The sequence below is a fragment of the Abramis brama genome (genome assembly GCF_963993115.1).
Source record: "Abramis brama genome assembly, chromosome: 17".
NCBI lineage: Eukaryota > Metazoa > Chordata > Actinopteri > Cypriniformes > Leuciscidae > Abramis > Abramis brama.
Window position 1 is genome coordinate 17,790,436 of NC_139979.1, and position 144,179 is coordinate 17,934,614.

General features: G+C 37.9%; 8 protein-coding genes across 9 annotated transcripts in view; 2 read left to right on the forward strand and 6 right to left on the reverse strand.

Annotated features, from left to right (window-relative positions):
* Positions 1-5,069: 5,069 nt before the first annotated feature.
* LOC311066685 (protein S100-A5-like) lies at positions 5,070-7,016 on the reverse strand. The gene is made up of 4 exons (XM_084087979.1): positions 6,574-7,016; positions 6,145-6,189; positions 5,866-6,008; positions 5,070-5,514 (listed from the first exon to the last, which is right to left on the reverse strand). Exons 3-4 carry the CDS (start codon positions 6,004-6,006, stop codon positions 5,335-5,337), a joined length of 321 nt encoding a protein of 106 aa, XP_083944105.1. The 5' UTR covers positions 6,007-6,008; positions 6,145-6,189; positions 6,574-7,016; the 3' UTR covers positions 5,070-5,334.
* A 4,762-nt stretch (positions 7,017-11,778) lies between these two features.
* Positions 11,779-13,533, reverse strand: s100a10b (S100 calcium binding protein A10b). Its single transcript, XM_084087986.1, has 3 exons — positions 13,230-13,533; positions 12,551-12,700; positions 11,779-12,199 (listed from the first exon to the last, which is right to left on the reverse strand). The coding sequence occupies exons 2-3, from the start codon at positions 12,689-12,691 to the stop codon at positions 12,041-12,043; spliced, it is 300 nt and encodes a 99-aa protein (XP_083944112.1). The 5' UTR covers positions 12,692-12,700; positions 13,230-13,533; the 3' UTR covers positions 11,779-12,040.
* A 2,396-nt stretch (positions 13,534-15,929) lies between these two features.
* Positions 15,930-24,060, reverse strand: krtcap2 (keratinocyte associated protein 2). Its single transcript, XM_084087984.1, has 5 exons — positions 23,938-24,060; positions 22,794-22,948; positions 22,608-22,671; positions 21,845-21,911; positions 15,930-16,255 (listed from the first exon to the last, which is right to left on the reverse strand). Exons 1-5 carry the CDS (start codon positions 23,939-23,941, stop codon positions 16,138-16,140), a joined length of 408 nt encoding a protein of 135 aa, XP_083944110.1. The 5' UTR covers positions 23,942-24,060; the 3' UTR covers positions 15,930-16,137.
* Positions 24,061-24,252: 192 nt separating this feature from the next.
* trim46a (tripartite motif containing 46a) lies at positions 24,253-42,991 on the forward strand. Of its 2 annotated transcripts, XM_084087981.1 has the most exons (12): positions 24,253-24,636; positions 26,502-26,757; positions 28,363-28,513; positions 32,951-33,149; positions 34,770-34,916; positions 35,169-35,264; positions 37,762-38,015; positions 38,206-38,327; positions 38,448-38,795; positions 39,450-39,679; positions 41,191-41,258; positions 41,369-42,991. In XM_084087981.1, the coding sequence occupies exons 1-12, from the start codon at positions 24,577-24,579 to the stop codon at positions 41,751-41,753; spliced, it is 2,316 nt and encodes a 771-aa protein (XP_083944107.1). In that variant the 5' UTR covers positions 24,253-24,576; the 3' UTR covers positions 41,754-42,991. The 2 variants fall into 2 exon arrangements, with proteins under 2 accessions (XP_083944107.1, XP_083944108.1); XM_084087982.1 differs by lacking the exon at positions 34,770-34,916 and having other exon boundaries at positions 24,455-24,636.
* Positions 42,992-44,037: 1,046 nt separating this feature from the next.
* Positions 44,038-46,760, forward strand: LOC311066690 (uncharacterized protein). Its single transcript, XM_084087985.1, has 4 exons — positions 44,038-44,177; positions 45,864-45,978; positions 46,135-46,262; positions 46,378-46,760. Exons 2-4 carry the CDS (start codon positions 45,909-45,911, stop codon positions 46,510-46,512), a joined length of 333 nt encoding a protein of 110 aa, XP_083944111.1. The 5' UTR covers positions 44,038-44,177; positions 45,864-45,908; the 3' UTR covers positions 46,513-46,760.
* A 5,681-nt stretch (positions 46,761-52,441) lies between these two features.
* On the reverse strand, positions 52,442-59,997 carry slc50a1 (solute carrier family 50 member 1). Its single transcript, XM_084087983.1, has 6 exons — positions 59,775-59,997; positions 59,055-59,132; positions 58,792-58,915; positions 58,331-58,492; positions 54,657-54,776; positions 52,442-54,574 (listed from the first exon to the last, which is right to left on the reverse strand). The coding sequence occupies exons 1-6, from the start codon at positions 59,840-59,842 to the stop codon at positions 54,464-54,466; spliced, it is 663 nt and encodes a 220-aa protein (XP_083944109.1). The 5' UTR covers positions 59,843-59,997; the 3' UTR covers positions 52,442-54,463.
* Positions 59,998-61,426: 1,429 nt separating this feature from the next.
* On the reverse strand, positions 61,427-72,436 carry efna1b (ephrin-A1b). The gene is made up of 5 exons (XM_084088077.1): positions 72,124-72,436; positions 63,331-63,626; positions 62,888-62,953; positions 62,680-62,775; positions 61,427-62,525 (listed from the first exon to the last, which is right to left on the reverse strand). The coding sequence occupies exons 1-5, from the start codon at positions 72,219-72,221 to the stop codon at positions 62,404-62,406; spliced, it is 678 nt and encodes a 225-aa protein (XP_083944203.1). The 5' UTR covers positions 72,222-72,436; the 3' UTR covers positions 61,427-62,403.
* A 54,604-nt stretch (positions 72,437-127,040) lies between these two features.
* Positions 127,041-144,179, reverse strand: part of efna3b (ephrin-A3b) — a 55,417-nt gene continuing 38,278 nt past the window's right edge. Inside the window, exons 2-5 of the mRNA XM_084088160.1 lie at positions 134,765-135,051; positions 134,110-134,175; positions 130,975-131,052; positions 127,041-127,791 (exon numbers count right to left, since the gene is read on the reverse strand). Coding sequence (XP_083944286.1) covers positions 127,670-127,791; positions 130,975-131,052; positions 134,110-134,175; positions 134,765-135,051 — 553 coding nt within the window. The 3' untranslated portion in view covers positions 127,041-127,669. The remainder of the gene's footprint in view (positions 127,792-130,974; positions 131,053-134,109; positions 134,176-134,764; positions 135,052-144,179) is intronic.

The window sequence follows — 144,179 nt, forward strand, 5'->3', positions numbered from 1 at the left end:
ATACACCTTGACCTTCTAAAGCTGCTATTATGTAACAATCTATTATCTTGTTCTCTTTGACTGTTATATTGGGAATTTGAATATTGTTTTTTTTTTTTTTTTTTTTATTACAGTCCTAAATTTCATCTTGGGTCTGTAAATGTGTCATATGAGTGACTGATCACCTGACAACAATCAGCTAAGCTGGATTGCCTATAATCAAAATGGGTGAGTTATTTGCCTTTGCACTGCAGCAGAAATGTCAATTTGAATAAGTCAATGAGATACTTCAAACAAAACTGCCTCCTGTCAGCACACCTCTGTTTGATCTAGGCCTTTATGAAATGCATACACGATAGGGCAAGGTAGGGTAGGTTAATTGTGTTTGTGTATACTTTTTTTTATTTGTATGAATTTGATTAAAATATAGCATATATTTGATGTAAATTTAAGAAAGATTTAAATTCTGACTCTTTCAGACAGACTTTTAAATGACTTTTTCAAAGGGTAGGCCTACTTTACCTAAAACATTTTGTGATTTTTTTTAAGCTTACTGTACATTCACAGAGAGGATGACAGCATGTGTAAAAAGGAGGTGTGACAGAATCATTTGTGCCAAACAATCTTACAAAACATGTTTGCATTCATGTTTGCATGGAGCAAGTAAGTCAACTGCCATAGAGTACAAGAGTACAAAAAGTCCAATTAGAAGGAAAAAAAATATTTATTGCATTCAAACGTTTTTATATACACTCAAAAATGTACTTATTGATGAACTGAATTGAGTAAACTCACTAAACTTGCAGCAGACCTCTGCACAGACCCCTATGGCCAGCTTCGACTCCTCCCCAACATATGCCGGTGTGATATTTTCCAATCTTCAAGCAGAACGAATGGAATATTCTTAATGATACCAATCCACAATCTGACTTGTGATGCAGCCTGGAATTAAACCACAGTATGTTGGTTCGGGTTAGTTTTTACTCCTTGCCACTGTCACCTTTGGCTTGCATAGTTGGGTACACTTAAAGGGGTGGTTGATTATGATTTCACTTTTCTAACTTTAGTTAGTGTGTAATGTTGCTGTTTGAGCATAAACAACATCTGCAAAGTTACAGTGCTCAAAGTTCAAAGCAAAGGGAGATATTTGCTTTTAAAGAAATGGCTTTTTAAGACTACAACAAACGGCTGGTAGAGACTACACAACATTCCTCCCGGGTTAAGGACATCACCAACCCTAAAATTTACATAACCCCCACCCCCAGAACACGATTTATAGATTATCAAGACAGAATATGCCAATCAATGACTAGAAGATAACTACACATAAGCTACATAAATTCCTCAACTGACCATTCAGAAATGTCCTGTTGCATTCTACATGTTGTCACTTCTTCTTGAGTCTCTCCATCATTGTCTGAATCCGATTTGAACATAAAAGGCTAAAAGTTTTTGAAATTTTCAGTGCATGTCTGTGTGAGAGCAAGCTGTTGAAGCTCCGCCCTCTGTGCTGGAGCAGTAGCTTGTTTGCATTTAAAGGAACAGACACAAAACGGTGCGTTTTTGCTCACCCTCAAAAATTGACAATTTTAACATGCTATATAAAAATATCTGTGGGGTATTTTGAGCTAAAACTTCACATACACACTCTGGGGACATCTGAGACTTATTTTACATCTTGTGAAATGGGCATTATACCACCCCTTTAATATTCAGCAATATTTTTGTCTTGGATGCACTGACACTATTGCATAAGAACTGAGCTGGATGACAACATCACTGTTTTCTACAGAGCTGCTTTATATCTGAACTGAACTGTTTGTGTCCACATTTGATAATCTTGACTGACCTGTCTTTTTAGGGCTCTTTTACAGCAGAATTGAACTCTGTTTTCATCTCTCATTATTTTTCTGTTGATGCCAGTGAAGATGCTTTGAAACAATTTGTATTGTGTAAAGTGCTATATAGGGCTAAATTAAGGTGACTTGACTTAAACTTAAGGCCTATTCACACCAAGAACGATAACTATAAAGATATCGTTCTGTTTATTCTAAGCACGTGCTTGTCTGTCACTTTAAATGCTCAAGCTCATTACAGCAGAATGGATGCTGTTAAACTGTCAACGAACGGAGGCAAGTCTGGGGCACGTTCAAGTTCAAAACGGTGCGCAACGTTTTGCTACGGTTTCCGGGTTGAACGTCATGTTTCCTGGAAACGGCGTGCACCGGTGTGCAACAGGGTTTGAGATACGTTTTCTCTTGTTTGGTGGGTGTGTCAGAACTGCAGTCCAATCAGCAGCAACATGTATATAAAGCACGCGGTATTAAAGTGAACTGGGCTGCGTTCAACCCCGACAAAACGTTGCACAACGTTTTTTAAACAGAAACGGTGATGCGTTGAACACACTGTTCTGATGACGCAAGAGTTGCAACTATGGCAGCTGAGAAGGCCATTCTTTGTGAAGAATTTTCGGAGCCTGATGAAGTCGGTATAAATATGTGTTTAATACTACAAAATATGCCCGATGTTACAGTTACTGCACTTGCCGCCCAGAACAAAAGAGAACATCCCAATCGAGTGAAGGGATTGCTGAAACTGAAATGGAAGCACACATCTTACCTAATTCAGACTAAAACACATCTATTTAGCCTCACATACTGACTTTATTTGTAGTTCATATTGTTTTAATACCATGTATTTTCTTTCTTATTTTTAGGAAAAGCTCTTAATTACCATTGTTTATTTCTATAACAAATGTCATACACTTGCAATGAAGCTAAAAATATAAACAACTACATCATTATGTTGATATCCTATATTTTTACAATAAAACTTACGACAAACATGTCTTCTAATATCCTCAGTTGTTGCATATACCGAGCTGCATCGAACACATTTGTAAATTACTTTCCTTGAACCCATTGTGCGAGTTCACTTTAATACCGCGTGCTTTATATACATGTTGCTGCTGATTGGACTGCAGTTCTGACACACCCACCAAACAAGAGAAAACGTATCTCAAACCCCGTTGCACACCGGTGCACGCCGTTTCCAGGAAACATGACGTTCAACCCGGAAACCGTAGCAAAACGCTGCGCACCGTTTTGAACTTGAACATGCGTGCCCCTGAACTCGCACAATGGGTTCAGGGAAAGTAATTTACAAATGTGTTCGATGCAGCTCGGTATACGCAACAACTGAGGATATTAGACGACATGTTTGTCGTAAGTTTTATTGTAAAAATATAGGATATCAACATAATGATGTAGTTGTTTATATTTTTAGCTTCATTGCAAGTGTATGACATTTTGTATAGGCTAAACAATGGTAATTAAGTGCTTTTCCTAAACATGAGAAAGAAAATACAGGGTATTAAAACAGTATTCATATTCATATTCATGAACTACAAATAAAGTCAGTGTGTGAGGCTAAATAGATGTGTTTTAGTCTGAATTAGGTAAGATGTGTGCTTCAGTTTCAGCAATCCCTTCACTCGACTGGGATGTTCTCTTTTGTTCTGGGCGGCAGTAACTGTAACATCGGACATATTTTGTAGTATTAAACACATATTTATACCGACTTCATCAGGCTCCTAAAATTCTTCACAAAGAATGGCCTTCTCAGCTGCCATAGTTGCAACTCTTGCGTCATCAGAACAGTGTGTTCAACGCATCACCGTTTCTGTTTAAAAAACGTTGTGCAACGTTTTGTCGGGGCTGAACGCAGCCCTGCTGTATATATACCTCTTAATTCGTTGATTGGGTTGATTAACTGAATGTGCTCCACTCCTGTTTAATTAGCTTTTGATTATCTGAATGCGCTCAACAGGTGTTTAAAGGTCCCGTTCTTCGTGATCCCATGTTTCAAACTTTAGTTAGTGTGTAATGTTGTTGTTAGAGTATAAATAATATCTGTAAAATTATAAAGCTCAAAGTTCAATGCCAAGCGAGATATTTTATTTAACAGAAGTCGCCTACATCGAACGGCCAGTTTGGACTACATCCCTCTACTTCTTTCTTTAATGACGTCAGTAGAACAGTTTTTTGACTAACCTCCGCCCACAGGAATGCTCCCTCAACTCTACCGAAATTCGTTTATGTACTTGCACACTTCTTATAACTTACTGTGTTTACTCAGCTCTTACGGTGATTTTCTTAAGTAAAACTGACGCTTCATCTTTTGTGTGATGTACAATAAACTTTATTAAACTCATCAGTATATGTTTGATCATCATTCGGACCTGGTGCGAAAGAGCAGACTTGTAGGCTATTAATAAATAATGGATACATACAAGCAGATGACAAATACGTTATAATAACCGTAATTAAACTACTAAACTATACCTGTTTCATCTCTATACAGCACTCTGACTCTGTAGGCATTATTGTCCGACTCGAAATGAACACCGTTACTGAGAGTTTCTGATATTATCATCATTCCGTGAGATGAAATTGTCCTGAGAGACTGAGCGCGAGCTCATGAAGCTCCGCCCCCTGGGTCGTCCAGCAGCAGCTTATTTGCATTTAAAGGGCACACACTAAAACAGCGCGTTTTTCTGAGCCCCCAAAAATGACAATTTAAACATGCTGTAAAAAATGATCTGTTGGGTATTTTGAGCTGAAACTTCACATACACACTCTGGGGACATCAGAGACTTATTTTACATCTTGTGAATTAGGTTTAATTATCTAAACGTGCTCTTCCCGAGCTTTGTTAATAAAACATCATTTAATGATTCAGTCGTGTGTTTTTGAGTGTGGGGTGAATTCAGGTTTTTTGTCCCAATTTATTATTATTTTTCACAAGAAGCATAACATGCAATAACTGACATAAATATATATTTATATAATGTATTTTACCCCCAAAATGTGATATGACGTAAATAAATAATATAACCCCCCCCCCCCCCCCCAACATACACAAATAATTTAATATTAAAATATAACATGCACTCATTGATTTAAATAAAGTTATTTTGAGCAGATTTTACAAATAATTAGCCTATATGTGATATAATAAATGCAATAATTGGTATATATTATGTCATATAAAAACTAAATGAAGAGAAAAAAGTGAGAAGTACACATGAGTGATCACAAGAGGGTTTTATTAGTGTCCACAGAACTATAAATTACACTTTTGCAAAATGTCTATAAGTAAAATACTGTTCGTTAGAGAGGACAAGCATTTTGCACAACTCTGTCATAACACCATTTTCTATTGTGCCATACTGTCACTTTATATTACACCATATAAAATTGTTGGCAACATTAAAAAGCACAGTGTGCGACACTGAGAGGTACTTTGGGACCTTATAGGAGGCATGTGAGAAAAGTGTGTGAAGGACGTGTGTGTTCACTTATCCTGACCCCCTCTGCCCCTCCCTCTGCTCTTTTCCTTGCCATGCTTCTTCATATAGTAGGCCCTGGCTAGACCAGAAATACACTGACTGAATTCACGGAAGTTCACTTCTCCATCATGGTTCTTATCCAGTTCTTCCATCACCTCCTTAATATTCTCTGGATCCACTTTATCCTGAGACAGACATAGAGGGAGGAATGTCAATCCTGTTATTACTTAGGCTACATACCACTCATAGCTCCAAAAAGAAAAAAATGATGAAGGGCAGCAGTGCATGAGTTTCTAAAAAGTATGTTAGCAAAGGAATGAGAGCAGGAATGAAGAGCAGGAATATTTTCGAGTTTCCATCATGCGTGTTACGACTTATTTGGGTAAACGCTTCTCATGCCATGTTGCCATAATAAGCCTTTCCTGCACAACACGTTTTGATTTGTTGCAACATGTTGGAGGTTTTCACTTCTCCCAACCAATGACTATCTTTCTCAAAACGTCATCTTTTTTTCTATGCATCTCTCTCATTCTAACCTTAAATTCAGGACTGGTCAGTTGGGCTTTAATAAGCTGTCCGAGTTCAGCATTACTGAGCTGGGACTTCTTCTCATCTGTTCCTGCATACTCCTCAAACACCTCCACTATGGCCACGATGGCTTTCTCCAGCTTAGACATGTCTATGAGAAAGAGATTCATGAAGTTCACTAATGCCAGTCAGAACCTCTTCATGCACATTTATCATCCTAAAGTCACCATAAAGAAGGTATATGGCCAATGCAAAACAAACACATTTATATTTGCTGCAAGACATACCCACACAATGATGGTCTGCAACTCAGGAATGCAATTTAAGCTGCACTGTGAAGATACAAAGGGTCTGAATGAAATGAGATTTTGAAGAATGTTTTTGTCAGTACAATAATAGCCAGTGGGTTCCAATGTTTCTTTATGTTGGACCCAACTGACTTTCATTGAACGGACAAAAATAATTGACATTTCAAAAATATCCTCTTCCGTGTTCCACAGAAGAAAGAATTTCATACAGGTCTGGAATGACATGATTGTGAGTATGACAGAACTTGAATGATATATCCCTTTAAATAAGACTTGAGTTAAATAACAAGAGTCATGCATTAAATCCATCATAGTGTGCTGTAAATTCCTCTAGACTGTTTCTAAAATCTTTTGTATCTATTTGCACTTTCTTTTTCTCTTTCTCTCTTCTTATTTTCTTGCACTTACCTCAGTGTTGTGGTTCCAGAGAAGTTATGCAGATGTTTTGTTGGAGTAAATCGTCTGCTGCTTTTAAAGCACAGATTTTATTTTCCATAGCACACACATGCACACACACGCACACACAGTGGCAGGAATGATTCATTCTTGGGCTATGTAGGATTCGTAGCACGCCCAATCCAGTCTGATGAGTCTCATGCTTCGTAAAATAATACATGGTTATGTAATCTGTTACACTTTTTAGATTAAAATATGATATTCTGCTGTGTTTTACTATGGTTATGCAATTTGATTACAGTAAATAAACAAAACAAAAAAATGATTGGGGATTTCCCAAGTCAGACTGCATGGGGAATCTGAGTCACAAAGGACATGAGTGACTCTTTCGCTCTCTCTTCTGGGTGTTGCCCATTGTCCTTCCTTCCACGTAGAAAATTGTGGAAGCCTGAACTAACTGGTCTCATGCACCCTGAACGCCATAGTTGCATGTTTTTTTTTTCTGAAGTGACTGCATGCCCTTTCTTTAAACATTCTTTTAATAATGTTTCATCTTCAACATTTAGGAAAAAGCTGAAAGACTCATTGTGTAGCTATGACGTTGTTGGCTATATTTTCGTGGAGGCTTGAATCACAAGCTTCAAACGAAGCTTCATATTTGCAGTAAACAGAGACACACTTATCCTCTCTAAATCTAGTCAGACATCAAAGAATGCCTGATATTTGCAAAATGGTAATTTTTTAACAATAATGAAGCCATCTGCAGACAATAATGCATGCAATGGTGCACAAAACCATACTAGACGATGACTGCTCATCTTTATGCTCGGTTGTGGAGCAACAGAATTTCCCTTAAGCTTTTCATACATGACATAAATACAAAGACACTGACTCATCATCCAGTGTCGTAATATAGTCTACTTTTTGGAGACCAAAGTAAACAGCCAGATAAACAGACACACCCTTTCTAATTAACTTAACCAAACATATTTATCATATATCTTCCATCACAGAATCTTTTTTATATATTTGCAGAACATAACAAAGATGATAACACTAACAGCAAAGTAAATGTCGGTGAATGTAAACCCCACCAAAGTATTTTACTCTAACCTCTGAGAAAAACCTTTAGGCTGTGGAGTATTAAAAAGAAGGGTGTGTGCTTTTAAGTGTACTCTATTTAGCCTAATTATCTTTTGTTCAAAGCAGGCTCTTCTACATTGTAAGGTAAGCATAACCTCAGGTGTTTTTATTGCACAAACACACCTAAGCAAATATGCACGCAAAAAAAGGAGCATTATAGGAGCCATTATATATAGGTGCCATAGCCATGAGGATTTGACTCGAGAGATCATAAGCTCTACAGAAAAACTAGTTCACTCTTTATTTTAGTGGCCGTGTGTAACAGTGACCTTGTTACATGTACTTACTAGTAAATCTGCCTGGACGCATTTGTGAGAAAATCTGCCTGGACGCATTTGTGAGAAAATCTGCCTGGACACATTTGTGAGAAAATCGAGCCGAGAGATCTCATAAAAAGCGAAGCGTCACACAATCATAACAGACAGATATGCATTTGTATGCACTAGATTTGGTATTTGTTCAAAGGTTACATGCAATTTGAAGGATGGTTTGTATATATTTGTGAAGTATTATCTTGGTTCATTTATTTATATTTGTAAAACACAATACATATTTGTAACTCCACTGCATTTTCACTCAAACTGACCTTTGTGCTTGCACATTGCTTTCTGTTTGTTTGCGAGTCGAGTTTTCCTTTGCAAAGCGGATCGAGTTTGTTTGCGAGTGGAGTTTTCCTTTGCGAAGTAGATTGAGTTTGTTTGCAAAATGCTGGATTTGTTTGTTATAATTATGGCACATAATTCGCTCCATAATATTATGCATACATGAATAACATAAACATAACATAAACTAACATTTTTATTCCAAACCCTAATAAGTTGAATTACTCAGTAGCTACGAAATGTGTAATTACACTGTAACACGTATGTAACCAAAAATTATAATATAGCCTACTATAGGGGCCTAATAAAGTAAAAAAAACTGTAACAAAAATAAATTGCAAAAATATAATCATTGGTGTCATCCATCATAAACATTCAGCAAAACAGCGGTCTAAATGTAGCCTACAGACATGTCTGATATTATCTGTGGAGAAAGAAAAAAAAAGAATTGTTGGGTTACTTGTCTACAAGATAGAGAAATATAAAAGTAGGAGAGAAGAGGAAGAGCGAGTTGATGGAAGAACTCATGACGTGTGGAATACTGCTGACATCTAGTGATCAACTTCCTGAACTATAATAGACCATTAAGAGCTGCGCCACGAATGAAAGCGAGGCTGTGATAGAATTACCGTGTTTTCAGTGGCATCCGCTGTAAGAAGCTGTATAAAGCTCCGAGGTCACTTATAATTTTACACTGCTAATATTGTCTGGGGCTCTTTTTTTTTGGTCTACTGAATTTTTTTTGGAAAGATAATGCTGTGTTTCGCCAGCAGAACAAGCCAAAAACACAACACCAGTATAACTCACTGAAGAGATGTACGTCTGATAATCTATCCCTCACACAACCTTGCTTTCATTCCTGTTAAAAAAACGAAGATGGCGCTGCTGTGAATAAGGTCTATATGATCACATGACAGACATTAGACACTTTAATTCACTTTTACAAGAAATAATAAATAAATAAAAGTGTCCTTGTACCATTCACTTTGTTTGTGCATCATGTAATATTATGTATTATATCAAGTATTATAAATATGTGCATAATAATGGTAATAATAATTGTAATTGTATTGATATACTGATTATAGTTATACTGAAGATCTGATTTTAAGTCCAGACAAATCATACGGAGGAGAAAGAAAAAAAAAAGGAAAAAAACATGTTAGCACGATAGACTGGGTTAGCACCATAGACTGGCTCCCATGACCTCATGTGGCTGACACACCCTTAAGAGTCATTCTGGTTGCAAGGCAACGCGACTGTTTACACGGATTTCAAACACGCCCACACATTGTCGGTGGAGGGGGGAGGGGGTAACGTACATTTGAAAACCACCAAAGTTGTTTGAATCAACAGATCCTAAAATTATATTTTATTATGTAAAATGAATTCAGGTACGTGTATCTATAATAAACACCAGCTTGCAAGCACTCTGCATGATGTCGAGCGAGCTTAAAAAAATAAAACAAACAAACAAAAAAAAGTAGTAGCCTATAATGCTCCACAAATTACACAATAATGATAGGCTAAAAAAAAAATAAAAAAAATGAGAAAGACATTGAGATTCATTAATGACATTACAGGGTTGCATTAAATATTGATATGCCTGTGGTTCAAAGTTAAATCTGTGTTTGGTGTTTACTGAATGTCTGATGTGTAAACAGAGGATTAAGTGAGGGCGGGATGATTAAGTTATCTATTCAAAATAGAAAGCATTCAGAAACAACATATTTAATTTTTCATATTCTTGGTCATATTGTAGTTATATAAACTAATTTCAGGGCAATAAAATGTGTTTTTTTTATATACTGGGCAATGATGACAGACTGATGTATCATACTATAGGCATAAGTGGATTGGTAGAGACCTTTGTGATATCCCTCATTGTTACTGTGTTAGACAACGAGAATCCTATTATTTATGGAAATTTTAAAGGAAGCGTGGAGAGAAAATAAAGACAGTCTGTGAATTAGCTGCTCTTTGAACATTCACAAAGTCACTGTTGAAGTCTGTGATTGACCCTGTTTATGAAAATGGTGTTTCCTCCAGTCTGGTTGCTCTTAAGGATTGGCATTTCTGTGTTGTGTTGTGTTTGTCGTGGAAAATGTTAATACAAATATACCTACTTAATCTGACTTCTTCACCACGGACAATTTAAACAACTTCCAGTTGTTAAAAATAACTACAGTATCTCGAGGTAATTCCCTGGATACTTGCACAATACTTCCCTGAAGTAAGGTGTCCCGTCAAGAAGCTACTATCGCTACCTCAATCACACATGAGCACACAGGTCTTTAGCATCTATACACTCTCACCGTCCTTCTCAGGTGTACGCTGGTCCGACACAGGATCATTAATACTAACTCAGAGTATTACAGCCTCACCCCGAGGGCGGCTCTATAGTCTTCCAACACTATCACTGTCTCTGCGGTGGTCTTTTGAGCGTAGAATCTTTAGTACTTCTATTACTACCTCAATCACACATAGATGTTCTGTTGTTGTCTTTTGAGCGTAGAATCTGTTTCTCAGCTGCACAGCATATACCTGACACGACTCCCAAGTTGCTCTTTGTAGAAATTAAGTTATATTCTCGTCCGGGAGATCACTGGCCACAACAACCAAGTGAGTCTCCTGAATAGAAAGATACATGTATATTTAAATCATACAGTTGAGTAAAAATCAATGTCACTCAAGTCTTCTTCACTGTGATTTGTTCTGGTGATTGGTTTGTAATGATCTAAGCTAATCATATGACTGTGTTAAGCACTTTTTGGTATATATGGCCTTTGACATGAGCATCTTAGTCTGCATTTCTCTGTACCATTTAATGTTGAAAATAACCATTACATATTTGTTGTTGTTGTTGCTGTTGCTGTTATCATGCCATTTGTGTGTCTATTAGAGTTTCAGTCATTTCTGGGAAAGGCAAAGGTTGTTTTGTAGCTCAGGTAGCCTATATAATGTGTTAATAAATTGCATTATCATCTCAAGTTGAATAAATATGCTGTATGTTGGGACATAATGCCTACAGAAAGTATAACAGAGCTGACGAGTAATTTAATATTAAAAGCCTTGTGCTTGTAAAGATAATTTAATGCTGATATATCTAATCAAATGTTTAAAATCATGGGAAAATGTGCATATGAAGGACTAAAATGGAACCCGTTTTGTATAATTATCATTATATAAATATTCATTCAAGCAAAAGTTCTCAGAGGCTTATGTCTGGAAAATATTCTCTGTTAAGATTGTATTTGGTACTCTCAAACTCAATCTATAAGATGTTTTTTTAAGTTCCAATGTGTCTGCACCTTAAGACAATCATAAAGAGCAGTTTGCATTGTCTTTTGAAATTGTCTCCAAAAGTGTCATCAGAATAACTTCTGATATGATATCTTAATAATTTTGCAGAGTATTTTGGAGTCAAGCCCTGAACAGTATGGAGGCACAAAAAAAACAAAAAACAAAAAAAAACTGGAAAATCATTGAGTGTTTATTTCCATGGTGGAACTTACAGAACTTTTGAGAATACATTTTGTGCCCAATGCTGACACTTATAAAAACTTAAAGTAAATTTGAACATCACTGGACAAAAATAACAAAACATCATCTTTTGCAAAACATACATACAGTGTAACTGTAGTAACAACTTCAAGGCATGTGGCTGAAAGTGAAAAACATTAACAAAATGACGAAAAAGAAAAACAGACATTCTTCTTTGCCCTCATGTTTGGCTATTTAATTCTTTTTGACACCCCATGCCTGTAGATCTGTTCGCAGGAAATGGAGAGGCCCACCACAAGAGACACAAACTCTTCAAAATTCACCTCTCCGTCTCCATTAGAGTCCAGATCCTTCATAATCCTGTCAATGGCAGCAGGGTCCTTCTGACTCTGGGAGAAACAAAAGATACATGTTTGCAATATAATAGAATTGGAAGTAGGTTTCCACAGATTATGGAAAAAGAGTAAAAGTTGAAGAAGATCTGAATGATTCGGTATGGATATCAGAGGCCCCTTGCTCAGGGCCCTCCTTAGGGCGGTGCAACCGTTACGACCGCACCAGGCCCCGCACTTGAGGGGAACGGACCAGAGGGTGGCTTCCACTACCTTGCACTGGGTCCCGCCCCATGCTTGGTACGGCCCTGCCCGTTCTATACCATTAGAGGGCCCTGATCATTACAGGGCCCAAGCCTATGTTTAAAGTTGTCCCGCCTTGGGTGTATGATAGATGGAAATGTGTACCTTCAGAAAGCTAGACAGCTCACTCTGCATCAGCAGTTTGAGCTCTTTGCGACTCAGGGATGCTGTGCTACCCTCTGTGTCGGCATAACGGTGAAACACCATGATCAGAGTCTCCATTGCTCTCTCCAGATCAGACGGCATTTTGACTGTCTACAGTGAGAGAAAATGTATTAGTTTTTGTCTCATCCCTTAATCAAACTGCATATTATGCAAACAGCCATTGTTCTCCTCCCATTGGGCAGACTGGGAAACAGAAGTGGATTTTTCCATTTGGAAATAAGCCAGAGTGTGAGTAATGCCCACCAGATGTCATGCCAGATAGTTGCATTAAAAAAAGAGGCATTTATTATTAGAAGACCTATATCCTGATGCAATTGTTTAAAGTATTTCAGAATTAATAAATTATTTTAACGTTTAGATTGTAGCCTAAGTGACACTGACGGCCATAAAATCTGTGCATACACACACACACACACACACACACACCCCATTTAAAAAGTGCAGTTCGTATTTCAAAGTTATGTATTACTATCACTTTACAAGTAGAGAAATCTTACAACACTAAGGTAAAAACTTTTAAAAACCGCTAACAGTCGGTAACTAAGTAAAACAATGTTGTAGGCTATGCCTTTATTTAAATGTCAACTTGTTCCAGAATAGTAAAAGTTTGCGTACTTACGGTGATAAAAGGCAGAGCGTCACCTGAAGATGAAAGAATGTACTGAATGTCCTGTGCAAGGGTTGGTCAAGCAGAGCAGGAATTTATACCGGGGCTCCGCCCGAATGATGAGTGTGAGGTTGGGTGGGAACTATAGCCTAAATGTTAACTGTTTAGGGCTTAACGTTACAGAAAACGCTGACGGGTTTACAGTACAAACGCGAATGAATGTAAGCATGAGTATGTAAATGAATTTAACAGTGGTCCTGTTACAGATTTATGAACGAGGAATTCGACTCCAATCAACTCTGCTGGAACAAAACACACCTTAAATCTGTCACTCGTGAAACCAGTTAGACCATCGAAAACCAGCTAAAACCAGCAAACCACCCTTGTGAAAAAGAAGTGTGCTTACTCGTGTAGCCTACTTCAAATCTTATATTTTAAAATGTACCTGCAGATATTATATTATTAAAATAAAAGACCACTTAAATGTACTTAAAGAGAGTATACTTTCATGACTGTGTACACTGCACTTTGAAATAATTGAAAATCAAACGTTTTTTTATTTAATTTTAATTTATTGTCTTTTGTAGTGCTTTGTGCTGACTAACATATTACAGCATATGTAAACTTGATTATGATTTTAACTGTAGTTTTTTTTATTTATTGTTTCATCATTACAAATGTGTGATTAAAAATGCATGTAAATTCCACAATGCTATGTGTACATCATATTTAAATGACAATGGAATTATGATATTACATATATAGATGTATGCAAGTCCTATGTGCCTCAAAAAAGCATTCTTAAGTGAAACTAATTTAATATAAATGTAATAATACATTTTCACTTAATTTCAAATAAGTGTTCATTCAGTTTGCACTTCAGTATATTCCTTTATTTCCATACTCTTTTTAAAAGTATGCTAAGGTGTACTCCTTTTTCACAAGGACAGATTGTTTTTAAGCAGAAAAACACTGTTGCCATCACTATTGCATTTTGCACCAGTGGAATTTATTATATATATATATATATATATATATATATATATATATATATATATATATATGTGTGTGTGTGTGTATGTGTGCTACTTTATGGTCAGTGCATTCCTATGCATGATGAACGAATATTCAGTATGGGTCAGTACGTTTTCACAAGGAGGATCAGCCCTTAAATTCCTATCCACCATTTCCTAAGCGTGTGACTCAAAACTTTCACAATGCTTCTCGTCTGACACAACACAACATGTCCGACTTTGAACAAATGTTAGAAGAGGATACTTGGCAGGGCATTATTTTTAAGGGAAGGGCTGGCGCTTTTGGCAAAGATATGGCCTGTTTCAATCTGCACAGTAGGCATGAAGGGATGTCTCTACCCAGCACACAGCAAGTGCCTTTAAAGGGGTAGTTACCCATATTCTTCTAAATATCTTCTTTTGTGTTCAGCAGAATAAAGAAATTCATACAGGTTTGGAACAACTTGAGGGTGAGTAAATGATGACAGAATTGTCATCATTGGGTGAAATATCAGAAACTAAATTGAATCTTTATTAGTATAGGACATGAGAAAAGGGGAAGAGAGAGAGAATGGTCATGGGTGGATGACACATGGTGTTTTGAGTAAGCATAATTGTTTTTGTCATAGTAACCATGTTGAGTTCATTTTTTGCCACTATAATTCTCATAATACTCCTTTCAAGCTAGGACATGACTTTCTTAAAGTGGTCTAACTGGCATTTTTTTCCACAAAGGGCTAAAACAGATAAACATCTATGCATTAATGCTATAAACAAGCAACATGAGGGGGAAAAAACATTAACGTTCACAACTACAGCATTGGTCCATCCAGAAAAGACATGAATTGATATGGAAAATAACTAAACTAGTTACTGAACAAATGGGCTTCCACTAGTTTTTTGTCCTTCTGAATATTCAATGCTTATGTTTATATAGCCTGGGAGAACCATTTTGGCAGAGCACAGCAGTATCGCAACTATCTGGTTTTAATTTGAAATGCATTACAAATATTTGGATGAGCTTCAACTGTGGTAGAGTCACATACTTTTAATTCCCTGCTAATTTGAAGCTTATCTGCGGTTTGAGCTTTAAGGACTGAGTAGGTTAAATAAAGTCAAAAGATGACAATGACTGAGTTTTTTGTGCGGGGTCAGTAGCAGGACTGAGTCAGCTGAGAGTCCCAGGATGGAATGTGAGGCCTTAGGCAAGAAACCAGCACTGTTTAGCATACATAAAGGGTGGAGGACACAGAAATCACTTGGCAGGTTAGTCATCTGGAATCTAACAACTCACTGCAATAATAATTATTCCTAAATCAACTGCAGTTTTTATATTGTCTGTTACAGAAAATTCACATTAAAGTCACAATGAAAATTTTCTTCCAAATTGTGATGTACAGTGAAATTTATGCTGGGGACTTGGTTTGATCCATCAGTTGTTGATTGAATGAACTGAATGTGAGCTTAACAACAAATTTAAGAAAACGGCGGGTTTAAGTGGACTAGATGACTGGAAAAGTCCAGCATACGTTATTAGGGCGAAGTCTGCCGTTTCACCGGAAAAAAATACAAGGTACATATGCATTAATGAATCGGTCAAAATAAGATCAATAAGACGCATTTAAAAATAATTTTAACATTTTTTCATTTTGTGCTGACTATAACAGGAAAACACGAGTAGCTCTCTGAAGGGCCATGATTCTTTCATCAACTTTTAATTACAAACCCCTTAAACAAAAACAATTTTGTAAACAGAACCAAAAACCACACATCTATGACTGGTATGACAATGTGTTTAGTTATTTTTCAGTGTGGATGGAATGGATAAAAAAAGTCTGCTGTTGGCAAACGCATCAGATTTTGTAGCTTTAGCATACAACGGTCTGGTGGCTGATGTCATAAGTGCTTCAGTTCTTCCTTTTGCCCTTGCTGGTGAGTTTGGTAGGAGCTGGAGCAGGTGCTGCCTGGTAAAGAGCTGCTGACACTTTGTTGATGTAGTACAGTGCGATGACAGAGAAGATCAGGCTATATGGGAGAGAACAGAGAAAGAAAGAACAAATTAACAGTGTTGAATGAGGTATATTTGACCAATTCGACAGGTAGCCTATAAAAGTCAAGTGGGTTGTCAACAATTTTTTTGTTTGTTTTTAAAAACTGTGGGATGAGTCATGTTTTTTATGTGGTAATCAATTACCACAACAAGAGGAGCTCGCACACATAATAGTCAAAGATTTCTTATAAAGAATACTTTAGATGCAAAGTCCAAACGTTTTAGATTCACAACATCATCAGTGCCGTAATGGACAATAGTGCACCTGATTTTTTTTATTTATATATACAGTACAGGTCAAAAGTTTGGAAACATTAAGTTTTTTTAATATTTTTGAAAGAAGTCTCTAATGCTTATCAAGGCTGTGTTTATTTGATAAAAAAAAACAGTAATATTGTGAAATATTATTACAACTTAAAATAATCGTTTTCTATTTGAATATACTTTAAAAAATAATTTATTCCTGTGATGCAAAGCTGAATTTCCAGCATCATTACTCCAGTCTTCAGTGTCACATGTGACATCCAGTCTATCACATGATCCTTTAGAAATCATTCTAATATTCTGATTTATTATGAGTGTTGGAAACAGTTCTGCTGCCTAATATGTTGCCTTTGGCTTGCTCAGTTGGGGATATTTGGGGATATTTCATTTAATTAATCAATCAACAATACTATTGATCAGCATTACCAAACGTGGACGTTTTCCACTAGAAACAAACATTGATGTATTATTTTAATTTAATACTGTGAAGCTGCTTTGATACAATCTGTATTGTGAAAAGCGCTATATAAATAAACTTGACTTGACTTAATATATTTGATGAATAAAAGGTTAAAAAGAACTGCATTTATTCAAAATAAAAAAATATTTTCTAATAATATAAATCTTCTTTACTATCACTTTTTTATCAATTTAACACATCCTTGCTGAATAAAAGTATTAATTTATTTCAAAAAAAGAAAGAAAAAAAATTACTGGCCCCAAATTACTGACCAGTAGTGTATATGGTTGTTACAAAAGATTTCTATTTTTTTTTAAATTGCTTCTTTTTATTTTATTTTTATTTTTTTACTTTTTATTCATCAAAGTATCCTAAAAAAAGTATCACAGGTTATGAAAAAATATTAAGCAGCAGAACTGTTTCCAACTTTGATAATGAATCATCATATTAGAATGATTTCTAAAGGATCATGTGATAGACTGGAGTAATGATCCTGAAAATTCAGCTTTGCATCACAGAAATAAATGATAATTTAAAGTATAATAAATTGAAAACCAATTATTTTAAATTGTAATAATATATCACAATATTTGTGATCAAATAAATGCAGGCTTGATGAGCAGAAGAAACTTCTTTCAAAAACATATAAAATTGTAATGTTTCCAAACTTTTGACCTGTACTGTATACAGTGCAATGCATAAGTGAATACACCCATGCTAAAGTTGACTAAAAAGAGGAATAAAAAATCATATTTTGGAAATTGAACTTAATGCCTTAATTTAAAAAATTAGGAAAAATCCAACCTTTAAGGACACCAATTTTCTTTGTGAATGAATAATGTATCGTAAATAAATAAATGTTCTTCCTTAAAATACATGGTGCATAAGTGAGTACACCCCTATGTTAAATTCCCATAGAGGCAGGCAGATTTTTATTTTTAAGTATTTTTTATTATTATTTTTTTAGGATACTATGCATCCTGATAAAGTTCCCTTGGCCTTTGGAATTAAAATAGCCCCACATCATCACATAGCCTTCACCATACCTAGAGATTGGCATGATTTTATTTCAGTTAGCCTAAAAGCTAGTTTGATTTGCATTGAGAGATGATCTTATGGAAAGTACCCCATGCCAATCTCTAGGTATGGTGAAGGCTATGTGATGATGTGGGGCTATTTTAATTCCAAAGGCCAAGGGAACTTTATCAGGATGCATAGTATCCTAATTTTTTTTTTTTTTAAATACTTAAAAATAAAAATCTGCCTGCCTCTATGGGAATTTAACATAGGGGTGTACTCACTTATGCACCATGTATTTTAAGGAAGAACATTTATTTATTTACGATACATTATTCATTCACAAAGAAAATTGGTGTCCTTAAAGGTTGGATTTTTCCTATTTTTTTTAATTAAGGCATTAAGTTCAATTTCCAAAATATGATTTTTTATTCCTCTTTTTAGTCAACTTTAGCATGGGTGTATTCACTTATGCATTGCACTGTATATGTGTGTGTGTGTGTGTGTGTGTGTGTGTGTATATGTGTATGTATGTATGTATATATATATATATATACACATATACATATATATAATCTTTTTTTTATAAATAAATAAATAAATAGTTTGTTTGTGTGTCTTGTGAAAGTATTCAATCCCCTTAATTTTTTATATTTTGTTATGTTGCTGACTTGTTAAACTACTTTAAATTACTTTTTTTTTCTCCACATGAATCTACACTCCATACACCATAACGACAAGGAAAAAAACTGATTTGTGACAACTTGAACCTTAACTGCAAATTTAGTAAACTGAAATAATTACATTGCATAAGTATTCATACCCTTTTCTGGGACACTTGAAATTTAGCTCAAGAGCATTTCAATTGCGCTTGTAGATGTTAACCTAGGGCAAATTCAATTGAATGGGTACGATTTGGAAAGACACACACCATTCAATAAAAGGTCTAACAGCTGAAAATGCATATCGGAGCATGAGGTCAAAAGAACTGCCTGTAGAGCTCAGAGACAGGATTGTGTCAAGACATTGATCTGGGGAAGGAAGACTACAAAAAAATCTGCTCCATTGAAGGTTCACAAAAGCATGTAACCTCCATAATCCTTAATAGAAGAAGTTTGAAACAACCAGGAGTCAGGAGTTCTAGAGCTGGCCTCTTTGCCAAACTGAGCAATTAATGAAGAAGAGCCTTTGTAATATGGAGCGAATTATGTGCCATAATTAAACAAACAAATCCAGCATTTTGCAAACAAACTCGATCTGCTTTGTAAAGGAAAACTCGACTCGCAAACAAACAGAAAGCAATGTGCAAGTACAAAGTTCAGTTTGAGTGAAAATGCAGTGGAGTAACAAATATGTATTGTGTTTTACAAATATAAATAAATGAGCCAAGATAATACTTCACAAATAAATACAAACTATCCTACAAATTGCATGTAACCTTTGAACAAATACCAAATCTAGTGCATACAAATGCATATCTGTCTGTTATGATTGTGTGACACTTGGCTTTTTATGAGATCTCTCGGCTCGATTTTCTCACAAACGTGTCCAGGCAGATTTTCTCACAAATGCAGTTGAGCAACTTCCTCTTCTAAAGCAGTAGATGGCGCTAAACTAGAGGCTAATTTAGCGCTAGTCTCCCGGGGAAGCACTGATTTGAAACTTGCCTTTGCCTACAGCTGAGGAAAATGACCTGTGAACGGGTGTGTTTCTGTCTTTATCTATAATTAACCTTTGCAAAATGTTTATTACATATCTAGACAGATTAGCACTTAGCAATTAACTCTCTCTAGGATAGGGGAATCTATAAACTGAAAGCTCTGCCATGTTACTTTTTAATTTTTTGTAAAAATGTTACATTTACTGAACAAGTCTATTTCTTTCGTTCTCCATAAATTAATGAGAACATTTCATTTAATTGAAAGGAGGGTCCCACTTATTTACTTATTTAAAAAAAGAACAATATAGCCTACAATTGTTTCTTAACTTGCCTGTGACGTATGCAGTGCCCAAATTATTATTTTGGACAGAACAAGTGAAACCCGCCTCTCAATTAAATGAAATGTTCTCATTAATTTATGGAGAACGAAAGAAATAGATTCGTTCAGTGTAGACATAATCATTAATTTAGTAATTTCGCTTGCGTCCGATGTAGAAAAAATGTACAAAAAGCAACGTATGATGGTAGAGCTTTCAGCTTATAGATTCCCCATCCTAGAGAGAGTGAAGTGCTACTAAGTGCTAATGTGGATTTCTGTCTAGATATGCAATAAACATTTTGCAAAAGAAAAGCTCAAAAAGGTTAATTATAGATAAATGAAGACAGAAACACACCCGTTCACAGGTCATTTTCCTCAGCTGTAGGCAAAGGCAAGTTTCAAATCAGTGCTTCCCCGGGAGACTAGCGCTAAATTAGCCTCTAGTTTAGCGCCATCTACTGCTTTAGAAGAGGAAGTTGCTCAACTGCATTTGTGAGAAAATCTGCCTGGACACATTTGTGAGAAAATCGAGCCGAGAGATCTCATAAAAAGCCAAGTGTCACACAATCATAACAGACAGATATGCATTTGTATGCACTATAGTTGGTATTTGTTCAAAGGTTACATGCAATTTGTAGGATGATTTGTATTTATTTGTGAAGTATTATCTTGGCTCATTTATTTATATTTGTAAAACACAATACATATTTGTTACTCCACTGCATTTTCACTCAAACTGCCCTTTGTACTTGCACATTGCTTTCTGTTTGTTTGCGAGTCGAGTTTTCCTTTGCGAAGCAGATCGAGTTTGTTTGCAAAATGCTGGATTTGTTTAATTTTGGCACATAATTCGCTCCATATTGTAAGAGTGGTGACCATAGCTTCATGATCATATATGGAGATGGGATCAATTTACAGAAGGACAAACATCACTGCAACACTCCACCGATCTGGGCTTCATGGCAGATATGAGTGGGCAGACTCAATCCTCCCCTCAGTGAAGACACATGAGAAAACACTTTTTTCTCAGATTGTGAGAAACAATATTCTCTGGTCTAATGAACCTCAGTTCCAAGCCTCATGTATGGAGGAAAAAAGGCACCGCTCATCACCTGCACAATACCATCCCAACCATAAAGTGTGGTGGTAGCAGCATCATGATGTGGGGGGGTTTTCTTGAGCGGCAAGGACTGAGGGACTCGTCAGGTTAGAAGGATAGATCAACACAGCAGAATATAGAGTTAGCCTCAATGAAAACCTGGTCCAGAGCATTCAGAACATCGGACTGGGCAGAGGGTTCACGTTCCAAAAGGACAATGACCCCAAGCACACAGCAAAGACAATGCAAGTGTGGCTTATGGACAACTCTGTGAATGTCCTTGAGTGGCCCAGCCAGAGCTTGGGCTTGAACCCACTCGAACATCTCTGGAGAAACCTGAAAATGTCTGTCCCCCGACAGCCCCCATCCTACCTGACAGAGCTTGAGAGGATCTGAGGAGAAGAATGGCAGAAAACTGCCAAATGCAAAGCTTGTCACATCTTACCCAAAAAGACTTGAGGCTGTAAAGGTGCTTTAACTAAGTACTGAGTTAAGGGTTTAAATACTTATTTTCAATTTAAATTATGCAGAAATTATACAAAGAAAATTATATAATTACATAAATATATATTAAATAAATATATAAACAAAGAAATGATTCAATTCATTTCATATTTTATAATTACACAAAATAATAAAACAAGTTTTCATGATCATCAAGAATATAGTGCAACATTATCCAAAAAAGAAAAATAAAACCAAAGGAGAAAATCAAAAACTTTTAAACGTTTTAAAAGTAACTCACCACGTTGTCACGCACACACGATGCACCAAACCAGACGCAAACAGAGAGAGGCACAGGCACACGAGAACTAAGACAAAGATTTTTCAGGTAAGTACATATATTAATTCTTCATTAAAATCATTCAGATTTTAATTCAATCTGATTACATTTTTCTATCAAAATGTGTATTAGTACATTGTTAAAATGTCATTATTAAAATCTTCTGGTTAAATATACACTGCTGTAAGTTTGTGATTTAGATTTTTTTTCTTTCATTTATTTGCTCTTAAAAGCAGTAATATTGTGAAACATTATTATAGTTTCAAAATAACTGTTTTGTTAATTTTATATATATATATATATATATATATATATATATATATATATTTATGTAATTTATTCCTGTGATGGCAAAGCAGGAATCATTACTCCAGTCTTCAGTGTCACATGATCCGACAAATCATTCTAATATGCTGATTTGCTGCTCAATACACATTTCTTATTATTATCAATGTAGATAACAGTTGCGCTTGTGTATTTTTGTGGTAACCGTGACTTTTCAGTATTCTTTGATGAATAGAAAGTTCAAAAGGACAGTATTTATTTGAAATAAATTTATTTACGGTCTTTACTGTAAAAAAGTCTTTACTGTCACTTTTAAATAATTTAATGCATCCTTGTATAATTTAATGCAAACTTTTTAATGGTAGTGTAAGTGTTTCTTCATTCATTTGAACTTTATGCACGTGAAGAGGAGGATACACCAGACAATAGCAGCACTTACTCTCTGGGAAGATTTTGGCTTGGAAGCCTTTCCCGAAGACAAGGTTCTCCAGGTTATTGAAAGCCTGTAATTGCAGGTTAAGAACTAACACCGAAAACAGATAAGCCAACTAAGCAAAAACTTAACATTAAGCCTTAAGGTTAGACAAACTACTACTGTATGCATGACAAAGCAACAGAAGGATACTGTAAGAGAGCAGAGAAACAGCACAGAGCCCAGGAAGCCCCCCAGGATGGTCAGCCACTCTGAAGAGCCCAGCTGCCGACTGAACATCTGCATTCCTGCAAACACCAGCACGGACAGCAGACTGGACAACACCAGGGATGTACTTGTGTTCACCGCTATAACAACAGAGAAAGATAGAGAGAGAGAGACCAAGGGCAATCAAAAGACAAAGTGTGAGTGTGTGGAAACATCAGTCTAAAAATCAAAGAATAATATGCCCAGTAATAGCACTAATACTATTACTTTATTATTAGTCAGTATTCTGTATTATACTGATAAATAATATTTAAGTAATATTATTTAAAACTTGTCAAAAAAAATCCTTCTCTGAAATGAATTTTAATTAATATATTAAGAAAGAATTAAGAACATGTTCGCGTACAGTTCTTGACAGATTAGTCTATTTGGTTCCGCGATGGGCTAATGTTCATTACGGAAGAATTAATTTGGGAACGAGGGACGACTCAGATTAATAAACATTTTGTAATCTATTGATTTACAGACAAGAAACGTTAAATTACGAAGAGAAAGGCAAAAAAGCATAAACGTAAAGGGAAAAGCGTACTATGGATCTATTATGAAGCAGGTAAATGTGCAAGAATTTGGACACGTCAGTGTACGCTCTTTAAAACGTTCCGTGTGGAAACAATCAGAGAGGCTACAATTTTCATCTAACGTTACTGTTTTTTGGGGTTTTTTTATAGTAAGCGCACACTGAATTAAGTTATTGTTATTCTTCTTCTTTCGTCTTTTCTAAGAATACTATGCCGATGACAATTGGAAACGTATGAAATGTTTAGCAATGGTTAGCGGTGAGCTAAACACCATTCATACTGTAAGTTACATTTTTGCTTTTGCTTTTTTCGAAACACAAAGGGATGAAAAAAAAAAAAAAACCAATTCAACTTATTGTTAATGTTCACAAAGCGATTTAAATGAGGAGCTGCAGTAGGCTCCTATTTTGCGTTTCAATGCTACAAACTTTTAACGAGACCACCCGTGTAACGTTACTATATGTCCCTTTTTATGATCATGCGTGCAAAATAACAGACAGAACAGCTCAAATTTCAACGTTTGAAATAATTAATGTAAAAGCTAAGCTCACCCATATTGGACAGCAATAAGGTAAAGACAGGTTTAACTCCTCTCTGTTCAGTCTCGGGGCCAGCAGAGCAAAGATGACGCGCTGCTAAACACTGTGCCAAGTGCAAATTCCCCTGCACTAACCCTACAGCTCCATCTAGCGGACAGAAGCGTGCAGCACTGTCATCGACAATTATTATATTATATTATATTATATTATATTATATTATATTATATTATATTATATTATATCCTTCTTTTCTACCGTAGACTGTAAAAACCACCCAAGCGGCTCTCATGCATGCTCATCTCAGCATCCATGCGCATGCTCTTTACTGATCTCCCCCTGAACACCTCATAACATCCATCGGATGGCTCAACATCCGTCAGAATAGACCTCAGCAAGCACTGTTGGAACCCCCCTAAATCAACATGGATTGCGTTAAATTGGACCTCTCTTAGACACAGATAATATTATTATAACGTAAAGGTTTAACAGCCGTCAATTTCAGTTGCATGTTCAACCATTTTGTTTTATTTCGCGGAGTTCTGATCTTATAAACCGTTAGTTGTTTAAATGATTCTATATGTAGAAAAAAACCCGCTCGATAATAGCGTTTATTTCATTTGATATTAATCTAACAATCGGCATAGTTCAGCAATGGCAGATGCGGAGTTGCAAACCTTTACATCCATTATGGACGCCCTCGTGCGTATAAGCGTAAGTACATTTGCATTATTAAAACCACATATTTACACGTTAGCCTATCTGTCATTTGCACGCGGCTGTTATTTAACACACGCAATGTTTACGGTCAGCTTTAGGCTAAATGGGACATTTGAGTGTTTTCCTTGCCCAAATCTAACATTAAAAAGAAAATAATAATAATAATAAAAAAATAATTAAAAAAAACAGTTCAATTAGATAAATAACATTCTTTACTGAGAGCATATTTGCTCGGTATGAATAACACCTGTAAGCAGAAACCGAGTATATTTTTCATCTTTTTCTGCTAAAGCGCGTGTAGGCCACGTCTGCTTTTCCTCTGTTATGAATGATTTATTTGCTCTTAAGCGTGTAGGCCTAATATAATATCAGAATATTTTCCCCCCGTTAATACAAGATTGAACAGACTGACGCATTTAGTCTAACTTAGAATCATGATCGATGCAGATCAGACGCTGATGCAACATATTAATTGATTACATTCTTAGAGAAGATGTAAAGGAAAAATAGAGGAGCCTTTAAAAATCTATAAGAAGCGGAAAAGGCCTTATTATTATCAGTGAGCTGCTGTCGCGCGACAGGATGTGTGTTGCCATAGAGACGGGGATGCAAGAGGGCTGAGGTCGCGAGCTGTGGGAAACGTCTGGAAAAAAACTAAAGTCAGTGTAAAAAAGAGGAACAGAAGACTGCTTGGAGAATTTAATTATTTCAATGGCTTATTGACAGAATAAAATGTATATGCTGTCAGCTCTGGGGAAAATAATTGCCAGATACTGAACATAAAACAGCTTAAAATAGCTTAAATTGATTTTGTCAGGCTTCTAGAATAGATCATCCTGCTAACCAGCCAAACCAGCTGAGCACATGCCTGACTGGGACAGCTGTAAATGTCAGCATTTTCTTTTTCAGTAGGGAAACCCCCCCTTTTTATTAAATGATGGAGACTAATGGAGTGCAAAAAATGCAATTTTTGTAGAATGAATGCAAAATACAAAATAATCAAATACAAAAAAAGTGATTAAAATGTTAACTTCCTTATGCCAGATATGAAACTTAGGTGGCAGGAATGTAAATAAACAAGATGTGCGTGAACTTCAACATCAAGGTTTTCGAGTTTGAGGAATGATTTTCTTGTACTTCCAGCCAAGTTAAACATTCGTGTTGCACTCCTTTTGGGAAGACCAAAGATGACTAACACATTTGAACAGATTTGTAACACAGAAACAAGTTCAACTCGTAAATCTCAATTGTCGATAAAATGTAGCTACTACCAATATCAGTCATTTGTGTGAATACATAGCAGAATTCATGATTTGAATGTTGCATAAAAGTAGGCTATTTCCATTACTGGGGACATTTGTAAGCAAAACTAGAAAGAAGGAAGTATTGACTACACTTTTAATAAACAACAAGACATATTTCCTGATATGCAAATATTCTGACTTTCATGACATGTTCATACTGACCAACCTGACCAAAACTCAGTCCATAGCACAATCCATAATCAATTTCAGTCATTGAAATTTTGATATATATATATATATATATATATATTCTTTTTGTTTTACAGTGTATAGGCTAAAATAAAAATAAAGCCTACAGTGTTGCTTCAAAAACATGAAACTGCACATGTAACATCAGGAATGATGTATATTATATTATATTATATTATATTATATTATATTATATTATATTATATTATAAAGCCTTTACCTCTGAAACAGGATATATGGTTATGATCTGTCTATAAATATCAACATAATCGATAATGTATAGAGAGAGTGTTGTCTGTGCTTGCATGCTTGATTGCGTGTTTTCCTCTGGTAAATATTGTTAAAACTGTCCCTTTCTCTGTCTAGTCTAATATGAAGAGTATAGAGAGAGAGCTGCACTGTCCCGTGTGTGAGGAGATGGTGAAGCAGCCGATAGTGTTGCCATGTATGCACAGCGTGTGTGTGCTGTGTGCGGCAGAAGTCTTGGTTCAGAGAGGATACCCGCCCCCCGAGCTCCCCCCAGAGCCCAACACACCCACCTCAAGCCCCAACACACGCTCTCCCCGACAGACACGTCGACCTCCACCCAAAACAGACCGCCTAGACCGGGTGATCAGAACAGGTTTGTGTGTTCCTTAATAGACACTGAGATCAAAATCAAAATCTTATTACACGGCTCTCTGAGATGCTCGGTTCTGATTTGTCAATCATTCGGTCAAGTATTTTTTTTTATACTGACCACTAAACTGTACGCTACCATTTAAAAGTTTGGGGATGGTATTCTTTTTTAATGTATTGCTCACCAAGGTTGCATTTATTTGATTCAAAATACAGTAACAACTGCAATATTGTGAAATAGTATAGCAATTTTAAATAACTATTTTCTATTTTAATATATTTAAAATGTAATTTGTTCCTGTGATGGTAAAGCTGAATTTTCATTACTCCGGTCTTCAGGGTCACATGATCCGTCAGAAATGATTATAATATGCTGAGTGATTTGTTGTTCAAGAAAAATGTCTTATTATTATCAATGTTGAAAACAGTTGTTGTGCTTTTTATTTATGAAAACAGATTTGGATTTCAACTTTGTATTTCTTTAGAAAAATCTAACTAACCCAAACTTTTGAATTTTAGTTTATTTACCATTTTACCTGATAACTAATTTTATATGTATATTTTTGTGGTCTTTTTAATCTCCCATAATCACGTAATTTCAGCTCAATTCAATTAATCATGTCCAATTGATTATTTATTTGATCATCATTTAATAATTATAATTGAAGAGTTCAGATGCAAAAGCCTCTAAGTGCCATCTGAAATTTTATTTAAGTTCAGTAATTTCACTTAAATGGCAATGCAAATTACCTATTAATTGCCATTTAAGTGAAATTACTGAGCTTAAATAACCGAGCTTGATAAAAATTATCATTCTAGAAGAAAATTTCAGATGGCACTTCAATTTATTAATTATTTTAGGCATTCAAATGAATCATATCAATTATTTATTTTAAATAATTTGATTATTTAATTATATTTAATAATGCTTAAAATAAGGCATGCCAGTTTAATCATTTATTTGGTTGTATTTTCATAATATTTATTATCATAAAATAATTTATATATTTATTTAATTAAATTACTTATTAAAAAATTGTTTAATTATCCCGTTTCACAGACGAGGCTTAAGTCTAGTCCCAGACTAAAATGCACGTTTGAGCTGTTTTAACTGAAAGCAACTTTAGCACTGACATATCTGAAAATATGTTTTGTTTTGTCTCAAGATACACATCAGTAATGTTTTTTTTAAAGGCACATTTATAAAAGCTACTTAAATGTCTTAATTGAACTAAAGACTAATACTGGCTTAATCTAAGCCCTGTCTGTGAAACCAGGCCCAGATTTAATAACATTTAAAAACTATGACATTGTGATGTAACTTTAGCATAGTTTAACTAGCTTTTCTCTGTGCAGAAGTTTATAGATGCTACTGTATCATTCAGATGTATTGCGTCTTTGCAGCACTTTGCAGGTGCGTGTGTGTTGAAATGTAGCAGCCGTCGTGATGGGCTGATTCTGAATGTGTCAGCACACACGGGGCCTCTGGACTCGGTTCTCTTTCGGCATCGATTAGCTTTTCCTTTCTTCTTCCTGCCTTAGATTTATAGTGGCTTAAAGAAGCTTTAATGTGCTTTTTCTATCTGCATCTCTCCTTCTTTTTGTGCAGTGTGTGGAACACATCCAGGACGGAGGCGTAAAGACACCCCTCCCGTGATCATGCTGTTCCCCTGTCCCACCTGCGGAAAAGATGTGGAGCTGGGAGAGAGAGGGCTTGCAGATTGTCTGAGAAACCTCACGCTGGAGCGCATAGTGGAGAGGTCTCACACACACACACACACACACACACACACACACACACACACACACACACACACTTCCTCAGAGAATTCCTGCTTTTATTAACTTGAGCTACATTGAAATTGTAATTCCAGTAACTGTGCTGTAATGTTGTTCTACTGGTTTTGAACAATACATCAGATGTTCTGAACTTGCGTCTATTCATAGACACATCACCATAGGAGTTGATAGTTGTTTGAATATTCTCACGCAGTCTCACTACGTGGACCAATCAAATCACCTTACTGGCATAGCAAAATGAGGTCAAGAGAAGGCGGAGAAAATATTTAGTTTCTTCTTTCCAGTAAACAGCTTGCACGGCTCCATTCCATAAAGTAAAAATGTGCACGAGCAAATCTGGCTCTAAAACACCACAAGATTCAATTATAACTTAAGAGAGGCAAGAGAAGAAATATTTGACTCAAAATTAAAAAATGTTATTCAAAACCTAAATTAATTTCTCACAAAAGGAGAAGAATGTTCTAGCCAATTAAGGATGTTGAGCCTGCACATTACTAGGATATTTGCTGTTTATTAGTACTTATAAAGCACATATTAATGCATTATTCTGCATGACCTTATTCTACATCCCTTAATCATACCCAATACCTAAACTTAACTACCTTACTAACTATTAATAAGCAGTAATTAGAAGTTTATTGATATATATATATATATATATATATATATATATATACAGTGAGGAAAATAAGTATTTGAACACCCTGCTATTTTGCGAGTTCTCCCACTTAGAAATCATGGAGGGGTCTGAAATTGTCATCGTAGGTGCATGTCCACTGTGAGAGACATAATCTAAAAAAAAAAAATCCAGAAATCACAATGTATGATTTTTTAACTATTTATTTGTATGATACAACTGCAAATAAGCATTTGAACACCTGAGAAAATCAATGTTAATATTTGGTACAGTAGCCTTTGTTTGCAATTACAGAGGTCAAACGTTTCCTGTAGTTTTTCACCAGGTTTGCACACACTGCAGGAGGGATTTTGGCCCACTCCTCCACACAGATCTTCTCTAGATCAGTCAGGTTTCTGGGCTGTCGCTGAGAAACACGGAGTTTGAGCTCCCTCCAAAGATTCTCTATTGGGTTTAGGTCTGGAGACTGGCTAGGCCACGCCAGAACCTTGATATGCTTCTTACAGAGCCACTCCTTGGTTATCCTGGCTGTGTGCTTCGGGTCATTGTCATGTTGGAAGACCCAGCCTCGACCCATCTTCAATGCTCTAACTGAGGGAAGGAGGTTGTTCCCCAAAATCTCGCAATACATGGCCCCGGTCATCCTCTCCTTAATACAGTGCAGTCGCCCTGTCCCATGTGCAGAAAAACACCCCCAAAGCATGATGCTACCACCCCCATGCTTCACAGTAGGGATAGTGTTCTTTGGATGGTACTCATCATTCTTCTTCCTCCAAACACGTTTAGTGGAATTATGACCAAAAAGTTATATTTTGGTCTCATCTGACCACATGACTTTCTCCCATGACTCCTCTGGATCATCCAAATGGTCATTGGCAAACTTAAGACGGGCCTTGACATGTGCTGGTTTAAGCAGGGGAACCTTCCGTGCCATGCATGATTTTAAACAATGACGTCTTAGTGTATTACCAACAGTAACCTTGGAAACGGTGGTCCCAGCTCTTTTCAGGTCATTGACCAGCTCCTCCCGTGTAGTTCTGGGCTGATTTCTCACCTTTCTTAGGATCATTGAGACCCAGGGACGTGCACAGGAATTTTGAGGGGCAGTTGCTCTGACCTGAAAAAAGGGCACCCCTGAAAAAACTCACGGGCTATATGAAGGACTGAGAATAACAGGGTCTTTATTAAAATATATATATACAAAGAAGTAAAACACTGAAATACAGCACTCAATCACCTTAACTACTACTAATAATAACACAGATTTTATCAATAATAATGCCACTGACGATTCTGATTATCGATCCGATTCTTTGACGATTCTTCTTGATAGCACTGTGTGGAAAAATGTAGACAGTCATATGCTTTTCAAAAAAAACCAAGTGGTTTTATTTATTTTAAAGCTTAAGCTTGAGTAAGCAAACTGTACTTTTTATGTAATTTATGTAATAAATAGAACCTTATTGTAAAGTGTTACTGATTAGTTATACACCGATTCAGACGTCTCACTGTTGGAAAGATCAGTTGTTTTAACCATTCATTAAAATGAATCGGTTCAAAGGAGTCATTAGTTCGCGAATTGGACGTGTCATGCGCGTTGTGTGATTATCCCAGCAGTTAGGACATGGACACGTCCAAGATTTGTGTCAACACAGAAAACATTTCATCACTGGATAGTTTTTTTTTCCCCGTTTAATTAAAGTTTTGTTTTATGTCAGCTGAATGTCCGGAACGCTTTTCAGAGAAGATAAGGCAACTTATTTAGCACAATTCACACCCAGGAAATTCAGGGGAAAAAAAAATAAAAATCTCCGAAAGCTCCACATGAAACTTCCGACCGTGTCGATTTATTTTGATTAATATGTGCGAGGGAGAGAGAGCAAGACAGCGCTTAGTTTGGAGACGGTGAAGTCTTGTTTACACTTTCGCCTGGCTCCGAAGAGAGAGAGAGTGCGCGCGCGCGACCGGCTCTCTCTCTCTCTCTCTCTCTCTGCTCGTTCTTTCAGTTAAACATAGCTGTCACAAGCGCAGCAGTTGTACATTACTCACCGATCAAATAAGACTTTGGCGGGACAAAAAATCACTTTGGCGGGCGCTAAATCAAGTTCAATGCAGGAAAATTGCGCGAATTTAACTGAATAGTACAGGACCATGTACTCGCATGCGACCACATAAAATTTTAACTCGCACATTCTCAAAAAATGGTCGCAGTCTGGAACCCTGATGGTGATCGTTCGTTTGTTATACATCACAAACTCACCTTTCCCGACAACGTTGAGTCGTCTCACCAGACAACCGCGACAATCTCCTTCTAGGGCCGCTCATGCAGGCTCAGCTTAGGTGCCGGTCGCGTGCAGCGCTGCAGCCACGTAAACAGAGTTTGCCCTTCCCCTACTGACTTTCACTTTCGGTGCCCGAATGGAAGTGAATGAGGCTTTGTGATTTTTTATTTTTTTTTATCTAGGCCTACGTGAAATTCTGCATCTATTGTAGGCCTACTTTTTTTTTTTTTTTTTTCTCGGAAGGGCAAAGTGAGTCGAGAAGGGCATATGGGCAGTTGCCCGGGCAACCTGAGCAACCCCCCTGTGCACGTCCCTGTTGAGACCCCACGAGGTGAGATCTTGCATGGAGCCCCAGTCCGAGGGAGATTGACAGTCATGTTTAGCTTCTTCCATTTTCTAATGATTGCTCCAACAGTGGACCTTTTTTCACCAAGCTGCTTGGCAATTTCCCCGTAGCCCTTTCCAGCCTTGTGGAGGTGTACAATTTTGTCTCTAGTGTCTTTGGACAGCTCTTTGGTCTTGGCCATGTTAGTAGTTGGATTCTTACTGATTGTATGGGGTGGACAGGTGTCTTTATGCAGCTAACGACCTCAAACAGGTGCATCTAATTTAGGATAATAAATGGAGTGGAGGTGGACATTTTAAAGGCAGACTAACAGGTCTTTGAGGGTCAGAATTCTAGCTGATAGACAGGTGTTCAAATACTTATTTGCAGCTGTATCATACAAATAAATAGTTAAAAAATCATATATTGTGATTTCTGGATTTTTTTTTTTGATTATGTCTCTCACAGTGGACATGCACCTACGATGACAATTTCAGACCCCTCCATGATTTCCAAGTGGGAGAACTTGCAAAATAGCAGGGTGTTCAAATACTTATTTTCCTCACTGTATATATATATATATATATATATATATATAACATTAAGATAAAAAATAAATATCAACATATTAAATTAGTTAAATATTTAAATTAATAGAGACATGATGTTCCTTTTAACATCTATAATAAATAAAGTTAATGAATGAATTCTAAAGTTTGGTAATACAACATTCTCTTCTCTTAGATGTGTAGTAAAAACACAGTGAGGGTGAACATTTGTTGGTTGAACTTTTCCTTTAAAAGAGAAGTTGTGAGAGGAAGCTGAATGTAAGTGAAGTTCTGATGCTTTGTTTTTATGCAGTCTTTGGACAGCTGAGCTACATTTACACCACACAAACAAACACACACTATAATTGATGTACACGAGGGCCGTGGGCGATGACAGTGGAGATCGAGAGAGGACCAGGCCTGGACTGTTTTGTTTGATGTTATTTGATGATCACGCCTCGTCCTGCTGGCCACAGTACACATACAAATATATAATGCAATCAAACAATCATGCGTACATGTAACCCAAGCCATACGTGTTTACTTTTCAAATTAGCCTCAATGCACAATAGATGACTGATGTCTCTCTTTCTCCATGTGTGTAGGTACAGGCGGACAGTAAGTCTTGGCAGCATGGCAGTCATGTGCCAGTTCTGTAAACCTCCTCAGGCTCTGGACGCCACCAAAGGCTGTGCTGACTGCAGGTCCAACTTCTGTAATGAGTGCTTCAAACTGTACCACCCCTGGGGCACACCACGAGCCCAACACGAACACATCATGCCCACACACAGCTTCAGACCCAAGGTAAGAGCACACGGGACCCTTCTGAGAGAGGATCACCACAAACACAAAGAAAGGAGAGTCATTGAGTCAAACATTTAACCCGAGATCGGACCGTGTTTACATCCAGGGTCCAATATATATATATATATATATATATTTTTTTTTTTTTCCAGTGTTTTGAAGAAATGTACAGAATATGTTTCAGAATCAACTCTGAGTCAACAAGCACCACTGCCAAATTTTCGATACATTGTAATCATTATGTTCACAACTTGTAATAATTACTCTAATGAGTTTATAGTTTCTGCCTAAAATTAATACATGATGTTAGCTAACTGCGTGATTTGTATTATCTTAGAACTGTACATTTCTTAAATATGGACATTAATTGGACACAGTCACCTCTGATAACAGATCACTCTAAAATGTAATGTAGATGCATGTTTTTTTCTGTAAAGCTGCTTTGAAACGATACACTAAATGTGATACACAACTAAATGTGAATTGAATTGAACAGAATATATACCATTCAAAATCAATATATACCATTTTGTTGTTGTAAGACATTAATACTTTAATTTAGCAAGGATGCTTTAAATTGATCAAAAGTGACAGTAAAGACATTTTTAATGTTACAAAAGATTTATATTTCAAATAAATGCTGTTCTTATGAACTTTCTATTCATCAAAGAATCCTGGGAAAAAAAATTATGTGTCTGCTTAAAATATTAAGCAGCACTTTTTATTTTCAACATTGATAATAAGAAATGTTTTTTTTGAGCAGCAAATCAGCATATTAGAATGATTTCTGAAGGATCATGTGACACTGTAGACTGGAGTAATGATGCTGAAAATTTCAGCTTTGCCATCACATGAATAAATTACATTTTAAAATATATTAAAATAAAACAATATTACAATAAATAAAACACATTTTATTATTACAAAACAATAAAACACTATTTTGCATTATTAATATTTATGTAGAACATTTTTATCCATTATATAGATCAAAAACATGAAGACATACAAGTTTGTTTTGACTTATACCATGGTCTGGGTGAATACTCGATTCTGATTGGCTGCAGGGTGTCCGTTAAAAAGTGATAATGTACACCTAAATAAACCGTCAGGCGTAACCAAGGAAACCAAGTTATTGTTTGTAACTTGTAACTTTAGATTTAGATTGTAAAACTAATTAAAATAGAAACTAATGTTTTAAAAATGTGTTATTTGGCAAGTGACCATGGTATAAGCGGGTTAATGCCCTTCGAGGTGTCCATTATCAGGTTTTAATCCGCTGCGCGTCGGACGGTTCACGCCTCGCCGTCGTCCATTAAAACCTGATAATGGACACCTCGTCGGGCATTAACCCTTACATAAATGTCCATTAAATAGCACAAAACACTGACTAAAGTATTGAGTATATAGTGAGTACTGACTAAAGTATTAATAACATTTTGTAGAAAAGAGATCAACCACATGCAAATAATATTCAAATATTGTCCTTTTCCACAGCAGGCGACACAGAGGATTTTTGATAAACATATTAGTCTCGAAAGTTCTCCCTAATCTCATTTCCCCCCTCTCGAGCTTTTCCCCTGTCCATTTATCTTCTCTCTCTCTCTCACTCACTTGCAGGTATTAGTTTGTGTGGAACATGAGCAGGAGAGGTTACAGTTTTACTGCAGGTCATGTCAGCATCTGTTGTGTCCGCTTTGTAAACTCCGTCGGGCCCACAGTGGACACAAGATCATTCCTATTGCGTTGGCTTACCAAACTCTAAAGGTATCCGTTCCTTGTGTGCTCTATAGAGCTGAATCTTTAGACTATAAACAACGTAATAATGCCCAACATGCCCTTCTTTCCTGTATAAAATGGTTATTTGGGCTAATCTTTCTAAGCTCTAGCCCTGCACATCTCTAAGTGATCAAGGGTAGAAGGGAAAGGATTTCCTCAATGACTAGGCAGCAATCAGAAGCTCTACAGTGTTGTCGGTGTTTAACGTAACTCATCTTTCTCCATGTTGTGAAATCACAGGAGAAGATCACCAAGGAAATGAACTACATCTTGGGCAATCAGGATTGTATTCAGGCACAGATCACCCAAGTAGAAAGCGGCATTGCTCAGACTGAGGTACACAGCATTGGTGTTTTAATTATACTTTGAGTGTTTATGAGACAAATACTTCACCCTAGAGTATACGAATGGTGTGAAAACAGAGCGAGGATGAAGTTGCAGGATTTCAACCAGATCCAGCAGTTCAGTAACGTGCGGTGAAATCTTGTCATGGGTAGGCTGTGACCTATCAATGTGGCATATGTTCATATTCATTCAGTTAATGAAGCAACCCAAGTTCATATCAGGCATCATCACATCGCTGCCTGCATACAGCAAAGTCATATGTGAGGCTAATGCACAATCAAATCTAATAATCAAATTAATGGACACATCTATCTTATGATAGATATATATTATACAACAAACAAATGTTTTGTGCGGGACACAGTAAGAGGGAGGCGGCGCGGTGTCAGCGAACCGACAAGCAGCCTAGTCACTATTGTGTAGTTTGTATTAATGCCATGGATCAAAAAATAATGTAAAGGTTAAATAATAATTCACTTAGACTTTATAAGAAGCAATTGCGACTTTATTTCACACAATTCTGACTTTATATCTTGCAATTCTGACTTTATAACATGCAATTGCGACTTTATTTCACGCAATTCTATATCTCGCAATTCTGACTTTATAACACGCAATTGCGACTTTATTTCACGCAATTCTGAGAAATAATGACAGAATTGCGAGATGTAAACTCGCAATTGTGAGATAAAAAGTCGCAATTATCTTTTAAAATGTTCTATTCTGTGGCGGAAACAAGCTTCCATACCTCCTGGCCTCTTCCTCCCATCCATCCTCCCTGACGCATAGCTACCGGGCCGGCCCAGCTATCGGTAGGCGCCGGCGGTGCCGCGGTAGTTACCTGAGAAAACGTTTTGGAAAACACGGGCTATGGACCCAACCAACTCTATAGGAGGGGAGGGGAGAACTCCCTCACATGGTACAACCTATGCAGAGGCTGCGCGCTGCGGTGTCAGAATGCGGAACGTGTGTAGCCTAATGTAACTAACGTGACAAATGTGAAAAAACAAAAATCCTCGACCGGCCCAAAAGTGAAGCGGCCCACCGGGAATTCTCCCGATTACCCACCCCGGATCACGTGACATGAAGCAAGCTCGGTCTCTGCCTCAATGTTGATAATTCAAGACAGCATGAGAACTGACTGCGCATGCGCAAACCTACGTAAACTACGTTCTATGGACCAAAGAGGCACTGCTAACCTCTGCCTCAATGGCCATGGCCTTGAATTTCCTGCATGAAACAATGGTTTTAGGAGCAAACAATGGCAAAATGAGTATATTATATGTGTATTCCTGAAAATTTTTGTTACAAAAATTAATATTTGGAATAAAATAAATGCAATTAATAATGTGGTGAATTAATAAAGTTCTTGGAATTAATAAATGTAATGTCAACATTTCCTTTGGTGAGGCACTGCCTACCCTGCCTACCCTGACCGCACGTCCCTGCAGCAGTTGTTTTGTCAATTTTTTTTGGGTGTTATAGACTTTTAACAGTCAAAATATTGAATATCATAATAACTGAAATATGTATTTGTGAAATATATTTATGGCCAAATGTGATGGTGGGGTTGACCAAGATTCATTCTGGAAAGTAATTATTATCAAATTATTATTACTATTTATATTAATACTTTATTTTTAAATTATTATTATTATTTATTTAGATTTAATATACATTTTTATGTAAATATTTTAAATATAAATTAAAATAAATTAAATATTTATAATTATTAAAATATTTATTACATTTAAAAAGACATCCGAAATCGCATACTCTCTTGAGTAGGTACTTATTTTGAATAAGTGATTACTTCACAGCCGCTAAAAAGGTGTGTTCTATATAGTATGAATGTTGTCATTATCATGTGACCTACCAGCGTCAGGTATGTCGCTTCACTGCGATGTAATCCTTTCCCGTGGCCTCATGGGATAGTAAAGTGCCCACCACCGTATGCACACTTAAGAATCCCGCCGGAAGTAGTTGGTCATCCGGGTGCTTTTATGCGTACTGTGAATTCAGACATACTTCTTTTGTCACATACAGTTTTTCGTCTACTATATAGTAGGGAAGTATGCGATTTCTGGTGCAACCTTCATGTTTCTTTTATGTATGGAAACTAAATCTAAAGACGGATAATAGTTCACTGTCTCTCCAGGAGTATCCTGTGTTTTTTCAGTGGTGTTATAGTGTGAATTTATTTGTGAAAAATAATGATGACCAAATGTGATGGTGGGGGATGGTCAAGATTCATTGTGAAAAATAAGAAAAGGTTTAAAATTTATTTTAAAATATGATTTAATGTAAAATTGATATCATTTTAATGTTTTAATGTTTAATGTTTTAATTTTAAATGTTTTAATATATAATATATTAATTATAAAATAAATATATATTTTTTATATATATTTATGATGTTTAAAAAGATATGTCAAGCTTCGCTCTTCCCTTTTTCTGTCCTGCTCAATCTCTTTCCCTCTGTGCTCAGGTGAACAGCGTAGTGGCTAAGGAGCAGCTGAATCAGTGTGTGAGTGAGTTGCGTGGTGTGCTGGCGGAGCGTCAGGGGGCTTTGGCCATGTTGATGGAGGGGGCTCGTGCGCAGCGGGCAGGGGCTCTGAATGCACAACTCTCAGAAAAACAGAGTCTTTTGGAAAATGCAGGGCTGCTCACATACACTCAGGAGCTTCTTAAGGAACCCGACCAGCCGTGCTTTGTGCAGGCCGCCAGAGTCACGCACAACAGGTTAGACTGTGTTTGAGGGTGTTTGTTGCTGGGATTGCGTGAATCGGTTCATTTATGAAATACGAAACCCACAATAGCCTATTGTGTGTTTCCATTGAAGGCACACAAACGTTGGAAGATTATGTTACACATAGTCAATTGGTTTACAGAGATAAGTTTTACTTGATTTTTTTATCTTTCTTCTTCTCAGACTGGTAAAAGCAATAGAACATCTTCAGCATTTCTCTCTATCTGCCGATCCCTCGTTTCGACACTTTCAAATAGACGTCTCCAGAGAACTCACAGCACTTAGCAGCATGGACTTTATACAAGGTTTTCATAAAAACTCCATTTTCAAAATCCGTAAATACCTTGAGTTGGTTTTCTAGGTTAACAAGGTAACAATTTGAATTCACGTCTTACTTGACTCGACCGATCTTTTTCCTTCTGCAGCCCCATTGGCTCCTGTGATTGACACTCAAAAGACCCTGGCCTATAACGAGCTCTATTTGTGCTGGCGCCTCCCACAGGACTCCGCCCCCGCCTGGCACTACTCAGTGGAGTATCAGAGGAAAGTGGGCGGAGCTGGAGCATTATGGGGCAGAGTCTGGTCTGACGGAAGCTCAGGAAGTAATGGCACACACTGTCCTTGGCAGCGTCTTGATGATGTGGGCGGGACCAGTGCAGTGATTGACAAGCTAGAGATGGACAGTGTGTATGTCCTGAGAGTTCGAGGCTGTAATAAGGCAGGGTTTGGAGAGTACAGTGAGGAGGTGTATCTACACACACCTCCTGCACCAGGTAAGACACATCCACTCACAAATATACAAACACACTTGCATTTGAACCACTTCAAAATATCAGTTATTCAGAGCCATCTATCTATCTATCATTTATTGATCCATTCATATCACAGTTTCTATTACATCAAACTGAACCTGTTCTTGTTTTGTGGTATTTTATGTATATCATATTCTCTTTTTTGTTTTCTCTCATAGTTAATTCTGTTGCTTATCACTGGTATATTTCTCAGTGCTTATCCACAACTCTTTGACACATCTCTTTTTTTGCTCTTCTCTCTGTATTATTTATCCTTGTACTTCCTGTTATTCTCCACCTGCCTTTGTTCCTATTATCTCCGCTGTTTCTTTGACTTGTATTCCTATTTAACTGGAATATCAGCTGTTCGATCTCTTCTGAATCCTAGAGTCCTGGAATATGTACAATGTTCCTGCTGTCCTTTTTGTTTCCCCTCTTTTCTCCAAATTTCCTATCCCATTTCTTCCCTTTTATGCTTATCCATACATATCCCCCCTCTCTGTTTCTTTCTATCTTCTATTTATATGTTGTTTCACTCCCTCATCCTCTTTTCGCTTTGTGTTCTGCCCTAACCCTATGACCTGACCTTTCCAACCCTATCCTCCACTCCTCTCCTCCCGAATACCTCAATCTCAGTGTTGTCGTTCTGCCTGGATTCGCGCTGGGGCCTGCATGCGGAGCGGGTGGCGCTGGGGAAAGGGCAGACGTATGCCCGGAGTGTCCCTGGGATGACCCTGTTGCAGGCAGCTGATCGGGTCCTTACCTCATGTCACCTCACCTCTGACCTCCTTGTGGCCGACGTTTCTATCACAGAGGGACGACACTACTGGGCATGCTCAGTGGAGCCTGGATCCTACCTGGTTAAGGTGAACATACACTACCATTCAGCAGTTTGCAGTCAGTAAGATTTTTATTTTTTAAGAAATTAATACTTTTAATTCAGCAAGGATGCATTAAAATGATCAAAAGTGACATTAAATACATTTATAATGTTACAAAAACATTCTATTTCAAATAAATTCTTTCTATTTATCAAAGAATCACAAAATGTAGGCCTATCACATCACAAAAATATTAAGCAGCACAAGTGTTTTCAACATTGATAATAAGAACCATTTTTCTTGAGAGGCAAATCATCATATTAGAATGATCTCTGAAGCATCATGTGACACTGAAGACTGGAGTAATGATGCCAAAAAAATTAAGCTTTGCCATCACAGGAATGAATTACTGTTTATAACAGTAATTAACTGTCTATGACTGTTTTTACTGTATTTTTTTATCAAATAAATGCAGCTTTGGTGAGCATAAAAGACTTCCAACAAAACCATTAACAATCTTACCAACCCCAAATGTCTGAGCAGTGTACAGCTAATTTTGCAAACAGTTGTAATATTTTTTTAATATATATTTTTTTAATATTGAATGTTTTTGTTATATTAAATAATACGATTTACTCACTTTTTTTCAAGAATTAAACTTTTTCACCTTTAATCCTTTAAATATATTTATATATCCTTTATTTATATATCCTTTAATCCTTTAAATATGTATATATATATGAATATATTTTAATAAAATAAAATATCGTCACTGTCGGGTGGAAACCTCGAATCTCCATATTTTGTCTTTTTTTATTATTATTTTTTATAAATCATTACTATTGGTCACCCTTTACACCTCTCTGTGGTTTTTGCAAATATTTAACCAATGAAAATAATAAAAAAAAATAACTTGTGACCAAACCTCGTATGTCCAGAGGTGTAAAGTCCAGGGGTAAGAAAGTAAAAGTCATGCCATATGTTTATTCCACCCATGTACTGATTTCACTAATTAGTTCCATCTCCTGGCTGAAAAACTGTGCTAATTAGCAAATCCAGGTGATTGGGACAAAACACTGAGGAGGACTTTTACTTTCTGAACCTGGACTTTACACCTCTGCGTTTGTCTGACCATACACGAGTCCACAGTATCAACTTTGACAACACAGTGTTTTATTATTTGAAGAAAATACAGTGTTTTTTTTCCATTTCCTGAAAAGTTTTTGGAGATATATATATTAAAAATAATAGATTCATACAAAAAACAAAACAAAAAAACTTTAAAATGTCTATGCCTTAAAGGGTTATTTCACCCAAAAATTAAAATTATCCCATAATTTACTCACCTTCAAGCCATCCTAGGTGTATATGAAAAATATCCATATTTATAACTTTCTAAACTATAATCACTGGCTTCCGTTAACGGCCGTACACGAGTCAGATTCTGGCGGAAGAGTGAAGAAAGTAATGTACACCTAGGATGGCTTGAGGGTGAGGAAATTGTGGGACAATTTTTATTTTTGGGTGAACTTAACCCTTTAAAGCATTGTGTGTAGGTGGGAGTGGGTGTTGAAGCAAAACTGCAGGAGTGGTTCCATCTTCCACAAGACATGGCAAGTCCACGGTGAGGAGAAACAGAGAATTTTTAAACGCTTTAGAGCTGACTGTGGAAGGCAATGTTATTGATGATTTTTATTTCAACCCCCCACCCCACCCCACCCCATTTCACTTCAGGTACGATCCAGACAGTGGTCATGACAGCGGCGCAGAGGACGCCCAGGACTCCCCTCCTCCATTCTGTTTCCTCACAATGGGCATGGGCAAGATTTTACTACCCAAGTCATCTAACACTTCCACTGGCCCTCTCACTGCCCCCCTGCCACCTCGCCTCGGACTGTGTCTGGACTTTGAGAAGGGGCGGCTCACTTTCTACGACGCACACTCTCTGCGGGTGCTGTGGGAGGGGACTGTCGATTGTTCCGCCCCTGTTTGCCCAGCCTTCTGTTTCATTGGCGGAGGGGCTCTGCAGCTACAGGAGCTAATAGCCGTTCGCAGTACAGAGCAGAACCCGCCAAGAAGAGTGACCATCCAAACACGTGCCACCGATGCCAGTCACTGAAACATCTGATCGCTTTAAAACTAGTCAAATTAGCACCTTTAGGCAAATATTCTTTTATCGTTTTCTATCGACTTTGTTTACGAGCTTATTTCATAGCTAATGATGCATTGACTGATGATATTTTATATCAAGATTAAATTTAATTTCAAAGTATACACATTAAAAAAAGGTTATGGATGCTAACAACATGTAGCATGCTAACAACATGTGGGTCAGCATTAAATAATGAGGAATTGTTCATTTTCATGGCTACGAAATCAAAAACAATGGAAATATAGTCCATGTATGATTCAGGTTCACTCATGACAGAACGTTCTTATAAAAAACAAATGATTCCTCGCTATTTACAAACTCCTTTTCCAGCATTGTTAGCATGCAAACCACCCAAAATGGGTGTGCTAAAAGTTAGTAATACACCTTGATTTATTCATTAACAATGTATGTGCTCTTTACAGGAATGTTAAAATGTCTTGACGTGATCCTGTTGCAGTTCTTATCCATTTGAGACTGTGTCATGTTTCTAAGTAGTTCCCGATGTCTTTGAATTGTGTTGCTACTTTGAGACTCAACCAAGATGTCAAACCTTGGTTGGACATGTTGTATTGGTATCAGTCCACGTTCTGTGCATAGAGACCTCGTCTGTTTGGTTTGTTTGGGCCAAAACAGGGTTGACAGTTAAAGTGAAAAGAACCTGCTTTTGTGAGCTCCCTACAGGTGCCTGCTCAAATGTCATACAACCGACTCCCATTTGAATGTCCTAAATAATAATCTAACACAACAGTCTTGACACATCTCATACTTTTTTAGGCTTTTTTCATAATCAATTTTTTTTTTTTTTTGGTGCAGAATGGGTATGGCAACAACGATTTAGCGGGTAAATTTGCTTTTCAGAAGTGTATGCTGCTTATGACAGTGCAACTGTCAGTTGTGAGTCGGTGTGTGTCGATGTGAGAGGACATTTTTGAATTGTATGCTGAGCGTCAAATGTATTTATTGCGCGCGTGTGTGAGTGCGTGATATGTTATTGCAATAAAGAAAGACAGTTGCTGAAAGCTCTGGTTTTGGCCATGTTTTCCGCTACTTGAGTGCAGTGTTGCAGATTCAGGTCTCGTTGTGTGAATTTATATTGATGTTGATGATATTATGTAGCATTTCTTAAAATGGCCCTTTGAAAACAGGCAAAATGTTTGTAAAATATACACTAATGGCAGAAGTGAAATAAAGCATCAATGTTTCTCACTTGTATTATTTTCATGCCCCATGATGGCCGTTCACACAGAACACGTTTCTGCATTCCACTGTTCTGCTTTTCCATTGTATTTCTATGGACGTGTTTGACGGTTGCGCTTGCATATGACACAGAGTTAAGCAATCAAGTTATGATTTTTTTTAAAACACGTCTTGAGATCTTGCCTTCTCCCCATTCCACAGCCCTGCGTCTCATGTTTTTAAATGCAAAAACACATTCTGTGTGAATCTGTCCTAAGGAAGTTTACAGCATTATATATAGTTGAAAGTTAAAAATTGCTTAACCTATTTTTTTGATGAGTTAAAGCAATATCAAAACATACGTTGTCATATCTTATTGATAAACAAAATAGTTATTCCTCACCTAAAACTGATCTTTACAACCTATTGCACACAAAACTGACCAAGATTTCAAATTATGCTCAGATATTCAGTCACACTCATCAGGTCAGGTCCAGTCAATTGTGTGCTACATATCTGGGCAATGCAAACTGTAAAACAAATGAAATAGTGGTAAAATCACTTACTGTGATATAACCACATTTCAGTAATTTCTCATTTATTAGCAGGTTCTTTCGTATGATGTGAGTTTTTGGCACTCAGAAAGTCCCACATAGATAGTGGCTGTTGTCAGTTAAAGTGAAAGTAAAAGAATGCTTCTTATACAAAAAAAAAAAAAAAAAGAAGCTGCTTGTTAGTCCAGTTTTTGTTTAATCCACAGGTGATCTCTAAGGTTACATGTACAACTCACTCATTTCAATGTTTATTTTCATGCACTACAGTAGTGGAAACTTATATGTGAGAGTGTGTCTGCCAGTGTGAGAACATATAACACAGCATACAACAACATTATGTTTATTTATGTATGAATGTTGCAGTCCTCAAAAATGACCTTCACACTGGCATCAAAAGTGAATAAAAAACCATGGCATATATTATACTTGTTTATCTATCTATCTGTAGATAGATAGATAGAGATCATTAGACATTCATCAGGAACAAGGAAGAACCAATCAACAAACCACACCACACCTCCATAACTTGTTTTTTTTCTTCCCTCCCACTCTTTTGTCCTATGAAATGTGAAAATAGGTGGTCATATGTAAATCACACATGCCTAGTTTTTATAATTTCCTTGTTCAGAGAGCTGGCAGTATCTCTTCAGACTTGATACAGGTAAGAAGCACTGCACTCGTCTACTTTTCTCAACACAAACTGTTGGTTTACTTTCTCTCTTTCCATTTTCACCGTTCGTTTCCTTCTGGTGTCTTTTCAAACTCCAGTGTTGTCTGCAAGCCATGCATTTTAACATTCTCCTGAAAGAATTTAAATCAAATATTGTTTTTTATTTAAGCTTTTTATCTGCTTGTCGTTTCTGAAAATTATTTGTGATGTTATTGCTTATTTGATTTTTTTTTTTCTTTTTGATCAACTCTATAACAACATAATATTTCTCTAACACACTCTCTAACATTTGCATGCTGGTTTAAGATATTAATAACATATCACTGCACAATATCATCATTTTATTAACCTATTAGATCAGTTTGAAGATATAGAATCACAACATATCAAGTATTGTGTTAAACTGTAACACTTTAAGAATTTGTCATCGGCGTTGTTTTAAAAATAGAATTTAAATGGCTACAACATCATCACTGACTAGTTCAGGATTTCTGTTTTTTAATAAGTAAATTGATGAATATCTACATATTTATAGGTGATGAACTTTAAAAAAAAAATAATACATTCAATCCCAAAATGTTAGGCTATAATTTACTCGCCTTCATGAGGATTCAGACATTCTTCTGTAGAACACAAAGGATGTTAGGACGAATGACAGAATATTTTTTCCATACAGAAAGAGAACGGTGACTGAGACTGTCATTCATTCTGCCAAACTTCTCCTTTCATGTTCCACTGAAGAAATTAACATGGGTTAGAAACAATAAGTGATAACAGAAAAAGGGTGAACTATCTTTTATGTTCCACTTCCCCACTATTTACATACAAACACAAGCCCCGTCAATGCGGTCGGCATTTTTTGTTTAACAAAAGCTTGCACAACCGGATCGACATCTTGAATAACTCACTTCAGTGAGCGTTTAAAAGAAACCACATGTTTGCATTCTTTTCAAAATGATTGCATCACAATGATGGAAAGATTAATGGAACGAGTCACTTATAACCAATGAGAAAGCAAGGATGTTTTCCTGATGTTTATCTTTTTAATTAAATTGTCAAATTAAATTCTGCCAATATCCAGGGCTATTTAATTTTCTTAACTTAAAATTTGGTTTTATTTACTAAAATATAAAGGCAACTGTAGCCTATATTTTCATGTCTATTAAGACCCATTTATACCATGTGAATTAAATATAAAGCCGAATACTTAAACTCTTAAGCATTAAACTGTCAAATTTTGACAATTAGGCATAAAGTGTTACAAATGGAGAATTTCTGTAAAGCTGCTTTGAAACAAAGTGTATTGTGAAAAGCACTATGATAAAAAATTGACATGAATTGTCTGGAGAACATTTCATTTTATGTAGGCCTATCTTTTTTCTACACACTTTTAAAGTTGTATATAGCCTAAAAATGATGCAAAAAAAAAAAAAAAAATCTGTTAAATTTATTTATTTACAAATTATTATTTTTTAGAAAGCGGAATTACACAGCAATATCAAATTAATAAATAAAACAAGTGTAAGTTAACAGAGATTTGACAGCCATAAGCTACAATAAATGTTTCAAAAAATTCTCTCAAATTTTTTATGGACCAATGTACTAGCAAAAGCAATGTACTAACATTTCCACATATAATGACTTGCTGCTCTCAATTATTCCTCTTTTCTTTTACAGCCTCTCTTCATCTGACAGACTTGTTCCTGTAAAACATCTGCAGCAATGGCAAATTATGTCCAGCTGGTGGCAGTGTTGAGCCTGTGTGTGCTGGCTGTTGTGGTCCACGCTCAGAGTGAGTTCCTCTCATTGGAGATCATACTGAACTATTACTTTCTAGTCTTAATCACAATTTATCTTCTTTCAGTGCTTCGCCTTGTCATTTAGCCATGATCTCTTTCTCCTATTGATCTAAAACATTTTAATTTGCTTTCTCTTTCTGATATAATAGACGCAACTCCACCTCCTCCTAGCATTGGAAATGAGATCTGCACATTCTACACTCAGGGTGGGACCCTCCTTCTGGACGGGCCGAAGGTCTTTGAAATGATGCTGATCGAGTTTGGAAGGGCAATCCAGGTCTGTATACGTTTTCTCAAATCATAGATAAATCAGCAAACATGATTATATGATATTTATGTAAATAGGGAGTGCTATGGGGCTCATGGAAAATTCTCTCTCACTCTCTTGGTAGACCTTGACCCCAATGGTGACTCAGCAATGGATGGACGATGTAGATGAGGATCATGACAAACATCTCAACATGGCAGAGTGTGCCAAACTCGTCCAGAGAGTCTCCGACTCCATTCAGAGGCCTCCTCCGCAGTAAACAAGAATTATCGACTGATTGAAGTTGCTTATACATGTACGGAAGTATATGTGCTAAAAAAATAAAAAAAGATCTCGCTTATTTAGTATGTAGGCCAATAGCTTCATCTCATGTAAGGCTAATCTTTAATAAACACTGTTACGTAACACTCGACATTTAAATAAAGCAATTTATAGTTTGAGGAATAACTTTAAAACCAGGAATAAATGTATCTTTGGAAAATTAAGAAATAAAATCAGTCAGAAACACTGTTGTGATCTATGACGTTCAACTGGTACAGACATTTTGTAGTACTTTTGTACACAGGTTTGGCAGTTGATGGCAATGAAAACAGGCAAAATAATAAATGATCTTTACTACCACCCACACCATAGGGGTAAAGTACAGGGGTGAATTCAGGGTGATTTGGACACTTTTTTCACCGGCCCAATGAAAAAAAGAAGCAACTTTTCTTGCTCGATTTTTCTTGCTCGTCTTTCTGACTTCTACCTTCAGACCTATTCTGCTTCTTCGACTGTACAGGTACTCTGCTGCTAAAGCAATTAATGTCAATTTTTGCTCTTTGCATCACCAATCAACACTACGCCACTAGTGTATCTACAGAGACGGGAGCCAATGAGTGCGAGTATTCTCTCTCGAATGCATCACGGGCCAAATTCCACATACAACGACTCGCCACTTGGTGGCAGTGTATAGGAGGATGCACTAGTGTGCCCATTGTAGTGGTTGATGTGCAACTATGCAAATAACACCCATGCATACAAGAAAATGGCTTTTTGAATAACTGTACACTGTAGTGACCTCTGTGCGTGAAAGGGTTAAAACACTAAAACAAACAAAAAACATTATGACTAGGGCCTACTGTCTTCAGTGGGGAAATGTTCCTTCGCATGAGATTGCAGGGATTCCTATATTGAAATGACTGCATTTCAACTGCAGAATTTCATTGTAAAGAGGTGTAAAACCCTTAATGTGTCAAACTTTTTAAATTAGAACCAAACTACTGAATTCACGGTTAAAGACTCCAAAGAAGGCCGAAGTGTGGAGGTTTGACTGGTTAACGTGACCTAAATCAGGCCCTGGATGTCGTAACTACACCATCTGGCTGCAAAATGCATCCATTCTCCATTCAAATGTAGGCCCATCTGTAAAGACTGCAAGCAACATATAAATCATATTACAGTAGATATGTTACTGGTGCCCAATTATTTTTGGCGAGCGCCTAACTCTTTCCCCACCAGCATTTTTCTAAAAAGTTGCCAGCCACCATCAGCGCCAGCATTTTTGATCATTTTCACAGTTTTCATGACCCCCAAAATATTTTGCTGTATGAATTTCCGTTCTTTAAAAAAAAAAAAAAAAACCTTTTTATTCTAGCTTAACTATGCATTTTTTTTTATTTGATCAACACTTGAATATGGGTAAGTTTCGTTAAAAAAGCAACATTTTCAGCAAAAAGCTGAAAATCGCGTTTTTGTCAAGGACTAGGCCTACATCCAAATCGGATTCAGTACGATGATCAAAACATACCGTATATGGAGTAGATCGAGTCCATCAACACTCCCAAAGCTTGCACAGTCCTATAGCTCGTCTTAGGTCCACATTTCATTCGGCAACATTATCAGTTTTGATTTATATGCTGTTCAATGTTGATGCTCGCATCATGCATCTGCTTACTTAATGGGATCGCTCGTTTCTGCTTCTTCTTTTCCTGTGTTTTGACGATTTGATATGGAGTTACTGTACTCTTTCAGAAGGTGTGTACTAGCGCCCCCTAACGTATAACAGTGTTGAGCAACTGCTGTTGAAATGAATGGGAATGTTATCAGATATGAAGTAAGCTATAGACATTCTTGGTCTCAGAAACCAAATGAAGCATCGGGAGAAACACCTCAAATGCTCTAAAGTGAGGTTAGATGAGAGAGTTGAGTCGGTTTGAGAGCGAAATTCAGGAGATGGAGTGCTAAAGCTTGAAATAGCAGCTTGAGTCTGCATACTGTTGATCATAAATGCCAGCCTAAAGCAACTGCACATGAAACAGAGAGACAGAGAAGATGGTGAGACAGTTGGACAGGAGAAAAACAAGGTCACCATTACAGTCTGTGACCTTTGACCTAACCTGTTTTACTAGCAGACTTTCAGTTTAAGCTGAAATCTGTGACTGAGGTCAGCAGGTGCCAGAGGGGTGTTGCCTGTCTGCGCCTGTCTTCTGCTCTCTGTTTCATGTTTATTAAGATTTGATGAATGGAGTCTATCTATTAAAAACATGTTGATACAACTTGTGGTGCTTTTGGCGTCTTTGTTAACTCATCTTGTGCTGCCGTAAAGACAGAAGCAGGCGAATGCAAACAAGTACGAGGAGACAGATAATTAAGGCTGTTAGGAAAAAAGAGATGTGAATGAGATGAAAGTAAACAACAAACGCGATACAGGAGAAGGGCTGAAGGAAAAAAGGGGTGAGCAGCACATTCCTCTTCCTCTGTCTCTGCTTCCCTTGTTCAGGCTCTTCAAAACAACAGCTGGAGCTCTCACAGGTGTGTTTTACTTGCTGAAAGCTGAAACATATGAGCTGACTTTGCACGCGCACACACACACACACACACACACACACGCACGCACACACACACGCCAGCATGCTGATGCAGCAAACACACACTACTGTTTTTCAAGAGTTCAGCAAACAAAAGTTGAAAGTGCGCCTTCTGCACATTTATCATCACTGAGATGCACAGACGACAAGACGTATCTTAAGTCACACTTCAAAATGTATGTTTTACAAAATGTCGGACAAAATTATGCAAACACATGATGCTGGAACTATCTTCACTTCTCTGAGATTTCTTCTTCTTTTGCAGATTTCGTATATAATGCAATGTAATGTGATATAATATAATTAAAAATAATGCCAAAATAATATCACTCAATAATTCAAAAGGTTTCATTTGTTTTTGGTTTACACCATCATTTGTTTTTGAAAACATTGGTTAATTTAAACAGGCAGTATCAAATTCAGCCTTCATCACAAGCTCAGCACTCAGTTTTATAGATATATTTTTAATTATAATTAATATTTTAATTATATGGTCTGTATTACTGCCATGATTCCTCAAAAAAAAAAAAAAAAATGTTTTGGGGATTTTAATATGACTAAACCTGACTAGTTTAAACCTACAAAAGTCCCTTTTAAGGTTAGATCAAGTAGAAACATGCTTAAGGTAACAATTGCTTTTCCAGTGCAGAAACGCCAGAAACATAAAATAGTTTGCATCTTTTTTTAGTTCTAGAGTCTCTGCTGTCTCCGTACTCAAGAATCAGACAGTCTCATTCATGAGCAGAATTTATGATGCATTCTGACATGCATAAAAACAAAAAAACTAATCATTGATCATGTGTTCATCTGAATGACTGAAAAAGTCACTGAGAAAATGCATAGTTAGCAACCTAGACAGGTTTAAGGTGGTGTGTATGTTTGTGTGTGTATCCCAGAGACAGTCTCTGCTGCAGGAAACAGGGGTATCCTGTTTTGCAGTAGACTCCCATTGTTGCGCTGATTAAACATACACTAATACACACTCCCACACGTACACACCACACCGCGGCTACTGCGCTGTTAGTGATGAGAACGGAGCGAAGTGTCCGAGATCAATCAGATGTGATTCATAATAAACACATTTGCCTGGATGCCGTCACACAAGTGTCCCATCAAGAAACACTGGACACCATACAGCAGCACACACACACATTTGAGCATTGTGAGTGTTGTCTAGTCTTTCTGTCTCCACGCGGCCATCCATTACTCCTGACCGTCCATCCCCCGTCTGTTTATTTATCTGTCTATTGTGTAACAGAGACGGTTTACACTGTAATTACACTAAATCGTTTCAGCCTGAGGAGCTTGTCATGGTGTGGGTGTCATTTTTCATATTGGGAAAATGACGACGGTCTCTGACCAAATCATTGTCAATTCAATATTTATTTTCTTGCAAATTATGGACTTCTCCTTTATCTCCTTGATATAAGGAAATTGATTATTTCAGCAGGTTCATGCATGAAAGTTGCTTTCTGTTTTCAACTCAAATATGATTGTATTTTTATTTTAAAGTTTGTTTCAATTATTGGTATAATTTAAAAAATATGCTGAAGGCATAATTATTAACAATTAATAATGGATTTGTATATAGCACACACACACTCAACTGGTTTTGCTTCAGGACCCAGATATTTCATTAAGTGGTGTAAGAGCATCAAAAGCGTAGAGAAGAAAAGGAAAATGCCCCTTAAATCAATAGTTTAATCTGTATAGGCCACATAATATGCAACAATTTTAACGTCATCGGTTGAATAGAAAAAATGAGCATACCATTCAAAAGATAGTTCACCCAAAAATGAAAATTAATTTCACCCTCAAGCTGTTCCAAACCTATATAAGTTTCTTTGTTCTGCGGAAATTAAAAGAAGATATTATGAAGAATGTTTGTAACCTAACAGTTTTCAGTTCCCAATGACATCCATAGTATTTTTTATTTTTTTTTCATACTATGGATGTCAATACAGGTTTAGAAAAGGGTGTGTAAAAATGAAGACAGAATTATTCATTTTTGGGTGAACTATCCCTTTAATGTTTTTGAAAGAAGTCTCTTATCATCACCTGGTCTACATTTTTATTTTTTACAAATAAATACAGTAAAACCAGTAATCATGTGAAATATTATTATATAAAACTCAGTTTTACTGAAGTTTTATTTTATTTAAAAAAAATGCAACTTCTCCATTCCTAAAATATATAGATTATATACTACATTACTATATACAGTACCCTACCAGTCAAAAGTTTGGACACATTAAGGGTTTTTTAAAGTAGTCTCTTAATCTCACCAAGCCTGTTTATGTACAAAAATACTGTAAAAACAGTACTGTATTACCCTGTATTAACTTGCAGTGTATCATGATTTTTAAAAACAATTATAAAGAAATCAGCTAAAACTGTTTTCAACATTGATAATAAGAAATTATCTTAAAATGATTTCTGGAGGATCATGTGACACTGAAGACTGGAGTAAAGATGCTGAGAATACATGCTTTGATCACAGGAATAAATTGCATTTTGCATATATTACAACAGAAACCAGTTCATTTAATTTGTAATATTTCACAGTATCACTGTTCTTAATGTATTTTTGATCAATTCAAATTAAGAGACTGCTTTCAAAAAAATGAAACACCTTTTGACTGGTACTGTAAAGTTTGACAAGCTTATTTATATTTACAGTCAAACTTATACATGATTAAATGGTTTGTTGCATTTTCCCTGCTGTCTGTGACCCTCTCACTATCACAGCAGAATGGACATGTGACCCATTTTGGTTTGAGAACCACTAATCTTCTTACATGTTCACATTTACACAAACATGGCTGAAGACTAAAAAGTGCTTTTGTCTTCATGCGTGAGACTGCCATAGTCATCATTGTTTCTCTCACAAAAGAGGTTTTGCCAATCACTAATTCTTTCAAAAACACACTCTCCTGATGAACAATCACCAATCCTTTTCGCCTTTCATGTCTTTCTCTGAGAGGCAGGCAGGAAAAGCATATAAAACTCCATAGGCACTGAGAAACAGCGAACACACGGTTCCCACTCGCTCATGTTAACCAAGGCAAACTACAAACAAGCAAACAACACACACACACTCAAAAACACAGAGAGCTCTACAAAACCAAACACCTAATAGCGGGAGATAAAAGTGCTGTTATTTCCCACAGAAATTAAAATGTCTGTCAGTACGCGTTACGCCTCGGCTTTTCGGCGTATTTTAGTTTTCATTGCTCACAATCAGTGCTGATCCTCTTTGAGACCAGAACAAAATCCTCTCACATTCCCCTGCTAAGCTCTCATAACTTCTTCTCTCAGTCTCAGCCAAACATTGAAGGCTATGTTATATAAAGATTTATTTGAGCAATTATTTTTTTTTTTTTCAGAAACTCCAGAAAGAACCTCCCCCTAAATCCCCTCTGATATAATATACAGTGTTGCATAGGATATAAAATGGTACAAAGAAACATAAAGACATTTAAGCTTAATGTAAAACACAAAACATAATCGTACAACACAGAAGCCATAAACAATACAACAATAAAACAAAGTTTAAATGTTTTAAATCAACATATTGATCATTTTTATTCACAAAGCCAAGTCTTGGAGACTTGAAAAGACTTCTGTGAATAAAGTACCGAATGATGTACAGTAAGACCTAGAGAATATGCAAAACAACATTAACAGCCAACGACTGCTTAAGATTTTCATCTCGCCAGCTTATGGGTTATGAATATGTAACTTAGTGAATTTGATAATTATTCTTCTCCATATTCACCGCAACTCACATGATTAAAACCATCAGATTTTGTGTGACTTTGGTGTTCTCTGAGAGAGGGGAATGTGTTAAAGTTATTGTTTATTTTCATCGGCTTATTGTAAAGTATATGGTGTTCTGACAGTGAGAATGATTAGAGAAAAGGCGCTTTCAACTACAAAACAAGAACTGTAAACAGATGTGCGCAAGATTTGCTATAATCTCAGAGACAGATATCCTTAATCCAACGTCATTCAGTCAAACTAATTTTCTGTTTCTATACATAAAGTTTCATTTGGAGTTGGGACGCAATTAAATAGCTGCCAAACTGCCATTTGGACACAATTAAGAATGATACTATAAGAATGTAGTCTGTGAGTAATGAGCGATTCTGTAAACACTACATGTATTACTTAAGTAACAGAATGCGACACTTTCCTAAAGGCCACTCGGAACTGTATGTATCCTACCCAAGATAAAAAAGACACCTGCTTAATATTAACACATCGTTTCAAAAGAAAGGGCTGAAACAGGAAATGTTTGAGCTCTTGGTTTGGGGTGTGTCATGTTTGCAGATTTCAACACTTATTAACTAAGAAATACCTGCCAAACAAGAATCCTCATCCCAAAACTGTCACTCACACAGAATTTAAAAATATACCAGAAACGAATGTACTGTCTGTCATTATTTACTCATCCTCATGTTGTTCCAAACCTGTATGACTTTTTTTCTTTCAAAATCTGAGGACTCTTCCAGGCAGGACAAAGAAATTCTGAGGAAATTCTTTTCCATCCAACTACAAAGAATAGGTACAGGAACTTTCAAGCCATAAAAGTATCATAAAATAGATCTAAAATACATAAGATAGTCTGATAATCTTCCACACCAGTGAGCTCAAGAACCGGATCCATCATATTTGAGAATGACTCATTCAGACGAATCATTAGATTCATTAAAAGATCACTCATTCTGTTCAAGAAACAGGTCCCAAAAAGAGCTAAGATCAATATTTTTGTCTTAAAATGTCACACAAAACTTATGGCTTCAGAAAACCTGGAACATAGTGTGTGATATGATGACTAATATAGTATGATCCTTAGATGGTGCTTTTTAAAAACTAAAAGCTCCAGTCACAATTCTTTGAAATTGCAGGGGAAAAACATTGTCCTCTTTTGTGAGCAGAAATAAAGTCATACGGGATTGGAATAATACGTACATTCAGATTTTTATTTTGGGGCGGGGAGTAACATTCCTTTAATTAAAGAGATATTTCACTTTATATTTCATTTAAAAAGTTCTCATCATTCAAGTCATCATTTACTTACCCTCATGTTGTTTCAAGCCTTTATTACTTTATTTTGTCTGTGGAACACAAAAGAATATATTCTGAAGAATGTTGGTAGCCAGACAGTTTTGGTTACCATTGATTTCCAATGTCTATTTCTTCTTTTATGTTCCACTGATGAAAGAAAGATCTGGAACAACATGAGAGTAAATGGTAAAAGCAATATCATTTTTGGGCAAACTATCCCTTTAACTAAAGACAAAGATAAAGTGAAAATAGTCTGACTTCACTGAATTTCACTAGATGTTTGAGTTCCTCTCAGATTTGGATGAGTTTATTATAGGAGGGCTTGTTTGGAATGACAGCTCCGAACCGCCAGAAAAGGAAGAAGCGGATGAGGCTAGTAAAGATGCCAGGGGTGTTGGGTACCTGAAAAACAAAAAAAAAAAAATATGACACTTTTTCCTTTACCTCAAACCACTGTCTCAGGACAGTCTCTTCATCGTCTTACCATGATATAATAGTCTTGGAGCTGAAGGCCATACAGCGTCCATGATGTTGATGTGAAGAACGTAGCGACAGTCAGGGAAAAAGACAAGCGCTCCACAGACCCCGTTCGCACAATATCCAACTAGTGGAAATGAAGAACACAAATGTTTTTTTTTTGTTTTGTTTTTTTTGAGAGGAGAAAGATGCTTTTGCTACTTTTTACTGATAGAAAGCACAGAGAATTGAAACATGATGCAGGCAGGACTCAAACTGGTGTCCAGACCCACTCCAACCAGACCTTGTTATTTACACTCACGCATTGTCTCTCTTATAACAAGCTGCTATTGACACTCGCAGACAGGAGGGAATGATGGAGGGAAAAACAGGAAGCAACAAAAGGAGGTACGAGAATGACAGGAAATACACCACAGGGCACAGGACAGATAGACAAGAGCTGGACTGATAAATATGGAAGAGGGAAAGATCCAAAACAGGAAGATGGAGACTGCGAGAGGGCACAGAAAAGAAGGATGGATGGAGTGATTAAGAAAAGATGGAATGCTGGAATGTTACTACAAGACTTCACACCATTTTACTGGAAAAAACAAACAAAAAAAACAAGATAAGGACAAATGTACAATTATTTTAGAGTTGATGTATGCTTTATGAAATATGTCATGGTGTCACAGATGACATAAATGTATGCAATAACGTTTACCTTTTAATATGTAATATTTGGTGATGCATGCAATTACATAACTTTAAATGTTTTATTATTTGCCATTATCACAATGCTGGAGGGACTGTGGGATGGTGGGGGACTATGTGCATATATTCTGGGTGTATTGGAAGGGGATTAAAAAGGAAATTAGTGATATTTTATGAAGAGATATATCAATGCACCCAATATCTTTTTTTTTGCTTGATGCTTTCCCCTTGGATCAGTTCAGTAAATCCCACTTATTTGTATTACATATTATTAATGGCAGCCAGGAAGATAATCACTGTGAACTGGATGAAGGTGCATGAACCCACTGTGACAGAATGGACACAAAGACTGAAACAGATACAGTATATATACAGTCGAGCCCAGAATTAATCATACCCCTGGTAAATATGATAAAAAATGGCTGTAAAAAATAAATCTGCATCGTTTATCCTTTTGATCTTTCATTCAAAAAATTGGCAAAATCCTAACCTTTCATTTAAGTAAAAGAATTGAAAGTGTGTGTGTGTGGGGGGGGGGAAATCACATTATAAAATAAATGTTTTTCTCCAAAACACGTTGGCCACAATTATTCATACCCTTTTATTAAATACCTTTTTGCAATCTCCTTTTGCCAAGATAACAGCTCTGAGTCTTCTCCTATAATGCCTGATGAGTTTGGAGAATAACTGACAAGAGATCTGAGATCATTCCTCCATACAGAATCTCTCCAGATCCTTTAGATTCCCAGATCCATGTTGGTGCTTCTTCTCTTCAGTTCACTGCACTCATCAGGTCAGGGAACTGGGACGGTCATGGCAGAAGCTTCATTTTGTGCTCCCTAACATATTTTTGTGTTGATTTTGATGTTTGTTTTGGATCGTTGTCCTGATGGAAGATCCAACCACGGCCCATTATAAGATTTCTAGCAGAAGGCGTCAGGTTTAGATTTTTTATCTGTTGATATTTGATAGAATCCACGATGCCATGTATCTGAACAAGAAGTCCAGGACCTCCGGCAGAAAAATAGGCCCACAACATTAAAGATCCAGTGGTATATTAAATTGTACACATGGGGTACTTCTTATCCTTGTGTGCACCAAACCCATCTAGTGTGTTTGCTGCCAAAAAGCTCTTTTTTAGTTTCATCTGACCACAGAACCCTGTGCCGTTTGAAGTTCCAGTCGTGTCTGACCACTGAATATGCTGGAGTTTGTTCTGGAGTTTGAGAATTTTTCTTGAAACCCTCCCAAACAACATGTGGGGATGTAGGGGTTGTTTGATTTTTTTTTATAGGCTTTCTGACCCCAAGACTCAACTAATCTCTGCAATTCTCCATCGGTGATCCTTGGAGAGTCTTTGGCCACTCAAACTCTCCTCCTCGCCGTGCATTAAGACAATATAGACACATGTCCTATTCCTGGCAGAATCGTAACATCTTTAGTTGATTGGAACTTCTTAATTATTGCCCTGATGGTCAAAATGGGGATTTTCAATTCTTTAGCTATTTTCTTACAGCCACTTTCTATTTTGTGAAGTTCAACAATCTTTTGCTGCACATCAGAACTATATTCTTTGGTTTCATTCATTGTGATGGATGAGCAAGGGAATTTGTGTTTCCTCCTATTTAAACTCCTGTGAAACAAGAAATCATAGCTGGACAATTTCATGTTCCTAGTCACCCTGGTGTGCTAAAAAAGGTAAATATTAATGGGAATATACTTCAGAGATATTTTATTCATAAAAAATTCTAGGGGGTATGAATAATTGTGGCCAATGTGTTTTGGAGAAAAACATTTATTTTATAATGTGATTTCCCCCCCATTTTCAATTATTTTACTTCAGTGAAAGGTTAGATTTTTGCCAATTTTTTGAATGAAAGATCAAAAGGATAAACGATGCAGATTTATTTTTTACAGCCATTTTTGATCATATTTACCAGGGGTGCCATTAATTCTGGGCACGACTGTATATATATATTTGAGAAAATGACAGCTGTACTGGTATGTGGTATATTTATTTACTGAAGTGCTGTCAGGGACTTTTGTATTTATTTTTACTTTGTATTTTCTTTTATTTTCTTATTCATTGTTGTTGTTTTTTTTGTTTGTTTATTAACTTTTCATTATTAATATTATAAGTAAATGTTATGTAACAGTGTTTTGTTTAAATTTTTTTAAATAAATAAACAGTTACAAAAAAATTATTATGTGGTGGTATTCCTGTCATTTTTATATTTTTCTCAGGCTTTATTTTTTTATAGGCTTATTCTTCATTATCAGTCTTTTTGTTATTTTATCACATATTATGTTTTGATTTTTGTTATATTGTTTATGTACCGCAAGTAAATAATTTACATAAAACGTACGTAACACTCTACATAAGTAAAGATTTACATAAATGTAATCTGTCATTTACTCTGCCATGCGTGTCATTGACAGTCCTGGTAATACGCTATTAGACTTCTAAATACGTTCTTTTCATCTTTATGTATTTCTATGTGCACTGGACATTTTTTATCTTTCATCTTGCACTGTCCCTGTTTGCATGGTTTTGCCCTGAATGTCTCTTTGGCTCTGACTTCTGTACCACTGCACTACGTACCGTTTCATGTGTAAATCCAAGATTATGTCTAAAGTTTTATGTAAAGTATAAAGTATAGTCAGTACATACATTGTAAACAAAGTAAATACATACATTGACAGCCAGGTATGACATCCTATTATTGCATTCAGACGGAATGCAATGATTGGACGAACATGTTTTGGTCCTGAGACTTCCTCAGAAGATATATGTACATTTTTTAATATTTAGACCACTTCTATTATCGATTGCTATCAGGATATGAAGAAGGTTTCAACCAGTTTAATAAAAAGTGTATATAAAAAACATTACCTACCCTATCTTTAAATACATGCAGGTACATGCTGACTGTGGTTTAAACATGATTAATGCTGGTTATAGGCATAGGTGTGTGTGTGTGTACTCACAAGATCAGTGAGCGGAGAGAGGTACATGCTGATGGTGAACACACTGCAAGCGAGACCCAGCTGAGAGAGTTGAGCTTCTCCAGGAGGAAGCACCATAGTGAAATACACCCAGCCCACACACAGCACAATCACCATCACCAGCGTCTGTGTGAACACTCGCCTCTGAAACACACACAGGAACAGCATACCTTTGAAAAATATTCATCATATTTGTTGTATATACAGTTGATATTGTGCAATTGAAAATATTAAATAAAGTCAAACCGTTATTCTGCTAATGTAATAGACGACAAAAATATTGTATTTATTTTTTCATTTCACCTTTTTAATCAAACTGTTATGCTGGTCATTTAATTTGTAATTAAAATATTGTATTAAATTAGAAAAAAGCTAAAAAGAAGCTAGAGGTCTTAAATTCCAGACCCCACTGCATAATCCATGACAATCACTAAATGACAAACCTTCTCTTTGGTATAATGACAGTAGGTGATGATGTATAAGGTCTGTAAAGATGCCCCAATGACGTTTACAATGATCACCGTCCCATCTCCCTTCAGTAATCCATAGTAAAGCCAACCTAGATTACTAAAAACACACACACACAAAATGATCATTCAGACTGAATGGACTTGCATATGGATTTCAATGCATGATGACCATCACATACATGAAGTTGTATGCAATAACTAACAAGAACGGCTGATGTCAAATAGCAAATACATACTTTAAGCATGTGGTAAGGAAGGGCAGAAACTGAACGTTATCTGAAGACTGTGTGGCCTTCATTTTCTTCAAGTCTGTCCTGCAAACACAGAAACGGCATGTGAGAAATATTTCCTTGGAAGACAGCATAACTTACTGGCATAGCAGATACAACAGGTTATGCAAATTCTATTTAAAAGCTTCATATTTTGCCGAGCTGAAATATTTTGTCAATTTATCCAGATAGTGAAATTAATTTGCCCCGCACAGCCTCAAAATGTTTATATGGTCAACTTACAAACATATACATAATAAAGATGTTTAAAATGCACTATAGTTTCAGGCAAAATACTATATTTACTAGTTATTGTTAATATTGTAAAATCTTAATATTGTGAGCTCTTCTCGCTAACAGTGTTGGCTAATATCAAGTTAGATTTGCTGTTGTACCAAAAATTATAGTATGTTCGCAGAACGTTTATTGAATTTGAGTGAAGGCTGGCAGCCACTCTTAGGCGCAACAACATTATAGTTGCAACCACTACAGTTGATAAATAAAAGTTTAATATAGAAATTTGTTTAATCAAAGTATTTACAGAAAACCCGAGGAAGGCACGAAATGCCACTAGACAAGAACATTATTAAATCTGTAGGCGTGCACATTTTTGCTCAGCTACATGGTAACTGTCAAATATGATTTGTCATATCAAGTCCTGAAGTAGTAGAAATTAAAGTAACTTACAATCCCGTCGTGAACATCCCGACGGTGAATATGATGCACGCACATGATAGCAGCTGCAGAAAATCCATAGACTGAAAAATCGAAAACTGAGCTGTGCTTCTGTACCGCTGTGCAATCAAGCAAATAAATTATATTTACAAAACCTATGAATCCAGCACTCATGTAACGCTGACGTCCACTTCTCTGTTTCCGTGTTTGTAATCAATGTTGAACAGCTTCCTTCACTCTGATTGGTTATTTACAGAATGATGCTGCTGATCGTCATTTTGTAGTCCGGTTGTGTAGTTTATTTTATTTTTTTTATTTTTTATTTTTTTTATTAAACAGAATTCAAGTACAAACATTTATGGCATACTTCAACGAGGATATATATTTTTCGTGTTGATACAAAATTCTGAAGAAAAAACAAAACAGAACAACACACACACACACACACATGGTAAGGGTGATGGTCCAGCCCAAAGCAGAAAGTTTCATGGCATTTTTGTCTGTCATTCATTGAAGAGATTTTGCACATAGCTTCGAATCATTCTTCCAGAGTCCTGTTGTGTAGTGAAATAAGAGGCGTAGGTGATTCCAACGGAGTTATTTTAAGATGGTTGCCACCATATTGTTTATAATATATTGAGATTTAAAACGCTGAAGTTTTTAAAAGTATACACGCTTGAGGTATAGAGCTCTGTCCAAAGCACAACCGCTTTCTGAAATAAATTAGTTTCTGCACTCCTGGGCTTCGAAAGGTGTTTTAACTACACTGAATACATGCATGTTGTAGTTGTAGTTTCATCTTTGTTGTATGCTAAATGTATCAATACAGTCTTGGAAACCATGCACCCTATTTTTGCATTTAATGATCTTAATCTGTGATTCATGAAAATAATTATAGAAAATATTATAGGAACTATAGAATTATTGCATCTTTATGAAAACCCATACAAAGTGATCTAAACATAAACAAATTTAATATAATTTTTCAACAATTAAATATTGATTTATATCACAATTGCATCCCTTATGAAAATGTTTTGTCAGCAAAGAGCATGCCTGAGATTAAATGAGACATACTGTATATAAAATCAAATAAATTAAATATCTATTTTTAAATTTGTATGTATTATGTAATTTAGTCAAAATGTGCAAAAACTGTGAAAAAATTAATTGTATTTAGGATACATAAAATGCCAACTATGAAAAAGACCAAAGACCAAAACAAGACAAAATTCTCCTCTCAGAATTATTAAAAAATGTTTTCTACAAGTCCAGGGGTGCAAAAATGGCCAAAGCTGAGAAAGACCTATACATTGTGAGTCCAATGTATCTTGTGTTGAATGTTTTCAAATGTCAAAAAAAAAGCTGCGAGTGCCAAGAAAAATGTGCAAGTTACGTCCTGGCACCCAAGTGCCACTTTTCTTTCATTCATCTCAACCCCATCCGAATGTTTGGTTAAAAGCTGTGAAGTCCTGACCATGAAAAAGAGATGAAAAGGGAACGAAAGAGGACAGGAAGAAAGTTTGATGGTGGTGTTTTGACAGTGTTAAACTTTACTCTGAGGCCTCAACAAATTGCACAGAGAATCTGTCTGTGCTGCTCCAAAACTTTGTTTTCTTTGAATCAATTGAACAATATTTATTAAAAATAAACATTCCACACAATTTCATAATTAACAAATGTCTTTATTTTATATAACTCTTAATATGTACATTTTTACACAACTATTTACAAGTTTATAAACCAATACAGTACAAAATAACTTTTTACAAAAAGAAATTGTTCTTTTAACTTATTTGAAAGAATTCATTGAACCGTTTTAAATTGTTTGTGCATGTCGTGCTCTCTGTCAGAAGGCCAGCTTCTCTCTCTCTCGCTCGCTCACTCACTCACTCACAAACAGCACAACCGATCATTCCTGTTCAAAACCAAATGTTGTGTTATGAAAGAAAACAAATCTGATCTCATATAACATAATTCCAGTACATTTTGTAGGGTGTGTTCACATTACATCACAGAAACCAACTGAAACTACAGCAACACGAGATCCAAAACACAGGAAACTGTTCGATAGCTGTTCTAGATTTACAAACACTGTTATATGCACGAACATCAATTCTTTATAAGGTGCAAGGTCAGGGTCAGCTTTAAGAGAAATCCTGTGATCTTTGGCTCAAATCAGTACAGTAGAGCAAAGGTCTCTATCAAACACAATATCTAGCCTATTGTTCTCCCTTGTGATCACAATTCCAGTTCTACAGCCGATAGTTACAAAACAAGCTCTCCCGACTTTAAGGATTGTTCTGAATCACATTGGTAAATAGATTTGTGAAGAATTTTCAGGAAAAATGAGCACATACGGTCTACAAAAGTAAAATAAAAACTGCTGATGGGGGAACAGAATTATAGAACGGTAAATACTCTTAAAAAAAAAAAAGAGAAAAGGTTCTTCAAAAACACCTTTCTCTGGTCACATCACTCTCACGAACACAAATGCAAACACGTCACTCAGCAACATGCACACCAGCACCAAAACTTCAGTTTGTATAAAAATTCTTCATAGAAAATCCATTTTCAGAGCCGGTAACCAGCACCGGCATTAAAGTCTGTTGTGAGTCCATAAAGTCTTCTTATATCAGGCTCAGTGGAGGAGCAGAAAGATGAGTATAGAGATCAACGTGACGAAACTTGAGACGGGAGACACACGAACACCCGAACTGCCCACGCTCCTCTGAACAACTGGGATCATGGCAATAGGGTCATCTGAAAGTAGAGGAGAAGCATGATGAGTACATTTCGCGACCGTGTAACTTGCGTAAAGTCACTCTAACACCTCGGCTTGAAAAGTCCAAAAATTCCACATCTTTTTCTAAAGCAAATGGACACGCTGCCAAAAGCGAGGAAAAGAAGTTCTCACCTGCCGGAAGCCTGTTTGATGGGTTGTGTACTCCTCCAGCAGCCTTTATTTCCATTTCATCATCCTTCTCAACTATCTTTTTCTTGTTCTTGGAGCCTAGAATATTAAATTATATAGTTGGACTGTAAGTAAGGCTTTGGTTGTCCTTGTAATTCAGTAAAGATCGCAGAAATGTCTAGTTGGTAATGCAAGAGCTGATTTGACTTACCGTGAGATCCAACAACATCCACCTTCAGTCTCAAACACTCCTGTCCATGATGGTGAAGAGGTTTGGCTGTGGAAAACAGAGTGAAAATTTAGAATCGGAATCTGTAGTACTATAATTGAAATAATAATAAATAATTGAATGTGTTATTAAATGCTAAAACAAGCATTTTGTATTTACGTTGGTTTCATAAGGTTTTGAAATTCAAGGAAAAGGAAAATTTTATGACATATGGTGTAAAAAGTAATAGCTTAGTGCACATATAATAAATATTGAAAAAATTGAATCAAATATTGTTTCACAAATATCCTGACTTTGGGGAGTCACACCACATGACATGACAATTTGTTGGTCACACAACATGCACTTTGTGTGTTTAATTTTAACACACAAACTTCAAAGTTTTAGTTTTGCATACTCTCACAAATACAGACGTGGATACTTACAAATATAGTAGTAACTCTCTCCCTGGCGAAACTCCTTGCCCAGAGTGAAGGGAGTGAAGCGCTGGAACTTCTCCGAGAACTTCTCTGGAGCGTGAGGAGCGAAAGGTCTGGAACACTCCCAGCGCAGCTGGTCGAAGGACTGCGGCTTGCAGTTCTCATAGTCCTCCAGCTCCACCATATAGAGCACGTACCGCTCGGCCTCCTGGGATGGGATCTCGCCCCGTGCGTAGTGAGGGCAGATGATGTCCAGGTAGTCATTAATGCGGACATCCACGGTGTAATCATCCCATAGGAAGCTGGAAGAAAAGTGAAAAAAAAAAAAATCCATGAATGGCTGTCAACCTTCAAAACACAGACACACCTCAGGAATAAAATGGCTCCAAAAAGAAACTTTATGTTCACAAACAAACAGAAACAGTGACACGAAACGGCCCCAGGCAAGCGTCATCGGTGCAAAGCAAAAGCGAGAGCTACACCCTGATGCACGTGTGGGCGTGTAACGTGTGATCACCCTTCACCTGCTGCTTTTATTTGGGTGAAACACCCTGTACAATCCCTTTTTCTTTTTCTTTTCTTTCTACTCTGCATTTTCGTGTCACGTTGGGTGAAGGAGTGTTTAGGGAAATTGTTCAACTGTGTTTTTCTTAAAGTCCTCAATGAAAAGATTTCCATAAGCATTTTGCTTTGTTTTATTCTGCTCACGTATTTCACTTTACATTTTAGAATGAACTTGAATCTCCCTTTTAATTTTGTCACACAAATATGCTTGAGGGGAACCCCATATAGGGGGGTTTATATATATAAACTTAATATAAATTATATATATATTTACTTTGACAGCTCTAAAATACTTTTTGTTAAAACTTTTTTTCTGTGAAAATCCCTTGACTTTGTGTGATCCATCACGACCTCTTCCTTGTTCTCTTGGTAACAGAGATGGAGCCGCTTAGACTGACTGGCTCTCTGAATTGGCTCTACATGTTTTCACAGCCTCCTCTCTGTCTGTCTCTCCTTTTATTGTCGTCTCATTTGCTTTTCTCATTTTCGTCTGATCTGAGCTTCCCTGCTGCTGTTACCAGATGTACAAATGACAAATCCACAGGCCTTTCAGTATGTTGTGCTTTCATGTTGTCATTGATTTATTATTGTGAATTTTGTCTCACATTTCTGAATAACGCAACATATCTGAATAAATCACAACGTTTTTTCCTTAATACGCTCACCCCCGCTTTGACCATACAATGCCCCTGTTCAAACCACATTGGCTGATTAGCTTTGTGATTGTTATAAATGATACATTTCCATATACCCAATATCATCAAACCCAATCACTTTACCATAACATTTACTCACACGGCCCTCACGTGAACCGCCATCAAAACACAAGGCGGCCTCTTTCCCCCCATATTGCCCTTTGCTCTATTACTTTCTCCCTTTTGGCACATGTATTTGTTGTTGTTGCCATCAGGAGCAGTGGTTAAATGACGGACAGACACACAGGCTCCTGACGGGCCCCCTGTTGTCCACTTCAACCCCCTTCATCTCTGTCTCTTTCCCACTGTGCCTCTGCAGTAAGCATTGGCCGACCTGTCTAAACAGCCTGGCGGTCTATTCAGACGGGGGGTAAACATACACATCACTGCGCTCATTAGCCCCGCTTAATGCAGAGATTAGAGTCAGTCTCGCACGGCTTCTAATCAGCAGTGTGTTCAAAAGACAGGGTGCACGCCTTGCTAAGCCAGCTGACTTTTCTGTGTGTGGGAAAGCGGTGTTTTTTTTATGCGTATTCAATATGCCAATCAACACATCAGAACTGATGAGAGATGCTAAATGGTCAAAGTGATTCTAAAACAGAAATCAGTGTCAGAACGGTTTCGGCGGTTTTAGTTTCGCTGTTTTTCTTGGGAACTAGACTGTGTGGTTGATTGCCCCGTCTCACTTCCTCTGAAGTCCCTTTGAAGCGGCTGATCTGGAGCTGTTTGAAACCTGGTGGCAAGATCAAGACAACACCACAAATTGGGTGCCATTAACTCATCCCCCGTACATCAGCCTAAGGCACTGGTCTGATCTCTTTGCCTTGAGATGCACAATATATTGGTACCATATCGGTTATTGGCTAATATAAAACATTATTATATTGGCTAATATACATAAATATTCCTGATGAATGTCATGAAACATCATTATGTTTATGTATGGGGAAAATAATTGTATTACTAAACATTAGGTCTATTATATTGTTACATTTTAATTATACAAAGGTTAAATGTAATATTTAACCAATTCAGCTAATTTTATATCATGTTGTGATGCCATATATTTTCTTTAAATATAATAATAATCATCAATCAATCAAATAAATGTTTTTTATTCTGTACATTATAATGCTGTAATGCCAAAATACTCTTATAGCACTTAAAATTACTTAGTTTGCAGTGTTTTATTTTTCATTTATTTTGACAAAATAGTATAGAACATTAATTGGCCATTTATCAGAATAGAATTGGATTATCTGTGCATCTCTAAGTTTAATTTCATACTGAAAGGGTCTGTTGGGCCCTCACACTATGATTCCCATGCCTGTCTAATCTCTCTGAGCTGATGCAAGGCCAGCCGACGATAGCTCAAACAATCCCAGAGCAGCTCTGTTGTGCTTTTCCTCCTGGCGAGCGGTCACTTCAAACGCCGCAGTGGCCACTGTTTCCCGTGTGACACTTGGCTCTGTGAAGGGCCGAGCGTGAGAGTGACGCTGTTGAGTTGTAAGAGGGGCACGGATCCATGTAAACAGCACACATTTCAGGGGAGTGTCTGTACCTGCGGCCCCTGGGGGCCACGCCATTAATCTGTTTATCACAAGACACAGAGGAGCCTGTGTTTAAATGTTTGCGTGTGGGCTTAAAGACTTTGAGTTTAAAGTTGCACTCAGTAATTTGTTTACGCAGACTAATAAGGTTGGTCGAATGAGCCGACCTCCTATATGTATGGAGTCTTCATCTTATGCAAGTGTCAGTCTTTTAAAAAAAACCGGTAAAGACTTTTACACTATTACACAAAAAAAATGTGTTTCAAATAAATTCTGTTCTTTTGAACTTCATATTAAAAGAATCCTGTAAAAATGCACGAGTTCCACAAAAATATTAAGAAGCACAACTGTTTCCAATATTGATAATAATAAGAACATTTTCTTGTTCACCAAATCCGCATATTAGAATGATTTCTGAAGGATCATGTGACACTGAAGACTGGAGTAATGATGCTGAAAATATATTAAAATAGAAAACTCACAACACTGCTGTTTTACTGTATTTGTGGTCAAATAAATGCAGCCATGGTGAGCATAATAGACTTTCAAATACATAAAAAACTACTTTATATGTAAAACTAAAGCTTAACTTGCTCTCAGATACGTGTTTGTCCCCTTTCCCTTCAATAGTTTGTCTGCGCTCCCCCTCTTTCACTTTTGGCTGAATGTTTCAAGCTGTCAGGCGGGTCAGTAATGTCAAAGTTCAGGGTCATATTTTTCAGACACACCCTTACACAGTCAGCAGGACACACACACACACACACACACACTGAGAGACGGTCAGAGCTGTGTGCTTCAGAGCAGATGTACTCACTGCCAACTGCACTATGCTCGCTGTCAGCAGTTGACACACACACACACACACAAACAGAGTTGAGGGCTCGGTTACTGAAAACCTTTAAGACCTGCTGCTTGTCATGACAAGTATTATGATCCTATTTTAGTGGCTTGTTCTCACACTATCAAGTAATAAAACCTGTCTGTTCAAGCGCGTGCACGAAGCTTTCACGCTATGTTTGTCTGTCTGGCTTTCTTTCTCCACTACGAGTATAATATACAGAGACGTCTCAGTCTTGCGCCTTCGTCCCGTTACAGTCTGACAGGTTCAAGGTGCTAAGTCACCACTAAGTCCTTTTAACCTCACCGCTCTCTCACTTTCTTTCCGAGCAGTATGTTCTCGTATTGTCCTTCCCGTCGATTGCATGCTGGTAATTACCCCAGATGTAGCGGAACGGGTTGGAATGCCAGCCAGCTAATCCGCTCTTCCAAACCAGGGATTATCACACTGAGCACACGGATCACACCGCTGCTATTCACCAGCACCGGACTTATCCAATACGGCCCGTTAGCGGGGGTTAAAGTGGGGGTGGGGGTTTACAGATACATGTTTCAAGTCAAGATGGAGTGGGGGTAGGATGTTAAAGTCATGATATGCATATGACAAAGTCTTGAGGTTACAAAGTTTTAGGTCAACAGAGAATAATGATGGTCTCACATACACTCTAGTCTTTAGGGTCCATTTTATTGTGTTAATATGAAGGAATTGTCCAATTCACCTATATTTTGAATTATACTCTGCTTTATGTTGTGTTTTAGGGTTAAAGGAAATGTCTGTAAACTTAACAGATATCCAAATGACCAGTAGGCCTACCTTTTCCATTTCCTAGAGATTTTTTAAAAAAAAATCTTTTTTAAATTATTGAACCCATATTACATTGTTTTAACAAGTTATTGGATTTCACATTTTTCTCCAGTGATTACACAGATATTAGGCTATTTCAGTGACATTTTGTGTGAGTTTAGAGCAGACAACCAAAATTTCACCCTATCCATCACTGTCCTTTTGCTCCACCCCTATCTATTTATATTTTATATATATCTTTCTATCTTCCACCCCCCTTCCTCCATCTTCTCCACCCTCTTTCTTTTCCCATTCTGTTTAAAATCACATTATAAACCTGGGCCTCTTCATTCAGGCTAATTTTTTGGAGAAACATTCCTTTCTTTCTATCTGACCTCTAACCCGTCACCCATCCCCCGTCCTATCTTTCTCAGTCCGTTCCTTACAAATGCCTGATTTCCCCCTCCTCCCTTTGTCTTTCACTTTTAAATGGATGCTAATTGCCTGTTGATACACTAGCTTGTTGTTTGGTAGCATACTGTGAGTTTTATTCAAAGTCAGCACCTTTATCACAAAAAAGTACCTATGAAATAATAAACTGAAAGCAATATAGTCACTGAGAGACATAAAAATGATCATTAAGTGATGTAAGCATTCTGTAGGTGGCGACAGTGAGCTGCTGAAGACGGTGAAGGCAAACGCTTGACTTGAGGTAAATAAGTAACACCAGGAAACAAGTTTCTGGTTCTTTTGTTTACATTTGTGAGGTCACACACTTTACTACACCGACAATTACACAATCTAGCAGACTACAGACAGAAAAACAGGAAAACTCCAACTCAACAGGGCAGTGAGAATCAAAATAGTAATCAGGGACAGAACAAGATAGACAAAGGGGGCTGTGTGGGAAAAAAAAGTGGACGGAAAGATGGAGCAGGGAGGGTATAAGGACATATAAAGAGAAATAGTAAGGAAGCCTGGGCTGGAGATAAGGAGAAGAGAGGAAGAGCTCAGAATAAGGGGCTTTAAGGGTTAAAATGAGTGGGAAACACAGCAAGAAATGTAAAAACAGGCCCAGGGTCATTTATATACATAAAAACTTAACCTGGAACATCAGATTATTTCTGCCGATTATTAATCATCATTACTTAACCAGTTGAAACCCTAAATTGGAACTCTAATCTGTGGAAAAACACAACAGATATGATCCGGAAAGAGCTACGGTTTCGTAATCAATCAACTACGTAGATGGTAGAACATTCTATAATGCTTTGTGGAATTATGGATTATATTTTCCATACACATCCATTTCTGTGTAAATCGGGATTATACAGCACTGGATTACACCGGGGTCTATAAATATATACAGTGATTTCTGTGTGAATGGGTCATTCAGCCAGATTACACACATCTGTGTATAATCTGAGGCTGAACCGTCCGTTTTACAGATTACAGCCCTGCCTACATAGCCGGCTGTTTTTGCGTGCATCTATGAGCCAGAAACAAAGAACAGGGGTGTGTGTGTGTGTCTGTGTAAAGAAGATAGATTTATAGCCTGTCTGTGGAATCTGTCTGGATACGAATGCTGATCTGTCTACTCCCCTCCTCAAGACAACACAGCACTAAAGGCTCAGATACATGTAAAAGATCAAACAAAGTGAATCTGGCTAGGAAGGGATGGACAAAGAGGAAATGGAGTGGACAATGAGTGGACAGCTGAAAGGTCAAGTATAGCAACATGTTTGTTGGAAGGAATCCCAGTCTACTAAATATACCCTAATCGCACATTCCCCCTGCATGCGAGCCAGCAAAACTTTGACGAGGGAACACAAATGCATATGACAACACATATGCGAAAATAAACACATGATTCAGGTTCGAGAGTAATGATTTGATGATGCTAACATGACGAGACTGTACACTTCCCCTTCAGTGCGCTCAGCGTGCAAGCGTAGGCATGCGTCGAGCACAAAAACAGATCGGCGAAAACAACGTCCATATGTCAATCCGGACCTGAAAATCCAGTCTCCTCGGGGCACAGACTCACGCACATACCCGTCAAACCAGAGCATCAGCTCGCCAAAGGCCACGTGCAGAAGATTAAATCATTACTGTCCACTCACACCCATTCAGGTACAAAAACAGTCTAGTGTGCGTTTGTGTTTGTTTTCGTGCAAACGCTTTTACACAACAGGGAGAACTAGGTGATCACGCCAATTAATATTTAACATCTATCTGCCATTGATTAGTCGAGCCTGACTAGTGCACTTACTTACTAACTAATTGAGTTTCACAGACTGATTGAACAATCACTGGCTTTGATGGAAGTCAAAAGCAAAAGGAGAAACCCGAAAACCTGATTAATGGCAATTTTTTCTTTTTTCTTAGAATGTAAGATTAATGAGAAAGATTTAACTTGGATAAATACATAGTGAAAACACAGTTCCCACCACACCTGCCAGATTATGACTAGCTCAAGAAGGGATTATATTTACAATTCTAGTTTTGATGTGTGGGTGTTTGTTTCTAACCTTTTCAATGCTAACAGAACAACATTGCCATGGTCTCTGTGTATGTGTGCAAGAATGAGAGCTTTAAAAGTAGAGATCCGCACAGATTTTTAATGTAGAGATTTTCTGAGGGCTTAGCGTTTCGTTATTACAAACGATTCTTGTTGTGCTTACGCAACCCTTTCCGTGGATGTGGTCCATGTCGGGATTAGGGACCGGACAACACACCAGACTGCTGCCACATAATCCCCTCCAACTCTTTTTCTCCATCTCCATAGAAGTCTCTAACTCAAATTACCAATCCTTCTTTTTTATACCCAGATCCAAGCAGCTCCTATTACTCCATCCCTGTCTCTTCCACCTCATTCTTTTCACAGCAGGTCCTAAAAAGAGTTTGGTCTCTATTACATGATTTCTTGAAGCTATCCCTCCTTCTGTCTGTCTTCAGGAACAGCTGCTGCTTCTCTCTCGATCTCTCTCTGCTGGCTGATATTGAGCCAGGCTCTTCTGAGACCGTGTCTGGTTAAGGCTGGTACACTCATGTTGCGCAACTACGACATTGATAAATTACTCACCGAAAGCTGACTGAATCACAACATACGGTGTGAATCACCTGTGACATCATGAAAACTTCCAATCGGGTCATGACCGTGAGCACGGATTCAGTTCAGTTATCACCAGTTAACTTTTATGACAACAGGTTTATCATGGTGTACGTGAAAAATCCAGTCAAGTCAATGACAATGAGAAGCGGGAAAAAAGATGCCAGCACATGGCCAAAGGTTCTGTTTTACGGTCAACAAGCTTCTGATATCCACAAAAGCCCGTTTTCTTGTTCTCGAATTTCCTGCTAAAAGCCTAATAAATCACTCTGATTGCTGTCATTCATATTGATCTCTGGAAAGTGCCTGGTGACCCGTCCTTCTTCACTACGAGGAGAGATTACAAATGCAATCATTTGATGAAACACACATCAAAGTGCTGTAACGGTGTAATCTGTATCAGTAACAACTTAATATCATACTAAGAGTAACAAGATACCTCCCATAAAAAGCGCAAGCTACTACTAGATATTTTAGTCCAGTGTGCTCATGTCTGTTTATTTATTGCTTTGTGTAGCCTATGTATCTGAAAAAAATTGGCTACATTAAAAAAAAAAAAAACGTTTTCATGTACATCTACAGGTTTGTGTGAAGGATAAAGTATGGTAAATATCATCTAGTAAGACAGGGTGTCAATAAAATGCCCACACAAGTAGTAAAACTAACATGTGTGCATGTATATTTAGGCTGATCTGTCTGTCCATCTGTCTGGTTTCTTCCCAGCTGCTGTCTCTTATACAGTAATTATCATGTCATTCACTAATACTGTACATGTTAAAGGTTAGACGAGAGGCAGAGATAATAATCAAAGCAATGAAGTGTGTGATAACTAACCTGAAAGCGTAAACAACTTGAACTAACATAACTTGCGAGCCAGGGTAATGATTTGCCAAGTTAAAAGTCAGAGTTATGCGTTTCATTAATCTAAACACAGAATGAAAACAGTAGGAGCAAATAACGAGAAACTGCAACAAAACATTGCATAGGCTACACCAGATAAAATAAGATGAAACTATTTAGACTGTTAATGCAGTGCATATAACCTACGTAATTCATTTAATAATACTGCGTACTTTATGGCTATAGTTTACATAGGCTCCAAGCTTTTACAACTTGTGATAGCTATACAGAGATTTCAGATATCACAGAAGAATACCAACAAGAGCTACATCATATAAAGGGGAAATTATTTACATAAAGGTGGAAAACATCGGAGAGGTTTCACACAAATAAAGGAGAATGCAGTAAAATACTTACTTTGCGTTCGAGCTGTTCCAGTAAACACTGTGTCGCTCCGCAGACGCGTACCAGGCGCTGACGCTCACTGCAACACACACCAGACACAGAAAATCCATTGAGTCCGGGATTTAATGCTCTTCAAAGGAATATCTACGAGTGCAAAGGATTGTTTTGCACGTTGAAGATGAAAATATAAATGTGCACTACTGCAGTGCAAGAATCGTTGAAACACTATTGATTCGGTTTACTTGAATAACAGGTTTGCATGCGAGTCTCTAGCAGAAACAGTCGCGGTAAAGTCTGAAGAAATGTGCGCTCAGTCCTCTTTATCAATAAGCTACATAAGCCACGCCTTCAAGTGCAAGCAGCCAATGAAAACAAGGACGCTTTTTATGTCGACACGCCTCTACGCACAGGCTGTCAATTGAAGTAAACAGACTGATGACAATTACTGTAAATCAGTGCTATTTTAGTTTCATTTATACACTATAGTTTTTATTGAAAGCCTATTCTGATGTTATTTTTAGTCATTTTGTGCTTTGTCTTTTTCGTTATTTTTGTATTACCAGTTTTTTGTTCAGCTTTAGTTTATTTCCAGTTATATATGTGTATATATATATATGTGTGTGTGTGTGTGTGTATTATTTCAGCTTTATTTCAGTTGACCAAAATATTTCTAATAATAATAACAACTGTATAATAACAATAAAAGCCCTGAAATAAATCAGCATTTTAATATTAAAATTTAGTTGTCTGACTATAACTGACATCCTTTATATGCATACTAAACTTTTTATATTATAAGTAAATATACAAATATTTGTTTTTATTATAAAGTAACCCAATTTCTTATTTTGTTCATTGTTTAATTGGTCATTTTACTTTTATTTATTTTTAATAATAATATTTTTAATCTTTTTTCAGGTTTTCCTGAATGCAAGTCTGAAATGGCTATATTTCTAGTGTAGCCTACCTGTTTACTGGATATAACCCTGTTCCGCATTAATCATTATGACAGCAAGTTGAGTAATTTAGCGTGGGCAGTGTTTTTCAGTTATGAAATATTACATTTGGAAACATTACGATGCATTGTGTAGAAAAACAAACAAAGCGGGCTTTTCCTGGGTATCAATCAGAAAAACTGTAATCCGCAAAATCCCCTTTTACACCTGATAACCTTATTATGACATCAGCACTAGTCATCAGGGCTTTCCCCCCTCATCCCACCTCCTCAGGAGGGTCCCTCTAATCCAGACCTTAAATACTCATCTTAGGGTCACAGTGGAAAGCAATTATCCTCTCTTTTGCCCAGGTCTTTTTGACTTGAGGGTATAAGATGAGCCGAGTGGAAAGTGTGTCTACCTGCGGACTATTTTGGGCTGGGCTAGGCAGGGCTGGGCAGGCTCATACATGCTCCATGTTGTTGAAGGCTTCAGTTTGGGACGATTAGTCAAAGCTGAGTGTATATGAGTGAGGGTGCATTTCCGTCTGCTTTGAGAGCAATGCGTCACCTTCGCCCAGGTGAACAGGGACATTATGGATATGCAGTTTTTATTCAGTCTGAGAGTTGCAGAATAAAGTATGCTTATGAGCTCCATCGGCGTAGGAGGTAGAGCTCGGAGCAAATGTTCAGGAACAGATCTACCCACAGCAGGCTTTCCTTTACAGTCGGGCTTGGCATCGAGCACTGAGCCCTATCACAGTCTAGGACAGAAGCTGAAATTCCTCTCAATCTTATTCTCTCTTTTCTTTGCTCTAGTACACACTGTCTTTTTTGTTCTCTCACTTCCCTCCTACACAGTAGCCGATGCTGTCTATAAAGTGTGGAGATCTGTGTAAGACTGTTTAGAATTTGTTGGGCCATACTGTCCACTTGTGTGTATGTGTGTGTGTATGAGTATGAATGGGCAGTTATCCAGCGTTCAGAGCGGTGGCTGAACAAAGGCCGCATTTGAATAACGGACTGCAGCTTTACAAAGAGATCAAGGTGTAAACGACTTCACCGTTCAGCTTGGAAACCCTGCATCCAGTACAACACAAATTCTCTAATGTCCTGTGAATGTTATAGTATGTAAAAGTGCTCCTTCATTGTTATTGCAGCATTCAGCCAAAGTGACCATTTCAAAGTGGCCCTCGGGGTGATTTAGCGAGGGCAACTTTGAGGTAACTGCTTGCAGGACATCCCAAAAAAGCATTCATGATGAAAAATGAGAAGAAGGGTAATTTAATAACAACATCTTATGAAGTGCTGTTTAGAGTTAATTTAGCGTTTAAGCTGTCAAGTTGCTAATGCATATCCTCATGGGCTCAGGAGATCTCGTCTGTGCAACAAAGACATTTATTCCCAGCTTTGATTAGCTTCTAACTTCAAATGGGAATGATGAAATATCTCATGAAAAATTTATTTATTCCTCATTGTGAAACAAGTCCTAGCTGTTATCCTGAGCTGAATGTGTCTCCATGGAACAATTACTTTGTTTGTTAGTTGCCTGACATGCAAAATTACCTCCATAATTATGCAACAAAAGAACTGGCAACAGTAATAATATTGACAAACTTTGGCCAACCTTTACATGCTTCAAGCTGTGTCTGCCCTTTGGGCACCAACAGAAACCATTTATATGTTTTGGTTTCTGCCTCACCTGAGTCAATAATTACTTTTTTGTTAATAGCATGTAACACTTGCTCCTAAAATGGAGAAATGGTTAGAGTGGGTAGGTTAATAATGATCAAATATGGAAAAGTTGGTTATGTGGTTAATATGATAAAAGGTGAAGATGGGTGTAAACGCCGTTGGGGGTTTGGTTGGAAATGGGAGTGTATCTCTGTTTCGTTGTGTTAAGATACACCCAGAGGCTTACAGAGAACCTGCTATTGCGAAACACTGAGAGGGAGAGATGAAAAGTTGGAAAGAGAAAAACGGAGAGAAATGGAGAGCAAAATAGATTTACTTTGGAAGTTGCATAATATAAATGAACAAAAGTGATGGATGACCTGGAGAACGGAGTAGGTGTGCATGTAGGAGAAAATCAACAGAGAACTAAATAATCAGAGTGCAAAAATAGAGAAAGGAAAAAGCCTGGCACTCCCCATATAGGGTCATCAAGCAGTTCTATTATATATTACTAACAGTACTATATTAAATATTATTACAATTTAAAATATTTTCATTTATTGTAAAGTTCTTCAGTGTCACATGATCCTTCAGAAATCATTCTAATATGATGATTTGGTGGTCAACAAACTTTCCTTATTATTATTTATCATAGTTGAAAACAGCTAAATATTATTGGATCATTTTTTAAGGATTTTTTTATGAATATAAAGTTCATTAGAACAGAATTTATTTCAAATATTTTGTAACAATATAAATGTCTTTTCTGTCACTTTTGATCAATTTAATGCAGCCCTACTGAATCTTTAAGGAAACTTTTGAATATATTCCTTTTGTGAATAAAAAACATTGTGAACACAACATTTGCAAATATATTCTCTCTGTTTCTGTCTGTGTATTTAAATTTTGCATTTTTATTCATTCTGCAATTAAATTATTTTGCACTTTATTTTCTAGAATACAAATCGTGTTAATAACATGACAGTTGGTGTAAAATCCTTAAATGAAATTTTTCTAATCCAACAAATTCCAGTTTTACAGATTTTCAACGTTATCTCAGACTTTTGGTCTTCACTGAATGTATGGGAATATTTCTTCATTGTTTCATGCATGTGGACACATGTACTGAGAAGCTATTTTAAAATAAATCTGGCAAGCTGTATTGAAATCAAAGCCTGTTTTCTATGACCTCCATCTGAGGTCATCAATTAGAAACGCAGCAGTCTGACCCCATGGCACACATACACACTTCTGTCTCCCTATTTAACTCCCTGCTTGGTCTCATTGCGGCACACTCCACCAAGCTGTTCTCTTTTTGCGGGGACAATGGGATGATCCCTCATTAGCATACAGGTGGTCTGCACTGTGGACCCGGCTCTGGTTGAAGGCACACTCCTACACAATGGAGCTCCTGTTACTCCACAGGGGGCAAATGAAGGACCACGAATGCGTTCAAAAGCTGATGTTCACACATACTCGCACACTTCTGTTTCAACTCTTAAACACAGGCCAATTGTTAACTGAACTATTCTCTGCACAGACGTTCAGTCATTTTCTTCCTAATCATTTCTCTCCATCTTTTCTCCATGTGTCCTTTCTTTGGCTCTTGAAGCACTCTTAATGTTTTCCACCTCATTCTTTTCATAAGCTATTACTGTCCTCAAGCTTGTTTAAGCCATTGCTCATTTTACGTTCTTTTCAACCATATATCATTTACTCTCTTATGCCTGAACTTTTCTTCTCTTCTATAATGAAAAGAAAGATGTTTTTTTTATCTAATTTTACCCTTCTCATTTTATATACTTATTTATTTATATAAAGTTGCACAATTATTGTAGGTAAAAGTGTTTTGCATTCACAAACTAACTCTACTTCTGAAATTTTGATCATCACATCCACCTTTATGTCATTTGCAACTCATGTGAAGAAATGCATGGAGATTACAAAAATGATCTATCACATTTTACATTTATATCATGAACTTAACTTTTTTTTTTTCTTGTCATATTTGATCTTATTTAGAAAAAAAGTGTCATGTGTCATTTTTTAAGGGGGCAACAGTGGCAGTCCTGCCTCACATGGTGTCCCTTTAAAAAAGGCACGACACATTTAGCTTATTAATTCAAAGTCTGCTTTGGTGTTTTAACACCTGATCTCTATTTTTCTGGCACATTCTTGTTTAGCTAAGCATGTTTCTCTTGCTCACTCTCAGTTTGCACAAAGCCTCTCTACATTTAGAGGTGGTCAGAAGGCTTAGTGTTATGATTATACATTTTCTTGTTTTGGTTATGCAAGCTCAAGCTTTATCATGAATGTGGACCATGTCAGGATTAAAAGCAGCAGATAAAAGACTGGTCTATATATGCAAGTCGGCTGCCACAGTTTCTCTTTATTTCTCTCTCTTTCTTCTTCAGCACCTCCTCCAACACACACATACACACACCACACGCGTGCACGTACACACACACACCCACACACACCACCAATTATCATCCATATCTAATCTCTGTTGTCTTTATAAGCAATTACAACTCTTAAATAGACAAAATACTCCTTGACTGCTGCTTTGTTCAGTATAGCAGCACATAATAAAAATCTTTCACATTAACAATTCTCTGACTGACTGATTTGTGAAACTGGGTGACTAGAGAAACACAGATCACTGGCTGTGCTGTTGTCATGACATTCTTGTTTCTGTCGGCTGCGCATGAGAATAAACAAGCGGCAGATACGCTGAACTGAGTATTGTTCATGTGGTTGTGATTCCTGTCTAAACAGATGGTATATATATATGAGATGCTGAATGTGAAGAAAACCTGTATGTTTATAATTTATAATAACATGTCTCATTTACACTACAGTTCAAAAGTTTGGCGTTGTAAGATTTTTTAAAGTCCATGTGACTACAGTGGTTCAACCTTAATGTTATGAAGCGTCGAGAATACTTTTTGTGCGGAAAAACAACAACAACATTATTTAACAATTTCTCACGTCAGCTTCTGTCCTCAGGTCTCTTTGTCTCAGCAACTCAACAGGTGTTTGCACTCAATTCATCAGCAGTGAAAGACACATATTCAAGGATCCCAGATGGGCTGATTTTATTGAGGAGGCGAGACACGACGGGTGACAATTTACACACACTCATGATCACACATCACTGTATGTGTATATTTGGCTTTCTAAGATGTTCAAACACAAGAACAGAGGATATAACAGGAACAAAAAGGCAGACAGAGGGATGCTGGATCATCCTCTGAGCTGAACTAGTCATTGTTTAGAGAATCATCACCATGACACAACTGTATACACACTGACACACTTTTTTTTTTAAAAAGAACATAAATGCTTTTTATGTGTATCTGCATTAAAATAGAAGTAGCACTGTCATACGGTCAGCATTACTGGAAAGCATGCTGAATAGAATGTGAATCAGAAATAGAGACAGAGCGTATTTAGACCACGCCCACACCGGGGGGAGGGGGGAACAATCCAACCGTCTCCATTGACTTTGCAGTGCGAGAGGCTGCCTCCTTGTCATTTCTGACTTGTATAACAAAAAACAAAACAATGTCGAAAAGCTGCTATGTGACAAGGTGTACAGCAAACAAGCTAAAAAACCCAGAAATAAGTTTTTATAATCTGTCGACCCCAAAAACAAGCATTAAGGACACAAAAGTGGATACAGGCAATAGAGCTCGGGATCGTTGCGTCACGCCGCAATGCATTGTGGGAATCACGGTACGGAAGTAGATGTAGGCTACTGTATAGTAGCGTATAGTAGGCAGTAGGTAACGTTGATCATTTGGTCATTAATTTAGGTTATTTTTTGGAAAATGGTTCAGTATTGCTGTATTGTGAACTGCTGTAATCGGTCTCATGATCGACAGGGCAAACACCTCATAAATCATATTAGTTTTCCCTATGGCTTGGGTCGCCGCTGGTCGTCAACCGGGCGAAAACAGTGGATTATTGCACGTATAATAAATAACTCCTGAAATGTAACAAACCCACATAGACAAGCTTCGTAGCTCACAGAATCTGACAAGTGTGTGTGTGTGTCACCACTGATGCTTGGTTCACGGTGCGAACGATTGTTTTCTCCGCGTTTACTTTGTAGATCTGCAGATCTTGCACTCATCCATTTGTGAACTGCAAGTGAGCCTCCAGTGACAGGTTCTACTTTTCTAAAAGTGTCTACTTTTAAACAAACAATTCAAAACGAAAGAAAACAGACAGCTCTCTGCTTATGTAAGTTAATCCGTATGCAATCTGCATTTCTCTCTGGCGCGTTCACTTAACTTACAGCGAAGATCGCCAATCAGCATCGTCAACCTCATCTTTGCAGCCGACTGTGACAAAAAAAACCCATTTGTTTATTAAACAATTAAAATGTGTGTGTGAATGTTGTTGCCGAGGGCACAGGAAATTGTAAATCCGCCTCTGGATCGGAGGTGTAAGCGCTCACTCCACAGACCAGGTAGGAAAATATCAGGGAAACTGAGGCTTGGTATTAGCCTACTCCAGACTTTATTCATAGGGATCGATTCGCCTATAATCTAATTTGTTTTTTAAGTAGCGTTGTTTGGCTTCATTATTAAGTTTGTAAGTTTACGGTATAGCCAACTTTTTTTGTCACGGCCCATAACTTTTTCTCTTTCTTTCTCGGTGCCGGTGGAGACCGGTCGGCTACGCTATTACTTTATTCCGAACGCTTCTGCGTTGCCTCTAAAATGGCCGCCGTTACCCACAATGCATCATTCCATAACGTCTACGCCCGAGCTCTATACGCTGATTTCACGCAGCCGCCATTTTGAAATCGAAAGTGAGGCTCCGGTGGGAAGAACCCCGGAAGTAAAGATAAACAACAATGCCTTTGGACTACCAACCTGAAGCTGCTGCCGCGATTTACACTATTGGATGTTAATATCCTATATAGGATATGTAAATAGTTCATTCCTGCTTCTTTTTTTACTTTCTGAATTATATATATAAAAAAATATTTATAAATGAATTTCACTGTATATAGTCTAAAGTATGAAAGAAATGTATGTACAGTTTTAGAATTGACACAACATCATTAAACACAACAACACGCCATCGCATTCACGACTCTCCTGTGATTAAAGGCGACACTTCCGGTTCCCTATCAAGGCTACGGAACTTCGACATTACGGATGTCGTATATGGGAACTCCTCTCATCCTTCACTTCCGCTGAAATCTTATAGGCTAACGCCAGCAGAGCTGGCCAATTGACGCAAAATATGCAAATACTGAACCTTGTTGCAGTATAAAGCAAGTGCAGCGTCAATTCCATTCAGAATCTCTCTCTTCACGCTCAAATCGTGTGCTAGAAAGCTGATACTACAAACTTTGGATTATTCGCCGTCGTCGAAGGTGCGCCAGAGATACTACACTGTCTCCTGCATCCGATGGCGACTGTTTGCAGCCTGTGCAGGGGCTCCATCGTGCCCCCGGATACGCACCTGTTTTGTGTTGCGTGCATGGGACTGGCCCATGCTGAGTCAGCCCTCAGAGATGAAGGGTCCTGCGACCACTGTACGGACATGTCCCTGCGAGCTCTCAAGGCCAGGAGGGACGAAGCTCGCGCAGCAGCGGGGATTGGGCCTACCGCCGCCTCCGAGCCGCTGGTAGCCCCCCCCCAACCGCGGAGTCGAGGTTCGACCTCCGGTGAGCTTCCCCGACCCCACCTTTCACCCCCCCCGCGAGGTCGCTGACTTCGTTTCCTTCGGGGCGAGTGAGGAAGATGACTCCATGTCTCTCTCTGCCTCCGAGAACGACTGGGGTGCGGATCAGGCCGCACCACTGGCGGCCGTGGAGCAAGAGACCCCGGCGGACCTGCAGGACGAGCTCTTTCGCATCCTCTCTAAGGCCGTCGAGGAATTGGACCTCTCGTGGAAAGCTCCCGATGAGCCGTCGAAGAGCAAACTCGACGCGTGGTTCCTCCAATCGAGCCGCCGTCAGGCCGCTTCGAGAAGAGGAACCCCATTTTTTCCTGATGTGCATGCGCACGTGGTGAAGTCGTGGGCGGCCCCACAATCGGCGCGCACCCTCACTTCCACCCAGGCCATGTTTGCCCCCGTGGACGAGGCGGGGGACCACGGCTACCTCCGCATCCCCCCCGTCGAGGAGACCGTCGCCGCGCATCTCTGCCCGTCGGCGATTGGCCGTTCGATGGGCTTCCTGGTGGTCCTCCACAGACACCTGTGGCTAACCCTGTCGGACGTGCAGGAAGCTGACAGGAAAACGCTGTTGAACGCGCCTATCTCCTCTGCAGGTCTGTTCGGAGACGCCGTTGAGAAGGTCACCGAGCGTTATTCTGAGACCCAGAAAAAGGCGAAGGCTATGAGCCATGTTATTCCGCGGAGGGCGCCCCCGCCGCCGCCGCCGCCTCGCTCTCGTTCGTCTTCCGCCTCGGGCCGTCAACCTCAGGCTGCGGCCAGACAGCAGTCAGCGCCCCGCCCGGGACCGGATGCCCGCAGAGGACGAAGCGGCCAGTGGCAGGGAGCGGTTAGCAAGAGAACGGCTCGGAGGAGCCCGCGCAGAAAACCCGCCGCGTCCCCTGTGAGACCCAAGCAATCCTCCTGACCGCTTGGGCAAGAGGAGAAGAGAGCGCCAGGTTGGCCCCGCGCCCAAGCGACGCGCTCAAGAGCACTTAGTACCTCAACGTTCTGCGAGCGACACGTGCAGTTATGTGAATGTTGTGAATGTTGTTTCTTGTGCAAAAATAAAACAAATTACCACTTCACAAACAGAGCTCTTTTCCCCTCTTGCACCGCACACTGTGTTACCCGCCCTGCCCTCGAGCAGCGCAGAGTCACGGTCATTAAACATAAATGTTCCCAGCCCTTATATAGCGGCGATGACCGCAGCGGCGATGACCGCAGGTTTAGATCGGCCCACGCTCAGTCGTTTTCAGGCAGCGTGGGAAGCTATTCCGGGCATTTCACCATGGGTGTTAAATATAGTTTGGCACGGGTACACACTTCAGTTCAAACGCAGACCACCCCGCTTCCGCGGCGTAATCCAGTCATTAACTCTGCCCCAAAACGCTCATGTGCTGAGGCAGGAAGTGTGCAGTTTGCTCGAGAAGAAAGCGATAGAACCGGTCCCCCCGAGCGAGCGGGAGAGCGGGTTCTACAGCCGCTACTTCGTTGTGCCGAAGAAGGGAGGGGGTCTCCGCCCCATACTGGATCTGAGACCCGTCAACAGAGCGCTTCACAAGCGCGCATTCAGGATGACTACTCTGAAACAGATCCTGGCGCAAATTCGCCCCGGGGATTGGTTCGCTTCAGTAGATTTGAAGGACGCTTACTTTCATATCCAGATAGTAAAGTGCCACAGGAGATTCCTGAGGTTTGCGTTCGAAAATTCGGTGTACCAATACACGGTGCTTCCGTTTGGACTAGCCCTGGCCCCCCGAACATTTTCGAAATGTGTAGACGTGGCTCTTTCACCCCTCAGGTCGAGCGGGATGCGCGTTTTGAACTATCTGGACGACTGGCTGGTTCTCGCACAGTCGAGAGAGACACTGGTCAGCCATGTGGAAGCCCTCCTTCGACACTTGGAGATGCTCGGTTTGAGGGTGAACGTTCAGAAAAGTGTGCTCACACCGAGTCAGACTACCACATTCCTGGGAGTATGCTTGGATTCGGTGAGAATGAGAGCGTGCCTCACCCCCGAGCGAGCGGAGGCTCTGAGCTCTTCCCTCGGTCGCTTCAGACCTGGCAGGCTCGTCCCACTGAAAGAGTTTCAGAGGCTACTGGGACGGATGGCAGCGGCTTCTTCAGTGTGTCATCTGGGGTTACTGCATATGAGACCGCTTCAGCACTGGCTGAAAGCGCGCGTCCCCCCGAGTGCGTGGTATTCCGGCCACAAGCGCATTATGGTCACTCACGGATGCGCCCGCGCCCTGGCCCCGTGGAAGAACCCGGATCTTTTCAGCTCAGGTGTTCCTATCGGCATAGTGGCACAGCGCGTGGAGGTCCTGACGGACGCTTCGTCCACCGGATGGGGAGCGGTCTGCTTGGGCAAGCCTGCCTCGGGTCGGTGGTCAGAGAGGCAAATGGAGTGGCACATAAATCGTTTAGAGCTGGAAGCGGTCTCTCTAGCTCTCAAAGCTTTCCGGTCTCGGCTGGAGCAGCGGCATGTGTTGATTCGGACCGACAACACTTCCGTGGTCTCGTACATAAATCGTCAAGGTGGTGTACATTCCAGAACCCTATTCAAGCAGGCGGAATCCCTTCTGCTGTGGGCAGACCGGTTTTTCCTCTCGGTGAGAGCGGCACACATCCCCGGTGTTCTGAATCGCGGGGTGGATATGCTCTCGAGGAGCGGGATTCCTCAAGGGGAATGGAGGCTTCACCCCGGGACGGTTCAACTGATATGGAATCGTTTCGGCAGAGCGGAGGTCGACCTCTTTGCAACGAACGAGAACACACATTGTCAGATGTTCTTCTCGCTGTCCCGTTCCCCCCGGGAGATGGACGCGCTAACGGCGCGATGGCCGAAAGTCTGTCTCTATGCCTTTCCACCGGTGAAAATTTTGCCCATGGTGTTGTGCAAAATCAGGGAGGAGAAGGCGGCGGTGACTCTGGTAGCCCCTTACTGGCCGAATCAGCCTTGGTTCGCGGATTTGATAGAGTTACTGGCAGGGCAGCCTTGGGAGATTCCGCTCAGGAAGGACTTGCTATCTCAGGCGAGCGGATCGATCTGGCATCCCAGCCCCGGGCTGTGGAGCTTACATGTGTGGCCGCTGCAGGGTCGCTGAGCGGGCTGGATGCGCTGCATTCGCGAGTTTTGAATACCATCGCGGAAGCGCGAGCCCCGTCCACTAGGCGCCTGTATGCTCTGAAATGGGGTGTTTTCTCAAAATGGTGTCAGGATGTCGATATAGACCCAGCGAGCTGCTCTGTGTCGGATATTCTACGCTTCCTTCAGTACAGGATGGATGAAGGAAGCCTACCATCCACTCTGAAGGTATATGTGGCCGCTATTGCCGCGTTTCACAACCCTGTTGACGGTCAGTCTATCGGTAGACATGCGTCGGTGACACGGTTCCTCAGAGAAGCTAGGAGATTATGCCCTGCACGGCCGCCTTCGGTGCCGCCGTGGGATTTGGCTTTGGTCTTGGAGGCTTTGTCACGACCGCCTTTTGAACCCTTGGCTTCGATCGCCATTAAGGAACTTTCGGTTAAAACGGCGCTGCTTCTCGCTCTCGCTTCGGCGAAGCGGGTTGGGGATTTACAAGCTTTCTCTGTAAGTGAAGATTGTATTCGCTTTGGACCGGGAAACTGTAATGTGACGCTCAGACCGAGACCGGGTTACGTCCCTAAGTCACTCAATACCCCGTTCAGAGCGCAGATTGTTTCTCTGCCTGCCCTGTCCGCTGAGGCATCAACCTCTCAGGGTTCGGATGCTCAGAGTGCTATTTGCCCAGTCAGAGCGCTCCGGGAATACATTTCTCGCTCGGCCGCTTTTCGTCAATCGGACCAGCTATTTGTGTGCTTTGCTGGGTGCAATAAGGGACGGGGGGTCTCTAAACAGAGGCTTGCTCACTGGATTGTGGACGCTATTGTTTTGGCTTATGATTGCCTTGGGCAGGAATGCCCCCTTAACGTCAAGGCCCATTCGACTAGGGCGATCGCCTCCTCGTGGGCCTGGACTAAGGGTATGTCAATCAGGATTTATGTCTTGCGGCTGGCTGGTCTTCTCAGAACACGTTCGCCAGGTTTTACAAATTGGATTTACCCTCTGTAGCGTCTCGAGTGCTTTCGGTGAGTTGATTGCATTACGCAGCATTGAGAGAGCGGCTCTGCGCTTTGCTCATGAGCTGTTCTATGTGCTATTTGTGTGTGTGTTTTTAGACTGTGTCACCGTTGCGTTGGCCTTCTCTTACTGTTGTTGCCCTGTTGCTCTGGAACAGTGCTAACTTTCCCCGGTTATACTGCTCAGGATATGCAAATTCTGGCAGTGTTTTGTGAGCTTGTGATTGGTTCCTTTGGACCTATCAGAGGTTAGAGGTTCACCATTGGTCAATCTCGGCCTATCAGATGCTCGCATGCTGGGGCGGCAGTCTTGGTATTGGGTTCTGTTGTCAGTGGTTGTTATGCTGCCATGGCGGGATTCTATACAGTTCCCATATACGACATCCGTAATGTCGAAGTTCCGTAGCCTTGATAGGGAACGTCTCCGGTTACTTTCGTAACCTCGGTTCCCTGAAAGGCAAGGAACGAGACATTACGCTCGCCGTCGTGTTCGCTTGATTTAAGCGTTTTTGTTCGATTCTGAATGGAATTGACGCTGCACTTGCTTTATACTGCAACAAGGTTCAGTATTTGCATATTTTGCGTCAATTGGCCAGCTCTGCTGGCGTTAGCCTATAAGATTTCAGCGGAAGTGAAGGATGAGAGGAGTTCCCATATACGACATCCGTAATGTCGAAGTTCCTTGCCTTTCAGGGAACCGAGGTTACGAAAGTAACTGGAGACGTTTTCTTCCCACCAGAGCCTCGCTTTCGATATCAAAATAACGGCTGCGTGAAATCAGCATATTGAAACAGAGCGCAAGGTGTCATATTACTCTGAGAACTACGTCCACTGGAGCAGGGAACGTAATCGGCGACAGTATAGCTTAGCTTACAAAAATATTATATCTAAAACTGACATTTGGATATTTGTGTGTCAGGATCCCACGTTCCAGCCTGTACCCACTTTTGTGTCCTTAAACGCTCGTTTTTTGGGGTCGACTAAAACTTAAAAACTTATTTCTGTTTTTTTTAGCTTGTTTGCTGTACACCTTGTCACACAGCAGCTTTTAGGCATTTTTCTGTCTTTTGTTATAAGTCATAAATGACAAGGAGGCAGCCTCTCGCAATGCAAAGTCAATGGAGACGGTTGGATTGTTTTCCCCCCCGGTGGGCGTGGTCTTCAGATTATGACGCGTTGCGCTCTGTCTCTATAATCATGTACTAGGTTTGTTTTTCATGGGACAACAGATGCTTTGTAGCTTTGTGTATTCAGGCATCACAAATCTTCCTTAAAACTTGAATTAATAATAATTAATAATTATTTACATTAAATGTATGCATTTAGCAGACGCCATTAAGCGACATTAAGGATACATTGGTATTTGCATGGAGCTAGCATCACCAATGCCAAAAGTCTGATTCTCACAACAAAATTACTATTAAATACACTAAGCATCTGCCAAATGCAAACATCTCGATGTACTTCCTGCTTTAAGTGCAGTCGCAGATGCTGAGCTGAACTGCAAGTGAGGTGTTAAATGACGAAGGCTGATTTAAATTCATGAGGTCGTGACCTGGTGGAGCTTTACACGTCAAACATGCTGTAGTGGCTTACATGTCTGTGTGACTGGTGTGTTCATGAACATGTGGATCATAAAAATACACACATTCCATAACAGTTGTAACATGAGAGTATATTCTGTAAATACATGCTCCAGAATGTTTGTGCATATGCTGCACAAATCATTCCACTTTAATCCGTTGAATTTAAAAGACCTATAGGCCTATTTAGGACCGACAAAATGTTTAATCACGATTAATCATTTTAAAAGGAAAACATTCAGTTCCTTTTAAATAAAAGAAAACAAAACAATAGGCCTTTGTGTAATTATTAGGTTCGGGAATTTGTGTGGGTGACTCACAACATTCTCTGCATTTGTCAACGCCCAATTGAAATGCAAAAAAAATATAATAAAAGTTCAATAATAAAATTACTTCCAACAAAATGTATGCACTTAAACGTGCATGTGTTGAGAAGTATATGCTAATGGCCTTCAGCTGATATTTAGGTGATATTTTACAAGTAGAACTATGACAATTAATTTTCATTATTCAAGAATGCAGACTTTTTGAATGGTGCCATTCACATGGAGCACAGTGAAGTAGAATAAAAAAAATAAAACAAACAGCAAAATCAAGAAACACGTTTTTTTTTTAAACCAGAACTTATTTCTAAATAAGTGCAGCATGACCGAAAAAGACGCTGTTCAAACACCGACTAGGGCTCTCGAGATCCAATTTCCTGAGAGCTTAGTTCCAACCCTGATCAAACTCACCTGCCTGAAGCTTAGTAATCCTGAAGACCTTGATTAGCTTGTTCAGGTGTGTTTGATTAGAGTTGGAGCAAAACTTTGCAAGAAAATGGATCTCAAAGATTTTAAACAGTTTTGAATAGGCCTATCACACAGGACAGAATGAAAGTTATGTGATTAAGCAGTTAACCCTCTGGTACTTTTTGCATGCCGGTCAAAAATGATAATTTCAATGAAATGATTGTACTATATTTTAGTTCGATAATAATTTTTATTTAATATTTTGCATTTTTAGGGGATTTTATGGTAAATTATATTTATGCAGTAAGTTATAATCCATTTATTCACTTTTTGAGCATGATCCTTAAAATTAAATTTGCAACTTAAATGGTCATAGATCTTGAATGCTTTGGAGCACAGACTTAAGTTTGTTCTCCTTTTGGCAGATTAATGCTGAAGTGAAAAAAGCTTAAAATATTCAAATAGTTTAAAATTATAGAATTGTACATTTAATGTTATTAAAAATAGACAAAAATAAAAAATTATTAATAAAATAATTTTACATTTTTATATGAAATTTATATTTTCCAAAACACGTTTTACTCTTTCATAGGCAAGATCATTGAAAAAGTTGTCTTCTATCAGCTGAACAAATTCTTGAGCTTGAATGGATCCTTTGACAATTTTCAATCTGGTTTCCGACTGCACCACAGCACAGAGACAGCCCTCATTAAGATAATAAACGATATTCTCTTAAATACTGATTCACGCAAATTATCAGTGCTGGTACTAATCGACCTCAGTGCTGCATTTGACACTGTCGATCATAACATACTTCTTGACAGGCTGGAAAACTGGGTCGGGCTTTCTGGGATAGTCCTAAAATGGTTCAGGTCATACTTAGATGGGAGAGGTTATTATGTGAGTACAGGAGACCATAAGTCTGAGTGGACACCCATGACATACATAGTCCCTCAAGGCTCGATTCTTGCGCCACTCCTGTTCAACTTGTATATGCTCCCACTGAGCCAAATAATGAGAAAGAACCAAACTGCTTACCACAGCTATGCAGACGACACACAGCTCTACTTAGCCCTATCGCCTAACGATTACAGCCCTATTGACTCCCTGTGCCAATGCATTGATGAATTAAACATTTGGATGTGCCAAAACTTTCTTCAGTTAAACAAAGACAAAACTGAAGTCATCGCGTTTGGAAACAAATATGAAGTTCTCAAGGTGAATGCATACCTTCACTCTAGGGGTCAAACAACTAAATCAAGTCAAGAATCTTGGTGTGACACTAGAGTCAGACCTTAGTTTCAGCAGTCATGTCAAAGCAATAACTAAATCAGCATACTATCATCTGAAAAATATTGCAAGCATTAGATGCTTTGTTTCCAGTCAAGACTCACTGAAGAGTCCCAAAAAGACCATAAGACAGTTGCAGCTCATACAGAACGCTTCCACCAGGATTCTGAGCAGAACCAGAAAATATGAACATATCACACCAGTCCTCAGGTCTTTACACTGGCTCCCAGTTAGATTTAGGATTGATTTTAAAGTATTATTACTGGTATATAAATCACTCAATACATTGCAGATATGCTCACTGAATATAAACCCAACAGATCACTCAGATCATTAGGATCATATCAGCTAGAAATACCAAGGGTTCACTCTAAGCATGGCGAGTCGGCTTTTAGCTATTATGCCAGCCGCAGCTGGAACCAGCTTCCAGAGGAGATCAGATGTGCTCCTACAGTGGTCACATTCAAATCCAGACTCAAAACACATCTGTTTAGCTATGCATTTACTGAATGTGACTGTTTGTACTGTACTGTATTTTATTTTTCTAAACTGTTTTAATTATTCTTATTTCTTTTTATTATTTTAATTTCTTCTATGTAAAGCACTTTGAATTGCCATTGTGTATGAAATGTGCTATATAAATAAACTTGCCTCACCTTGCCTAAAACTGTGAGAAAATCAAAGCCACAAAATCTAGACAAGCTGCATTACAAATTTGAGGTTGAGATAAGAATTCTCCCATTCATTTCCAATGCGAACAGTACAAGTGTCAAGTGCCAAAACCTTTCATACCATTCCGATGATGTAAAACATTCTTTAAAAAGAAATTGGTTTTACATTTATGCAAATAGTTCAATAAATAAGAAGTTAATATTGAGTAACTTACAAGTTTAGGCACATTATTTCCAGTTGCTTTCATGATTCAAAGACTCATTTATTAAAGAAAGCCATTTGTTTTGTACCTGAATGCATCGGTTAACTCACTCATAAAGTTATCACTTGCCACCAACTAGACCAACTGGCAAAATGATTTAAACTCCATAAAGAGTCACAAATTCCCACCCCAATGCACAGACTGAGAGTCTGTCTAGAATGCACAAAAACCTGAAAATAATGATACAAACAGTCTCAGTGCAAAAGAAATTTCTAATACCATTTTTTTTGCACTCTAGGAATTGGATGTCATGTGTCGTTCTAAACACAAGTGATATTAATCCCTTCTGCTCATGCAACAAAGTGATTTCCTGCATATATGAGTATGGGAGAGTTGAATGCAGAATGAATCAGATTTATATATATATAAATATATATTTATATAGGCCTACATTTAGGGCGAATTCCAAACGGCGGTTTTGCACATCGGGAAGGGGACACCATTTGTAGGGGCGTTCCAAACGAAAGGGCCTGTTTACACCTGGTCACTTAATGCGTTTTCTCTGATCCAATAGCTTTCCGATCGTGAAAAGACCAGGTGTAAATGCCCTCTGAAACGTATTCAAAACGGATTTAAATCTGATCAATCAAACCACTTAAAGAGGTGGTCTGTGTCACAACACTGTATGAACAAGGACACAGAGATAACGAAGGTTTATTTATACACTGTATGCAACTCCAGATCTTCGGGTAAGCTTAAGAGGTCAAACTCAGGAATGTAACGTTGAACTTAGGGTATCTTGGAATGCTTGGAACACGAAACAGTCACTCTGGACACTGGGCTAGAATCCGCGATGCACAGGCTCGCTGAATGAATGGGAATGTGGTCTCGGGAGTCCTGGACATCACCACACACAGAGATACAGATTAGCTTTGAACTTGAGAATACTTGCGGAGTATAAAGGTTTGCTTGGAACCAGACTGAAACGGTTTAGAACTGGGGAGTCTCAGACGTCGAATGACGAGACCGGACAGTGAGCTGAAGTGATACTGGGGTTTATATGCAGAGCACAGCATGGTGATCAGTCGTGATGAGGTGCGGGTGCAGGTGATTAGAACTCTGGTGACTGAGAGCGGGAATACGTGCAGGGAGTTGATGCAGGTTGGGGTGTGTCTGTGAGAGAATCTGTGACAGTCTGAGATGTATTCCAGGCGAAACTGGACAAGTTTAAATGCATGTGGTTGTTGAAGCCACATATGTAAATTTTACTTCTCCCAAAATGGTAAAAAAATAAACAAGTGAGAGCATTATATAGGCTTCCGGTAGTCAAATATGACAGTGCTACTGCAACACGCATCGCCACAAATGAGTATCTGCATCTCTTCAGCAAACTGCTGCAAATGAAGCTGAAAGTTCGGTGTCGCATCCTGAAGCTCAACGACATTCTAATTTTATAATATCAAATTGAATAAATTCATTAAAGTCTTAAAAAGTTACGTCTGTAAACATATTTATTTCACCGTACACTGTAAAAACTAAAGGAGCCTCAAATATCCTGTCGGATACTCAAGGAACTTCAAAATGTAATTTAAGTGCCTCAAAGCTCTTTCTCCTATAGTAGGGTTACTGGAGGAGCATTGACAATCTTTGAGGAACTTATGGGATCCTTTAAGCACTTTGTATTTAGTTCAGAGGTTCTGGAGTCACCTTTTCATTACTATGAGACCTCGAAGTGCTTTGGGGGAAAATAGAGGAACTTGAATGTGATAAAAGGGTTATTGGAAGATCTTTTAACATTTAAGTGGTTCATAGAAGATATTTTATGTTAAAGCCAGCATCTGGAGGAACCCAATGGTTCAGTGAGGGCAGAATGAGATTATTATTATCCTATTATTATTATTATAGGCTACTTAAGTTTGATTCAGTATACATACTCAGGTGAAAAATACTATTAAAAATGTACCTGAGTGTGTTTTTAGTAGGCCTTCAATACAAATATAACCTACTTTAATGCATTTTAATACATTTAACAGTAGCCTACGTTTTTTTCACCTGGGTAGCTTACATTTATTTAGTATAGGCCTATTTTATTGATTAATTTAAACCTTAAACAACAACACTAAATAATAATAATAATATTAATAATAAAAAATAATTAATTATTATTGAATAAATAATAGTAATAAAATAATATTTTTTACTTCTTAATAAATTATTATTTGAAGAAGAAGAACCAGGAGGATAAAGGTTTTATTCTGTCACGAAACTGCTGCTATTCCTCTGTCGTCGGTTCAGTGATGCTCGCGCTGCTCGCGCGCAACAAAGCTCATCTGATCGTCATCGAGTTTGAAAGTAACGGCTCTCCTCATCAAAGCCTGCCGCATCTTCCGCCGTTTGTTCGGCTCTCCCTTACAAGGTTTGTAAACTCGCCAAAGAAATACTCACTATATATTCAAACACACACACATATATATAAACTAAATTTATTATACATTACTACGTTTTTACAGTGTTTACCACTCGTTTATTGCACAGTATCTGGTATTTAGGTTTTAGGCACAGTATCTGGTATTTAGGTCTGGTATTTAGGTTTTAGCCGCGATGCTAACTACGTTGATCTAATGAACAAATGGAAATTATTGACTTATTGTCTTAGATTGATTTAGTAATTCAATTCAACAATTCTGTACAACTGTGTCTTCAAATTGTTGATATACAGCCTAACTAATTTAGCAGATTCCTGCTGTCGTCATTGGCGTTTGTTATTAATAACAAAAGCAGGTTAATATAGTTTGGTCTGTTTTTGTTTAGCCTAACTTTACTTACTACAGGTGCCCTCATTCTCTCAAATACCATTTTAAAGCCATTTAGTGGTCAATAAATATTATGTTGTGAATAATCAGCTTTGTTCTTTTGTTTCCCCAGAATAACCAGTACAATGTTTCAGTGGCAACAGTGAATTACAGTAAGTTACCTGCACCACATGCAAGTACTTTATTACTATGAACTTTCTCTGTGTGCAATTGTATTGTTTGACTGTGAACTTGTGTTTTTTAATCAGTTATTCTCTGAAAATCTTCCCTCATGCTCTCAAATCTCATTCATGTTACTATCATGTTCATGTTAATATCACAGGTTTGGAGCCAATAATGATATGCATTTTTTATAGGCTATACCTTAATCATATGCATTTGAATATAAGACATTTGAACCCTGAATTATAACTTCAAGTTTGGTCTTTTTCCACAAAAAAAGGAAAAAGCTATTATATGGCTTCACAAGACTTACAACACAACCCATAACACATGAGTTGTGAATTCATTGATTATTTTTAGGATCTTTTCTGGGACATTTTTGGAGCTTAACCATTTTTACATAAATTGTTGCACTGAATTGAACTAGACAAGTGTACATAAGAATGGTTTCATGCATGATTTACACTTTTTTTTTTCTGCTTGTGTTTCATGCAGTGAAATTGAATGGTGACAGGGGCTGCATGATGCCTGAGATCTGCTTTTGGGTTCCACAGAGGTCAAACAGGTTTGGAATGTCACAAGGCTGAGGAAATTATTTAAATTTCACAACTATCACTTTAATAACCTTACTAACAGTAAATTTTGTACTTTAATAAACTTACTAACAGTAAATTTTGTACTTTGCAGGGATCTCGGTAAGCTGAAATACAAGTTTGAACAAGAATAAAAATCCTCCTGTAGACCTGAAAATCACTGAAGTGCCTGGACCATCCACCAGAAAAGAGGAAAAACAAACGGAAAATTAAGCTTTTCTAACTCTGTCCCTTGTGAAGATTTTATAATTGATTGCATTTTATGTTGCAGTGAGTAAAGGTGTGGTCACATTTGTGAATTTCGTGAAATTACACAGGCAAAAAGGTCCATTGACCATTGTCAGCAGAGTAGCGATGTAATGTATGAAGCACCACACAAAATTGCTGATCGTGTGGATTCTTATTGAAATGACTGAATTCACCAGCGAACATTCACAGAACAACATATCATTTTACTGCACCTTAAATCTGTTAGAATGGAAAATGTTTTCAGCTTGTTGTGACATAAGGAATACTGTTTCCGGGTCGAAGCCTCTACTTCCTCTATCTTGTTTCTAGATATTGAGAATACTCAACAACCATTTATGGGAACTGTTGATTCAAGTCACACATTTAAGCTTTTCAAAAGCCATAGTGTACATTACAGTCTCCAGTCTCACGGCATCCCAGACTTCAACATTTTATGATTCAAAATAGCTGAATAACTAACCATCTGAGATTTCGGTATAGAGATAAAGGTTAGGATCATAATTTTCAGGAATATTACAGCACAATGAGTGCATATTAGCACTGTTTGTTGTTTGTTTTTGGCATCTGATAGAGCTTTTGGACTTGGAAACAGTGGCGTCAGACTTAAGTGAACTGAAACACGTTTTAAAATTAAGTGAAGATGGACATTTTTAATTAGTCAAAATTTAAATTTTTTACATTGATTTAATACATGGAACATGTGTTTTCTATGCAGTTTGTTGAGATGTCTTTTCTTGTGTAGCCTATTGTATACACATGGTTGATTATTCATGTTACTTATGTATTATACAATTTTTTTGTGTGTGTATTCATTGATATTAATCTATTACTAGCTTTTTTTCCCAATTGCATTGAAGTGTATGTATTAAAATGGATCTAAAATATGTAATAAACAATTCTTATTTTGTATTTGGTTCAGTTTGTTTATTATAATAGAAGTTAATGGTAACCATTGTAACAACATGAAATTAATTTAATACAAAAAACAAAAAAAATTGCAATTTGGTTCCTGGAGGCACCCACAGTGGTTCCACACAGTGCTTCATATAAGAGTTCCTCAGGAAACCTGTGTGGTTCCTCAGAGAATTGCCCCTTTTTAAAGGGTGCCTAGAGGATCTACAGACGGTTCCGCCGGTGTGGCAAAGTGAAGATATTCAAAAAAGTACACAAAATGTATATTTTAATCCATGGTGTTCAAGTAACTGTCAGAGTAAGTGATCCACTCTGTGTGTGTGTATTTATGTATGTGTGGAAGAGAGGTAAAGAATAAGTGTATTGCACACCAGGCTCTGACCACGCTAGCCTCTGTGGTCTAGTCATGGTTTCTCATGTCCTCTCTCCCTCCTTCTCTTTCACCTTTTCACCCGTGTCTCTCTCTCCTCTGGCCTTTTCTTCATTTCAGAGTATTTCAGTGTCTCATTGTGTACAGTAATTGTTAGATACCGTTGTTGCAACAAAGCATTTTTTCTTTTTTTGTTCTTTGGTGTGATTTATCTTGCAGTTGCCTTGAATGAGAATCAGTCTGTGATTCTACATGAAAAAAAAAAGCAGTAGCACTTTACAATAAGATTCAGTCTGGAACATTAGTTAATGCATTAAAGGTGGCATGAAACAGAAGTTGCGATAGTGTTTTCTTGCCAATTGTGACATATACTGTATCTGAGTGAAACGGCTTCTCGAACAAAATATGAAATGGTTTTGCACTTTGGGAAGAGGACGCCATTTGTAGGGCGTTCCAAACAAAGAGCCTGTTTACACAGCCTGGTCACTTAATACGTTTTCTCTGATCCGATAGCTTTCCAATCGTGAAACGAAAAGACCAGGTGTAAAATGTGAAAATGTAGGGTGGGACTTGATTTTGTCCATCAGGAATTGATTTGATCGTTGTCATTTGCTCTTGCTGTAATCTCAGTAAACACATCATCAGTGAAGAGATGTCGCTGCAAGAGTAAGGGGAGGGGAAGTTACTTTGATTAAAATTTACGAGGGCACATGAATTAAAATAATAATATGCACAGATAAATCATTTATAATAAACACCACACAATACCATTAAAAAAAAAAAACATTGTCAATTTTGATTTCAAGGTGACTTTAACTATCATGATGAACTAAGATTTTTGTTGTATGGTTGTGTAGTTATTGTGCTAGGATCTGCTATGTGATTGTGTCGTGCTGTTTGTTTGGCGGGGTGTTTGGGACAGCCTGTGTTATTGGCAGCAGGAAGTGTGTGAAACTTGTTGCATAAGTGACACATAATTAACAAGAACTCAACGTCTAACACTTACTCTGCCCGTGAAGGGCTCTCCCTCTGGCCATACACACACACACACATGCACCTGGTGCTGGATATTTGGGACGGTCTGTTCTATATTATGGATCTTCCCACAGGACATAAACCAGAAACACAGACGATTGATATTATGAGCTCATGCAAGAGTGTGTGTGTGTTGCTGCAAATATGAGTACAAATAGATGTGTGGTTTTATGAGAGCAAATAGTTGCAAGGGTGTAATTAAACTAAGAGGAGACTTGATCATATTTCGTCATCTCAATGGTATTTTTTCTGATCATAATTTACATTTTTATTAGGGCTATTAAATAACCCAAAAGAAGGACCAATTCTGAACTGCCTGCAATGAGTCGTCAGTCATTTCAGTCTTACTTACTGCACAAATTTATACGTTGTAAAAAGGTTGTATAATGCCAGTCTATGGTCTTCATTGGCTGCCCGCAAACAACATCTACTGTGACCCGCTCTCAAACACATTAGTTGTAGCTGAGGCCTAGAAGAGTTTGGTTCATGTTGTTGAAAAAATGTTTTCTGCACTGTAAAAGCAAATCCACTTTGCTTGCACTTCCAAAGAATGAGGACTTGATAATATAAAACTAACGCCATAGTTACCGTTCACATTACTGTGTATACAAATGCTGAGGAAGCCTCCGGAGCCGAAATTCAGATATGGTAATGAGCGTTTCATTTCCGACACACCCTGTAAGTGGGCGACCAATCACAACGGACTGGGCTGTCTGACCAATAAGAGCAGAGTAGGCTCTAGGAAAGGAGGGGTTTAGAGAGACTGAATCCTTAATCTAACCGTTTCAGACATTGTGAGAAATGAGGTGATGCTGCAGTGTACATTATGAGAAAATAAACTGTTATTTTACCTTACACTTACCAAAAGGGGGTAAAATAACCATTTTTAATAAGTGTAAAGGGCATTTTTATAATCCAAGGAACTATCCATAATAACATTTTGCGGAATGGAAAGGTTCCATGGATGTTAAAGGTTCTTCATGGAACCATCGGTGCCAACCATTATTTGTAAGTGTAGATGCATGTAAAACTATTGTAGGAGACTTCCAAAACAAAATTAGGAACCTTTCATTTAATTTAGTTTTTTAATTGATTTTCCAAACATTGAAGTATTTCAAATCTGAAGTTCCACTTTGTTTTTATGGCAGCAGTTAACGCAGTGTACAACGCAATGGATCAGAATGCACATTTTCATTAAGGATGTGAATTTAACATTGGATCTGAGTCTCAACATACACTATTCAAAGTGGAAAGTTTTTTAAATTGATGAATTGGTGCAGTGATGATTGGTGCAACTTGATGCATGAACATATTGAATGAAATTGACATATTTAATGACCTTGATTATATCCCTAGGTAATGGCCGCTAATTTAAAGGACTAACAACTGCAACCACATACAGTACACTCCACAGTTTGATTTTGGGCAGGACTATTTTAAGCAGTATGCCAGCATGTAGTGTTCAGAACACAAAGTGCATGTGAAGAATTGTGCTGTTTGAAGGGGATTATTGTTCTAATCTGATGCTTACTGATGATTATTATGTTTTATACAAGGAGTCACAGAACACTATGTACCAGCAAACTTGTGTTACGTGGAAATAAACATTTTAATGACAAAACATGAATCACAAAACTGGTAATAAAATCTCTTCCAAATCTGTTTTCCTTGTCTGATATTGTCAAATTAGGTGGGTAGTTCTTTTTTGAGGGTCAAAGTTCAAGCCAGCACTGCAAAAAATACTATATTAAACATCCTTAAAAAGTTTTATTGCAATTTTTAACATCTTTCTTGATTCATGATGTCGTGTACATCATTTTGAATTGTATTATTTTATTGATGCTATTTGCAAGCTGCTATTTTATTTTTATTGTATATTTATATAATGATTTGAAGGAGAATGACTGAGAATGTTTACCCCAAATACACATTTTCTTTTGGGGACAATAATTTATATTTCATTTGAGAAATTTCAAATGAGAAATTTCCTTGCTAAATTAAGATTCATAAGTAATGAAATAAACTAGCAAAAGAATGTAAGACTTGTTTTTAGAAAATATATCTCAAATTTAAATATTGTTCTTGCCCAAATAGCAATTTTTTGAAGCACAAATCTAAAAAATTTAGTGAGGTTTATGCTTAAAAACAGTAAACTTCTGTCATCATTGAGAGAGATTTTGGAATCTCAAGGTGGAATTGTCATTGGAGAAAGTGATTCGTCTTAAAATCATATTTTGCCTCTCAGTTAAAAGTCTTGTTTTCAGGATGTTATTTTTATCGGACATCAGCAAAAGTACTGATTACGTATTTTCTAAGGCAATGGCTGAATTGGCCAGTGTTATGGAAGCATATGTGTGCGTGTGTTTGTGGGTCGATGTGATTGAGTAGATTAGGATCTCCATTACAGAACACACGGTGTGACGTTTGCCAGGGGGGATTGCTGTTTATTTAACCCAATTAAAGGATTAGCTTGTCTACGCACTAGCCATCGATAACGCTCACACCGGAAACCAGGGAGTAATTATGGGTTTAGAACAAAGAGCACGTCCAGTGACCACAGCAGAGCCTCTCTGACTGGCCACATCGCTGGCTACATATGTGTGATCTGGATCTAGATTTTCAAACCTGTTTATTTTTCACAATACATTTAGTTTAGGTTGTTTACAAATGTACTTTATTATCAAAATATGAAAGAATGTTTAGCTAACCTTACCATTAAGTTAAAGAAACGTTATTTATTAAAGTTCTCTGAAAAAGAGAGATTAAGTTATTAAAGTTTATTTACTAACTATTAAACTATTACTATTATTAAACTATTACTATTATAACTAGTACTATTAAAGTTTAAAAAGTTTTTCCTTGGTTATGCAAAGGTTAAAGGCACAATATGTAAGATTTTTGGATCAAAATATCCAAAAACCACTAGAACAATGTTATATATTTTGTTTATTTGTGTAATTACATTATCCCAAATGTTTCCAAGAATGTTTAAATCCAGAGAAATAAGCAATTTTAATCAGGACACGGACCGCGTCCGTGCGTCGCCTATCAATGACACCATACCCTCGATTTCCGGTTTTATTATGTGGAAACCATGGAAACACCAAAGACGCTTTAATATATTATGTGTTTTTATTAGACAGGTGAGCAACTGTTTGGATAAATTCATTGACAGAAAACTAATCATTGTTATATAGCTCAACACAGTTAGTAGTATTGTTTAAATCTAATTTTCTTGATTTCCCGCGAGTACCATGTTTTACCATACAGCAGTGTTTAACAAGTGTCTCATAGTAGCCGCATAGTAGCGAACGCACAGAGTAGCATTATAACATAACTTTCAACACACTCAAATGTATCTAAACTGTTATACCCCACATATATGACCGGAAGAAGTGGAAGAGGTCGTCTGCGGCATAATAAAAGCTCTCGAGCCGAAATCACGGCTTCATCAAGATACGCCTTTATTTTGAATAAGCGACCTCTAGCGGCGAAAAATTACATATTGTGCCTTTAAGCCAAGGTAACATTCTGTTTTACAATTTTGTAAATATTATGGGAATGTTACTTTTGCATGTTCTGTGAACATTCTGAAACGAGTAGTAACATTTAAACGAACGTCCAGCTAAAATTTTCTAGGAAAAAAACATTCCATGAGTGGGATTCGAACCAGCATCAAAAGACCACAAACGGTAATGTCAGTAACTAGTATGCCTTTTCAGGCCATGGGAGGCGGGTGCGCAAACAAGGACGTTATAGACCGTAGCCTGTAACGTTGCGGTCGCTAGTGTGCCTCTTGAGGCCGGGGAGTGAGGTTTACCTGCACAGCTCTTTAATAGCTGGCCTCCATTACACTCACCCCCCTAAACCCCACACCCATCCGGGTCACGGCACCAATGTAACTGGTCCTACTCACACCACTCAAAGTGGGATTTGAACTAGTGTGACTGGCATGGGAGGCTGGCACGCTAACAAGGATGCTAAGACCACAACCTCAATCATCAGTCCCTAGTGTACCTCTTGAGGCCAGGGGATTGAGGTTTAACTGCACAGCTCTTTACTAGATGGCTTCCGTTACACTCAGCACACTAAACCTCACTCCCATTGGGGTCACGGCACCAATGTAACTGGTGCTACTCACATCGGTCAAAATGGGATTCGAACCAGACTCTAAAGACCACAAACCATAACGTCAGTAACTAGTATGCCTTTTCAGGCCAGGGGAGTGAGGTTTACCTGCATAGCTCTTTACAAGCTGGCCTCCGTCACACATATGGAATGTTTTTAACTTTTCAGCTTTTTCTTTGCAGTGATGCTCTGCAGTCCTAAGCCAGATTGCAGTTTTCTGCTGTATCCTCCACAACCGAGCACTTATAAGGTAGAATTGTGCTTATCTGATTTGCATAATTTTTTTTGTGTAAAACAGATGCCAAATTAATGCAGACAGCATGTGCAAATAAACATGACTTTCAGTGGGCACAGTTTGTTCTTAGTGAATTCCCCCTTTAGTCTTTAAATATGGAACATGTACTGAGCAAATGTAACAAACATCTGGATGCATTTGCTTGACAAACAAAGTTTCACTCTTCATTTTTTGCTTGTGCGAGAACCACACGCAAAAGTAAACATAATTTGATGTAAATTTCTAATACAAAACTGAAGTGTTGTCATAAACTAATGATCCAGTTTGCCTCCATTGTGTTCTTATGTCACATCATCCGGATTTTACCGGTAGTTTTCTATTATTCCAATATGCAACATCAATATTTGAAATAATCTATATCGTTGTTCTTTTAAATGACCACCAATTCTTTGCCTTCACTGTTTTTAAAATTGATTTGTGGTGATTAAAAATATTCCATAAAGCAAAATGCTGTTTAAAATTATTTTAGATGGAGCACAGCGTGTTACATTGCATGTCGAATATCTCAAAAAATGATATTAATACCCATTTGCATGAGGAAAATGATTAGTATATGGCATATAATGCAAAATACATTTTTCAAAAGTTGTTTTCCAGGTTGTAGTTTTGTGTGTGCTGGAGATGTACTGTGACATGGTTTTGCTTTCATTTGCCTCCCTTTTCTTCATTTCCAGTGTTTCCTCTATTCTGGGATGGTCCTAATTACAGTCCTCTTATGTGTGGCTGGACTTTGTGGCAGTACCAAGAGGCCTCTCACTCGGTCTCACTGACTCATGCACCCCTTCAACCTTTCATTATGTCACTCCTTTGCATTTCTGATTGAAATCCATTCACATCCTATTACTCTTCCACTAACAAGGCTGATTTCTCTCCACTCTCTCTCTTTCTATTGAGTTTGTTCAGCTTGACCACCCCTTCCACCCACATAAACCTGACATTAACAGGCATTTACTGCTCCTGTATCTCCTGTTTATTCTGTATTACAGTAGTAAATCTGTTAATGAGAACCAGCAATCCCTGCATAACTGACCACCGGATCTGTAATGAGTTTAAATTGAGCATTTTGTTACATTAATCGGTAACACTTTAGTTTAGGGTCCAATTCTCACTAACTAGTTGCTTATTAGCATGCATATTACTAGGATATTGGCTGATTATTAGTTGTTATAAAGCACATATTAATGCATTATTCTGCATGACCATATTCTACATCCCTTAATCATACCCAATACCTAAACTTAACAACAACCCTACTAACTATTAATAAGCAGTAATTAGGAGTTTCTTGAGGCAAAAGTCATAGTTAATAGTTAGTTCCTAGTGAGAATTGGATCCTAATCTAAAGTGTGACCCATTAATCATACAGCAATACATTAAAAACTACTCTGAACACCTGGCAACCATCAAAAACACCCTAGCAACTTATTATTATTTGTTAATTCTCTTTCACCTTTATTTAACTGACAAAAGTACAAAGAAAAGATTTCCAATGTTTTCACTGACTTAAGTGTATTATGTAAATATAAACAAATTTTGATAGCTGCAACACACTCCAAGAAAGTTGGGACAGAGGCATGTTGAACACTGCCACATCACCTTTCCTTTTAATTACTACTATACTAATACTATACTAATACTATACTAATAACTATTATACTAATAGTTGCAGGCAGGCAGGCACATCCCTTCTACAGTGTAGAGTGTCTAAGAAACCACTCTTGTAGCACATGCAGAATGAGGCCTGGCATTGTCTTGCTTCCCATGAAAGATGTCAGTTTATGTCTGTACAATCCCAATATACGCCTCCACATCAATGGTACCTTCACACGCTGAAACGTGAACTCATCAGCAGCATCTCTGCATTGAACTGATGTATAGCTTTCTCCTAACGTAACAGAAATTCATGTTGCATTTCTCGATGCAGTGGCAGACAGTTAAGTGACAATGGTTTTCCAAAGTACTCCCAAGCCAATGTGGCTATTTTTTAACACAGTAGCATGATGGTTTCTCATGCAATGCCATCTGAGGGCTCGAAGGTCACGCACGATAGAGGTTTCCTGCCATGCCCTACACAGACTGAGAATTATCTGGATTCCCTTATGTATAGTAGATGGTGAAAGACCTATACTTTGCAATCTTGCATTAAGAAATGTGAATTTTGAATTGTTTGACAATTCGTTTTCACTTTACTTTGATGGTCCCTTTAACACATTCTGTTGACTATAAGTAACGTTGCAGCTACATGTCAACCAACTCTCATTAGAGTGTTAGTAGAGTATTAGTAGACTGGTAGGGTTAGGGTTAGAATAAGTTGATGACATGTAAAGTTACTTATAGTCAATAGAATGTCTGTTGGAGGACCATCACAATAAAGAGTTATTAAGCAGATATACACTCTCCTAAAGGATTATTAGGAACACCTGTTCAATTTCTCATTAATGCAATTATCTAATCAACCAATCACATGGCAGTTGCTTCAATGCATTTAGGGGTGTGGTCCTGGTCAAGACAATCTCCTGAACTCCAAACTGAATGTCAGAATGGGAAAGAAAGGTGATTTAAGCAATTTTGAGCGTGGCATGGTTGTTGGTGCCAGACGGGCCGGTCTGAGTATTTCACAATCTGCTAAGTTACTGGGATTTTCACGCACAACCATTTCTAGGGTTTACAAAGAATGGTGTGAAAAGGCAAAAACATCCAGTATGTGGCAGTCCTGTGGGCGAAAATGCCTTGTTGATGCTAGAGGTCAGAGGAGAATGGGCCGACTGATTCAAGCTGATAGAAGAGCAACTTTGACTGAAATAACCACTCGTTACAACCGAGGTATGCAGCAAAGCATTTGTAAAGCCACAACACGCACAACCTTGAGGCAGATGGGCTACAACAGCAGAAGACCCCACCGGGTACCACTCATCTCCACTACAAATAGGAAAAAGAGGCTACAATTTGCACGAGCTCACCAAAATTGGACAGTTGAAGACTGGAAAAATGTTGCCTGGTCTGATGAGTCTCGATTTCTGTTGAGATATTCAGATGGTAGAGTCAGAATTTGGCGTAAACAGAATGAGAACATGGATCCATCATTCCTTGTTACCACTGTGCAGGCTGGTGGTGGTAGTGTAATGGTGTGGGGGATGTTTTCTTGGCACACTTTAGGCCCCTTAGCGCCAATTGGGCATTGTTTAAATGCCACGGCCTACCTGAACATTGTTTCTGACCATGTCCATCCCTTTATGACCACCATGTACCCATCCTCTGATGGCTACTTCCAGCAGGATAATGCACCATGTCACAAAGCTCGAATCATTTCAAATTGGTTTCTTGAACATGACAATGAGTTCACTGTACTAAAATGGCCCCCACAGTCACCAGATCTCAACCCAATAGAGCATCTTTGGGATGTGGTGGAATGGGAGCTTCGTGCCCTGGATGTGCATCCCACAAATCTCCATCAACTGCAAGATGCTATCCTATCAATATGGGCCAACATTTCTAAAGAATGCTTTCAGCACCTTGTTGAATCAATGCCACGTAGAATTAAGGCAGTTCTGAAGGCGAAAGGGGGTCAAACACAGTATTAGTATGGTGTTCCTAATAATCCTTTAGGTGAGTGTAAAGTTACTTAGTCAACCGAATGTTAAAAAGGGACCATCAAAATAAAGTGCTACCGACAATTCTCTCATGAAATGTGACATAAAGTGGTGAGCCATGACCCATATTTGCTTGCAAAGACCGAACCTTAGCTGGATACTCCTTTTATACCCAAACACGATACACTTACCTATTACCAAATCCAACTAGTTCCATCCAATCCATGCTAATTGTGGACTGTTTCAGAAGAGTTTAACTTGGATATTCTCTAATCTTTTCACTTTTATTTAACCTCTGTCCCAACTGTTTTGGAGTGTGTTGCAGCCACCAAAATCAAAATTTGTTTATATTTACAAAATACAATTAATTTGGCCAGTAATTTATTTTATTTTTTCGTTCAAGAGAATGAAAAAATAACAGATTCTTGATTTTACTGCGTTATTGGGTTTTACAAAATGTCTGAACATTTCTGGAATTGGGGTTGTAGATGACGGCATCACAGATTCATTTGTGGGTTCAGTTCAGGTCTTTGGGCTCAGTCAGACATGCACACGCACAAGCCAAACTAAAGATATGAGAGAATAATATGATAAGAACAGAATAAAATATGTTCCATGGACAGAGACCAGGGATGTTTACTCCGGAATATCTGCAGATTACAGTGTGCGAATAAGCACGGAATAAGTCATCAGAGATCACTGCTGAGTGTGACCTAGTTGAGTTGCTCCAGGCATGTTAAGCTGCAGTGATTGAACCAACCACACAACTGAATAACACACACGGGTGACACTTCTGTAGAAACTTAATCAAGATCACATGACCCAACTCTTTTCAGACACACATATTGATTTCAGCTCATGGCAAATCTGTGACCACACACACAGACCCAAACATACCCTCTCCAGACAGCACAGACGAACTTTATCTGTGACCACACACACACCCAAACATACCCTCTCCTGACCCGCCTGACCCAACAGCGAACACTTCTAGCCGTGCCACGTTTTATCCAAAACACGTGACGCTTCTGACCCCAACATGAGATTATCATTCAGAAATGCTTCGATTCTCTGTGCGTAATACTCTATCTGGCCTGCCAAATGTCCAGCACACCCTTTTCTGGCCTGAATATACAAATCAGATCACCAACACTGGCCCTGATTTCATTGTCCTGCCCAGTAATGAATCAGTGTCTCCTCCTGCCAGTCCAACCCAGATCTCCACCCAATCCCTACAGAATAACTCAGTCTAAAAGCATCTTTAACACACAAACACGTAAATTAGTTAGAAAAACAATATACATGAAACAATCAGCTTTAGTGCATACATTTATTCAGAATCATTAGTTCCATTAAAAAAAAGTTCAGTGATGTGTATTCTTCAACGGATGGAATATCATACTAAAATACTCTTGACTTTCCTGAAATACTAAATTCTAAATGAGAGGTCACACTACACTTTTCCCTTTCATTCACTTCCATGCATACGCATAAGTACTAGTAGGCTAACTAATGAATAAGTACAAGTATCTATTGAATAAGTACTAGTAGCTAATGAATACGTACTAGTATCTTTTTAATAGGTAGCCTACTAGTATCTAATGACTAAGTATCATTAGCATCTATTGAACAAGTACTAGAATCTACCCAAAGTATCTTTTAAAAAGGTACTAGTATCTAAAGAATATGCACTAGTACCTAAAGAATAAGCACTAGTACTTAATTAAATAGTATCTAAAAATTAGGAACTAGTAGCATGAAAATAGATACTAGTAGGTTTTAAGGATTAAATGTTAAAACGGCTAGCCATATTCCTTCTCATTTTGTAATAATGTTTTTTTTGTTTTTTTGTTTGTTTGTTTAATTATTTTAAAACTTTCAGTATATTTCCCAGTTTAAATTATATTTAGAATTTTTGATCCCCAAATTTACTTGTAGACTTTTGGCTTCCACTGTGTTAAGCAGCAGGATTTGCGAAGATGATTTGCAGCAGGGTTTCCAAAGATCATTTGTGCGCAGAGTTCCTCATTTAAAGATTCACATTAAAAGCTCTGTCGCTCTCATTTTCGCATTCATTATTTCACTACATGTGGAGACTGCTCAGCAGGAGAGAGAATGAAAGAGGGAACGTTTAGGTCGAGGTTCAGGCCACGGGGGTGTTGGGTATTAATTAAGTCCAGCTCGTTACCGGCTCCTGGCAGTCTGGTTTGCTGCGACAAATCTAGAACAGCTGGGTCACATTATGGAAAACCAAACTCCCTTTTATTACACGTCAACAGGAGCACAAATTCAAATAAAGGTATTCATTCATGTGTATGTGTGCACCACTGCACGTCTATACTGACCACTTTCTTATTCACCCAATCAAGAAAGAAAATTCAAAGGTCATGATCAATGTCCTGTGCAAATCCAAATGCCTACGTGCATCTAGGTGAACCTAATGTGTGTGTTTGTGAGCACGCTCTCAACTGTGATAAGGGTGGTTGACTGAGAAGAAAATTCCAGTGTGATTCCTTATCTCAATCGAATGATGTATTCCATGTGTTTATGGCCTGAGGTGCACTTCAGTATTTACACAGGATGGACTTTTACCCCACTGTAAAACACTTGAGAGCACCTGCAGAGAGCCGAGAGGCAAAACGTAACCATAAACGGTCATGTTGCATCAGATTGAGCTGAACTCGAACTTGAATTGAGATCACGTATCAAACACAGTTTCTTACGCATGTTGGATGATGTGGCCGTGAGGACAATAAGACAAAACTTCATGCTTCGGGTCCCCCCTTTTAATCTGAAACCACAGTTTAGTCATGGCCCCTGTTCAAAGACCTGAGGCGACATTCCTGCCCTGTTGGTGCCCCTGATGTATTCAGTCTTTCATTTATTAATCCAGGGATCGGGAAAGAAAACTTCAGGCATTAACGTGAAGTCGTTTCAGAAATGTTTCAGCATGTTGCCCTTTAATGATTCAGTTATACAAGAGCACAGAGTGTTACACTTCCAAAACTATAAACTCCAGGATGGGTGTTACGATATCTCATAAATCCATGCTCATTCTTGCATAGTTCCTCTTTTCCTCAGCGGGCTACTGTTTATTGTTCTTTTTTTTTCTTTTTTTTTTGGTAAACAGTTTGCTAGCATAAATTTTACCACAGGATAAAAGTCATTAGCGTTTGTGTGACTGTTAATGTTCACAATGTTCTCATTTATCACACATAACTTTTGTTTAGCAGCAGCGTTTGGGTAAGATTGATGATTTCTGGAGAAATTATTTTTATTTGATTCAGCGTGACATTCGAAGACAAATTAGTTTCTGGAAATGTATGCAAATAGCTGCATGTGGGATTGTAAGTTACTTCACTGCATGCAAGGAAATGACTTCTGTGAAAGATTTGCCAGCCGGTGGGACTTCAGAGGGTTATGAATATATTTTGATGGAGAATTAGAGAGAAAGTCTGAAATGATATACACGAGGAGGGCGGTGATGAGACAGTTGAACTGCTTCACAGCATCTCATTCATGGCAATTCATTATACAAATTCAAAAAGGCATACACTCAAAGTTCGTTGTTCTCTACAACAAAGATTCTGTGCGAATGTATGTTTATAGTATAAATACAGTGTTTGGTTTCACGTGTCTCTGTTTGCGTGTGTGTTTACATGGCCGGTGATGTCACTGAATTTGTATTGTGGGTTTTGGTCGTGGTCTTGAGTGATATAAAACAATAGAACTCTCAAATTAAAACCAGACAGAAAAAAATATTAACTTCAACATATGTCATTGAGGATCAGTTAAAAACAAGTGGAAAAACTGAGAGGACGTACAGAGAGATGACAAGGGCTAAAGAAACTTAGGAAAAGCAGTATTTTTTAATGCACATATTCAAAAATGTATTTATTCAAGTAAGCTAACTAAAATTGAAATGTAATTGAAATGTAATTTTTGAACATTTTCGTCACAATTTAATTTTATTGAGTGCCATTTAATTTTGTAAAATGGAACTTGATTCATTTGAAATGGGACATTCAGCCTGAATTTTTTGTTTGTTTGTTGTTGTTTTGGTTTAAAAAAACACACAACATAATCTGTTTTGTACTGTTTTATTTTATTTTATTTTATTTTATTTTATTTGTTATATGCAAAGAAAAAAATAATATGCAATATTTGGTTAAAAAAAAAAGTTACAAATTGTTTTTACTTTATTTAATTTTCAAAAATGTTTGACATGTTTGCAAACATAAATATAAGTGTGAAAAGAAATTAAACCAAAATAATTTTATCTACATAAATGATGTTTAATTAAATAATAAAAATATTGAAATGATGATAAAATAATTAAACAAGTTAATCAAGATATATTGCAATGTTCTTTTTTTTTTTTTATGCATGGAAAATAATCGAAATCTTCCTGCCAAGACCTCAGTAATGCCTACATCTTATCAAGTTTGCACACTGTAAATAATCTCTGGAGTAATGACATCACCTGTAACATTCAACCATACAAGCAAGTCGCATATTTTCTATCCATAACTGCATAAAAGTTGTCACAACCTCTGTTTACCTAGTGACTAAACGCTGGAATACCCTCCATAAATAGACCATAGCAACTAAAATGCTGTCAAAGGGGAAAGCCCTGCATACAATGCAATGGGAGCGTCATATCTCAGTCTCTGCTTAAGCAACAAGTGCATTGATTTCTACACGTCTTTTGTGTACGGGCTATTCATCAGTCACATGATGGACCTTTTAAAATCCTCTTCATCTGTGTTTGAATTGTTTTTATGAGCAAGGTTGCATCTCTCACATTTCCCATCAGGTTTTCACACACATGCATAAAAAGAGGTAAACACACATACAGTAAGACTTCATGGTTTGTGGGCTGTTTTGTCAAATTCCACTAGTGACTCATAACTGATGTTTATTGCAAAGCTTCACAGATTTATATTAGGTAGACAATATTTTATTCTCAGACCTGAGTCAATGTTGCTTGATAATTTTATCTCCTTGCGAGAGGTCAAGCGTGTTTGCGCTTCTCAGAAATCTTGTTAAAAGTAAATACAACTTTTATTCATGTTACACATCTCTCCGTCCACAGTAGTTCCTCTGTTTCCCAGAGTCTTTTAAAGGGTGGTGTGATGTTTGTGAACTCTTTGCGATCTGACATCACTGACATTGCAAAGGAGTGCGTGTGTGTGTGTGCTTGTGTGCGTGTGTGTGTGTGTGTGTGTGTGTGTGTGTGTGTGTGATTAACAATCAGACAATCAGCCCCTGTGACTGTGAGAACTCAAGGGCAAAAACACAGAGATGTATGGATGAATGAAAGGGGGCTGGTTGGGAGGAAAAACAACTGTCAGAGTGAACAAGTGTGTCTGTCCCTTTGAGGAAATGTGAATGATCTGAAACTGATTAAAAAGGAAATAACTCTGCCCTATTTTGAATGGGGTCTGATGGTTGAGATTATGATTCATGTTTTTAAGCTGTTATCTGCTCTTCTTTATTTTGTATGTGACCCTGTTCTGTCATTTTAATATCTGTGCCATATATATAAAATGTAATGCGAAAACCGTCTAAGAAATAAACAAACATACAAAATACTAAGAACCCTGTGATCCGAACCTTGACCTTAACTCCCGTCTCCCTCCCCCGTTGTTTTTCTGTTCATCTGTCCATCTCTGTAACGCGCTCTCTCTCCTCACTGAATGGATTGAAAATGCTCTTTTAAAGCAAGGTTATATAAGCGCTGTATGTTTGTTAGTCGGTTCGGCTGGTTGGGTCATGGTGAAGTGCAGAGGACTGAACTCTTCAAACTCTTTGACGCATGTAACTCTGATAAGTTCTAATTAAATTATGAAAGGTTTAAAATTTATATCTGGTGGTAAATCGCGGGAACATTTAAGGTCTTGGTTTGGAATATGTTTGTTTGTCAGTGTGTGTGTGTGTATGTGTGTGTGAGAGAGAGTGAGACTGCAACTGTGTGTGTGAGTTTTTGCTTTTCATTACCTCCAGTTTCGTCAGTCTTTAAAGGGCAGAGGGGTTTTATGAGACCCCGTTATGAATCCTCTGATACATGTTTTTATCATAAATCCCTAACTGGCAAATCTAATGTCCGCTTTCCCCTTATTCGTGGTGGAATGAGAACTGTTTCAGACTGAAGATAATTAGGTGTTTCTTCAACTATGGGAACTTCTGGCCCTGTGGACTAGAAAATAAACTAATACAATGCACTTTTCACTCTCTAAGTGGTCCACTATTATGTCTATATGCTATACATGAAACCACATCTCAAATGACGGAAATGACGATGATGGAAATTACATTTTTGGATAAAATGGCCAACTCCTTTGTCTTGCTTCTTAATTTCATTAGCATATTATGTATCCAAAATACACACAATTACATTTTCACACTTTTTGCATAATCTAGCATAATAAACTACAGCACGATAAAAAATGACACGCAAAAAATATTCTGCTCACATGTAGCATTTATTCAAATTTTTACTTTCCTTCACACATCACATGCCTCATGTTCTGCTGTGTCTTTGGTAAACTAGCACCAACTTTATTCGTGGAAAAATTGTTGTTTGTGATGGAAATGAGAACTGTCAGTCATAATTTGTGTAAAATGTATATAAATGATTTTGTGCCCACACAATAAAAAAAGATGGTCCATGATAATTCAGCTTTTTGATCAGCATAATTTAAAATAATTAAGTAATAATTAATAATTTACAATAAAAAGTATTTCATATTTTGGGATTGAAAACTGTGACAAAGCTATAATTTTTAACTATAATTTTAATATAATTTTTAATATATATTTTTTCTTTTTCTGTAATTTTGAACGATGGAGCGTGTATCCCCCCCCCCCCCCCCCTACAAAAAAAAAACAAAAAAAACAAATTAAGCTGATTTGATTTCTTACTGTTAAAATCTAGTGTTATTAATAGAAGAAAACACAAATAATCAACATTAATCTCTGCTTTTCTTGGCTTATTGCACAGAAGCCATGTTTGGTGATTTAATTGTTATTCTAATCTTTCGATGATGCGTTGGTAGGTGTGAGACAACGCATTTGTTGTTCTTGTGCTGTCCTACATGACTCAATGCTTCAGATGGGGAGTAAACAGACTCTTAATTCACACCCACTAGGCTGGATTTGAGAACTGAAGGCTATGTTTACTAATGTGAAGGAACGGTTTCAATCAATCTTTAATTCCACATTCTGTCCACAAAATGCCCAAATCTTAAAATCTCTCCGCAAAACCCTTCAGAGGGTCATTTCAGTTTGTGGCGGCTCATCCAGACCTTATTTAGCCCCAATCATGCAAACCTGCATCTGCATCACTCATCATTGGTCATTCAGTGTTACATAAGGACAGACTGACCACTACAGTGAGCTGATTTACTGACCTTCAGGAGATTACTGGGCAAATCAGATAGTACAAGAGTTTACTAAATGAATTAGCAGGGAACAGTGATGGACTGAACGTGTATAAATACACACACACACACTCTGAACGTGTATAAATACACACAAACACTCTCACATTCATCTGCTAGAAAGAGACACAAGAGATGTGCCAGCTTTAAATCTGTACCAAGTTGTTTTTGATTTGGGGCTTTAATGGTTGTGCAATGGAATGATCTTTTATTTTCAGCAAAGCTATAGGCCATCACATTCACCCCGAACTGACCCAAATATATACTGTGACTGAAAATAAACTTTAGCCCTTGACTGCCACAACTTAGCATTAGCAATCAAAATCATTCGGTCCTTACAAAAGCTGGGCAGATCAAACAGTCATTATTTTTTTTCACGTAATGGTCTTTAAAAAAAAAAAAAAAAAAAAAATTGCAATTTTGAACATGTGCATCCTTCTGAAGAAAGGGAAAATCAGGAGAAGAGAGGGCGCAGTCGGATATGTATTGTGGTCTTTTGTTGGAATCCACTGCAATCTCACAGATCTGAATAATAGAGTGTAATTATTTCCAGATGGCCACAATGCGTCGCCTAAAGTGAAGAGAAACCTGTTGAAAAACTGTCAGGGAGGAGAAGAAATATGTTCACCATCTTGAACACTAATCAGAAGACATGTTTCACTGCTGAAATAACCAGAAATCTGTTCCTGTAACTTGAAGCAATACAACTGATATTAAGTGTTTTTAGGCCTACTTGTTAAAAACTTTTGAAACGTGCCATAAATCCCATGTTGACAGTATACCAAGACTCTGAATCAGTATTCAGATGCAGATGCAGGATTCCAAGACGCTGACGCACGCTATTGTTTTCTCGCTCGAAGAGTTGCAATACATGTTGATTGGATTACTCTTAACAGAGAAGAAACACACCTAGAAAACTATTGTTTAAGATGCTTTTGTCAACACAAGAATGAGTGGCCATGATGACTACAAATGATCTTTGGTAAATAACAAGAAAAGAGCTGCACTGCGTTTTTTAGTCCACAAAAATGGAAGTCATGTTGATAATTGAGATTCAGTGACACCTGTATTTCATTCCATTGAAAATGGTTACTGTATATTACAGAACATTTTAATGTGCTTTACTGGAATCTTAACACAAACTGACCAGCCATCAATTTATACATGTATAATTCTGAAATACACACTACCGTAATGTTTTTGAAACAAGTCTAGTGCTCACCAAGTTTCCATTACTTTGATCCAAAATACAGTAAAAACAGTAATATTGTGAAATATTATTACAATTAACCCGTTTAACAAGTTACAAAATAACTTTTCTATTTTAATATCTATTTTAAAATGGAATTTATTCCTGTGATGCATGGCAAAACTAAATTGTCAGCATTCATTACTCTAGTCTTCAGTGTCAGACATTTTTTTTTACTTTTTTTTTTCCAGGGATTTTGGATGAACAAAAAATTCAAAAGAACAAGAATTATTTGTAATAGAAATCTTTTGTAACATTATAATGTGACCTTTGTCACTTGAGCAATTGTGAATAATTGTCATTTGAGAGGCGTGTCAGCCAAGACAGCCCCACATCCAGAGACTTGAGGTACTCAGGGCGGATCTCATCCACCCCCGGTGCCTTGCCACCGAGGAGTTTCTTGACTACCTCTGTGACTTCAGCTTGGGTGATGGACGAGTCCATCTCCAAGCCCTTAGCCTCTGCTTCCTCAATGGAAGACGTGGCGGCGGGATTGAGGAGATCCTCGAAGTATTCCTTCCACCGTCCGATGATATCCCCAGTCGAGGTCAACAGCTGCCCACCTCCACTGTAAACAGCGTTGGTAGGGCACAGCTTCGCCCTCCTGAGGCGCCGGACAGTTTGCCTGAATCACTTCGAGGCCGACCGATAGTCCTTCTCCATGAATGACATGGCTTATTCAAGGGAATTCAAGGGAATGCAAGAACATTATTTAAAGAATAGAGGCATTCTCATGGGAACAACGGCTCAACGCATCAGAACAAGCATGTTTACCGCTAGCCAGGCCACAAATATTTTCTTACTTTGTGTACTGTAATTCTGTTTGTCCTGAGGTGGTTTTTGCTTTCAAGAATTTTGACTTAGATCAGTATCACATAATTTGAGGTCACATTTGTCTCTGCCAAATTAAATAACCTCAGTGTAATGAAATAATCCATGTCATTCATGCGCTTGAGATTTGGCTGTCTGGCTTATCAAACATGTATTGCCAACCTGTAATGCCACTGTAATGCTATTATGATTCAAGAGGACATATTGATCAAAGCAGATATATATCTCTGGCTGTATTAGCTATAGTGGTTATAAGCTCTGTTCCTAAGCTGAAGTTTAGTCAGTCCTGATCTTGAGAGGATTCCTTACTGGGACTTTCCTACTATAAATCAAATATATCCAATTGGATAACATGACTGGAGAATATTTAATGCACCTTGTAGGGATTTAAAAATGCAGTGCTCAATTGGAAAGAACATTAGAAAATCCACTGCTTATGCAAAGCTGAATTTTGAGGTTGTGTATGTGCTCACATGCTCTGTGTAAAGTAGCAATGTAGCAATACTCCTGAAAGTAACATTTGACAAACATACTTGGTTTGCAGTCATGCATGTGTGACGCAAATAGGGGTTTGTATGAAAAATGTTTTTTTTCCGATCCGATCAGTTGAACTTTAAACTTGAACTTTGCAATAAGTACCTTCTTTGATATGGACACATTGGGTCATCAGCCTTCTTCATGAAGTGTAAAGTAAAAACAAACATTTGATATCGCATGTATGTTCCAATTCTGTAAGATAATTTTAAATGCTCTTTATTAGATTCATATCAGTGAGGTCATATTTAGAACATACAAATTTAGTTCAGTTCAAGTGGCTAACAATTTATCGTTAAATTTGTGAACAGCTTAAAACAATAGGAAAATGTACAGTATTGTTCAAACATTTGTGGTCAGTATGATTTTTTTTAAAAGAAACTTATATTTTTATTCAGCAAGGATGTATTAAAATGATCAAGCGTGACAGTAATGTGATTTATAATCTCACTAAAGATTTCTATTTCAAATAAATGCTATTCTTTTGATCTTTCTATAATAGAAAGATGATAAGAAATGTTTCTTGAGCACCAAATCAGAATGATAAATCATGTGAGGATTATGCAACACTGAAGACTGAAGTAATGGCTGCTGAAATTTCAGCTTTGCCATCAAATAATTAAATTACATTTTAAAATAGAAAAGTGTTATTTTAAATTGCATTAATCTCAATATTACTGTTTACAGTATTTTTGATCAAATAAATGAAGCCTTGATGAGCATGAGCAAGACAAATCTTTTAAAAACGTAAAAAAAAATCGTACCAAGCCCAAACTTTTGAAAGGTAATAGATTGGCAGTAGCCTACATATGATTATATAGATACTAAAAACATAACATACAATAAAAAAAAATAAAAAGGAAGAATGTATATATGTGCTTGCAAAATCTGATCATACTGCAACTGCATGGCATTTTTTTCTCTATAGTAACGAAACAGACGTCATGATTGAGTAAAAGTCTAATTAAGTTTCGTAGTTGTTCTGTGGGAGGGGTGACGTTAATGGACGGGGTGCTGTTATCATCCAGTCAAAGGACAGTGTAATGCAATTAGTTTTAAAAGTCTTAAGAGCTCAGGTAGACCTCAGCTTTTATCCCGCCCCAGCTGCTCATCTACACATGCATGTAAACATAGCTAACACATATGTGTACATTAGTGCTGCTCAGTTCCCACATACAATCACCTGACAGGAAAAAAGAGGATATCTAACTAAATCTGTAAAAAATATTTGTCATATATTTCATACCTTTAATGGACTGAAGATTAAGTAATGGAGTTAATAGTTTAATAGTATGCATTCTTGTGTGTAGTGTGCCCTGGGTGGTGTAAGGACAAGGTCTGGCCTTAGTTACAAATAATCCATGTCCCTGGGTTCATCTAATTATTCAATTAGGTCAAGACATCCAATATCTATAGCAACCCAAACCCAGTGGCCCAAGCTGAAGGACTCGAATAAAACCAAAGCAACTTCCAAACGAAAACGGCATTTCTTGAGAATTGTTAAAAGTTACAGTGCTTTACAGCGCTAAGGATTTTATTTCAACTGGTCGGGTCAGTAATTAAAATTTTTACCTGCCCAGCCAAAAGGTTTACTGGCCCCACCAAAAAAAAGTATGTTTGACAATTCTGTGTGAATTTGTCCGTTCAAGCACAAGATGACGAGAAAGAGACCTCAATTCAGTATCTTTAGCATTCAGGCGTGGCTTTCTGGGATGTTCTCAGACAGCGTGCAAATACCGAGTTTTCTTTCGCTTCTTCTTTGGCTTAAAGGAGACCTATTATGCCCCTTTTCACAAGATGTAAAATAAGTCTCTGATGTCCCCAGAGTGTGTATGTGAAGTTTTGGCTCAAAATACCCAACAGATAATTTTTTACAGCATGTTTAAAATGTCACTTTTTGGTGCTCAGAAAAACGCGCTGTTTTAGTGTGTGCCCTTTAAATGCAAATAAGCTGCTGCTGGACGGCACAGGGGGCGGAGCCTCACGAGCTCGCGCTCCATAGCCGCGCTCCATAGCCGCGCTCAATCTCTCAGGACAATTTCATCTCACGGAATGATGATAACATCAGAAACTCTCAGTAACGGTGTTTATTTCGACCCGGAGTCAGACAATAATGCCTACAGAGTCAGAGCTGTATGGAGATGGAACAGGTATAGTTTAGTAGTTTAATTACGGTTATAACGTATTTGTCATCTGCTTGTATGTATCCACTATTAATAGCCTACAAGTCTGCTGTTTCGGACCAGGTCCAAATGATGATCAAAATATACTGATGAGTTTAGTAAAGTTTAATGTACATCACACAAAAGATGAAGTGTCAGTTTTACTCCAGAAAATCACCGTAAGAGCTGAGTAAACACAGTATAAGAAGTGCGCAAGTACATAAACGAATTTCGGTAGAGTTGAGGGAGCATTTTCTTTGAAACAAAATAATTCCACCTCGTCTTCAGCGGCTGCCTCAGATTTAGGGAGTAAATAGAGAGCTATGTGGATTAATACATCCAGCCACACAACACCTACAACGCTTGGGAGGCATTCTCGTCAGTGCAGCAATGGCGGATGTGAACTCGCTGTGAACTCGGTCAGGGCGGGTCTATGTTGAAACGGCAGTGTCTGTCAACACTCGTAAGCGGGGCCTGTGGCTTTAGGGACGTCACTAAACACAGCATTCTGAAAACAAGTTGTTGGGAGACACTGCTGATGATTTATGGGGATTAATAAAAAAGGAGTGAGTGGATTTTTATCACTATTGGGTGGTTGTGTACACACACTGCCAACACACATTTATGTCCAAACAACATGCAAAAGTGAATTTTGCATAATAGGTCCCCTTTAAATATTTAAATGACCAAGGCTTAAAAACACATGTAAATGATACACTTTCATTAGAATGTCTCATCTAATAGCTCTAATAGAGTCTAGGAACATTTCTGTTCATTAAAATCCCAATAAATGAAATTGGCTCCAGAAAAGAAAATGTCCAATTTTTATTAAACTCATCCAAGATTTGAATAGGAAATGTGTCAGCATCTTATTGGTCACAGTGCTTAGTTGAAATCTCATGTCATACTGTATAAAGCTTACAGTTTGAGGATTTTACTCAGATTCCCTTTTTTTGTTTTTTCACTGTCAATTTTTCCACTTTAATTTCCTTTTAGTAACTGGACTATATAAGTAACAGGAAATGGAAAGTGATGAGTGTTGATATTTTTTGTGTAGGCTATATCCCATATTAATTCATGTTTCCTGTGTTTTTTTTTAATACTTAACACACACACACACACACACACAGACTGAGATTTCCATTTCAAAATATGTTCCAAAAATATGTTTATATATTATTGTATAATACTTTTTGGTTATAACAGTAAAATAACATGATTGGAAATTACATTAACATATTTCTCAGAGGACTGATTTTGGACCATTAGTTTTGGTATTAGTCTGGGGAGCATATTTGTGCTTGCATAATGTGCTAATGCTTAAGCTTCATATACTGCACTGCTGTACTTTATTTCCAACATGACAAACAAATACAAACTGAGTGATGGGCAGAAATTCAGAGTCTATATATAACATTCATCTGTTGAGAGCTGTATGGATGCAGCCTTAAAAAGGATTATGCATAAAGAGAGAGGGGATGGCGAAGAGAGAGTGGGAGATGAGATGCCTAGAGGGTTAAAAGTGGAAAAGGATGCAAATCAGTGGGTGATACAAATTCTTAGCAGTTGGAGAGCGAAACATTTCAGTCATGTTTGCCTCGATACACACTAACTGACTAATGAAACACCCTTTGCCATATATAGACCGGCCGTATGACTGACAGCTCACATGCTTGCCACATTTAGCCTGCAATAGAGGGGTAGAGAATGGTGATGATGTCGCTCAGAAATATGAAGTGGCCATTGGCGATACGATTGGACAGTTATTAATATCATTAGTGCTGGATTAGCTCTTTGGTTTTTCCCCACTTCAGTCCTTCCGCTGCCAGCGCTAAGCATTACACTGCTAATCTCATCTCCCTCCAGTAATGACACTTTCACTGTCTAGTGTTTACGGTCATTTTGGAAAATTACAGAGAAAAACAAAATCATCTGGAGCAGGGTGCGAAGGCAAGGTTAATTCTCTGTGTGAAAAATGGCGCGATTTGGGCTTCCGAGGAAGCGCTTACACAGAGTAATGAGGCTGCTGAAGGCGCTAATGAGTATTTGGGAATCATTCTGCTTTGAGGAGGATCAAGTAATCGTTTTTCTGAGAAGTATTTTAAGTCGCGCGCAGCATGTCGCCTACATGACTAATCATTATGGGTATGCTAATGGATGCTAATTTATGCTAACATGGTTACACTGGAAAATTATTTCTGATTGGGCCATATGGGGTGAGTGGGTGGGCCTTATTCACACATTAAATTCTCATAACAGATTCCCCTCATTTCACTGAGTCAAGACGGAAACCACAGCAAACCTGGTACCACGGAAACCAACAGTTATAGCACTGAGCAATTGGAAGTGGGTGGAGAGGCTTCCTCTGAAAGTTCAGCAAAGATCAGGAAGTATCTTGTGGAATAAAAAAAGACAGATGTGCACCTTGTTCTGTCCTCTTTGCATCAGATTTTGTCTAGATTTAGACAGACACAAACCTCTTAAACTGCAGATATACAGAAAAAAACTGTAAAAACAAAGGGATAGTTTGCCTAAATATAAATATTCTGTCGTCATTTACTCACACTGTCCAAAATCTAAGTCATTATTCACTGATAATTTTCTCCCTTAGCGAGCCGTTAAAGGATTAGTTCACTTCAGAATCTAAATTTGAAGGTCCAAAATGCAGTTTTAATTCAGCTTCAAAGGGCTCTACACAATCCCAGCTGAGGTATAAGGGTCTTATCTAGTGAAATGATCTGTCATTTTCCGAAATAAAATTAACATTTATATACTTTATAACAACAAATGCTCGTCTTGCACTAGCTGTGATGCGCCACACATTCCGTAATCACGTTGAAAGGTCACGCGTGACGTAGGCTGAAGTACAAACCTAGTGTTAACAAAGTAAACGTACAAAGACTAAGTAAAACAACGATGTCAGAGGATTTTGAAGTTGGATTTTGAAGAAGTTTTTCGCCCTACCCTACATTTTCCGCCTACGTCAGGTTACCGCCTTACCTTTCCCACGTGATTACGTAATGCGTGAAGTCCTGGATGTGCAAGACGAGCATTTATGGTTAAAAAGTATATAAATGCTGTTGTTTTTTTGCAGAAAATAACCAATTGTTTCGCTAGATAAGACACTTATTCCTCGGCTGGGATCGTGTAGAGCCCTTTGAAGCTGAATTGAAACGGCAATTTGGACTTTCATCCCGTTAGTTCCCGTTGAAGTTCACTATATGGAAAAAAAAATCCTGGAATGTTTTCCTCAAAAACCTTAATTTCTTTTTACAACATTTACATCTTGGTTGACATGGGGGTGAGTAAATTATCAGGATTTTTTAATTCTGAAGTGAACTACTCCTTAAACCACTGTGACTGGACCGTTGAATCATTGAATTGAGTTGAACTAGATCAGTTGAATCATTCAGAATGAATCTTTTTGTGTTCCATGGAACAAATAGCTCCAAAGTCTTACATATAAAACTATTTGATTAATTTATCCAGAGGTACAGCATCTGTAGTTTGAGTAGGCTATGTAAGAGTGAACGTATATGTGTTTTGAAATATGGAATCTTTACAATACATTCATAAGAATTAATTGATTCATTCTGCAAACAATCTGTATACAGAACAACTGTAAATGTCAACTGTCAATGGAAATATAAAAATATTGATGCACCTGGTTCATATTGTCAATATCTTGTTAAAATGTGTCTGTGCAATCACTGTGCTTGTTTCACATGGATATTATATCATAACCTGCTAGACTCAATCCAGATGGTGTATCTGTTATACAACAGATACAGTGGGATTCATTTATGGATAAGGAAAAACTATCTACAATATTATTTTTCTAAATGTACAATAGACGAAACAGAGACACCTGGTGGTGACCTTAAAGTTAAACTGCACCCGAATGTATGAGAAGGTCTATGTCACTTAGCGTTTTTGGGGCCTATGATTAAAAAAGTTTGCCAAATATTAAGGACCAGAATTTATTAATTATAAAATTATTGTTTTTGTTGTATAGTGAGGTAGAACACACTGATCCTGCTGTTCTCACTCTTGCCCTGCTGATTAAATTATGTAACAGTATTAAACAACCAGAGCTTAGTACATGATCAGTGAAGACCGTTCTAATCCAATCCAATCTTTTAGATCTTGATGAGGCAAATAAATGTTTCTGTAACACCTCTGGACTACTAGGCTATATTTCAACGTGCTATATTTGCAGTGAGATGCTTGGTGTACAACCGCAATAAAAATTTAAATTCTGTTATCATTTACTCGCACACGTAATTGCAAACCTGCATGAAGACATTGGATCCCTTTCAGTTTTAGTGTATGGACACTTCAAAATAGTTTTGTTTATGTTCACAGAAGAAATTCATACAAGTATAGGATGACATGAGCATGAGTAAGCTATATGATGACAGATTTTTCAAAGCCAAAAAGAAGAAACCAGAAACTACTGTGGCTGAGCTAATTATTGGCTAAGTGCCAATGCGATGTTGTCAAGCCATGCTAGGATGCATTTTGCTTAGCCTCTGTTGCTCTAAACCATAGAGACCCCAATTGATGACTTTCGAGGACTGTCACAGCCTTTTAAAGGGCAATCCTTGTTTCCTCAAATTTGAGGTGTCAATTACAGACTTTTTCGCAACTCTGGTGACCAGCGACAAAGATTCTGAAAGTAACGGCATTGCTGATTGACCAGCCTGAAGGTGCAGACCTTTTCAGTTTGCAAGTGGTACAAGACTCAGATGACAAATTGCCACAGCTCATTGTATTGGGCAATCTGGATAGAGAGCAGCAAGATTCATACGACCTGAACATAAAAGTGGTTGATGGTGGCCCTCCACCCCGCTAGAGTTATGCCCTGCTCAGGATCACCATTACAGATGCCAATGGACCTAAATTTGAGGAGTCACACTATGATGGTGAACTGCCAAAGAACAGCCCAGTGGGTCGTTCTGTTCTACAAAGTAAGGCCAGTGACTCTGACATGGGGCCCAACGGAGAACAAGCATTAGTCCAAGTCCTTTTAAGCATTAACCACAACACAGGCACCATTTTTGTCAAAGGCTCTGTTGATCATAGAAATCAGCATTCTCAAGTTCCACGTCCAAGCTAAAGACAACGGTCCTCAATTGGAAATCTCCAAAGTCCTTGTATCAGAGTGAAAAATCAGAATGACAACACACCCTTTATCAGGATCAAGGGCATCGGCCTTGTGAAGCATGAAGATGGCGTCGCTAAAATATCGGAGAACATGCCTATGGGCACAGCTGTGGCTCTGGTGGATGTATCAGATTGTGATGAGAGTGAAAATGCAGTTGTGACCTGTGTGGTCACTGGGGACATCCCATTCCAGCTGCGTTTAGCTTGTGAAAACAGTAATGACTGCAAGATGAAGTACGCCTTCCAGTACACTACTGGACTATGAGGGGATCAAAGACTACAGGATTGGAATTGTGGCAGTGGATTCTGGCAACCCTGTACTGTCAAGCACAAACTCCCTGAAGGTGCAAGTGACATACATGAATGACAACTCCCCGGTCTTCTAATCCACTTTGTATGTGATAGACTTTGCTGAGGAGAATCAGCCAGGTGAACAAGGTTTTGGATGTGTAGCCACAGATGCAGACAGTGGGAGTAATGCAGAGTTGACATACAATATCACTGGTGGATCAGTCCCTAAGGAGCTTTTCGAAATGAACCCCAACACAGCAGAAGTACGTGTCACAAGCCAGTTGGAACGTGAACAATTACGGCCGTTTCACACCGCAAGCTTGAGCTTCGCATCAGCGTTACTACATCGCCACTGCAGCTGCAGACGCGCGAGAGTATTCACAATGAAAGCGTTTGTACAGCGTAACAACAGCAGTTCCAATGCTTTTGTTTACGTCATCTAACTTGTGCACGTTTACAAGACAGCAAACTCGGCTGAAAAAAAGGCTGCTAGAGTCTATATACTTGCAACTTCCAAAGACTGGCACGGTATCACATAAACGTGGTGTGGGCTGGAAGTGGAACTGAATAAATGTCAAACCAAAACGGCACTAATCACAAAGCAATCATGAACATCGTGACATGCATGCTTTATTTGTCAGCATTTTTTTATTTGATTTTTGTGCAGTTCTACAATATGATTTATGCACTGAAGGAACCATACAACTTATTATAATCATATCTCATGCAAATGAAGACAATATTACATTGTCTTATTTGATATTTTATCTCAAAATATAGAGCTACTTTTAATATACCCTTTGAAATACATTTGTGGAGTACTAACCTTTAGGTCAGATAGATTTGTTTTAGTTGAATGGCAAACCGAAGCTGCACTGATCACGAAACAAGCACATCATTCGATTAAAATTAGTTTGTTTTATTTGCCTTTTTTTCCTCTCATTTTTACAGTATCATTTATGCTCTGAAGAAACCATGACTTATTTTAATTATATCTCATGTAAATGGAGACAATGTTACCGTTACATTGTCTTATTTAACATTTTATTTTCATTAGAGGGAATTTTTCAGTTGTACATTGTTTATTGCTGCCCGTTAAAATACTTCAATATACCCTTTGGAACACATTTGTGGAGCACTAACCTTCAGGCCGGAGAGAGGTACCTTGTTTTTATGAGTTTTGCTTTGAAATAATCTTTTCTAAAGATTTGCTGTTGTTTTTTGTATGGAAGAAAAAAGGTGTGTTGAATAGGTTAAAACACAAAGGAAGGACATTTAAATTCTATGACGTGTTTTGTGTTCTTTTGTTATGTTATTTGTCATACAAAGGATTCATTGAAAGCCAACTTGCATTGTAAATTTAATTTTGGATTTTTTTTAATTTATTTTTTTGACATTGCCCTTGCTATATCACATTTACCAATAAACATTTGCTTTTTGTTAAAAAAACAAACAAACATTTAAAAGCCTGAAATGGATGCATCACATTAGGCACTAGGCACATTACGAAGCTAAGATTGTCACCATAATTGTTTACTTCCTTTGTGTTTTCAGTTAGCCTTTGATTAGTGAGGTAACAGCATTCTGCTCTTTTCATTCGTTGAACATGATAGGTTTTTGATCAGGCATCGAGGAGGGGGGATATATATCTTGTCTGATACCAGAACTGACCATAGATAACAATAATAAAGGCTCGATGTCTCGTGCGCGCTGCTGGCCAATGGAGGTCGACGTCCGCACGTGGCGGCCATCTTGCCACAGGCAGAACGCTCACTCGTAACATTGTGTTTTAATGCTGCATGTACTTTTTAAAGAACCGTAACTTGCTCAATTTTCTATCGATTTTCAAACGGTTTGGTTTGTTATAAACGTCAGAGATGTAGTTATGACACTGCATAGGCCTACATATGAATAATTATAACCATGGACATCAAGCATTCGGAATTATAGCCACGTTAATAACGTTTGTAAGAAACCAAACCAAAGATTTCAGCGAGATAAGAGTATTTGTGTTCGTGCTGATCACTCATCTTACATCAGGTACCACACAGCCCGCCAGAAAGCCTGCCTGTGACAAGATGGCCGCCGGTGATGCTGTTCGAGACTCCGCCGTAAGACATCTAGCCTTATATGGATATCTATGGAACTGACTGCCTATGAGCAAAGATAGTTAGGCCTACCTCAAGGTTGTACTTCTGCAGCTGAGCGATTAAAGTCGGCATGAAACAAAAGCTGCGATAGTCTTTTCTTCCCTATTGTGATATATCCGCGTGAAACGGCCTCTCGAACAAGAAAAAAATGTGGGGACGGACTTGATTTTCTCCATCGGGAATTGATTGGATCGTTGTTGTGGTTTGCTGCGCTGTGGTAGGCTATCATGAGAAACACATTGTCCTGCTCTTGCGCCGATCAAGGAGGGCACATCATTTAAAAAATATGTATAGTAAATGCTGATGTGCATGGATAAATAATTTATAATAAGCAGGCTAGCCTACTGTAATATTTAATAAAAAAGAAAGAAAAAAAAAGAATCGTAAATTTTGAATTCATGGTTAATTTAACCACCAGGGAGATGCTGACTCCCTTTATTAAACTTTGCAGTTATTTAATTGTTTTAACGTTTTTGTTACTGAGGTTTTCCTACATGCACTCATAATCACTCCACAGTGGCCTACAGATGTTCAGTTGTTGGGTCTGTCTACGCCATAGACTGTAAAAAAAAGATGGTCTACGCCATTGTGGTCTACTTAGTAACATGGGGAATTTTACTCATTAGCTCCATCATTTGATTTAACGAGGCGTCTTTGTCCTGTTCCCACAGCAGATGAAGTCAGCGTCTGCTCGGTGTGGCCGGTAGCAGAAAGCAGCAGTCGGGTGTCTGGTGGATCAATCGCCGTTATTGTTACAGCGCGTTCAGACGGTTTACTCACGCGCCAAGCCACAGAGAGTCATTAACGGAACGTCAGTCATCATAGGCTATACAAGTTTGTGCCTCAACACGTCGCGCTGAATCAAGCGCCACTCTATTAACATGAGAGAAATCTAATTATTGTAATTCAATTCAGCAACATCTATTCTGTAGCCTAACTATTATTAGAGTTAAGGCCAGTCCACACCAAGATCGATAACTCTCAGCGTCCACACATGGCCGATAAAGTTGATTGTTGAGACGTTACACTGCAATTATTTTATATTGTAGTATTTTATAACATTTATTTTTAGTGCAGTCTAAATTAATGTTAGAAATAAAGCAAATTACTATAACTCAACTAAATAACTAGAAACATTTTTAAATAAATACAAAAACACTTATTGAATTGATTATTGATAGGGTAGAGTGGGGGAAAAGTTATTAGTAATACCTACTGTTTAAATTTTCATGCTGCTTTCAAAAGGCTGGTTGGAATTTATGAGATAAATTATTCTATAAAAAAGAAAAAACAAATTTGCACATCACTTTGTATAAACTGGTATAGTAGGCTAATCTTGCACACAGACAATTATGTAGTTATCTGTGTAAGTTGGCCCATGAAAGATTGCACAGGATGTAAAAATTGCTTGGATGGGTCTTATTTTTTAAAAGTGACATGCCAAGCCCCGTAATGTGGATTGATATGTAGAAATATCTTCATAAAGAAGTGAATAGATAAGAGGGTCGGCACCAGCATCAGGTCGACCTCTGATAGTAATCCTTTCATCTTCGGGCTGCTTGCTTCTCACACACTGCGCAGAGATAACCAACACTATGATAATAGATTAAAAAGAGACGATAAGAGTGAACAAAATACAAGAGATTACAAGATTGGAAAAGTATGGCTTGTTTTTGATGACAGCAGTGGGAAACCTGAAACTACATTTTATTTTTCAGATGGGGAATCAGAGTGAGGGGGAGATAAGGTTTGTGTAGGCTACTTATTAGATTTAGTCCTTTGGTTTCATCTGACAGTGATCAAATTCAGAGGGACATTTCAATACCCAAAAAGACGAGTTCATAAACTGTGTTGTTGTGTAACAAATATGAATCAAAGGCTTGGTGTTTTTTTTTTTTTTTAGCATGATTATTATTATTATTATAAGCTTTGTTATGGTTTGTTCAGTTTACAGTTTCTTTTTTCAAGTTCTTTAAATTCATTCCAGTTGAAGGTAAACATGATTGTAATTGGTTGTTTCCAACACTAATAAATGCTTTTGTTGTTTCCTCCAAAACAATACAGTTTCTTTGACTCGCACCCACTCACACAGAAAATGCCTATAATAAACAATGGAAAACAACTTGCATAAACACATGCATTCACACCGTCCTCTAGCTTTATTACCTTTTGATCTCATTCTTTCGCGCACACACACACACACACACACACACACACACACACAGACTGAAAGGCCATTTAGGCTAGTTTTAAAACAAACATCAAGTTCTAACAATTGCAGTCTAACACACACACGCACACACAATTCTCGTGTCCAAGTTTTTGTAAGTGCAACATTTGAAGAGTGATACTTTGCCTGATCCACTCTTCTGAAATATTACATTTTTCCATCTGAAAAAAAAAAAAAAAAAACGAACCCCCGAAACCCAAATACAGAAAAAACTACTTATCCTCAACCCAACGACTTTGAAAGACAACATGAAACAAATTAAATGTAGATTCAAGTCTGTAAATGATCATTCCGAGCATTCAAATTAGTGTTCAGTTTGTTCTGAAGTTGCTCTAAATCGGTGAAATCACAGCAGCCATAGTAATGGAATATAAAGTAGATGTAATGTTCCACATAAACTGAAATTATTATTATAGCAGAATGATACAATAAACGGCTTTATCAATTGTTTAAAGATAGCTTGTAGGTGTGAGAGAAGGTGTCCATTATGAATCTAAGTTAGAAAACCTCTACCACACATCATTTCTCCTAAACCACATGCCATTGCTAGTTTAAGCAGTATTTGCATGTCTCTAGAGCGAGAAGCAGCGCTGGTTGCTATTATCATGAGCCATGATATGATGTCGTTACCATCGTGATAAGGTCCTAGTCTATGTAAAAAGAGTTAGAACCGTAATTTTGAACCTTGTTGTAAAATGATTGATGCATACACTGCCGTTTACCCTTGAAAAGCACGTAAGAATGCAATAACTACCCACCCAATAGCATTTGTGTGCTTGTATTACTCTTGGCAAAAGTGTCACCAGAAATGTTGCCAGTAATTGCTGTTATTTCTTTTCATGTGTGTTGTTCTGATTTCCTGCTGGACTCTAGTGCCTTTAGGTGTGTGTATAGCTGAATAACTGTTGCCATAGAAACGGATTATAACCACCAGACCCCCTCATTTGCTGATCACCACCGAAAGTAGTCAAGTAGCAAGCAGTGACAACCGGTTCGAACTGGAACAATCCCGCTGAAGATGGTTTGGAGTTCTTCCGAATCCAACGGGTATCAGTGCGGAGATCGTCCACAATATCCACACATAAATAAATGCATGTGTTTTATGTACAGTGTCTGTGTAGGTGTCCATCTCCGGTTCAAGTCCATAAAGTCTAGAGGAGATTATTCCAGCATCACTGAGCTAATGCACTCACACACATACGCTCTATCTCTCTCACTCACAATCAGTCAGTCACACCCACTCACTCACCCACAGACCCACCCACCCACCCACCCACTCACTCACTCAGTCACACACACCCACCCACCCAGTCAGTCAGTCAGTCAGTCAGTCAGTCAGTCAGTCAGTCAGTCAGTCACTCACTCACTCACTCACTCACTCACTCACTCACTCACTCACTCACTCACTCACTCACTCACTCACTCACTCACTCACTCACTCACTCACTCAGTCAGTCACACACTCACTCACTCACTCACTCACTCACTCACTCACTCACTCACTCACACACTCAGTCAGTCACACACTCACTCACTCACTCACTCACTCACTCACTTAAAGCACCTTTTATCAAAAGAAAGAAGGAAAGAAAACAACAACAAAAAGCTATTTGGCTTCTGTTTGTCTCATTGTGTTTAATGCGTTTGTGCAGGCGCTCGTGCGAAATCACTTCTTTCTCAATTTTCTGCATCACAGAACAACCATATCGGCCTCTGCTTTCATGTGTGACCATGTTACGTTCAAATAAGAATCAGATGTAATTGGATTTTTTTTAACGCTTTATAAATTGTCGCCTCGTCAATAAAAAAGTAAAAAATGAACTGATTTCGAGTCTTTGAGATTTCTATTATAGACTTGTTTAAACTCATCAAATGAATATTGCTGTTCATCCCTGACGGCAATTACATGATCATCCAGCGGTTTGTACGTCTCTCTGGCAACAGAAACACACAGAGAGAAACAAAACACTTTTGGAATTGGATTAAACGGTGGTTCAGATATTTCGCCGGGTTCGAGCGGAGAGTAACCTGAGCTCCTCGACGGTTTCATTTTCAGATCGCATCAAACAGAATCTGAGATGCTTTTAAACTCTTAACCTGCCAATTCACAGATAATGGAGCCATCAAACCTTCAGAGTGAAGGAAAGATCCACTCCGCCCCCAAGCACCGAAGGCGCCACACAAACACATAAACACACACTCACATACAATCTGCACTATTGAAACCAAAATGGCATAGTTCTCATTATGGTGTTCAAATCTGTATTAGTATCGTCTGCGCGACATGAAAAGCATGTCGCTTTTTTAAGACATGAAAACAACTGTTGAATTGTGGGCTGGTGCTTGACACTTCGTAAGCTGCAGCAGCATCAAGTGTTCCATTTATTTCCTTTCCCAGTTTTTATCGGCAAACTTATCGGCCCTGGATCCTTCCTCTCTCCCCCCCAAGGCCTCGTTGGTGTGGTGACGGATAAAAGGTGGATGCTAGGAGACAGAGAGGGCGATGAAGAAAAGTGATGCCACGGTTAGGAGAAGGCGATCTCTGGATGGACTGCTACCGCTGATGCTCTTCTCCAATTTAGGGACCTCGGGATTATCATAGTCATCTAGAGAGAGACAGACAGATCAAAATTACCAGCTGGTCTAGACACCATTGTGGCGTGACTCACTAAGGTATAGAAAACCAGCTGAGGCCTAAGGGAAGGAGTTAAAAATAAAACGTGTTGACTCAGGTATGCTCTGAAGATGTCTGTGTTTGTGTGGAGTAGACAAACTTCATTGTGAACACAACAGAGACTAAAATTTAACTATTACTATCAGCTACAAGTGGAATGTCCGATGTGCCCAAGTAATCTATGGAATTTTGCAACATCGTCACCGGAGACGAACATCTAACACAACCGGTTTGTTGGTGTCTGCGACTGCGAGCGGGTGTCCTCCAGCTCAGGGACTCTGTGATAGACAGACGAGTTTATAAACACACGTCTTCACTTACAGGTGAAAAGGAACAGTGTGTGACGCAAATTGGCTGCCAAAAGAAAAAACATCTCCAGACACGCACACATTACATGAGTGTGTTTTTGACAGAATAATATGATGTTACACCACTCAGACAAAGGATGTGACAGTTTTTCCAGAGACTTCGGGGGTGCTAATTTTCCTTTTATCACCTTTTTACGCAGATAGCATTAAATTAACATTTGAATCACAACAGTATTTAACTATGAGACTTAATATTATTATCATTCTTGTTTAAATCTTTTTCTATAGTCTGTATTTTTTGCTTTTTATATTCCTTTTGTTAAATAATACCTGTCAGATTAAAAGTGTACAAGTCACTGTGCAAATAAAGTGCATTATAATCACTATGGCAGGGCAATGTTTGATTGACAGGAGTCCTTGGATGCCTGGCAGGAGAGAAGAGCTGTGTGGGATGTTCTGGAACATGTTTACCTGCTGGAATTTAACACACTGTGCCAACATCAACAACTCGGGCCAGATACAATCACATGACCAATTTGTACTTTGTACTTTCGTGAAGTTGTTTTTCGTTTGGAGAATGGATTACAGAGATATTTGATGAACTTGTCCTATCAGTGACCTGAACGGGAAGTCGAATCTCACATTACGGAACACAGAGAACTTTGCGTCAGATATAATATTGTAGTAACACTGTACAATAAGGTTCACATGGTTAACATAATTTTCAGTTTGCATTCAGGTATAAAAAACCAAAAGCAATTTTACAGCATTCGTTAATCTGGGTCAATGTCAATAAATAAACTGTTGTTCATTGTTAATTCATGTTTGTTTATAATACATTAGCTAATGTTGATTTCTACAACAAAATGTTAAAAATATAGACACATTCAGCAAAGACCGCAAAGACACATTAAACTGATCAAAAGATACAGTACTGATTTTTATATTGTTACCAAAAAATTATATTATTTCACATAAATGCGGTCAAACAATCCTGAAAAAAAATGATCATGTTTCCACAAAAATATTAAGCAGAACAACTGTTTTCAACTGTAATAAAAAAAAAATAAAATAAAAAAATAACTGTTTCTTGGGCACCAAATCAGCATATTTATTAGCTTTCCATTACATGATTAAACTGCATTTTAAAATGAATTAAAATGTTTTTTCAACAGCTATTTTAAATTGTAATAATTTCACAATATTACTGTTTTTATTGTATTTTTGATCAAATAAAATCAGCCTTGGTGAGCATAAGAGACTTAAAAAACATTTAATAAAAATGTACATAGACACCAAACTTTCGAAAGGTGGTGTATATATACAAACTAATACTATTTTAGATGAATAAATGCTGTAAAAGTATTGTTCATTGTTAGTGTAGGATGTCTATTGCATTAACTGATGAATTAACCAATATTCCTTAATACAAGCAGGAAATGGTTTGTTTTATTGTTAGAAAAAGCATATAAAGAGAGCGGTATATGAGCACAGTGCCACACACATCTTCTTCTTGTTCTGTATTATTCCCCAAAGGCCAAATAAAAGTTGCCTTTGTTGTTTCTTGCATCTGTATTTGTGATTGCCTGCGTGTTTGTGCGAGTCGCTCTGTAGTAATATCATGAATTCCTTTTGCCCCGTAAAACACACTGCCATTATTGGGACTAACTGCTCCAGCAGATTTACAGAACTGACATTTAGAATCCTGCAAATGAGAATTTATGTTTCTAACGACTTCAGAATCCAATTTTATTTAAATTAGTAAGTGCTTCTGTATTTTTTTCTTTTATTTTAAAAGCACTTGCAGCATTCTAGAGTTTAAAGTGGCAGTTTTGTGAGTAACTTTTGATTTGTTTGTAGAAGTGCACTTTAGAAATGTATAATTTCCATTGTTTTTTTTTGTTGGTCAATACTAATAGGACAGCAGTGACAGGGTTTCTTTTGTTTGTTGGACACAGATGTATGGAGCAGTACTGAAATGTGTGGCTTCCCGAGACCCGGCTGGCCTCTTGCGGTTGTTCTCTTCCCCTCTCTGGCCTTTTTGAAAACTGAACCCCTGATCGGAGCAAGCGGGAGAGAGCCGGTGCTCAGATTCCAGTTATTGGAAATCGTTGGGTGGCTCTGACCCAGAGACGACCCAAAACACATCCATCTGTCTCAAAACACACGCTCGGAAAAAAACACGAACAGATCGATGCCTCTTTATTCCTTAAAAACACTTGAAGTCAAATCAATTTATTTTCTCTCATTTAAATGGTGCGGTCGTCGCTGTCCTTGAGTCGGGTTACCGCGGTGGTGAGGAAGTGCAGGATGTGACTGTACGGCTGGGAACTGGAGGGCTAGTTCTGCCACTGCTAATCAGCGCTAACACTAGCCTCGGCGCTAATCAAGCTAACTACAGCCGGGCAGCTCACGCTTCGTTTGCCTTTTAGCTTGTGGCTTCATTAGTGTCAGTCATTGCCCATAAGATGTGTGTTAGCAGATATAGGCTACTGTGTTTGTTTGGTATACGCCGTGTGCGCAGGAAAAGCAAATTAGAGTTGATCTCATATGCATTTTTATTACACATTCAAATGACATGAAGTGGATTTAGCTTCTTAACTTCGCACCCAATTTGATTTATAACAATAAATCCGCTCTTACACGCACACGCATGATTTATGAGCTTGCTGTGTAATTACGAAAGAGGCGTGTGGATGGCACAGATCTGGGCGTAGAAACCTTGGGTGTAAATGTCAACTTAGTCAGTGATTTATATGCATATGTATAAGTGTCAGTGTGGTCCGTCTGGTGTGCGCGTAACTCACCGAGGTCATCGATTTTGATGTTAGGTCTTAGAGTGTAGTCTGGCTCTGTGGGCTGGGGCTCATCATCTGAATCAGATGCTGGGAAGACATGAAAGGAGAATCAGAACACACACACTCTCCCCTCTCTCTGAAGGATCTCATGCATGCTCTCAAAGGCCTTGGGAATTTATTTGTAAGCTCCTCCGGGTCATACAGCACTGGATGGAGGCTACTTACATCAAAGGGATGCGTTATAAATCACGAAACAATGGTCTACTAGGTTGACAACTTGTCTAACAACTAACAATTATCAACAGTCAAGGGAGTGAGCACTAGGGGACCCAAGGAAAATTTGATCGATTTTTTTAGGGCTATCAAAATGATGACAATGTCAATTTAGACTTTTACAGAAAATTATGAATAATTCATATTTTTATTCTTTTGACTGCCATTCATTTTTGTGAAAAAAAGAAAACCCCAAAATATTTCTTTCAAGAATAGTTTGGGTTATCCTCTGTTAATCTGCTTTGAAACTATATTATTTTGATATTTATTTTAGGTATTTATTGTAAAATGCTTAGTGGGTAGACGAAAATACATTCTGCTTAACAGAAAGAAAAAAAGTGTCAGATAATATTTTAATAGTCAGAACAAATGTACTGTGAAAAATCCAATTAATATTCAGAAATAATATTTTATTATTATTGTTTTAGCTTTTGTATTTAGCATTGCTTTAATTTAGCAAAAAACATTTTTTTTTCTTTAAGTGTCCTATTACAAGCGTTGTGTTTTTTAAGACGGCGCATCAAGTTTGAGTCCAACTTTTAAAAATGCATTGAAAAACTACTGCATTTTGTTTCGTTCTTGTTTGGTTTTAGAGTCCTCATGAATTTAGATTTTTAGTTATTTGGCTTATAGCATGAATATGCTAGCCTTAAGGTAATCTATAAGCTAGTTTGCTCCAAAACAAAGACAAAATTTGCATTTAGAAGATATAAGCATTCAAAACTTACAGTTTTTCATTTCCGCCAATATGCATCAATGATTTTGATGATATCATTCTGCACTTCAGCTTCTCATCAGATTTTCTTATGAGTGATGATATATGCAAGTCGGTGCATACCAGAAAACATATTGAACCCATTTGAATTCTGCACAGAATGCTATATTTTAAAGCGGTGTGGAGGAGATTAGGAGGAGAAACGGTTAGAGATTAGGAGGAAACTGCGGCTTTCGCTATCTCAACGGCTCCGGGCTGTGATATAAACGAAACGCTATTGGCTATTTTAAAAAAAAGGAGGAGCTGTTCGATATGTCCCACCTTGTCTTCCTGTTTCAGAGAAAATGACGTGTTCAACACATGCCATTGAATAATGCTGCGAGTTTCAAGGCACGTTGGTGGGCCTTCAAATGCCCCCCATCACTGCACATGGTATCTCTCTAATCTAACACACCTGACTCAACTCATCAGCTCATTAGTAGTTTTCCACATCCTGATAAATACATCAGCCCTGCTTCAGCTATTTGATCTCAAGGCACTGGAGTTCAGACCTGACTGAGCAAGACTAACAGATTCATCTTGACACAAGAACTCAGAGACTCCAAGATAGAGGGCAGAGGTTAAGACAGCACACAGTATGCTCTCTCTTTCTCTCTCTCTCTCTCACATACATCCACTGAGCTGGAATATTATTAATGAACATGAGCACTGACAGAAAGAGAGGGTGAGGGGGTTAAAATAACACTCAGTGCCAGCAAACTGACTTTGAGAGAACATGAATCCTGACAGGACCTGGAAACAAGAGAGAAGAGGGAGAGAGAGAGAGGGGGGGGAAGAAATAACAGAGGTGGAACAATAGAATGGTTTATAGCAGTGTTTCCCAATCTTTGTTTTTGTCTTATATACTCTTAGTTTTTAACTGCATTCAGCTTGATATCGATATGTTTCAATTGGCCAAGACATTTTAAATAAAAAGCAATTATAATTTACAGAGACCCACACATGACGTGCAAGAGAAAAAAATATATATGTATGTTGCAGCCACAAATGAAGAATTCGTTCCCTTGTTTTAGTTAAATCATGGCCACGATATAAATTAAAACGGGGGAATGAATTAGTACAATGTGGCCACGATTTACTAAAACAAGGGAATATATGAATAAGCGTGGGGAAAAAATCCTGGCCACGATTGAGCTAAAACAATTAAACAAAATCTTAATTTGTTATATTTTATTATATAATTTCCCCCCATGTCGTGCAGGGCTCCATAATATATATTTTTTTATTTGAATCTTTTAATAAGTGACAATTTCTGTTTTATACACTACTTCATAAATTTAGGGTTGGTACATTCTTTTAATTTTTTCGAAAGAAGTCTCTTATGCTGACAAAGGTTGCATTCACTTGATAAAAAATTGAGTAAAAACAGCAATATTGCAAAATATTATTACAACTTTTATTTTTTATTTTTTTATTATATTTTAGCTGAAAGCTGAATTTTTCAGCATCATGACTCCAGTCTTCAGTGTCACATGGTCCTTCAGAAATCAGTCAAAATATGCTGATTTGCTGCTCAAGAAACATTTCTTACTTTGACCTTACTATTATCAATTGAAAACAGTTGATAAATAATAACTGCTTAATATTTTTTTAGAAACAGTGATACATTTTTTCATGATTCTTTGATGAAAAGATTGTTAAAAATAACAGCATTTATTTGAAATAGAAATATTTTGTAGCAGTATAAATTTCTTTACTTTCACTTTAATCGATTTCATGCATTTTTGCTCAATAAAAGTATTAATTTCTTTAAAAAATAAACTTACTGACTTTTGAATGGTAGAGTAAGTTTAACGAACTAAAGCCAAAATCTTTTCAAGTACACCCTGAGGTACGCGTATCCCTGGTTGGGAATCACTGTAGTGCCAAAAAAAAAAAACATTAAGACATCAAAAAACCTATTGGGGAAAGAGAGGGAGAGAGAGTGCTTTCTGTGTAAACAGATTGATTAAATCCTCAGAAAGACAGATAGTAGAGTTAAAGAAAACTGGACTGAGGTGGGTGGACAGGTGGATTAATTGACTGAAAAATAGAATGGTTGGATGGATGAAATGATGAGTTGATGGATGGATGGATGGATGGATAGAGGTCGATACCTGTTGAGCAGCAGACATACACTCTTAATCTCAGGCAGCTCCGCCCGTGGTGATGAGTGGGTGTGGCTAAAAAAACAAGAAAATGTCAATCATCTGTCAGTCATCAGAAATACTGTAATATTCTGTAAAATTGTCTGCAATATTAAACACAGAAAAGCTTTAAATAAGTAATACCATCTAGTATCTAAAAAGAAGCTTGTACTATTGGATGTAAATGGTAACTTGTATGACAACGCAAGCATAAGGTCCTACAGATACAATGTATAGTGTTAGCATTGTGTGTGTAAATATAATAGTATGTAAATGTGGATTATTATGCACTTACTGTATACAGTAATGTAAATAAACCGATTTATGAACTTTATAGTTATAAATATCTATAATACATTTAAATACAATGATTTATTTTATTATTCGAAATCAACATTTATTAAAGGCAGAGCAACAAATTTAAATTAATATTTACATAATAATGACAATTTGGGGAGGGTGATGATGTACTTAATTGTTATTAAAATAATGTTGTAATTTGAAAAAAAAAAACCCTTTTTTTTAAGCAGAATATATATTTTTCTTTCTTTTGATGGACATGTCTGACATTCATATACTATAATACAGTAATGTAAATAGCTGTGTTACAAAACTCTATACTCACAGATATAATAATACTCGTGCCCAACGTGGAACTCATAGCCGAGCGAGAAGGCGCTGTAGCGCTGAAACTTTTCCGAGAACTTGATTGGTGCATGCGGGGCGTGGGGGCGGTTACACTCCCAGCGTTTGAAGCCCAGCTGCGGGTCACACGTACGGTAACCACGATAACTGACCATGTAGAGCACGTACTGCTCAGCGACACCTCTCTGGCTGCTGTTGTAGTGAGGACAGTAGATATCCAGATAGTCATTGACATTCACCTGCACAGTGTAGCCCTCCTTACGAAGTCTGATGACAGAGAAACACACATTATAGTCAGTTATTGCTCAGAAAATGCTGGATATATTTTGCATCTTTATCCACCATACATTCACCAAGCTACGCAAAAAACAGAATAGTGCATATTTACATAAATGACTAAAGGAAAGTGTATATGTGTGGTGCTGTGACCAGTCACCAATCTTTTAACAGGGTTCCAACACATTTTCAACTTCAAAATTCCTCTTTTCCAGACTCAAATTTCCAAACCTCTTTGTAAATTTGTCAGACCATAATTAAACGGTTCATACATCATTATTTTGGTATATATGTAAATATTTTCACTTTCTGTTTTTTTTTTTTTATTGGTTTTCTTGAAGTGATAACATGCACTAAATTGATGAGAATAAACCTTTATAACCTGCATTTCTGCGTAATGAAAATTTGCTTCTTGGAATCATTCAGCCGTGTTCGACAATCACTAAATGATCACTAAACTTTTGCCATGAAAACTCTCTGCATGTTTGTATGATACATAGCAAAGCTGAATGTGAGAACAACTAAATGCCCTCAAATTTTATAATCAGTCAAGCACATCTGATTTAAAATAGCAAGAGGTCAGGTGCAGCTGATTTCACATTCTTCCAAAATGAAAAGCAAAAAAAACACAAATCATTTTCAGCCCCATGTGACCTCTACTATAGAGAAAATTATCCAGTGATCTGAGTGAAGCTTTTTTTTTATATAATTATACATTATTTACATTTACAGTAGGCTATATTGCACATCAGAGCAATGCAGGTAGGTGTTTTGTAAATAATCACACACACACACACACACACGCGTCTTTCCTTTTTTCTTCAAGGTTAAAGGAGGACAAATAAGTTTTCACACGATGATGGATGCATTTTCTTCGGCTGAAGTTCAGGCAGAATCAGTGCAAGCTTGTATCAGACATTTGCATTTCGGGGGAAGCTCCCTCGGGCCTGAGAGATAGAGTGAAGGTGAGCATGAAGAAGGGAGAGACGAGAGTGATGGCTGTGTTGGGACCTGTAGTAATATATTGTTATACCGCTCCAGTGCACAGCTGTATTGACAATGAGTCTTACCATTCCAAGACTGTGTCTGATGAAAGCGCGCGTAACGCAACGTAGGCCTACTGTATATAAACAACGAATGCAGCTCTCGCGGGGCCAGTCTTACCGCAGGTTGGAAAAGTTGCACTGCAAGTGTCAGGATTCGGTACCTTCTTCACTGCACTCGTTTGTCAATGTCACACCAGTAGACGCCGAGACGATGGAGTGAAACTCAGCTCTCTCAATGATGGGAGGTTGCCATAATAACATCTGACCAGCAGGTGTCAGTATTTAGATGCGCAAATGAATATCAATTTCTTTTCCTCGGTTCTAGGTCACTTCTCCTGGGAGATTATTATTCAATTATTGAATGAAGATCAAACATGCTGCATTAACGCCTCTCCCGCTTCACATTCGTCTCTGATCCCCTACTCCTCTCATTCTATTCCTCCGTCTCACTTCTGACTTTTAAATGCAAATGATGGTGTGTAAGCGCAATGTTTGCTTTTTGTCTGTAGTACTAGGCTATATCACGCCACAGCCACACCCATCTACACACACATTCATTCATTCAACACCATGTGCAAAACGGAAAGGAAACCACAGGAAAAAGTAAAGATTTTATTGCAACAATATACTAGCCTTTTTTTCCCAATAAAATTTAGGCTAGGCTACTTACTAGCAAAACTTGGTATTATTAGCGATTGATGTTATGTGACTCTGCTACACTGTTTGCACGAGTCCCCAGAGGGAAATCCGGAGGCCGTCAAACTTTTGGAACTTTTGGAACTTTTCACTTTTCACCGAAACTAAGTCAATGGGGCCATCAAATGTTTGGTTACCAACATTCTTCAAAATATCTTCTTTCGTGTTCAGCAGAAGAAATAAATTCACACAGGTTTGGAACAACATGAGGATGAGTAAATTTAAATTTTTGGGTGAACGATCCCTTTGATGGCCAAATAAAGGTAAGCTACACTTCATTGAATATTTGTTGACCAATAGTAGGGCATGTCAGATGCCATATTAAATTTAACACGGATGCAAACGAGGCTGTTAAAGATAGACGTAGGCTACATTCTTTGTGGCACTCAATAAAGGCCATGTCATTTTCACAACACACAACTTTTAAAATGGTTTTGTAAAGTTGTCGTCTTCTTTTTTCCCCGGAAAAGACATTTCGTCAGCTGAACAATCAGTATGTTGTAAGAAGAAACCATTGAACGCACTGTATCCCTCACAGCCTCCTTTTCATTCATGTCAAAAATTAAATAGCACTAACTCCCTGGTCTATTGAGTAGTTGTCACAACGAAATCTGCCATTAAAAAAATGTATTACTGAGCAAAATTCAAACAGTAAAACAATTATTAAACAAAATAATTCACGAGATAACAAAAATGTAAAAGGTAAATGTAAAATATATTATCATAGCCATAATTTGCCAATAAATATTGTAATGAATTTAAAATCAGATTAAATGTTTAACATTTAAAAGACGCCAACTTGCCCAGTCCTGAATTTTTCCAAAAGGATTTAGACTATTGTTCAATTAAAATATACCCTTAGGCCTATACCCTCGACCATTGCATATAGGTAATGTCAGTTTTACTTGTTTGTTTTTCGTTCCAAACTTATTTGCAGTGCGGGAATGATGACAGTAAGTCGGAGGTGGAAGACTGATGGAAGGGAATCTGCTGTTGTTATTATGTCCACGAGGGGGCGATGAAGAGAAGAAACGTTCCCTCACTGTGGGAGATTTCAAATCAGTAAAAAAATGATCCTAGAGTATTTAAAATAGGCTGGCACACATTTTCTTCTCAGCTCAGAGTAGTAACCCCTCTGTATTAAAGGGCAAATCATTGGAACTACTGAGCTAACATTTGAAAGAACATACATACACACAAGGTTTACATGATTGTATGTGTGTGTACAGGCTGTGTGGGTCCATGATGCAAGATGCTGAGCTAGGCAGCAGGTCAGAGCAAGATCAAGACTCAGTGGATCAATGTCACAATGAGAGAGAGAAAGACAGAGGCCAACGCTTCTACAACAGAACAAAAGCCAAGAAAAGCCATAATACCATCTGATAAACAACTGCCTATATAAGCGTTTTAGTTCGCTTCATTAATCAAATGTTGCAAGTACACCAAGACATCCCATTATTATGGTCCATTTCGTGTTTTTCGACACATATTAATTAAAATCCCCATACTGTCCATGTAGAACTTGAGTTAGATGCACATTTCTCATAGTTACATATGTGCAGAATGATTGTGCCTACAGAGCATATCTGTAATGAGAGAGAGAGAGAGAGAGAGAGAGAGAGAGAGAGAGAGAGAGAGAGAGATGGCAGAGCTGAATCAGCACCACAGGAGAAACAGCAGCTCTCTTCTCTTCCCTCGTTGTTCTTTTCTGTTCTTCTAATTAACCCCCTCAATCCGTTTAATTAAAGGAGAGCATCTGTCCTGCGAACAGTTGACAAAACACATGTGAGGTGTGTTAATACACAAACACACAAACGCACATGCTGTGCTCTATAAAGGACACCTGCAGATCCACTGATGACTGTGGACTAAAAGTAAAAATGTGTTAACATCCAGACCTCTGCATCGAGTCAGTTAAGCAATATAGGGCCTATCACATTAACAAGAGTGCTGGTGTTCCGAACATCATGCGATTCGACCGCAGGTAATCACAGCTGTGCTGATATTCAGACCAACAGCGCCATTTTATACAACAGTTAAATAAACAAGATCTTCATATTAAGTAGCATTTAGACGCAATGCCAGTTACCTTGTCGAGTTTTGCTAGGGAACGAAAAGTTTCAAACAAAGCCAAAGGTGTTAATTTACTTGAGTCAATTATTCAATGACTCACTCTCTTTAGTATCAATTGTTTGAGTAAATGATTCAGTGACTCAATTGTTACAATCCTGAATACATCAGTGTTTTTGAATGAATTGCTTAAGTTTAAATGACTCTTAAATATTTTGAACAAATTGAGTAACTGATTCAGTGGCTGCGTCCGAAAGCTTAGGCAGTGACTTGTTGCCTCGTTGCCCTATCAGGCAATGACTTTGCAGGCAGTGTTTGAGCATGAAGATACCTCACGAAACTGATTTCGGACAGGCAGCACAACGGTTTAATGGTCTACACAAAAATGTGAGCTTTTGAGTGAAGTTTTGATTACTACGATACAAATTTCTCACTAGAAATGACATCAAAAGAGGAAAATTTACACAAACTGACCACCAAACACAACTTTCAGATGCCATTTTTATTTTTTAGCTCAACTGTCACAGAATGGAAAGCACATGATTGTGGGATATCAAAGGCAACGAAGGATACATCTATGCTGCCTTCAAAAATCGATCTCAGGAGACAGGAAGTTAAGCTAACATTGGATTCGGACGTGCCTTGATGCCTTCCTACCTTGGATTGTAAAGCTTTCGGACGCAGCCAAAGGCTCACTCACTTGTAACGTTCTTGAATGAATCAATGTTTTTGAACAAATCTCTTGAGTAAATGATTCAATGACTCAATCCCTTGTTTCATTCCTGAATGAATCAGTGTTTCTGAATGTATATTGATTAATTAGGTGTGTTTGACTTAAAGCGGCGCTGCTCAGACCAATCTGTGTATGAATACCGCAAGAGCGATTCGAAAGCAGATGGAGCCATCTGCTCTCTAATCGCTCAAAACGAACACACCTAATGATACCGCGACTCCTGAATCAATCAGGGTTTTTGAACAAATCACTTGAGAAAATTATTCAATGACTCACTAATCAAGACTTCACCATGTGTCGCTAACTACTGGGGTAACAAAGTGACTTGCAGAAAGGTTCACTGAAAAATCTCCACCACTTCAGCACAGACTGACAATCATGCATAGATTTTGAGTGCAATTTTACTGGATTTAAAAAAAAAAGGTTTTTAATTATTATTTAAAAATTGTTTCATTGTTCTTTATTCCATTTCCTACAGAAAAAAAACACACACACAACAACAAAAAAACAGCTGCATGTCTTCCCTGATAGTATTTAGTCCTCCATGTTTCTTTCACCCTGTTTCTTTCTATCTCCATTTTGTGTTTCCCATCTAATTATTTGGTCAATCCCCACTCATTTTATTCCTCTCTCTCTTTTTGTCCTTTCTTTCCTCCTCTACAGCGGTAAATTATTGAAAGGTTATTAAATTCAGAGGCATCATAGAGCCACTGCCGCTGGCTCACACACACACACACACACACACACACTTGCGGCTGAAAACGTGCCAGATGCCTCCCCAATAAAATGAATACGCGATTCCACTCTCTGCAGCCAAACAGATGTTTACTATTCACTGGGTTCAGAGCAGGTTTTTAATCAATCAAACTTTCTCGTAATCAGCGTTTCAGCCGGGAGAGAGGAAGAGTGTGTGTTTGGTTTTAAATCTGCTAAGGAATTGATATGTGTCTGTGGGGGAGAGTTCAGCCGCTGTTACCTGCTCTCAAGGCCAACCTCATCACCGCTCCCCTCACATCAAGTGAGTGTGTGTCTGTGTGTGTGTGTGAGCGTAAATCACACACACCTTCACTCACTTCCCCTCGTTTCAAAGCCCATTTGCCACAGGCAATTAGAAACCAACCAATCTCTCGTTCTCGCTCTCACTTTAACTCCTCTCTGCGGCTCATTCTCTACGTCTCACTCCTTTCTGCCGTTCTCCCTTCCTCTTCTCTCACTCTTTATCGATGCAGTCGCTCACTGTCACAGCACTGATGGCGAGTTTTAGCCTTCTGAACTGTACTAATCCAACAGATAAATTCACTCTCACTCACACAAAGTGCCACTTTCCGACGTTGGTCGATAGTACGTGAAGTTTTAAGTAAACCCAGGAGAGTCTGTTTATTAAACAGATGGTGCAGATATGATTTTCAATACACACAATATTTAATCTATTTCAATATATCAGTTCAGTCTAGTCATTTTCGATTTTCTTCACAGTCATCTCTACACAGACACCGGTGAACCGTCCTCTCTCTCACTCACACACACACACACACACACACACACACACACACACACACACACACACACACACACACACACACACACTCGCTGGTCATCACTTTACTGTTTATTACCCCCTTTCTTCTGAACAACAATGAGGACATAGCTCTCTCATTCTTCTCTGCATCTTTCCTTCACCCCCTCGCTCTCTTTATTGCAAGTTCAAGTAAGTTTACAGAACACAGCTCCCCTCTGAGCAATGAAGAGGGAGAATGTATACTTCTGTTGGGACTTGTTTCTTTGTGTGTGTGGGCACACCTCTGTTTATTCTTGTATGTTATTATAAGTGTTATTATATTAGCTGTGGGCAGTTGGTCTCCGATCATGCACCTGGAAAGCAAAGCTGTATTATTGCTCAATTGTTTTGTATCATTTAACTTTGGGATTAGTTCTAATTCTTGGGATCGCATAGATATGTAGATGTCACATGCGACTGCTCAAGACATTTCGACGTGTCTACCATCTTGGAACGGTTAACATGGCGCTGTTCACCAATTACACTAACAACAAATCAATGTACTGCTATGGAAATATATATATTCATACATGTGAATAGGTTGTAGATACACAGTCAACTTGCTCTCGAGTGGCCACAGACAGGATTTGACTGTTCCAATATGGCACACAGCTTACGTATAACAGCCCATAAAAATAGACACTAATGAGGTATCTATGTATATATATCTATGGTGTCTATTTACCACATGTGTTAGTATTGCCAAGCCGCTGTCTGTCCTGTTGTATAAGGCTGTCTTAAAGCTGTTGATTTTGGTTAAGCTCTGTTAGGCATAGAGTGCAACAGTAACCGCCCATTTTGTCAGTAGCCTTGGTTCCAGAAGTGTTTTCCCATTGATTTTCTCCATAGAAAACTCTTCAATAAAGAGTTCAAGGCCATGAATAAAACTACTCCCAGCTCCAAAATGAATCACAAAATCACAACCTTTAAATTCAAAGATAAAAAGTATATGAATATAAAAAGCTAAAAAGGATATGAAACACTAATTGTGTTTTTATAAGGGAATGAGTGAAACATAGCTAAGTACAATATAATACTACAGATTTTAAATTCATTGATTCTGTGTATAAATTAAATATTTGAATTTTGGCTAAATTTGTAAAACAATTAAAAAAGAAATTAATACTTTTATTCAGCAAGGATGTATTAAATTGATCAAAAGTGACAATAAATACATTTAAAATGTTACAAAAGATTTTGAATTCAAATAAGTGCTGTTCTTTTTCACTTTATATTCATCAAAGAATCCTGGAGTTTTCACAAAAAATATTAAGCAGCACAACTGTTTTCAACATTCATAAGAAATGGAGCTCCTAAATGAACATGGAAAAAATGATGGGGGAAAAAAAACGAGATGGGAGGAAAAATTACATGTCAGTGTTTTTGTGTTCTCTCGTAAAAAGAATGGAGTAATGAATGGACACTAAAGGATGGTTCAAAATTCAGCTAAGCTTTAAATGTGATTAAAATGCAAAAGAAAATTAAATCATGCTGACTGATCGTTTCAGCAGAAGCATACACCTGCATACAAAATAAGAACGAGCTCATTGTACATGTCAATGTTTTGAAAGGTTTTCAAAGATTTCTACGGAACCATTGAAAATCAATTTCTCTATGGCTAATGAATTGAAATTAAGTTACTGAATTTGAATGGTACACTCACTCCATTCCTGGCTTTCAATTACTATAGAACCACATTATTGTTATATATGTCTGGCCGGGGTGGCAAGATAAAGAAATATATTTGTCAAATATACTGATCAGAGAGTACATACTAAACTTCATTAATATCAAATCCTACCACTTTGCATTTATCTTAGTATGTTCCATCCCCAAAGTAATAAATCATTTTTTTTCTTCTAGACATCACCAGAGAGCAAATGAGAAAGTTTTCTAAAGTCTCCAGCTGATCTTTCTCCAGAGAAAAAGACTTGTAATCTCAGACGTGTCTCCTCAAGCGTTTCAGAAGAGGTCTTAATGTTCCAAACTGTGCTTAAATTTGCCAATATCCTCAATATCTGCAAGGAAAAAGTCAGAGATTTCAAATTCTCATCAAATTCTTCCAAGACTAAATCATGTGAGCTCTATCTACGCTCATTCTATAACTCTATACTCTGTATAAAATTGTAGGAGAATCATCTAAGACTATACTTAAAGAAATACAGTGAGGAAAATAAGTATTTGAACACCCTGCTATTTTGCAAGTTCTCCCACTTGGAAATCATGGAGGGGTCTGAAATTGTCATCGTAGGTGCATGTCCACTGTGAGAGACATAATCAAAAAAAAAAAAAAATCCAGAAATCACAATATATGATTTTTTAACTATTTATTTGTATGATACAGCTGCAAATAAGTATTTGAACACCTGTCTATCAGCTAGAATTCTGACCCTCAAAGACCTGTTAGTCTGCCTTTAAAATGTCCACCTCCACTCCATTTATTATCCTAAATTAGATGCACCTGTTTGAGGTCGTTAGCTGCATAAAGACACCTGTCCACCCCATACAATCAGTAAGAATCCAACTACTAATGATGAGTACCATCCCAAGAACACCATCCCCTGTGAAGCATGGGGGTGGTAGCATCATGCTTTGGGGGTGTTTTTCTGCACATGGGACAGGGCGACTGCACTGTATTAAGGAGAGGATGACCGGGGCCATGTATTGCGAGATTTTGGGGAACAACCTCCTTCCCTCAGTTAGAGCATTGAAGATGGGTCGAGGCTGGGTCTTCCAACATGACAATGACCCGAAGCACACAGCCAGGATAACCAAGGAGTGGCTCTGTAAGAAGCATATCAAGGTTCTGGCGTGGCCTAGCCAGTCTCCAGACCTAAACCCAATAGAGAATCTTTGGAGGGAGCTCAAACTCCGTGTTTCTCAGCGACAGCCCAGAAACCTGACTGATCTAGAGAAGATCTGTGTGGAGGAGTGGGCCAAAATCCCTCCTGCAGTGTGTGCAAACCTGGTGAAAAACTACAGGAAACGTTTGACCTCTGTAATTGCAAACAAAGGC

Coding starts and splice junctions, on each gene's coding strand:
- LOC311066685 (XM_084087979.1), bottom strand. CDS start 6,006: ATGTCTAAGCTGGAGAAAGCCATCGTGGCCATAGTGGAGGTGTTTGAG. Junction 5,515..5,865: donor TGACCAGTCCTGAATTTAAG/GTTAGAATGAGA, acceptor TGTCTGTCTCAG/GATAAAGTGGATCCAGAGAA.
- LOC311066690 (XM_084087985.1), top strand. CDS start 45,909: ATGGCAAATTATGTCCAGCTGGTGGCAGTGTTGAGCCTGTGTGTGCTG. Junction 45,979..46,134: donor TGTTGTGGTCCACGCTCAGA/GTGAGTTCCTCT, acceptor CTGATATAATAG/ACGCAACTCCACCTCCTCCT. Junction 46,263..46,377: donor AGTTTGGAAGGGCAATCCAG/GTCTGTATACGT, acceptor CTCTCTTGGTAG/ACCTTGACCCCAATGGTGAC.
- krtcap2 (XM_084087984.1), bottom strand. Junction 22,672..22,793: donor TGTTTCTCTGCTCTCTTACA/GTATCCTTCTGT, acceptor CTGCAATTACAG/GCTTTCAATAACCTGGAGAA. Junction 16,256..21,844: donor CGTGTGTGCGTGACAACGTG/GTGAGTTACTTT, acceptor TCTCCCATATAG/CCTGATCTTCTCTGTCATCG.
- trim46a (XM_084087981.1), top strand. CDS start 24,577: ATGGCAGATGCGGAGTTGCAAACCTTTACATCCATTATGGACGCCCTC. Junction 34,917..35,168: donor TGGCTTACCAAACTCTAAAG/GTATCCGTTCCT, acceptor GTGAAATCACAG/GAGAAGATCACCAAGGAAAT. Junction 38,016..38,205: donor GCCAGAGTCACGCACAACAG/GTTAGACTGTGT, acceptor TCTTCTTCTCAG/ACTGGTAAAAGCAATAGAAC.
- efna1b (XM_084088077.1), bottom strand. CDS start 72,221: ATGGATTTTCTGTGTCTGGTGTGTGTTGCAGTGAGCGTCAGCGCCTGG. Junction 62,954..63,330: donor AGAGAGTTACTACTATATTT/GTAAGTATCCAC, acceptor TGTTTTCCACAG/CCAAACCTCTTCACCATCAT. Junction 62,526..62,679: donor ATCAAACAGGCTTCCGGCAG/GTGAGAACTTCT, acceptor CTCTACTTTCAG/ATGACCCTATTGCCATGATC.
- s100a10b (XM_084087986.1), bottom strand. CDS start 12,691: ATGCCGTCTGATCTGGAGAGAGCAATGGAGACTCTGATCATGGTGTTT. Junction 12,200..12,550: donor AGCTGTCTAGCTTTCTGAAG/GTACACATTTCC, acceptor TGTTTCTCCCAG/AGTCAGAAGGACCCTGCTGC.
- slc50a1 (XM_084087983.1), bottom strand. CDS start 59,842: ATGGATTTTCTGCAGCTGCTATCATGTGCGTGCATCATATTCACCGTC. Junction 59,133..59,774: donor GGGATGTTCACGACGGGATT/GTAAGTTACTTT, acceptor CTGTGTTTGCAG/GACAGACTTGAAGAAAATGA. Junction 58,493..58,791: donor GTCATTATACCAAAGAGAAG/GTTTGTCATTTA, acceptor TGTGTGTTTCAG/AGGCGAGTGTTCACACAGAC.